General features: G+C 55.5%; 1 protein-coding gene across 2 annotated transcripts; it reads left to right on the top strand.

Moving 5' to 3' along the window:
- Positions 1 to 14,484: 14,484 nt before the first annotated feature.
- PAX7 (paired box 7) lies at positions 14,485 to 121,642 on the top strand (the record flags this gene model as incomplete). 2 transcript variants are annotated; one of them, XM_080690823.1, is made up of 9 exons in its annotated part: positions 14,485 to 14,569; positions 16,783 to 17,018; positions 17,560 to 17,689; positions 18,558 to 18,692; positions 73,326 to 73,525; positions 80,709 to 80,874; positions 83,208 to 83,410; positions 114,645 to 114,891; positions 121,527 to 121,642. In XM_080690823.1, 9 exons carry the CDS (start codon positions 14,485 to 14,487, stop codon positions 121,640 to 121,642), a joined length of 1,518 nt encoding a protein of 505 aa, XP_080546949.1. The 2 variants fall into 2 exon arrangements, with proteins under 2 accessions (XP_080546949.1, XP_080546950.1); XM_080690824.1 differs by having other exon boundaries at positions 18,564 to 18,692.
- Positions 121,643 to 138,641: the final 16,999 nt, after the last annotated feature.

Below are 138,641 nucleotides of genomic sequence, written 5' to 3' on the forward strand. Positions count from 1 at the left end.
GGCGTGAGGGCCCCCGGACTCTGTAGTTCATCAGAACAGACGCACAGAGAACCCGCGCTGTGCCAAGGGACACCCAGGCCCCCGGCTCCCCACGAGGACAGCAGAGGACACTGTCTACACTGCGGGCCACAGGCCACCTCCCCAGCCTGCAGGAGAGCCGACCGGGTACAAAAAGTTCTCAAAGATTCCCTCGCCTAATAAATGTAAAGAAGTCCTCGGAGAGCCCTTCCCATTCATCAGCCGTCAGAGCGCTCCGAGGAAGGGGAGGCGGGCGCTAGCTCATTTCCCAGAGCCCGTCTTCCGGATTTTAAAAATGATTTAGCGGAGTGAGCCACTGCGGGGGCAGCTGGGGAAATGAGAAACGTCTCTAACACCCTCAAATTCTCTAAACCGCATTAGGAGCCCGTCAAGGTTGGACCCAGAGACCCAGCTACTGAAGCTGGTTTTATTTATTTATTTTTTCAGTAATGGGAATGAAACTCAGGGGCATTCTGCCTCCAAGCTACACCCTCAGCTCCATTTTTTTATTTTTATTTTTTATTTTTATTTTTTTATTTATTTTTATTTTATTTTATATTTATATTATTATTATTATTATTAATTATCGGTACTGGGGATGAAATCCAGGAGCATTCTGCCTCCGAGTTATACCCCCAACCCTTTTTGTTTTTCTTTTTTGTGGTACTGGCGATGGAACCCAGGGGCATTCTACCTCTGAACTACACCTCCAGCCCTATTCTTTATCCTTTATTTTGAAACGGTCTCACTGAGTTGCAGAGGGCCTCACTAAGTAGCTGAGGCTGTCTGAGAACCACCATCCTCCTGTCTCAGCCTCCCGAATGCTGGATGACGAAGAGTGTGCCACCACGCCCAGCTTAGGAAAAGTATTTTGAAAAGAAAAACTAAGGATGTCAAGAAAGTACATGTTCTGCAAGCAGGTAAAGGCTTCTCTTTGGAGAGGACTGAAGGGAGACGTTAGTGAAAAGCAGTGAGTCTGGGGACGAGACTGTGAAAAGCCAAACACGGCTTACTGACACTTTTTCATTTTTGCTCTCAGCGAAGTAGTCACTGAAATTTTTTTTTTTTTTTTTTTTTTTTCTTTTGAGGATCTGGGGATGGAACCCAGGGTCATTTGACCTCCGAGCTACACCCTCTACCCTGTTTTTTATTCTTTATTTTGAAACAGGGTCTCACTAAGTTTCAGAGGGCCTCACTAAGTAGTGGAGGCTGGCTGCTAACTGCGATCCTCCAGGTCTCAGCCTCCCGAATGCTGGGATGACGAGCGTGCGCCACCGCGCCCGGCTTAGATCTCTTGAATGTAGTCTGGAGCCAGATTTGCTGAATTTACTTTGATATCCGCTACTTCTAGGTGGGAAACCTCAGACAAGTCTCCTAACCTCTTGGGCGTATATGCGGGAGGGGGGTGACTGGAGATGAATCCACCTTGGAGCTACAGCCCCGGCCTTTTGTTTTGTTTCTGTTTTTTTTTTTATTTTGAAACAGGGTTTCCCTGAGTTGCTGAGGGTCCCGCTAAGCGGTGGAGGCTGATCTGAACCTGCGATCCTCCTGTCTCATCCTCCCCGGATCGGGATGACAGGCGTGCGCCCTCACGCCCCGGCTTATCAGTGATTCTTCACTGATCCTATTGGGATGATAATATTAGCGTTTATCTCACAGTTATGAGGCTTAAAAGGTCTCTGTGGAGCAGGGAGGACGGTCAGGAAACGTCGTCCAATGGAGGGTCTTGTGCTGTACCCTGGCCCCAGGATCCCATTAAAGGGACGTTTCCTAATGTATTTGTCAGTGTTCTCCTGTCAGGAATGTTTACTTTATCCAGCTTTACCTATTAAAAAAAAAAACAAAACAAAACGTGAGGTAGTTACATCTCTGCTCATCCGTGTGACAAATGCCTAGACACACAAAGCGCTATATGCCAAGGATGGCTGGAAACATTGCCTTTAAAACATACTTTCAAAATTGCGCTTCAGAAGGCTGGTCCCAATTTACTCGGCCACAAACAGTCCGCGAGAGTCAAAGTTTCCAGAGCCCTCAGCCATCCCCCCCCCACCCCTGTCTCATTCATCATTTCCCCCATGACTGCTGTTTTGATGGGTGAACATGGCATCTCGTTGTTTTAATTTGATTTTCTTCGATATCTATTAGGACTGACAATTTTTCACAGCCTTCTAGCCCTTGAATGCGCCTCTCATAAATTGCCAGCTCGTGTCCTTTGCCCAGGGGTTGGGACGGTCCTTATTTTTTATTTTTTTATTTTTTTTTATTTTATTTTTATTTTTTGCAGGTTTGGGATGGGTTGAATGACCCAGGGGCATTCAACCTCCGAGCTACATCCCCTGCCCTATTTTTTATTCTTTATTTTGAAACCGGGTCTCACTGAGTTGCAGAGGGCCTCACTAAGTAGCTGAGGCTGTCCGCGAACCGGGATCCTCCGGTCTCAGCCTCCCGAATGCTGGGATGACGAGAGCGTGCGCCACCACGCCCGACTTGGGATGGTCCTGATTGATTGGCAATGGCTCTTTACGTAGCAAAGGCGCTGGCCCTTCGCGACAGAGATATCACAAGAATTGCCTCCCATTTCTCCATTTCGGTGGGTTTCTTCCGCTGGAGTGTTGCTCTGTCCCCTCGGAAGCACTGGGGAAGTAGGCCGGGCCTCCTCCCCTTCTGCACAGGCTCCACCAGCCCGGGGGTCCTTTTAAGTAGGCAGCCTGGGGCAGCCCCTTTGATTTACCGCCCTCTACAGAATGAAAAGCCCCAGAGTAGAAAGTGGTCCATCAGGTCTTTCCAGAACTCAGATCCACTGGGCTCCTTCCCCTGCTGGCTGCCTCAGAGGTCACAGGTCAGAGGTCATCACGCCCCAATGGGCCCCAAAGAGGGCTAACTCGAGCCCCCTCCCAGTGATAACGGCTTGCTTCTTGAAAGTCCCCTGGCAATTTTTGGTGGAATGTAGGTTATAACTCAAGACTGCGAGAGGGAGAACTAGCACTCAGTCGATAAGAGCTGCCCCTCGTGAGCCCAGTGAAAAGTCGTCCGGTCATTATCTCTCCAGAGATTCTCACAAGCTAAGTGCCACGGCGCTCACTTCTTAAAAGACGAAATGGAGGCTCAGAGAGGTTAAGTCACTGGCCCCAGGACACCCAGCTCCTGAGGACTGAAAACCAGCTTAAAATTCAGCTCTGGCTGAGCCCCGTTCTCCCAGCTTAACTCTCTGCTTTGCCCCTTGATGGCTCTGTGACACCAGAAAAACACCCTGCCTCTTCAGCTCCCTGGATTTCCTTCCTCTGGGGAGAGTAATGGCCAGTCTCCATGCCATACAATATTGAGGCAAGAATCTGGATTTTAAATGATGACATGAAAGTCAAGCGTGGCGGCGCGTGCTTGTCATCCCAGCATTCGGGAGGCTGAGACCGGAGGACCGCGGTTCGCCGACAGCCTCAGCTACTTAGCGAGGCCCTCTGCAACTCAGTGAGACCCTGTTTTAAAATAAAGAATAAAAAATAGGGCTGGGGTGTAGCTTGGAGGTAGAATGCCCCTGGGTTCTATCCCTAGCACTGAAAAAAAAAAAAAGATGATGTAAAAACCTGATAAACTGTAAAGGTTTTTGTTTTTGCGGTACTAGGAATGGAAGCCAGAGGCTTTCTAACCCAGATATGCCTACGGGGCAGGCACCAGCCTTATATTCACATATATTCATTCAGCAAACAGTCGGTTTTCCAGTCCTGGGGGGAGGGCACTGTGCCTGTGACCTAAAGGAGCTCACACTAATGCACACACATGCACGCATGCTCACGTACACACACACACACACACACACACACACACACACACACCCTCATCTCCCCCTGGATTTCTCCCCTGGACTCTCCGCCCCCCAAGGTAAAAGAGGCACAGAACCCCTGGGTTCAGGTGAAGCCACGTCCCCCAGCGGCCCAGCCCTCCTGACACAGGCAAATTACGTCACCTGAGTCCTCTGAGCTGCTCCTGCTCTGTCCTTTCAAGAGCTCCCCACGCACAGAGCGCCTGCAGAGACTGAACAGCGCCCTTCACGATGCACCTGCCTCTGCCCGGTGAATTAGGCGCCTCTGCTTTTGAACCAACTGCACCTGGGTCAAAACGGAAGCATCCTTTTTTTTTTTCTTCTGGTGCTGGGAATTGAACCTGGGGGCATTCTACCTCCGAGCTACATCCCCAGCCCGATATTTTATTCTTTTTCTTTTTGAAACAGGGTCTCACTGAGTTGCAGAGGGCCTTCACCAAGTAGCTGAGGCTGTCCACGAACCGCGATCCTCCTGTCTCAGCCTCCCAAGTACTGGGATTATAAGCGTGTGCCACCACGCCCGGCTCGGGAAGCATCCTTTTTAATATATGCTTTTTATTGGTGTAAATCATTTTGACAGTGACTTACACGTACTACTTGGTGCCCCCCCTCCCCACACAGAGCACTGAGGTCAACATTGGTATTTTCACATATGTACACAAAGCCAGTGGTCGGATTCCTTCATTGATCCTCTCTCTCCTCCTCCCTCCCCCTAACCTCCTCCTCCCTGGCTCCACTGAAGTTATCCTCCCTTATCTCAAGTCTCTCTGGTATCCAGATTACCCTCTAGCCTCCGCCTATGACAGAATCATATGGCTTTCTTTCTTTCTTTCTTTCTTTCTTTTTTGTGGGTCTAGGGATGGAACCCAGGGGCAGTTGACCTCCAGGCTACACCCCCTGCCCTATTTTTTATTCTTTTTTTTTTTTTTTTTGGTGGTCCTGGGGTTCCTGGAAACCCTTCTACCTCCGGGCTACACTCCCAGACCTATTTTTATACTTTTTTTTATTTGGAAATAGGGTCTCTTAAGCCAGCGAAGCTGGCTTTGAACCTGCGCGATCGATCCTCCTGTCTCTGCCTCCCAAGTGCGGGGATTACAAGCGTGCGCCACCACACCCGGTTATTCTTTATTTTGAAACCGGGTCTCACTGAGTTGCAGAGGGCCTCACTAAGTAGCTGAGGCTGGCCATGAACCGCGATCCTCCTATCTCAGCCTCCCCAATGCTGGGATTACAAGCGTGGGCCACCATGCCCGGCAAAAAGGAAAATATCTTGAAAACATTATGTTGGGCAAAACAAGCAACTTTCAGAAAGATATCTGCAGTAGGCCGCTTCCTAAACTGTAAGGACCACATGCTCTAATGTAAATATTGAGCTACAAAATTAAGTGGTACGCCATGGCACACCCCTGTAATCCCAGTACTTAGGAGGCTGCAGCTGGAGGATGGCAGATTCAAGGCCAGCCTCAACAATTTAGCGAGATCCTATTTCCAAGTAAAAAAATAAAAAAAGGGCTGGGAGTGTAGCTCAGAGGAAGAATGCCCCTGGATTCAATCCTCAATGACATAAAAAATATTTTTTTAAAAGAAAGAAAAAAATAAGAAGACCTGGCTATATGGCCCAGTGATAGGACACTCCTTGGGTTCAATCCCCAGTATAGCAAAATGAATGAGAAAATAAACCAGAACTATTCTCTCATCCTTTTGAGGATAGAAGTCCCAAATCACAGAGCCAAAGCCCCAGTGCGGCCAGGACAGCTCCGGAGGCTCCAGGGGCGAGGCCTTTCCTGCTGTATCCTGCATTCCTGGGCTGGGGCCAAATCACTCCAGTGTCTGCGTCTACAGTCACAGGGCCCCTTCGCCACTGCAGATCCATAATTCAGGCACATCTACAAAGACCACATTTCATTTTAAGGTCACAGCGACACATTCCAGGGATTAGGACCTAATATTTTGGGGGCCATTTTCAGCCTACTACAAAATGTCAAATTAGTGACTGCACAGCCGGATACAGCTGCATAGGCCTGGAATCCCAGTACTTGGGAGGCTGAGACAGGAGGAGTATAGGCTCAAAGCCAGCCTCGGCCATTTAGAGAGTGGTTCAACGCTTGTGATCCCCGCGCTGGGGAGGCTGAGACAGGAGGATCGTGCAGGTTCAAAGCCAGCCTCAGCTACTTAGTGAGGCTCTCAGCAACTTAGTGAGACCCTGTTTCCAAATAAAGTATAAAATAGGTCCTGGAGTATAACCCGGAGGTAGAAAGCCCCTGCGTTCCACCCCCAGTACCACACACACACAAAAAAAAATGGGCCAGGCATGGTGGCACATGCCTGTAATCCCAGCATTCAAGAGGCAGAGACTGGAGGACCGCAGTTTGCGGATAGTCTCGGCTACTTAGCAAGGCCCTTTGCAACTCAGTGAGACTCTGTTTCAAAATAAAGACTAAAAAAAATAAGGCTGGGGGTGTAGCTCGGAGGTACAATGCCCCTGAATTCCATCCCCAGTACCGCAAAAAAATAAATTAATTAATTAATAAAAAATAAAATAAATAAACAAACAAGTAATTGCTGGGGGTGCTTGGAGTTGAACCCTAGACCTCGCACAGGCTAATAATTACATGTTCTACCACTAACTACACTCCAGTCCCTAATTTTTTTTTTAAATTTTAGATGCTGGGTAATTGATTTTACATCTCTGGGCCTTTAGCTTCCTACTCTGCCCACTTCCCGGATCTGTATGATGATCAAATAATCTAAGATAGAAATCACCTGGCAGAGTATCGGAGCAGCGGGCGCATCCTGAGCACCAAGGCACAGCTATGATTACTATAACCATGGTTTACCGTGGCCTTTCTGAAAGTCAGCAGCGTTTTGTACGATATACCTGTGCGGGCCCTTGTGTACACACACACACACACACACACACACACACACACACACACACACACACACACACACACCTGAGCAAGACAGCTTGGTTTTCCGGCTCCAGAGCCCTGGTTTTTGACACTCTGCCTGGCTGGGGTGGGGGGAGGCGCCCGGTTGAGCTGAAAATGCCGGTGGGGGGGGGCTCAGCAAAGGCACCTTTTTGATCTGCTCTTACTGCCACTATAGAGAATTAGATGGAATTCATTTTTATGATGAAGGAATTAATGGTTCTGGAGAGAATCGGGTCCAGGTGGAAGACTTGAATCCAAAGGAGGAAATAAAGCCTTGAAATTCAAATGAAAAATTACTATATAAGCATAAAGGAAACCTATTTTACACCTGTAAGACTGAATGTATAAATATGAACCAACGGCTCCCTCTGGGAAATGGGAATTGTGATTTTAATTCACCTAGACAAATATGCATCCTGCCTGCCGCACACACATTTCAATGAAGGCCTGGTGCCCGCCAGGGGCTCCAGTACCCCACTGGCCCTCCTCCCTGCCATGCCGGCACCCTCAGGCCAGGCAAGAGCCCTCGGGCATCTCCATAACCCCCAGGAAGCAAGGAGGCGCTCCCCGGACGGACGAGGTCACCTGGAAGGCTCCTTCCCAGCACTGACATTCTCTCTCATCCCAGGGCTGCGCCCACCAGGACCCCCGTGCCAGGGGGGTCTCAGCTTCACACATTCATTCACACCCGCTCATTCACACTGTGCTCGGTGTTGGGATCGACACCGAGGGGAAACTGAGGCCCCAAGAGAAGAAAGAGAGCCGACTTTGGAGTCCAGGAGGCCTCTGCTAAACTCTTTCCCTGACCACTGTCTGGCCTTGAGACAGCCTCTGAGCCTCCTTTCCTCCTGTGCAGGACAGAGGTGCTGCTCTCTACCGCCCAGGCTCAGCTGGGGTGGGGCAGTACCAGCTTGCTGTTCCGCGCCCCTGACAGAGGAGGAAGGATGCCGGAGGATGAGCAGGCACCAGTGTACCAACTGCACACCACAGGCCGCCGACGAGGCCGGCCCCAGAGGACCAGAAGGCTCAGAGTCCCGCAGCACGTCTCTGGCCTCTGCCCAAGCCTGGCCACCTGTCTGTACTAACACCATCCATTTTCTCTTTCATTTACTCACCCGGTTCTTATTTTCTGAGCATCTACCCCGGCACTTGGGGTGCAGTGACTGGCGCTTCCCTGGGGTTCCACCAAGCCCTTTGCTCCTGCCCCTCCCCATCCAGTGAGCCGAGGGGAGAGCGGCGCCCCCCCTGCTGAGTCCTGGCTGAGCTGGTGCCCTGGGGACCAGCAGAACCCAATCGCACCAGCTTCCCTGAACGGTGAGCAATTCGAGGTGGAGAACCGGCCGCGTTTGATCTTTTCCTCCCCATTCTGTCCTTCCCCACACCCCGAAAAGCCCGGGGCCTGGAGCTTGTGGGCTCCCCGGGCCCAGCGCACGCCCGCCACTACCGCTGCCCTTTGATTTGTTTAATGGAAACGCTGTACCGTAGATGCTGGGCTGTGATAAGGTGATCGTCCAAGGCAGAGTCTGCGGCCCAAACCCAACTTGGAGAGGCCGGCAGGCGCCCAACACCATCAAACACTTGGTCTTTTGTTCAGGCTTTGGGCATTTAGGAGAAGCCTCCTCTCCCCAGGCTCTCGAGGGTGCCAGGAAATAGAAACCCCATCGCGAACACCCCTCCTCTGCACACACAGGCGCTGGTGAGCGTGCACGGCCCTCCTGCATGCTCTCACATAGGGCACACACTCAGCCGTTCCCTTGAGACCGCTGGGACCAGCTGGGGGCCTTCCTCCCACTCCACAAATGGACCTGAAAGAGGGCTCAGGAGGCAGAGGAGGAGGATTTGTAGAGGACGGGGCCCACCCCGGGAGGGTGAGCCTGCCCACATCTCTGGAAGCCACTGCGAGGCAGCAGCGGGAGGACCATCCAGGCCAGGGGGGGGAGGAGGGCCCAGCAGGCCTCAGGGCAGGGTGGGCAGGGGGCCACACAGCCAGGCCAGCCTCCCTCGGCTTTATTTTAGGACCTCAGGAGGTACACGGCTTGAGAAAAAAGAAAGATGAAGAAACGGAGGGGAAGAGGAGCAGGGAAGGCGCAGAGGTGGAGGACAAAGAGAAGAAGGAAGAGGGAGAAGAAGAGTGGGAGAAGGAGAGGAGGGAGAGAAAGAGGAGGGAGAGGAGGGAGAGAGAAAGGAGGGAGAGAGAGAGGAGGGAGAGGGAGAGGAGGGAGAGGAGAAAGAGGGAGAGGAGGGAGATGAGGGAGAGGGAGAGGAGGGAGAGGAGGAAGAGGGAGAGGAGGGAAAGGAGGGAGAGGGAGAGGAGATAGAGGGAGAGGAGGGAGAGGATGAAGAGGGAGAGGAGGGAGAGGAGGGAGAGGAGGGAGAGGAGGGAGAGGGAGAGGAGGGAGAGGGAGAGGAGGGAGAGGGAGAGGAGGAGGAGGGAGAGGAGGGAGAGGAGGGAGAGGGAGAGGAGGGAGAGGGAGAGGAGGAGGAGGGAGAGGAGGGGGAGGAGGAGGGAGAGGAAGAGGAGGGAGAGGAGGAAGAGAAGGAGGGAGAGGAGGAAGAAAAGGAGGGAGAGGAGGAAGAAAAGGAGGGAGAGGAGGAGGAGGGAGAGGAGAGAGAGGAGGAAGAGGGAAAGGAAGAGGTGGAAGAGGCCAGGAGGAGGGAGAGGTGGAGGAAGAGGGAGAAGAAGAGTGGGAGAGGACAGAGGAGGAAGAGGAGGAAGAGGAGGAAGAGGGAGAGGAGGGAGAGGAGGAAGAGAAGGAGGGAGAGGAGGAGGGACAGGAGAGAGAGGAGGAAGATTGAGAGGAAGAGGTAGAAGAGGCCAGGAGGAGGGAGAGGAGGAGGAAGGAGAAGGAAGAGAAGGGCAGGAAGAAGACAGAAGGAGACCTACCCTAGCAGGAGGCCCAGGGGAAGCCTGGTTACTATTACTGTTGTTGTTTTATGCTTTGAGACCTTGAATCCAATGAAACCCTTTTATTTTTTTCCAGGGGGGGATAAAATGCCGGTCAAGACAGCCCTCACTCTGCCTTTGCGTCCTACTCAGGTCTGAGCAGGCACTTCCAGGTTAAAGAGCACTACTTCCTAAAATAACAATGAACAGAGCGTAAAGGTTGGGGGTGTGAGCAACTTCACCTCCTCCAATGCAGCTCTGAGGACTCCTGCCAGGAACCTTAGGAAACTTCCACGGGTCCTTTGTCCCTGGACCCTCCAAACCCCAAGCCCACCCCTCCCTCTCTTTACCAAGCACCCAGGATTGAATCCTTCCACTTGCTGATGGCTCTGGGTCCCTGCCCGCAGAGGAGACCTGGCTGGGACCTCCCTCTGAAACGGCATACTGGTTCACTGAAATCAAAACCCCCAGCGTCCAGGGGGATTTATCTAAAGAAAGATTTATTGGAGAACTGCTTTTTAAAATGCCCCTTGCATATGATCTGGAGTAGCGTCTTCTCTGTTGGGCGGGGGGTACAGCTCCTGGCCCCCTGCGGGCAGGGAGAGGGGAGCTCCAGGCCAGACCCCAGTCTCCTACCTCCTGTTATATTCAATGTGCTGCCAGGAACAGGGTCCCCATTCCCCTACCCTGCCCTATTTCTTTCTCTTCCATTTAATTGGCTTTAGAGGGCTCTATGTGGAAACTTGGAGTGGGTGGAATTTCTATTTAAATCAAGGAAGACGTGGGCAGGGTGTGGTGGTGCGGGTTTATAATCTCAGCACTTGGGAGGGCGTCTCGGGTTCAAAGCCAGCCCCAGCAACTTAATGAGGCTCTTTGCAACTTAGTGGGACCCTGTTACCAAATAAAAATAAAATAAAATAAAATAAAATAAAATAAAATAAAATAAAACAGGTCTGAGGGTTGTAGCCTGGAAGTAAAAGTCCCCTGGATTCCATTCCCAGGACCACAAAAAGAAAGCGACAGAGACAGAGACAGAGAGGGAGGGAGGGAGGGAGGGAGGGAGGGATGAACTGGGAAAGGGTGTGTACATGGAGATTTTAGAACAGAGAGGGAGAGGTGGAGGGAGAGGACAGTTTATCTAAAGCAGACAGCACTGGGCTGGGAGTGACTTCTTGTGGGGCTACACCTTTAGACCAGGTGGAAGAAGAGGAGGAGGGGGAGAGGAGGGAGGAGGAGGGAGGAAGAGGGAGGAGGAGGAGGAGGAGGAGGAGGATCAACCCAACCCTTCCACAAGTTTTCTGCTCAAGGGACCACAAGTTTTCCTTCAGGACCACAGGCCCGTCGCAGGGATTCGGCCTGAGTTTCCACCCAGAGAGCAGCGGAGGCCGCACACAGCTCAGGAAGCCACAGAGATGGGAGCGGTGGATGGACCAGACAGTCAGAAAACCTGCTGCAGAGGAGTCAGAAAAACCGGGTAGATATAAGAAGCTGGGAGGCCGACTGTGGGAGGCAGAGAAAGACCAGAAGGCAAAGTCTGGGGGTGAGGGGCACCGAGAGACCAGGAGAGAGAAATGGAAAGGCAGAGGGAGACAGAGGGTGAGGAGGGAAACGGAGAGCGATGGACTACAGTCAAATCTTTGCAGGGCAGGTGGAGCCCAAAGCCAGCAAGGGAGGCAGCCCCCAGCCTCGGGGAGGGAGGCTGGAGCACCTCGTTGATTGATGGCCCCATGGGGAGTGGATTGGGGGGTTAGGGAGGGGACGAGCTTCTCCCCTGCCCCAGGCTGCAGCTGCCCAGGCCCCAGGTGAGCCCCCCTTTCCCCTGCTGGATGTGAAATCGCCATTTCACCCCGCCACACTTCTTAATTGTTGCAAAAATCATTTGTGAAATTGGTCTCCAAAAGGCGAGAACGGCCACGCTCATTCCGACAGACAACCCGCTTCCTCCCCTGCGCCCACCCCGCCAGGGCTATGGAATCCCCAAGCTACAAAAACACAGCTTTGGGTGGCCGGAGCGGGCACTGTGCCCTGAGCTCCTGGACCTGGATGCTGTTACTTCTGCGTGAGAGGATCACCCTGGGCTTGGCAGCTCCAGCACAAGCCCAGTTCCAAAGGGTCCCGGCTGGTGTAGCCCCCCCCCCCACCGCACGGAGGGACTGGCGGAAGTACCAAGCCCCCAGCCTCCTGGCCCTGGGGCAGGCAGGAGGAGGAGCACACACTCCAGGTCTGTTCTTGAAGTGCTAATTGATAAAAACACAGGTTCACACCTTCCTGAGGGTGCTTAGAGCCCCACACTGTTATCAGGCAGGTGACCCCCAAACATACACACAAACAGACCCTCACTTAGAAACCCATCCTCACTCAGACTGACCCCAAACAGAGCCCCAGGTGCACCCACCTGCACCTAGACAGCCACACCCCTCCTGCATAAGCCCTGACATCCACAAATATGCTGGCCCTTTGCAAATACAGAGGGGAGGTACCCTAAAACCTGCCAGGGGAACAGGAAGATCAGGATGGGCAGATGGATGGGTAAGCAACATGTATTAGACTTGTGCCTTACATATTTATATGCAGATGTATGTATATATATGCATATATAAAACATATATTAACCTTGGGAGCTCAAGGAGGACAAGGTCCTCCCCAGCAAGTTACCATCCCCCTGGACACACCGGAAGGCTTAAAGCATTCTCTCCCCAACTCTCTTGGTGGACCAGCTAGGGCTCCACCTTGCAAGCAGCCCGACATTCTGGCAGGCCAGGCACCTGGTGACCCCGCTTCCAATGTTAAAGTTGCCTGTCCCCACTGCCCATCCTCACGTACATACACCTCATTCAGCTCCAGGAGCTTGAGGTTAACAAACGTGAAGCAGAGCCCCCATTCCCAGAAGGTCCGCCCTCCCTCCTTTTTGATGAGCCCCTCCCCCCATGCCTGTAGAGAGGGTCTGTCACCTGCTGAGAGGGGCAAAGGTCACAGGTGAGGAGAGTGAGAGGGCGGGGGACACCCTGGGGCCAGCCTGCAGAGAGCCCCCCAGGCCAGGATGCTGCAGAGCCCCGGCCTGGAGAGGGCGGGTGGGCAGTTGGAAGACTGGGTTGGTTTTATTGTATTTCGCCTCCTACGCTGGGTCAGAGATGTCTTTCCCCGGGGAGACAAAAGGGCCTGCTGCCGTGGCGGCGTCCTGCCCCGCTGAGAGGGGCGTTTTGCCGCCAGGAATTCCCACCCCAGGCAGGGGTCACTCTGGCCTGGGACCTCCGATCACCACTCCCCACTCCAGGCCACCTGAGGGGCCCCCTCCCAACACCCCAGGGAAGAAGCTTAGAGTTGGCACCAAGTTCTGGCCGAACAGCTCCCTCCCGCCCATTCCCCACATCTCTGGAGCCCCAGCTGGGCACTGGACTGCGGCTACCAGCTGGAAAGAGGTCCAGGGTTGTGGTCCTGGGAGCTGGAGGAAGAGGAGGCTGTCCAGCCCCTCCCCAGGGTAGGCAGAGAGGAAAGGAAGAAAAGTCTCCCCAACCGCACGCGGGCAGCCCCTGTGTTAGGGCATTTAACCAGGAGACAGTCACTCCGGGCTTCTCGGAGCTGAGCCGCGGGAAGCCAGACAGGAACCGGACACCAGGGCTGTGACAGTATCTCACGGAGTCTTAATCCTTCCCTTGATGTCACCCAGCCTGTTTCCCAGGGAATCCTACTCCGGAGAAATGTCTGTGTAAGATGAGGTTCAAAACCTGAGCTACAGCAGACTGCCCCAGGAGGCTGAGGAACCCGGGAGAAGCCAGAGGTGCGCAGGACCCGGGGTTGGCGATCCCACAGAGCCAGGGCAGGCAGGGCATCCCCCGCCACCAGGGGCTGGGGACCCGGGCACCCAGCCCATTCATCAAAGGAGCACACTTGGACAAAGTTGCCCCCTCCCCTTTCCCTCCCAGTTCAAATTCCGCCCCCAGACGAGGTCGAAGTGGGGATTAGAAAAGAGGAAAAAATAAATTCGTTGGCGATTTCTTTTCGTTATTGGGCGCCGGCTCCCTTCCGTCCTGGCCCCCTTCCCTCCTCATGAATAAAAGTCCGAACCTATCAGATCTCTTGGGCTGCCTCCTCCTCCTCCTCCTCCTCCTCCTCCTCCTCCTCCTCCTCCTCCTCCAGCTGAACACTTCTGCACAACTTACCCAGCTGATCGATCGCGCCCCCCGCTTCTCCTGTTGGACTCCCCGACCCTGTCACTTCCCACAAGACCCGCGGGAACCCCAGTTCCTCGCTCAAGTCTACGGGGCACCGGCGAGAGCGAGCCGGTGCGGGGGGGGGGGGGCAGGACGAGAGGGAGGGAGGGAGGGAGGGAGGGAATAAATATATAAATAAACACGAAAAAGAATCCCCCCGACAGCCTTGGGACTCAGGAACTGGGACCCCGCGAGCGAGGGAGCGAGAGGAGCCGCCGGCCACCCGAGGACGGGCGGGGGTCCCGCCGCCCCCAGCCCCGGCCGCGCCCGGCCCGCCCCGCCCTGAGCTCCAGCGCGCACAACTTGTGGCGGAGCCGGACTCGGGGCTGGAGTGTTTGTTTGTTTGAACTTCCCCGTCGTCGCCACCTTCCCTCCCTCCTCCCCCCCCCAGCTCCCCCCTCCCCGCTCCTGGACGCGGACGCCCGCAGCCGGGGCGGGGGGTGGGGAGGAGGAGGGAGCGTGTGCGCAGGGGAGGAGGAAGAGGTTAAAAAAAAAAAAAGAAGGAGAAGGAGAAGGAGAAGAAGAAGAAGAAGAAGCAGGAAAGAAAGATCGCGGCTGGGTGCGGCGAGCGGACGGGAGCGATTTTGGCCGACTCTGGACCCGGCCCCGGCGTGCGCTAGAATGGCGGCCCTGCCCGGCGCGGTTCCGAGGATGGTGCGGCCGGCTCCGGGGCAGAACTACCCCCGCACGGGCTTCCCTCTGGAAGGTAAGCGCTCCGGGGAGGGGCCCCGAGGTTCCCGAGGCCGCCGGGCGGGCTCCCGCAGGGGGCTCGGCGACCCCCGCCCGGCGGATCCAGCCCTCCGCCAGCGCGGTCCCTCCCGGGGCATTTCAGCCCACCCCACGACTTCCAGACATCTCTTTCCTGCAAGTCCCCGGGCGCTGGCCGGGCCTGGCTTCCCGGCGTCCCGCAGCCCGAGGGTCTTCCGACCCCTTTTATTTCGAAATAACCCACCGCGCCCCCCGCCCGGCCGCCGAGGCTCTCCTCCGCCGCTTCCCAAAGCAACAGCTCTCTGCCCGGAAGCAAACTCATTGTGAGATAAATAGTAACAAAATCCCCCCCCCAAAAAAAAAAAAACTTTTTACTGCAGCTTTGGGACTCGGCAGACGTCCCGGGATGGACCCCCGAGCCCCGAGCGGGGGCTGCTCTGCGACCCCGCTGCAGCCCGGGGCGGCGGGGCCTCGGCTGGGCAGGCTGAGCGCGCCCCCCTCCCCGGCCCTCCCCTCTCTTTTCTCTGTCTCTTTTCTTTTTAAACTAATGGAAGGCCTTTCACCTGCCACTGAGGGGTCGTTGGGCTTCGGGGGGGCGGGCCGCCCGGGGCGTCCTAGGTAAGTAAAGCCGTGGAGGATCTGTGCCATTTGTTATTACTATTTTTAATTTTATTGCAATGACTCTCCTTCAACCGCACGAGCCCCCCGCGAGCCCGGGCGGGGCGGGCGGGCGGCCGGGGAGGGGGCCCCGCGGGCGGCGAGCCGGCGCCGGGCCCCCGAGTTAGGCCGAGCGGAGAGGGCTCCGTGATCAAGTGCCCGCGGGCGGCCGGGCAGGCGGGGGAGCCCCGCGCCCGGGGATTTGCGCGGCCCTCGGCGGGAGCCATCGCGAGCGGAACAGGCGGCCGAGGACGCGCGGCGGATTAGGACAATATTTGCCCAACATGACGCAGAATACTGAGGAGCGCCGAGTGCCGGTCGCTAAGAGGCCCTTGAATATAAAGTTGGGCGCTCGAGAGCTCTCCAGCGCTAATGGCATATCCCGCCACGGAGACCCAGTCACTCTGGCGAGGCGAGGCACGATTTCTGATTAAATCCGAGGGTGGCTTCAGACGCCTAGTTTTACAAAGAGAGATGGAGGGGGAAATGGGAAGGCTCCAGCCCCAGCCTCTTCTCCGCCTCCTCCTTTCCAATTATCCTGTCCGCTTTCTCTACTCGGGCGGCTGTGAAATCGTTCTAATCTTCCAGATCTCCGCTGCCGCTCAGTCCCCAAATTGGGGGGATCCAGGCCGGATTAGTGCACCGGGTGCCCCCCAACCTCCTGCGAGGAAATTGTGTAGACTTTGCATAACGCCGACCCGCGCCTCTCTCTCGCCTCCCCAGCGCGCGCACACGGCGGGCGTCAGTCTTCCCGGGTCCCAAAGTCACCCACAGCCTGGGACTCTGCCCATCTGCATTCAAGCAGAGCCTGCAGGGGACGATCTCGGCTCTCTAAGGCCGAGTGGGGTGTTCGGGGGGGGCTTCGGGACAGTGGGGCATGTCCCCCAAATTGTTTTAAAACGAAAATCAGACTTTGAGAGCGGTTGGAAGCAAAGGGGGGCCCCCAAAGGTCAGCGCGGTGCCGCCGGAGGGAGCGCCTGCAGCCTTCTGTCACCAGCCCCTGGGCTGTGGCCGGCTGTTCAGCCTGGGCTGTAAAGGCTAGTCTTCAGCCAGCCCTTCCTAGCCACCAGCAAAAGGGGTCAGTCTTCACCACTGGGAACGAGGAGCCCGCCGATGGGCCGCGTCTCCCGGGTTATTGGCCTCTCTGAGCGGCAGGCAGACCCAGGGCCTGGGGGTCAGAAACCTTGTTCCAGAGATCTCTAGAGCTACACCAAGCTTTCTGCTATACTTTTTTTTTCTTTCTCTCTCTCTCCCTTTCTCAGGGACATTCAGCAAACCCCCCCCCTAAGGTGTGTCTGCATGCACTACCTGTGGCGGGAGTTGGGGGTCTGTACGGAGGCCCTTGCAGCCTTGACACCCCTCTCTGTCCAGCCAGGCCCTCCCTCGGCTTCCTCATCTCTGAACTCCCAGACTCCTCTTAACGTGAGGACCTTGGAGACCCTCGCTGTCAGGGAGGTTCTGGGGTTCACACGGCAGATATGGAGCCCCAGGGAGCAGCCATGTCTCCCAGCTACCCTCACCCTGGGCCGCACTGTCTGTCTCTCCTTTCTGCAGTGTCCACCCCGCTGGGCCAAGGCCGGGTCAACCAGCTCGGCGGGGTCTTCATCAACGGGCGACCTCTGCCCAACCACATCCGACACAAGATCGTGGAGATGGCCCACCACGGCATCAGGCCCTGCGTCATCTCCCGCCAGCTGCGTGTCTCCCACGGCTGCGTCTCCAAGATTCTCTGCCGCTACCAGGAGACGGGGTCCATCCGGCCCGGGGCCATCGGAGGCAGCAAGCCCAGAGTGAGTGTCTTAGCCGCAGAGACTGGCAGCTAGCCTTTCCGTGGTCAGGACCCTGGCTGCCATCCACAGCACTGGGGCGCCTCTCCCTTCCTATGGGCAGGGTAATTGGTAGAATGTCCCTCACCCCTAGATAAGCCTCATTATTTTCCCATTATCTGGATTTCGCAGGGATAGGGATAAATGAGCCCTGGGTTAGTCCAGACTTTGAGGCCAATGAGCCACCTCTGGGCTGGCCCCCCATCTGCCCCGAGTCCCTGCTACCACCCCAGACCCGGGGAAGTCTCTCAGCCTAGCTGAGATGTCGAGAACCTGGAAGTCCTGATTGGGTTTGTTGGGTTTATTCCTTATCCTTGTCCTTTTAGTTACCTTCCTGGGGAGCCAGCAACTGATTTCTTGGAAGAATAGCTCTAGTCGGGAAAGGGCAGGGGGCAGGGTTCCCCGAGCCCCTCACCCAGCGGGGGCTCCTAGGAGGTTGATATTAAAAGTGTCTCCCTCCCGCACCCCATCTCTCCACTCCTGCTCTCCACCTCCACCTCTGAAGCAGGTGGCGACTCCGGACGTGGAGAAAAAGATCGAGGAATACAAGAGGGAGAACCCGGGCATGTTCAGCTGGGAGATCCGGGACCGGCTGCTGAAGGACGGGCACTGCGACCGCAGCTCGGTGCCCTCAGGTGAGAAGGCGGCTGAGCCGGGCGCCGGCCGCCCGGCTGGCGGGGAGTCTGGCCCGGCCTCGGGGCTCAGCCTTGCGGGGCTGGCGGGTGGAAAGAGGAGGGGAAGGGACGGCCGACGGGACTTGGAGCAAAGTTAAGGGAACGGGCAAGAAGGCCAGGGTAGCACAGACGGAATCAAAACAGGGAGGAAGGTGAGGAGAGAGACAGAGGAGGAGAGAGGGGGAGAAGGAAAGGCAGGGGGAGAGAAGGATGGCTGGACAGCAGGAACGGAAGAAACTGGAAGTTTGCCTAGATTTCAGGTGGTGAGAGGCACTCGCTTCTCCGAGCCTAGAGAGGGGAGCCTGTCCCGGGGGTCTGGTATCCCGGGGCTTCTCTGGATCCCCTTCTTCCAAGCCATTTCTGTTCTGTTGCTACCACCAGCTGCCAGTGGATGCTAAATTCAGAAGCCTCAAACCATGCTGACCACGAGAGGGAAAGTGGCCTGGGGTGTGTGTGTGTGTGTGTGTGTGTGTGTGTGTGTGTGTGTGTCCAGGTGCACTCAGGCACACAGGGCCGCACCTGGCTGGGGCATGGCAGCTTCGGGGTCGGGGCACTCTGGGGGGGCTCTGGGTTGAGCACACCTGGGGTATGTGCTAGTGTCAGGCACACAAGTTCAAGGGTGTGTATAGGAATGCATGAGTAGGTGCCTCTGACACAGTCTTAGGGGACTCCAGCTGCCCAGGTGTGGCTGGCTTCGCTTCTGTCCTTGAATAGCTCAGATACCTGTGTCTGGGAGCCCCAGAGAACGGGGTGTATATGAGGAGGGGGCTCATCCGGGCCAACACACCCCAACAACTTATACTAGTGCTTTTGCCTTTGAATTTCTGAGGTTTAGTGAGTTCGATTAGCCGCGTGCTGAGAATCAAGTTCGGGAAGAAGGAGGAGGACGACGAAGCAGACAAGAAGGAGGAGGACGTGGAGAAGAAGGCCAAGCACAGCATCGATGGCATTCTGGGCGACAAAGGTAGGGACCTGCCGGGCCTGGACGCCTGGATGTGCGTCTTCACTTGCGGGCCGGCGGCTCGCTCTCCCTGCCCGGCCTGAACGGCCACAAGTGCAGCGGACCTGGCCGGCCGCGGGCAGCCTGGGCCGCTCAGGCTTCGCGGAGACGGCGGGCTCCGCGCGCCGCCTCACTGTGCCAGGAACAGGGTGCGAAGCCCACGGCCCCGATGCGCGATGGGGCCGGGACAACAGGAGGCCTCTGTGCCCTGGGGAGCGTGCCTGGCGCCGAGGCCTGCAGCCCCAATGCGCGCCTGGTTTGCTCTGGTGCGTGAATCCTCCGGGGCTGGTGTTTTGGCTGCTGGTCCCGGTGTTGATCAATTATTTATAGGCAACTTGGGCAAAGGCGGGGGGGGGGGGCGAGGAAGGAGGAGCCGGCCCGAGGCTCCGTAAATGAATTTGTTAACCAGACCCTCACACGCTTTCTAAACGGTCCCTTGAAACCCCGCCTGACAGTTGACTGACTGCCGCAATCAATAAAAATTAGCGAGGGCAGCCGGCTGCCTCCCAGCCCTGAGTAGCGCTCGCAGAAGGGCGCCTTCCTCTTGAGCGTCGGCGGGCAGGGTGGGGAGCTGATGCCGCGTTGGCAGGCTCCCGGGGTGCGAGGATGGGGGAATTCTAGGCGCCACGCACCCTCAGCCGCCCTTAGCAAGGCTTGGGGCCGGGGCTGCGGCGTGAGCCAGGGGGAGCCAGTTTTCCTGGTGCTCTAAAGAGGAGTTGATCTTTCCAGCGCCTGCCGGCCCGCCGAAAACAACTGCACTTTTGTTACTTGACTGGGGAAGTTTTGAAAGGAGAGAGTGTCTTGTCTCCTTATCTCCTTCCTCGAAGTTCTCTTTAAGACTTGGGATGTGTGTGTGGAGTGGGGTTGAGCGGAAATAGAGGATGCAGAGCCTGGGAGACTGGTCCTGGGAAAGCGGCGGCCCCCAAACCCGCAGGGAGCCCGGCGCAGGCAGAGAAAGACATGAGAGGGCCTGGGAACCCGCAAAACGGTGGCTTGGGGAAGAGAGGGGCTTAAGATGTAAAGAACCCCCTTCCAGAGGTTTCTGCCGGCGGCACTCCTTTTTGAGTCCTCAGCACGCCTATCCCAGGTCTCTCTCTCCGGCTCTGCCCGGTCCCTCCCAACCTTGGAGATGAACTTCACAGACAAAGCCCGCTTCCAAAGACAGCGCCCCACAAGCTCGGGAGGCCCAGCCCCCGCTGGCCCATCCGAGGGGGAAGAGTTGGGGGGCGGGCAGCCCCTTGTGAGAGCAGCTCTGTGCCGGGGAAGGGGCGGGCTATTGACATTCAGGACCCCTAGTGGAGCCGCAGTCCCGCCCGGGACAAAGGCCCGGGGAAGAAAGGGAGCGGCTGTGCCCGGCACCCCGCTGTGCCAAACCGGCTGAGGGGCCTGGAAGGCTGGGGGAGGCCACTTGCGGGGCTGAGTAGCCCCCCCCCCTCAGCCGCTTGACAACTCCTCCGAGAGCCTGGGACCCCTGTGGGGGGGGGCCCAATGCTTTTTTTTTTTTTTTAGCTCTTACTAGAAGGACTAGTTGGACTTTTTAAATGTAAGCGGCAGGTCAGGGGCACAGAACTGTAATAGTATTTCCCAGACAAATACTATAAGCAGACATCTCTTCTGAGAGGTGCCCCCCGGTTGAAGTGTTTGCATTTATTTGGAAAGACCTCAGGTGTGTGTGTGTGTGTGTGTGTGTGTGTGTGTGTGTGTGTGTGTAAGGAGGGGATACATTCAAGTCAGTCTTCCAGGAAGCACAAATGGGTAACATTTCCCCTGGGAAAGGCAACGACTCAGGCAACGAAGGGGCTTCCAGAGCTGGGCCAGGCTTACAAGTCCAGGCCACAGGTGACTTCGCAGGATAGAGGTTTTCCCAGCAGCAGAACCAGGAATCTCCGGTCTCCAAGAGTTTAAAGAGGAGCCGGGTGATTCTGATGGGGACAGAGGTGGAGAACCAGGTCTCAGAGGAGCTGCAGAAGGGAAATGGCCTCGTGGGGGTGGCAGTATCCTGACAGTCATGTGACCCCTGAGGATGGCGGGCCTTGGGTGGCTATTCACCCACCAGCCTTTGGTTCGCAATGCCCCTGTTTTTGTTTTTGTTTTTGTTTTGGTCTGTGCCAGTGGGGTTCTCGTGGGTATGCAATGTGATTGTACATGGGTGTGCATTGTGCAGGGGAGAAAGGGCTGTGCCCCCACCTATGGAAACGTTGCATTTGTTTCTTATTGAAAGGTGGCCGTAGTCAGCAGGCCTCCTAATGCACCCCTCCACTCTCTCCCGTCCCTAGACAGTCTGTTTTTCCGGCCAAGTTAAAGGGCCCAGTCATCCAGGTCAGGAGAGGTAGTGAAGCCTGGTGGGCAGGGAGTGCGCACACCTACAACTTTGTTTTGGTTTCTTGCTCCTGACAAATGCTTTCTCCGGGGGTTGCCCCTCTCGTGGTAGGGAGCCGCCAAAGAAGGGGTTTAAGAGCTCTCCTCTTTAAGCGCTAAAGAGAGATCCCTCCCTGAGTCCGTTTTTCCCTATCGTCTGCTTGGCATTTAATAATGTTAAGACTTATTAGAGCTGGTAATGAAAACTGGGGCTGCTGAATAGGGAACTGTGTTGGCGAGGGGTGTAATAGCTTCCAGGCATGGTAAGAAACTATTTATCCGCAATCAGTCCCCACTCTCAGAGTTTGAAGCACAAACGTTAAGTTGAAGGGTTTTAAAGCAGATTAAATTGAGCTTTTATTTCTCTGCACTTTCATCTCTGAACAGCTCACTTCTGCTCCCCTTGGGCTGATATTCATGAGACTGTGCGTGGTTTTTTTTTTTTTTCCCCTTCTCTCTCTCTTATCCTTGTTAAGGCTGAGTTATTAGGATGGTTGGTGTGAGAGTCCTCAGACCACTGCAGACAGGGCTCCGGCCAAGCTCTGCACACCTGGACAGGGCGGTGGGCGTTCACGCGCCCTCATCTGCTTAAGCTCTCTCCGGGGATCAGGGGAGAAAAAAGAGAAGGGGACACCCCCCCCCCCGACTCTGAGCTCAGAGAGACTCTTGGGAGGAATTGGACAGGGGCTTGCAGAGGGCTAAGGGATCAGTATCAACAACACAACACCGGAGATTCAGGCATCAGACAGGACTACAGCCAAAGACCCTACTGACCAGACCTAACACGGGAACCTTTCTGGTCTCTAGGTAGAAGCCTAGCAGGGCGACAATTCACAGGAAATACTGGGGGGGGGGGGTTATAAGAGGAAAAAGAAAAGGAGGAGGAGAAGGTGTTGTCTTTTGTGGCCAGAGAATTTTCAGATGTCCTGGGTCTGCAAGGCCCTCGGAGGTGCAAGGGGGATGCCAGCCAGATTTGCTTTTCTTTGCTTTTTTTTTTTTTCCTCCTCCTTAATTTATTTCTAAGGCAAGAAACTTACAGGTGTGGAGTGGGAAATGACGGGGAAGAATCCGCAAGGAGGGGAGAGCCCGAAGTGTGGGTTTTAGACACTTGTAAACGGAGGTGGGAAACAATTTAATTTGGCAGCGGCGATAGCTGCTAATGCGGTTTTCGGTCGTTCGCTACACTGGAGGAAGCTGTTTAGATTGCGTGTACAAGGACCTGCCAAATTTAATTAGGCTCCGGGGAGCGAATGAATAGGGGAAGGGGGGGCCCCGGCTCCCCACAGCCCACACAGTTTTATTTATTTATTTTTCCCTCCTCTGGCTTCACACCTGGAAGGGACGCTGTTTATCACCCAGGTGAGGACAGGAGAGGGGAGGGGAGGGCCAGGGAGACGGGCCTTCCAAGAGGGGCCAGGGACTGGGAAGGGGAACATCCATTTATCAAGAAACAATCTGCATTGATTTAAACTAACAAGTTCCCTCCTCTGTAAAATGTGTGTTTAGAGCAAGGTAATTGACACTCTACCGAATCAAAGGATTACCCCGGGTTGGCAATCTAATCAAACAGAGTCCAGGCGGGATTTGAGGCTGTTCAGGGTGGGATCAGCTTCGCATAATGGGGGCTCTGAGGAAGACGGGAGGGCGTCGGGCGATTCCCCGGCTCCAGGCAGCGCGGGGCGGCGGCCTGGGGAGACGGGAGGGGGAGAGGGAGGGTGCGGGGCGGGTGGGGGGGGCGTCCCGGAGGAGGGGGCTCGCGGCGAGGGGCCGAGCCCACACTGGGCCGACAAGACTCCCCCTTTTCTTCGCCTCCACCGCCACCCCCAGCCCGGGTAGAGGTGGGGAGGCGGGAGCTGACACCGACGCCGAACAATAAAGCGATAACCATTACAAAGGCCGTCGCCGGCGCGCGCAGCCCCAGAACCCGCGGTAAATAAACAGAGTCGGCAAAAGTGTTTGCCAGATAAACCCGGGCCTAAATCGAGTGTGACGGGCCAGGAGAGACGAGACAGGAGGAGATAAGGTTGGAGGGGGAGTGTACGCGCGTAATCTAATAGAAGACCTTTAGAAAACAAACTTTAAACAAGGGAGAACAGGCGGGCGCGCGTAATTATCCGCCCCGGAGAGCCGGGGGGGAGCCGTCGGGGGGCCGGGCGGGGTGGGGGCGCCCCTGGGGCCCCGCGGGGAGCCGAGGCGGGGGCCCCGGGGCGCGCGAGGAGGGGGCTCGGCCGGGTGGGAGCGCGCCCCGGCCCCCGGGGTCCCCGCTGCGAGGGCGCCGCGGTGTGCGCACCCCGGGGCGCCGCGCGCGGCTCTGCCCAGGCGTTTGCACCTAAAAGACTCGAGCGCCGGCGCAGCAGCTAAAGGAATTAGATATTTACCAGTCTGAAATAAGCCTGGCTAAGAAGAAAGAGAGAGAGAGAGAGGAGAGGCAGACAGTGGAAGAGGGGGTCAGGGGAAGACTTCAAACGAATCCATCATTTGGAATGGTGAAGGGGAGATTTACCAGACAGTATTGGGAAGTTATTTAGATATTAATAACACATTTTCCTGAGGCGCGACCACGGCAGCCATCTGCGCTCCTCTCCGAGCTATTTGGCTGGGTAAAATATGGGCGTCTCAAATGTTGGGACGAGATAACGCAATCAGGCTAACCCCGGTCCTAAGACTGCACCGCAGCGCTAAACCCGGATTAACCTCCCCCACCCCCGGCGCCCCCGCCCCTCTCACAGCGTTCCAAATTTTCAGTGGAATTCACATGGAAGGGTTTTTTTTTAAAGCACCATATAACAGTAGCCTTAAAGCAGTAAGGTGATTATTGGGCTTTATTATTTTTTTTAAAGGAATGTCTTTCTGAAAACGATAGTTGTCGCGCAGTACATTTATATATAAGTGATGTTATTTCAGACTTGTATTTTTAGGGGGGCGGCTGAGCAAATGAGATCTCCTTTTAGGTAACCTCTTTGAAGAAGGTCTTATTTCGAAATATTCTATCACCATCCACCAAGTTGATCAGCTTCTTTCTGTAGGACACCTAAGGCTATAAAAATCTAAGGTCCCGGTTCTGGCTCCAGAAGCTCTGGGTCTCAGCCAGACAGAACTCACCCCAGAGCAGACGGTGCCTGGCTGGGTGGGTCCCTGGACACAGGAGAGGCCCCAAAAGGAAGGTTCCTGAGAGGCTCCGAGGCCTTGAAGGCCAAGACTAAGGGGGGCACATTCCAGGAATTCCAGAAGAATAATTCTCCCCCTCCCACTCCGGTCTAATAGTGTAATTAGGGAACCCAGCGGAGACCCGGAATAAGAGGCCTTGGAAGTTTGCGATGCCCCCCCCCCAGGTTTTGTTGTCCCCGACCTTCCTTCTCTCCCCCTCCCCCCAACTCTGGCAGAAAGAGGAAAAGTTGGAAATGGGGTCAGCGCTTTCTGACCCGCTCGGGAGAGATTGGCCCCACTGGGGTCGGGCAGGGGGAGGGAGGGGACTCGCCTTCCCAAATCGAATCAAGGCAGAACGGTGACCTAAGGGGGAAACTTCGCCATTAGTAGACAGATCTCTCCAAAACTTCAAACAAAGTGGGGTGGGGAGAGGCGAGGCCGGGACGGGTCCGGAGTGCGCGGGGTGGGGTGGGGGCTCCTAGCCAGCGAAGGGGAGGGGCCTGGAGGAGGAAGCGAAGGGGTCGGGGGGCAAAGGGGAGGTGGGGGCCAAAGGAAGGGGTGCGGGGAAGGGGAAGCGGCGGCGGGGTGGGCTGCAGGCGAACTTCGGCCCGGGGAGGGGGGAGTCGCCCGCCAGCCGCTGCGGCTCGGGAGGGGTGGCGGGGGTCCGCGCGCGCCCCAAATCCAGTTCAGAAGGGCCGCCGTCCCCTGGGGCCCCCAGTTGCGGACCCGGGCGCCCCGTCCGGCAGCTCAGCCGAGTCCGGGTGGATTAAGGGGCCGCGAGGCCGCCGTCGGGCTCTGCAAGTCTGGCGCGAGGCACTGGCCGGTTTCCCGAGTCTGCGGGTCAGTCACTGACCCCCTCCAGAACTCGGTGACCCGGGGCCTGGAGGAGCCTCGAGCGGAGCCCGGGCGGGGACCCGGGGAGGGGTGGGTGGAGGAGGCGGTGGAGGCGGCGAGCCGCAGAGGTGGACCGAGCTAGAGCCCGGCGGGGCCGAGAGAGCGCGCACGAAAAGTCAGAGGCGCGTCCAGCTCGGCGGAGGGGCAGCGGGGAGAAGGACAAAGGCAGCGGCCGCCGAAGGCCGGCCCGGCCTGGGGTCGGAGCCGCCCTGGGGACGAGGCCGGAGCGCGGGCGGCGCCGGGCCCGGCCGCCCTTTGGGTCTCCGCAGAGCCCCCTTATGGACAGCGCGCTCGGGGATGCGGCGCAAAGGCGGTCCACCATTGCAGCGCGGCCCTGCGACCCTGCAGCTCGATCAGAGGCGGGAGGGAGGCGACCCGGAGCTGGGGCGCGGGCGAGGGGCGCACACCCTCCTATAGGGCGTCCCTAGATCACAGGCCGCCCGGGGTTGCAGGGCCTGGACTGCGTCCCGGGCTTTGAGATGGGGCGGCGGGCGCAGGCCGGGACCCCCACTACCCCCCCCCAGCCGGCTGGAGGTCGAGTCAGGGCGAGGCGACACCCCCCCCCCCCCCCCCCCCGGCCCCAATCCCCCTAGGCTGAGCGTCCGCTCCCTCCGCTGAGGCCTGCACTCCATGGGCGTCTGCTTTGGAATCCGAGGGAGGCCGGGGATGGGATGAGCAGGGAGGGTGGGAAGGTCTGCAGCCTCCCCGAGAGACAGAATTTTGGTCAACTCATTTGGCCTCTCTGAGCCTCACCGTGTCCCCGTGAACAAGCAGAGAATTAGAATAGGACAAAGGTTCTTATCCCGGAGAAGGGGGATCTTGGACTCCTGTAAAAATGGGATACAATCTAAAAAGAAAAGGAAAGAAAAAAAAAAAAAAACCTGCCCCTCAAGCCCGACCTTGCAGCAGGTCCCGGGCTTCTTGGAGGCCACACCCCCGCTCCCAGCCCCACATCTGTAGGTTCCTGGAGTCCCCAGGCCCGCGTCAGAGGCAGGGAGCCCAGGAGGAGATGGGCGCCGAAGAGAGCCGGCCCGCACTTCCAAAACTGGCAGCCCGGCCCACTCTCCCTCCCTCCTCCTGGCGCTTGAAAGGGTCCTTTCCGAGGCCTTTACTTTGGGAGGTAAGCACAAATCTTGTGTCCCTCTTTGGTCTGTACCACCAAAAATAAATAATTTTTTTCCCTCTGGGAAAAATAAATGTGAATTCCTTCATTCATTCTGTGGACATTTTGGTGAACACCTAGGAGGTGCCTGACAATGTGCAAAGTGTCAGGAGAAATCCACATGGCCCCCTTCCCTCAGGAACTTCTGAAGCCAGAAAAAAATAAATAAATAATCAGAGGCCTTTCAGTACAAGTGTTTTGAGTTTACCTGGATCTCCCTGCCTCCTGCCTGCCTCCTTTCCAGGGTGTGTGTGTGTGTGTGTGTGTGTGTGTGTGTGTGTGTGTGTGTGTGTTTGGGGCAGGCTGGGTTTGGGGCTGGGGCTGGATTTGGCAGGCACCCCCACGCTGACCTCTGGAGTCGTAGGCAACCCCGGGGCAGCCGCCTCGCTGCGCTCCCGGGTTCCAGGAGGGAGGAGCTGCCGGCCGGCTTCTCGCCTTCCCCGTACTCTTTGTCTGACTTGCCGAAAAGACTGGAGATCAAAGGGGGCCGGCAGGGACAGAAAAAGGGGTGGGGCGGAGAGTGCCAGAAGAAGCCTGAAAACTCCACCCTGAACTTTACTGGGGTGCTTTCCGGGAGAGCCCGACCCTGTGGAGCCCCAGCCCAGCCTGGCGATGGCTTTTTTACTCCGCTCCGAGGTCCCCAGCCTCAGCACGGGGCACAGGTGGGGCAGCCGCTGCGGCTGCGGGTTCGAATTCAGACCTCAGGTGTTGAGGTGTCTGGGACAGATGGAGAGAGACTCCCTGGGGAGACCTGTGCGTTTGGGCGCTGTGTTGTGTGCACCTGTGTGTGCAGGTTGTGAGTCCGGGACCAGGCTTTCCGGTTTCCTGGAAACTTGTTTTAAAGTTCCTACCAGATTTATCTGGGCTGCATAGACAGGGGAATCGGATTCGAGTTGGAGTTCGTTTGCCTCCAGGGAGACAGTTTGGGGGCTGGCAGTGATCTAGAGGAGTCCTTGGAAAGCCTCTGCAACCCTCTGGTTCTGGGTAGACACTTTGGGAAGCGCCTTCAATCTCCAGCGCCCTCCAGTAACCCGGGACCCAGCTCTGCTGCCTGGACACGGCTTTCCAGCCCCCTCCCCACTTTGCACTACGACCCCCTCCCACGCCCCCCATCCCCGGAGTCTTCTCCTCCCTGGATTTCAGGAGCCCGGATTTACTCTTCCACCCTTCCGATGGGCCAAAACAATCCGATTGAAAGAAGAAATTCCATTGGGGGGGAAGTGGGGGAGGGGAGAAGGGGCCCAGCTGGAAGAAAACCTTTTCTTTTGCTTTTTGACCTGCCCCACCCTCGCGGGTAATTCCCCTTCCTCTGTCTCGCCCCTGCCCCTGCGGAGGCAAAGGCCCAAATTCAAAATGCCCGCCCCTCCCGCTTTGGTGGTGGCGGTGGGTAGGAGATTCTGAATTATTACAGAATCCTGGCGTTTGGGGGAGGTGTCCAGGCGAACCCTAAGAAAGAGGGCTCGGGAACTTTGTCTAATAAAGGGAGCTGAGTCTTCCGCTTAGGAGGGTCCAACTGCTTTTCTTCGACGGCTAGCAGGGAAGACACCTGGAGGTTCGCCTGGCGCGCCCTTGGCCCCCCACCCCAATCCTGCTTTCTCCTCTCCGGGCTGGGCGGTGGGTTTAAATCCCGAGCCCATCCCTCGCGTGGAACCTTGAGTCAGTGGCTCTCGACTCTCGAGCCTCAGTTTCCCTATCTGAGCAATCGGGCTGAGAGCCAAGGGCCTCAGAGGCAGGAGGTAGAGGCCAGACCTAAGGCCCGAGCCCAGGCGGTGCCTGGGGATGGAGGAGGAGGCCGCAGGGCCTCCTCCCTGCCGCCCCCTCGCGCCTCAATGACCACTTTAGAATACAAACAACTTTAGAAATAAAGTAACCAAACCTCGAAAGGGACTTTGAAGGGGCGAATGCCTGGTGGCGCTTTACTGTCGTGTGGGCCAGGCCAAAGCCTAATCCCGCTTTCATTTCCACCAACGACCGCGCGGGAAGCGCTCCCAGCCCCCCCCCCCCCGCCCCTCAGGAGGCTGATTAGGCCACAAAGAGCCCCCATTATCCCGAGAAGAAAACGGGAGAGGGGCGGTGGGGAGGGGGAAGCGGCCGCAATTGACTTAGTGGGTGAAGTCAAGAGTCGCTCGCAGGGGGCTGGAGGGCGGGTCGGAGAGAGACGCCATACCACGGGGTGCGCAAAACCCACAACAAAACCCAGCCTGCAGGGCCACGCAGAGGAGCTGTGGCCAGCGCCCCCCACCTTGGGCCGGTGGGGGTTAGGGTCACTCAGCAAGTACCTGTGGCTTGGACTTCCTTCCCTCCTTTGTGAGGCCCAGGGAGTTGGTTACAGAGGTCTCCAAGAGTCACCCCAGCTGTGGGCCCTGGGGGAGCTTCTGCGCAGCCAAGGGGTGGGGGTGCAGAGACTCCAGCAGCTAGCTGGTTCTTGGGGCTCTGTTCCAAGAGGCGCTGTGAGGTGCATAGGGGACCTTGTTCCATAGGTGGCCTTTATGTGTGTGTGTGTGTGTGTGTGTGTGGTACTAGGGGTGGAACCCAGGGCTGTTCTACCTCCAGGCTACACTCCCAAACCTACTTTATATTTTATTTGGAAACAGGGTCTCACTAAGTTGCTGAGAGCCTCTCTAAGTAGCTGAGGCTGGCTTTGAACCTGCACGATCCTCCTGTCTCAGCTTCCCAAGTGCGGGGATTACAAGCGTGTGCCACTACGCCCGGCTCATTGGTGGCTTCTGTCCCTTCCCAGCTAGAGTCTGGTGTGTGTCTTACTTGATGGCTCCATCCTCTCCAAATAGTAAAGACATCTTCTAAGTGTAGAGGAGGCTGGTTAGGCGAAGGGACACAGAACACAGTCCACCTGACTGTCCCCCTCTGCACCCCCTCCTCCACCATAGCCGCCCCCACCAGGAATCAGGGCTGCCTGTCAAGGGGCCAGTGAAGGGGTTAGGACCTATTCCAAGGGCAGTGGGGAGCCCTAGAGGAATTTCAGCAGGGGAGCATCTCTAGACTGAGAAGAGACTGTTGTGGAAGTAGGAACAGACGAGGAACAGATCGAGGTGGAGGGTAGAGGGTGTGTCCAGAAGGGCAGGGGCCCGCACATGCTGGGGATGGAGGACAGAAGGGGAGTCGCTCGTTCCCAGACCCCAGCCTGTGACCTGCCAAGAGGGCCACTTGAGGGGCCTGGGCTCGCTCTCCAGGCCGGTGTCCCAGAGGGCGGGGACATAGAGACCATCTGGCCGTTTTACTGCTGGAGACTGAGGGTGAGGGGTGTTGAGTGGTGATGGAGTGAGTCCACAGGGTGGAAGGGTCACCTGGCCTGCGGGTGGGTGACATGGCGGAGAGCGAGTGGAGGGCTCCTTGGAGCCTTTCCCATCCTGGCAGCCCGTTACCCTTTTGTGTTCAGTGTGGTACCTACTTGAAAGTTCCATTTCACAGAGGGGGACTGAGGCACAGGGCAGCACCTAGTCCAGGGAGGTAGGTAGAAGAGGGATCTCTCTTAAAACACCTACTGGACGCTGATCTCTTTACCCTAAGGAGTCCAGAAGGGGCTCAGCCCTGCCCCGTCTCGACACCTACAGTCCCGGCACCCTCTCCAGTTCTCCCTGGGTCCTCAGTCCTGGAGGAGACTGTAAAATCTCAAGCCTCCCCCCCCACTGCTACCCAGGAGCACCTGCTGGGTTCTTGGACTTGAAAGACACCCCAAACCTGGTCCTCTGAAGGATCTGGGGGGAGCCCTCTGACAGTAAGGGGGAGAAACCCAGAGGTTAAACAATCCCAAATCATGTCCAGAGTCAGAATTCAGATCCCCACGAAAAGAAGAGGCCCCAGGCATGCAGAATGGCTGTGGGATTCTGGACTGGCTACTTCCTTTCCCGGCTCCTTGGCCCCTTTGTCTGGATGCTGGCAAGGCAGGATCAGCCCTGTGTTTTCCAACCGGGTTATGTGGAGACTGGGATTCTGGGAAGAAGCCCCGGGATAGTCCTGGGAGCTCAGATCCTCTGGGCAGGTCAGCCTTGGAGGCAATAAAGTGAAAGCCAGCCAGTTTCCCAGATGGAGGAAACCCCGGGAGGCGGGCGCTGTGCTGGGAGGAGCAGGCACTGTCCTGGCCTGGGCTGCTGTGGAGGAGGGCGAGGGGAAGCTCCGTTTCACGCCAAGAATCAGAGCCCCAGGCTGTGGTTATTGGTCTTCAGAGATAAGGTGATACTGCTTATCTGGTGACAAATGATTCCCCCTCCCCTTCCATTTCCCTGATTAGGGAACTTTCTCTCCTGGCTGGGAGGTCTCTGCCAGGGCCGGCAGGGCTGGTCTCACACTGCACCTGCTGTCTGCTAGGGCTCTTGCTGCTGTGTGATCAGAGGAGGCAGCTCCCTCTCTGGGCTTCAGTGTGTGTGTGTGTGTGTGTGTGTGTGTGTGTGTGTGTAGGGTACAGCTGGGCTGCAGTACTCTCCTGGGAATGGTACTAGAAGGAGGGTTCAATACAGAATTGAATTGAAAGCTGGAAAGACCCTTGAGCCAGAAGGCCAAGAAAGTGGGCCCTTAGAGTGACTTAGTTGGTTCTCCAAAACACAGACACCTGAACTCTTTCTGGATTGGGGCCCTCGGGCCCTCTAAGGGCCGTGGCATGTGGGTAACCTGCCCAGGACATGTGTTGGCCACTCCAGAGGGCCACTGGTCTACTGCCACACCTGTTTTACAGATGGGGGAGCCAAGGCCTCAGAGAGTGATGGGGGGGGGGGCTTGCTGCTTGTGATAAGGCAAAAAAATCAGAGTCAGCCTTTGGCCCAAGGTCCAGGCTTGAACAGGGCATCCTCCCGAAGTCCCCGTCCTTTTCCTTTTCCTACCAGAGGGTCTGGTCCGCCAGGGCACCGTGCTAGCAGCGATAGGACCACCGGCAGGGCCGGCTCTCTGTCCTGTCCTGCTGGCTGTCCCTAGCTCTTGCCTGTGCTACCATGGGGACAGACTCCCAGCCACCGCACCCAGCTCTGAGCCTTCAGCCCTGAACCGCCACAGTATGCAGAGGCATCTCCAGCCTGCACTGCAAACCGCTGCCCTCCACTCAGCCTCCATTTCTTCATCCTGCCCATGGGTAAAGATCATAAATGGGCAAACACAGCAGAAAAGGTGCCCAGCACATAGGAGGTACGTGATTTAAATGAAGTCAGGGACCTGGGAGTACTTTGTGTGGCATAGAGGATTCATAAAGGGTTGTGAAATGGGAATTTCCCAAGTCAAATTTACTATTTCATCAGAGGCCCTAAAACACGTACACAATATATACCTGACCCAGGCGTGGTGGTGCATGCCTGTAATCCCAGCAACTTGGAAGGCTGAAAAGGGAGGATGGAGGGTTTGAGGCCAGTTTAAGCAACTTAGTGAGATACTGTCTAAAGAAAAAAAAATTAAAAAGCTGGGCCTGGTGGCATATGCCTGTAATCCTAGCACTTGGGAAGCTGAGACAGAAGGTTTGCAGGTTTGAGGCCAGCCTCGACAACTTAGCGAGACATGTTTCAAAAAAATATATAAAATCATTATTAGAAAAAGGGCCGGGGATACATCCCTGGGTTCAAGTCCTAGTACTACAAGAAATATAGGTAGATGCGTAGATGGTTTTCTCTGCTTTTGAAAGATTTATTGCAAAAGCAATATGTTCTTGTGAAATTTTAAATGTTAAGAACATAAAATAAACTTAAGAATTCATCTTATCCCCAGCAATGACCTTGCTGAGTCTGGGGATACGCGTATCACTATGAGATTTACTTATACCTATGCCTGTGTTTATGTATCCATCCATCTATCAATCTAGACGTGTATGTAAAGGAAAGTACACCATAATTGCCTTGAAACTATAGAGAATTAAGGGGTGGTCATGAACCCCAGGATTGAATTCTCAGTCCTGCTATGTGTACACACATGTGTATTTCCCTGGAGGGGGATCCTGAGTTTTGACTGAGTCTCCCACAGCTCAGGGTTCCCAAAGGTTAAGGTTTGCAGGTGTTTGTCCTCTGCGAGCCCCCTTCCTCCGCCCTTCTCCCTCCAGGCCCCTCTGCGCCCCCTCCTCTGCGTGCACCTGCTCCAGCTTCCGGGCCCCCTCTGCTTCAAAGCAGCGGCTGGGCTTTACCTGCCTGCCTCCCAGAAAAGCAGCCTGGTTTGAAAGGGGAAGTGGTATTTCAGGCACTTAATTAGACCCAGGAAAAGAATGGAGACTGGCTCTTGGGGTCAGGCCAGGGGGGATGGTGGGGATTAACACCCAGGTAAACCCATCCAGGCTCACGGGCCTCCTGCCAGGAGGCAGCCCGGAGCATCCTGGGCAGGGGAACTGCCTCCTGGGCAGGGGAAAGGCTGGGCCCGCTGGACCAGAGGCCCAGGAGCCACATTCCCCAGGGGCGAGGGGTGGGGGGGGCATGTTGGGAGGCAGAAGGTGGGGGCTGCTGGCTGCCTCCTCCTGTAACCTCCACGGTAACCTCTCCTCCTCTGCCCAGAAGGTGGAATTCAAACTCATTTTGTCTCCCCAGCAAAATGTATTGAACAAACACCCACTGTGTGCAGGTCACTGACTCGGGGGCTGCAAGCACAGATGTGCCCCTGTCTACATCCTGGGAGACTGGGACAGAGACAGACAGACACACAGACCAGAAGATAGTTCCAGAAGTCAGATAAGGGATTGAAGACTAGCATTAGCACAAGCTAAGGTGGCCTACAGTAACAACAGCGATGTTAGAAGTATCAGGGAGGCCTGCCTGGAGGGGGTACTTATTGACTTGAGACCTGAAAGGCAGGAAAGAGGCAGTCATGGAGCCAACGCCAACAGGGAGCCGAGTGTAGGCACCCAGTAGGTGCATTCCTCAAGGCCACTTTGAAGGAGGAGTTAGTAAGAAGCCCAGTCGTAGACACCAAGGCACAGAGCCCTGCGTTGGCCCTTTGATCACAAGACGGGGCAGGACAGGCTCGGTGGAAATCCACACTCTCTGCCCCCCCCCCCCGCTTGCCACATTGGGAACTGTGCCAGGTGCTGGCCTGTGGGTATCCATTTTCCCATCTTTGCAAATGGAAATGGAGCTCAAGAGGGTCACCCAGCCAAGCCAAAGGCATTGCCAGCCGTTGAAGCCAGGTCTTCCTGCTTCACCCGGTGTCTCGATGATGACTTTGGGACACCCTCTGCCAGTTCCAGGTCCTGTGTCCCTGGAAGGTGGCTTCCCTGGCTCCTCCAGGGGAACAGGCATCCAGGGCCGACACTGGCTGATTCCTTTCTCTTTTGACTTGCACTGGGGTTCATGAATGGAGAGGGTTGGGCGATAGATACTGCGGTCCCTGTTCAGGGAAGTTGTCTCTTGTGCGAATCACCTTGTCCTTGCTACGGCCTGGCTTCCGCGTGGTTGCTGCGGACCACATCTGCAGCGCAGGGCTGGGAGTGCGGCAGGTTCCTGGTTAGCCTGGTGGAGGGCTCCTCTGGTTGTGGGGTGTGTGTGTGTGTGTGTGTGTGTGTGTGTGTGTGTGTGTGTATCTGGGTGCGTGAGTACTCCTATCGACCGTGTCTGGGTGTAGATGTGCGGGGAAGACTTCCAGCGCCTCTCAACGTCCAGGCCTCCATTTACTCTGCTAGGAAACTGGGGCTCACAGCGGCGGCCTCCGGGTGCAGGCAGCTCCGTAGCGCGCTGCTGAGCCGGGAAGGGAAACGGAGGCTGCCTTCCCTCGGAGCCCAGCCTCCTTCCTTGCTCCCCAGGGAAGGTTTAAGAGATGACAAAAGGTTTAAATGCCAGCATGCGGTGCCGCGCCGTCGCGGGCCGACGGACGTGTGTGCGGTCACATGCACGCCCCCTCCTCATCCCGGCCTCTCAGCCCCTGCCCGTTCCCCAGGGCCCCGGCCCAGCCCCGTCGCACGAGGGCCTTTCTTTCTCCGCGTTGCAAAGATTAATGCCGCAGCTGGCTGCGGCCCGAACAATGGCCGGACCTAGGAAGTAAAGTCGCGCTCACCAGAGCCGCCGCGGAGGGGCAGAGGCTGGGCCCCTCCCCCACGCCAGCCCCAAGCAAGCGGGAGGATGAGCAGGGTCCGCAGAAATTCTCCAGAAACAGCACTTTGCAGGAGTGAGGCCTCAGAGAGCAGAGATTAGGGGGAAAGGTAGAGAAGAGGAGGGGCCGGTAAATCCCCCCCGCCGAGGGGAGCGGGCTGGGGAGGGGCGGGATCCCAGCTGGGTGCTGTGACCCTGCCTGCGGAAATCGCAGCTCCAGTCTGTTCTCCACAACGGAAAACAAAACGCAGCTTGGTAGAGCAAAACGGAGGCACGGGGATGCAAAAGCCATGCCTTCCTCCTTCCCCAACCTCGGCCGGCCCCTTCCTCACCCAGAGCCCCATGCAGCCACGTGACAAAACCCAGGGCTTGGGTGTGGCCCAATGGTTAGCGCTAGCCTAGCCTGTGCCAAGGCCCTGGGCTCCATCCCCAGCACCAGGAAGACAGACAGACAGACAGACAGACAGACAGACAGACAGACCGCCCGCACTCACTTTCAGCCAGCCAGGCAGTGGCTGTGGACGAAAAATTTGGACTTGTGGAAGGTTTATCTTGTGCCCCTGGCCGGTTCCTTTCTTTAACCCTGACAGCCATGTTGGGGCTGGGGTCTTACTAATCCCATTTTGCAGATGAGGAAACTGAGGGTCATTTTAGGAAAGTCTCCTGCCAAGGCTCCAGGGGCTGGAGAAAGAGTCAGAGGAGGCATCTGAATCTGAGCTTCTCCAGCTTTGGGTGTAGGACTCCTGGCCCCTGCTTGGAGGCTCGGGAGGGGCAGGGGATGCAGGGAAGACCCAGTCTTGCTTGGCACACACACCGTGACATTAGCTCCACATATGAAGCTCTGACATTAGAGCCACATATGGTTGGGGCATGATTATTATAACTTTTTTTTGGTGCAGTACTGGGGATGGAACCCAGGGGCGTTCTACCTCCGAGCTACACCCTCTGCCCTATTTTTTATTCTTTATTTTGAAGCAGGGTCTCACTGAGTTGCAGAGGGCCTCACTAAGTAGCTGAGACTGTCCTCCTCTCTCAACCACCCAAACGCTGGGATTACAAGTGTGTGCCACCACGCCAGCTGATTAGTGGATTGTTATTACTTTTAACTCTGCCGTTTGGAGCTGGTCAGGTTTGTGCAGACGCTTTCCTAATCCATGTGATCATTCACCACAAGAAAATAAAGAAGTCAGGCATGGTGACGTACATCTGAAATCTCAGTACTTGAGAGAGAGGAGGGCCGCAGGTTCGAGGCCAGCCTCAGCAACCTAGCAAGAATCTGTTTCAAAACAAAACGAAAATAAAATAAAAAGGGATGGGGGTATATCTCAAAGATAGAATGCCCTTGGGTTCAATCCTTAGTCCCCCAAAAGAAAGAAAATAAGGAGTCCTATTTTAGTGGAGGACCACAGAGCCTCTTTCTAGCCAGTTTCCTCCATCAAAAACAAGGTCTGTGGCTGGTCCCAGCTAGAGACTGGGGGCTTCGAAATGCAGGTGGCGCGTCCCCTCCGCAGATGAAGCCACTTAATTACCACGCAATCAGTATGCAAACAAATGCCAAACTGGGTTTGAATCAAATTTCTCACTGGGGACACAGCGGGGGAGGAGAGCCCAGCAGAAGGGGGGGGTCCCCCTCCAGGGGTGGGCTGGCAGGAAGGGAGCTGCGGAGCGCAGAGAAGGGCTTCGGTGGGGACCCGGGCACGAGGGATGCTCCGAGGCCCCTGCAGTCCCCAGCGTCTGGCATGGGGCCCTGCTCCTATGAAGGGGAGCCGGGGTCCCTGGCTCCCGGCCGCAGCCATCCTGGGAAGGGTTTCCAGGCCTGTCAGCCGAAGTCTGGCGGCCTCTGCTAATTCATTTGACTTGGAGATCTCAACTTGACCAGGTCCCCCCTCCTCTCTTTAAAACAAACTCATTAAACTTGTCAACACTCATTAGGCCTGTAAAACATTGAACTAGGGCCACTGGGGAGACTTGGAGAGGGTGTGTGTGCCCGTGTGTGTGTGTGAGCACGCGCGCAACCGTGCAGTCCAGAGCTGAACTGGGCCCTGGGAGACCCGTCGCCGCGCTCACGGGGGCAGAAGTCACACTGGTTTATACTGCTGTTTCCGCTGACATCTGCCTTCTATCGAAGGCGAAGGCAGAGGACGCCGGAGGTGAGGCGTGGCCAGGAGCCCGGAGTTTGGATTTGCCCTTGCTCTCTGTCCTGTCTGTACTGCCCAGCTCTGCAGGCCTCCCAGAGCGTCAGTTTGCCTGTCTGTACTATGGGCATCATCACAATGGGACCATCTCACTGGGCTCAGATGGGGTAACATGTATAAGGCACTTTTCTCTCTCTCTCTCTGTGTGTGTGTGTGTGTGTGTGTGTGTGTGTGTGTGTGTGTGTGTGTAGGGTGATACTGGGGACTCAGCTATATTTTCAGGCTTCTATGATGATGATGGTGATGATGATGATTATTTTTTGCTGGTTTGAGGATGGAACCCAGGGGCATTTGACCTCCGAGCTACACCCCCTGCCCTATTTTTTATTCTTTATTTTGAAACAGGGTCTCACTAAGTTGCAGAGGGCCTCACTAAGTAGCTGAGGCTGTTCGCGAACCGCGATCCTCCTGTCTCAGCCTCCCAATGCTGGGATCACAAGCATGCACCGCCATGCCCGGCTTATTTATTTTGTTTGGAAACAGGGTCTTTCTTAGTTACCTAGAGCCTCAATAAATTGCTGAGGTTGCCTTTAAATGTGTGATCTCCCCGTCTCAGCCTCCCAAGAACTGGGATTACAGGAGTGGGCCACCGTGTCCTGCTCGTATAGAGCACTTAAGAATGCCTTGTGCATTTTAAGAGTGAAATACCGGCAGCTATCATTTTATTTAAAATATAGCCGGGTGTGGCGGAGCACGCTTGTAATCCCGGCTTTTGGGAGACTGAGACCGGAGGAGCGGTTCGTGGACAGCCTCAGCTACTTAGTGAGGGCCTCTGCAACTCAGTGAGACCCTGTTTCAAAATAAAAAATAGCCGGGCGTAGTGGTGCACACTTGTCATGCCCACGCTTGGGAGGCGGAGACAGGAGGATCGCGTAGATTCGAAGCCAGCCTTGCTGGCTTAAGAGACCCTGTTTCCGAATAAAATATAAAATAGGTCTGTGAGTGTAGCCCGGAGGTAGAAGAGTTCCATCCCCAATACCACACAAAAAATAATAATAAATAATTAAAAAATAGGGTAGGGGTGTAGCTCAGAGGTCGAATGCCCCCGGATTCTAACCCCAGACCTGCAATAAATTAAAATAAAATAAAAGGAGCAAAAGTTAGGACTTTGAAATTTGTCTTTGATAAGACTTGAACTTCAGCTTCCTGTCGTGAGCCTCCGGATTAGAACCCATTTCTCTGAGACTCGGTTTCCACAAGTGAAATACATAAAATAAGATGTATGTTCAAAGACAGTTTTGGTAGCCCTAGTACTTGGGAGGCTGAGACAGGAAGCTTGCAGGCTAGAGGCCAGCCTCAGCAACTTAGTGAGACCCTGTGTCAAAAAAAGTTAAAATAAGGACCAATGAGAAAAGGACCAATAGCCGGGCGTGGTGGGGCACCCTTGTAATCCCCGCACTTGGGAGGTGGAGACAGGAGGATGGCGCGGGTTCGAAGCCAGCCGCGCTGGCTTAAGAGACCCTGTTTCCAAATAAAAATATAAAATAGGTCTGGGGATGTACCGCCAAAAGAAAAGAAAAGAAAAGGACCAATGAAAGTGCATGCACACACACACAAAAGAAAATAATAGAAAAGGGAAAGGCCTGGGCACAGTGGAATTTGCTGGTTTGTAATCCCAGCACTAAGAGGCTGAGAGAGGATCGCGGGTTCACGACCAGCCTCAGCTACTCAGTGAGGCCCTCCACAACTCAGTGGGACCTGTTTCAGATAAAGAATAAAAGGTATGGCTAGGGGTGTCGCTTGCAGGAAGAATGCCTCTGGGTCCCATCCCCATCCTACACACACAGGCTTGTGGCCAAAAGTACGTTGACATAGCATCAGAACGGGTGTGTCCTTTGGCCTGTAGGATATTAGAAATATCTTGAATATCCATTCTTCTCGGTCCCTCCTTCATTCAGCCACCTTGCCGTGCAGGGTAGAGTTTGGGGGTACGTCGACACCCCGTTCCCTTGGTGAGGAACATGGGGGTGGGGCTAAAGGGGAGATCGTTTTGACACCCCGACCCAAAGCTGGGGAGGATGTGGGGCTCCTGGAGAGGGCCTGGGGGTGGAGACCCTGCCACCGCCTAAGGTTGGAAGACCTAGGAAGGTCTTAGAAGAAGCAGAAGTCTCATTTATTTATTTCTCTTTTTTTGGTGTGGTACTCGGGGTGGAAACCAGAGGCTTTCTACCTCTGGGCTGTATTCCCAGACCTATTTTATCCTTTATTTGGAAACAGGGTTTCGCTAAGTTGGAAATATTAGCCCAGTAGTACAAAGGTGTGATCTCCGTATTGGGTGGGAGGCTGAGACAGGAGGCTGGCAGGTTTGCTACCAGCCTCGACAACTTAGCAATGCCCTCAGAAACTTAATGAGACTCTGTTTCAAAATAAAAAAAAAAAAAAAGAATAGGGCTGGAGATACAGCTCAGAGGTGGAACGCCCTTGGATTTGACCCCCATGGTGGGGGTTCTGGGGCGTGGATCTGTTGCAGAGCACTCCCCTAACATGGACAAGGCTCTGGGTTCCATGCCCAACACAGGTAAAATCATAAAAAAGCAAAAATTACTTAGCGGGAACAATTTGCTTCTCCCCCAAAGACATATCCAGTTCAAACAAACAAACAAAACTGCCTGATGTGGAGGAAGCCAAATGTCCAGAGATCTAAAGACAGGCGCTAGAAGAAGGCCTTGGCTGGGGTTGCCTCTGAGCCTCACTGTCCTTCCCAGGCCTCCCTGCCTCCCCCAGGCCTCACCAAGGCCCAGGGACTTGTAAACGGAGGCCGAATTCAGGGGCCCGATGAATAGCGGTTTTGTCTGGGTTCCCTTTTAGGATCTGTGGTGTGTTATTTTTCTGCTTTAAAGTGGGGTGTCTATAGGCTCTGGCCCTTTCTCTCTCTCTCCCTCCCCCCTCTTATTGAGAATGCCCCCTTAAAAAAAAAAAAAAAAAAAAAAAAGGACGCCAGCCCTCTGCTATTTTTCTCCCCTCTCTGAAAATGAGCACATCAGCTATTGAAGTGGCTTGATGAACTCTTCCCAAAAGTTTATTAAGGGAAGGTTAGACAAAGGCCCCGAGGCCTGCAGGCAACTGAGCAGTCAGTCTATATGCTGGGCCCTTTTGTCCCCCCAGGGCCGACGCATGAATACCTCTCAATGGCCCTCTTCAGAGTGACAAGATCAAGCCAGACAACGGCTTGTTAAAAGGAACTGCTAGCCCTTTCTCTTTCTCCAGCCCAGAGCCCTGTCCCCACTTCTGCATTAATGTACATCTGCAGCCGCAGGAATAATCGGCTGGAATTCTGTTGGTTTTGTGTGGGTTTTCCTTTTTTCTTAAACACACCCTTCCTCCTCCTCTTCCCTGCCCCCACCTGCCCCGCCCCGCCCCCAGCCGAGGTCCTGGCGCCATATGTTGCTGAGAGCCGGCCTGTGCCCCCGCATCTCCCGGGGACCCCGGGGTAGAAGAGCCAGGCTTCCAGAGCCTCTCCCCCTGCGGGTCCGTCTTCGTGCTGATAACTCCTGTTCCTGGGCACATGCCATGCCTTTGCTGGGGCACTGTGAGCTTAGGCATGGCGTCGGCCCTGTGGTCTTTGGCATCGATGTAGGGGCTGCTGGCCCCCAGGTCCTGGGTGGAAATTGAGGCAGGAGCCTAGGAGCCCGTTTCTCGGGAACCGTGCGGGACGCGGCTGCGGACCTCACCCGAGGATGGAGCCCCAAAGCAAATGTTAGCCCCGGTTGTTCGGGGGCTTCCGTTTGAGGACTGGTCAGTGCAGGGTGCGCTTTGTGGGCGCAGAGGCCTGGGTGGACGTGACCAGCTAAGACACACGGCGGGCAAGGTCCTGGGAGAGTGGACGGGGCTGGCACAAAGAGACGTGAAGTCCCCGGGAGCACCCCATCTTTATCCGGGAGCACCCCATCTTCATCACAGTGCTGAGAAAGAGGGTGTGCGGCTCGAACAGGCCCAGCAAGGGAAGAACCCGAAACTCCCCGTGGCTGGGCTGGGGCGCTCACACCTGCGCGCGCGCGCGCGCGCGTGTGTGTGTGTGTGTGTGTGTGTGTAAGAATTTCTCCGCGTATGTGTGCGCGCGCATAACTGTGTGTACATAAATGTGTCTGTGGACACGTACACGCATGTGGGTGGGTGAACACGCGTGTGTCTTTGTACACCGATGTTCATTTGGGTGTGTATGTGTTCACATGTATGCATGCGTGTAAGCATGTATGTATGACTGGGTCATGTGTGTGTGCTGCAGGTTTACGGTTCTGGCAAGTTTACTATGTGTTTCCTTCTTCTGTGCCCGATCAGGAATTTCTTTTTTTGTTGTTGTTGTGTTTTTGGTGGTACTGGGGATGGAACCCAGAGGCTTTCTACCTCCAGGCTATACTCCCAGACCTATTTTTTATATTTTATTTGGAAACAGGGTCTCACTAAGTTGCTGAGAGCCTCACTAAGTAGCCGAGGCTGGCTTGGAACCTGTGCGATCCTCCTGTCTCAGCCTCCCGAGCGCTGGGATTACAAGCGTGCGCCACCATGCCTGGCCCGATCGGGAATTTCTTTGAGGACAAAGTTAGTAGCATTTTATTCTGCTTCGCTGGCCGGGTCAGTACAGTAGCGTAAGCAGAGTAGTCCTTTAATAAACGCTCTACCTCCAGAGCCTCCTGAGCGGAGACTGCCTCTCCCATCTCCTCTCTCCCCTCCCAGTCCTCTTCCTCCCTCTCTCCCCATGAAACCCACATTTGTCTTAATTTAAGTACCAAAGGGGCCCGAAAAGGTAGCACCCTAGTGACCAAGGGTCAGAGGATCCACCCTGGGACACCCTCTGCTCTGCTCCCGGGGTGGGGTCATTTTTCCCCCTGGGAAAAGAGATGGTGGGAGGAAGGAAACGGGCCTTGGGCACACTTCCTGAGGTGGACATCTGCCCCTGACTCCTCCGGGTAGGTGGCCAATGGTCCTGTTCCGCCTGGTTTTCCTGGATTTAGCATGTAAGTCCCACATCTCAGAAAGCCCCCAGGCCAACAGGGATGGCTGGTAGCCCATTCTTTGGGGCAAGGACACTGGTCCCTTAGGCCCCTGGGGTCCAGTCACATCACCTGTCCCCTGGGATAGTCTGAGCCTCCTCCTGCATGTGGCAGAGGGCTGGGGGGACGAAAGCAGCTCGCAGTGGGCCTCAAAGTGCAGAGCCCAGAGGCCTCATGCTGGAAAGGTCGGCTTCCATGCTCAGTGCTGGGTCAAAGAGAGTGTGCAGTCGGGGTTGGAGTCTGTCCATGTGGGGCACAGGGCTGGCGGGGAGCTCAGAGGCTAGAGCTTTAAGGGCCCCCATCTCTCCCATGTTGGAGCCTCCATCAGAGGAAGCGGCCTGGGCTGGGGCCATCTCCTATCTGGCCGAGGGGGCTTGGCCCCGTGACTTGGACCCACCAGGGAACACTCCTGGCTCTGCCAGGTTGCTGGCTGGGTGATTGTGGCTTAGTCCGCGCGGCCTGGGGAGGAAGTACCAAAGCTCTCGCCCCACAGCCCAGGATGAAGCGGGCTGCCAGTAAGCCTCCGCTTCCCCTCTGGTCTCCCCCCAGGCCCCTCGGTATTTTCAGGCTTAAAGGCCAAAACCAGGAGGGAAGAAAACGGGAAATCCAGATGCCAGTGTCCATCCAGGGGTGGGGAGAGAGGAGACACTGGTGGAGAGGAGGCGGTGGTAGAACCATCGTAATTTAAGAAATCCGCTTCCCCCTCCCGCCCCCCCGCCACCACCGCCAAGTAAGAGCTGACGCTTCATGGATGATTCAAGTCAAACTTTCCCCAGGAAGGGCTGTGACCCCTGACCCCTGCAACCTGTATTTAGCACGTTCAAAAGCCCCTCCTAACCCCAGAGAGCTGACCTGAGCAGAGACCAAGGCAATACGGCCAGCAGGGCTATAAACAAGCCCCGCTCCTCCGGCTCAGGAATCCTGAGCGGAAAAACAGAAGGGAGTTGGGCGGTGGGCCCCCAGCCAAAGTGGTGAGCGTGGAGGGCTGGGAGCATGCGATGGAGGGGTGGGGCTCCTGGAGCATGATCAGAAGGTAGAATTAGAAGCCTGACACCACCCCACACACCACCACGTAAGCAGGCATTTCTTCCTGGTTCTCCTGTTTCTCACCTGTAAGGTGGAGCTACATACGCATCCTTCCCTTGCACAATTTTGTAAGGACCAGTGACATGATGCCGGTATAAGAGGTCCTCACACAGCCGGGCGTGGTGGCGCACGTCTGTAATCTCAGTACTTGGGAGGCTGAGACAGGAGGATCGCAGGTTCGTGGCCAGCCTCAGCTACTTCATGAGGCCCTCTGCAGCTTTGTGAGACCCTGTTTTTTCAAAATGAACAATAAAATAGGGCTGGGGCTGGGTGTGATGGCGCACTCTTGTAATCCCAGTACTTGGCAGCCAGCCTCAGCCACTTAGAGAGGCCCTCCACAACGTAGTGAGACCCTGTTTCCAAATAAAGAATAAAAAATAGGGCTGGGGGTATAACTTGGAGGTAGAATGTCCCTGGGTCCAGTCCCCAGTACTGCCCCCCCAAAAAAGATTCTCACGTGGGCCCTGCCAAGTAAGGTCCCTACAGAGCTAGAGGGGAAAGTGAAACAGAGCCAGCAGGGCCAGAGGATGGAGGGCAGGATGGCCGCGCTTGGGTGGTGGGCGACAGATTCGTCTTTGCCAAGGGCGAATGCAGTGGCTGGTGCTGGGCTGGCACAGAGATCCGCGTGGGCACCTCCCTGCCCTCAAAGGCGCGTCTTGGTGGGGGGCGGTGGACAGGTAAACACACTCTCCCCTATTCAGGGATAAAGTCACCATGGGGGGGGCACCGGCTTCTGGAGCACCAGGCTCGGGGGTCCCTGAGATGGAATGGTTAGTCTTCATTTCCTATACAGCTTTGCAAGGTCTGTCCATTCATCCTTCCTTCCTTCCTTCCCTCCCTTTCTGCTTCTGTCTGTCTCTCTCATACTAGGGGTGGAGTCCAGGGGTATTTTACTTCTGAGTTACACCATTAACTTCTTTTTTTTTTTTTTTTTGGTACTGGGGGTGGAACCCAGGGTCATTCTACCTCTGAGCTACACCCTTAGCCTGAATTTTTATTCTTTATTTTGAAACAGGGTCTCGCTAAGTTGTGAAGGGCCTCACTAAGTAGCGGAAGCTGGCTGCGAACCTAGATCCTCCTGTCGCAGCCTCCCAAATGCTGGGATTACAAGCCTGTGCCACCATGCCCGGCTCACCCTTCCCTTTCTTTCTCTCTTTCTTTCTTTCTTTCTTTTTTTTTTTTGTGGTACTGGGATAAAACCCAGGGGCTTTCTACCTCCGGGCTATACTCCCAGACCTATCTTATATTTTATTTGGAAACAGGGTCTCACTAAGTTGCTGAGAGCCTCACTAAGTAGCCGAGGCTGGCTGCGAACCTAGATCCTCCTGTCTCAGCCTCCCAAGCGCTGGGATTACCACCATGCCCAGCACCCTCCCTGTTTTTGACAGAGTCTCTCAGTTGCTGAAGGCCTTGCTCAGTTGCTGAGGTTGGCCTTGAACGTGCGGTCCTCCTGCCTCGCCTCCCCAGTACTGGGATAACAGGTGTGCACCGCGCCCAGCTTTGGCAGGGACTTTCTGACCTCTGCTCCTCCGGCCTCTGCCCACCCGAACCCTGCCTTCCGTGGGTGTCCGTCTCTTGAATCAGGGGTCGGTTCTCCCCCATCCCTCAGTGATAACTGCAGGCTGCCCCCAGCTCTCCCTCCAGGTCTATCTGGACCTGCAAAGGGCTGGGTTCTGGCCCAACTCAGCTCTGCGGTCTCAAGCAAGAAACAGCCTGTGAGAGCCTCGGCCTTCTTATCTGTCACATAGAGCTGACCACATCGACCTCAGAGTGGGGAGAAATCCCTGGGCCGTGCCAGTCCCAGGCACATAGTAGGTTCTCAGGTGTGGGTTCTGGTGCCAAGGGACCCTTGCTGGCTTTCTGGCAGCAAGCAAAGTCAGGGGTCTGGAGGCTGGGCCTGGCCTTTGAAGCTTAGTGCAGCCCTTATTACGGCAATTAATTACTGGGGACAATGGAGGCCTGCCCTCTGGCCCGGCCTTCAAGTGGCGGGCGCTGGGCTCAGGGCCCTGGGGGGGAGGTTAGCCCCTGCTGCCTGTTTGTTTATGGGCACAGGAAGCTTTATTGGTTTTTCTCTCCAGCCTGTTTTTTTGAAGTCAAAGAACATTTCCAGGGAGAAAGTGCTAGAGGGCCGCCCCTGGGAGCCCGAGAGGGGCTTTGTGCCCCCGGGGGCCATGGCAAAGCCTCTGGTCCTCTCTAGCTGCAGTGATCTGGTCTTTGATGAGAGCCTGAAAGTGACCTCTGCCCCGACGCACAAAGGGATCCTCGTCGGTTCACTGCTAGCACACTTTGTGGCGTATTAGAGTTTATAGTCGTACCTTAATTCATTCATTCACTCATTCATTCATTCATCAGTCACTCCCACCCTGCCAGAGAAACTGCAGCTTCCAGTTAGACTTCTGCCTAGAACTGCAGAAAAAAAAACCCAGAAAGTTGGTTTCTAACCTCCAAAAGCATTTCATTAATTCTTTCGATTGAGAAAAAATCACGTGATTATCATAAAAAATCAAATGCTCAAAGTATATAGAAAGTAAAAAAAAAAAAAAAAGTGCCAAACTCTTCCCCACACCCTACTCTCCAGAATTAAAAAGATTGTGAAGAATTTCAGGGTCTGAGCCTTTAGTTTTTTTTCTGCACAGAAATGCACATGTCTATACCTGTGTTTATTTCGACAAAGTGGGACAGTGCTATAGACATTCCAGGCTTAGTTCATGGTCAGGGAGGCATGTTCTGGAGGCCGGGATGAGAGATTCTCCTCTGGGACTTCTTGCAGGTGCTGTGAGGGTTTTTGATTTATTTATTTGATACTGGGAATTGACTCCAGAGGCACTCCGAGCAATACTCCCAGCCATATGTAAGCCCATCCCATCCTCAGGCAGTAACAAAGTATTTCTGATATATATATATGTTTGGAAACAGTTTCTTGCTAAGTTCTGAGGGTCTCACTAAGTTGCTGAGGCTGGCGGTGAACCAGCGATCCTCCTGTTTCAGCCTCCAGAGTCCTGGGATGGCAGCCCTGCGCCGCCGCCCCTGGAATGGTGCTGCGTTCTATCAGCACTTTGGAGGCTGTGGGGCTGAGAGCTGAGAACTAAGGCCCTGTGCGTTTCAGTGTTGTCTGTTAACACCACAGGCAACCCCCAGCCTGTTGCTACCCTTATTATAGAGACAGTTAAAGGAGCTGGAGAATTCACCTGGCTTCTTCGGGTCTTCCACTAGAAAGTAGCTCAGCTATGAGCCGGGCTTGGTGGCGCACGCTTGTAATCCCAGCATTCAGGACAAGGCTGAGACCGGAGGATCGCAGTTCGCGGACAGCCTCAGCTACTTAGTGAGGTCCTCTGCAACTCAGTGAGACTCTGTTTCAAAATAAAGAATAAAAACTAGGGCAGGGGGTGTAGCTCAGAGGTCAAACGCCCCTGGGTTCCATCCCCAAACCTGGAAAAAAAAAGTAGCTCAGCTAGAATTTGAAGGTGGATTTTCTGACTCCAGGTGTTCTGGAATGTTCTGGGACATGGAAGGGAATTGGTCCCATCCTGAGTTCAGAGGAAGGACTCCCAGGCAGGACTTTGGCACAGCTCGGCCTTGTGGCTGAAGACCCCGACACCTACTGATGTTCTGCAGGTGGGGAGCAGGTATGTGAGCTGATCACAGCCTTAGAGCCAAGGCCAGCCACTACCATGCAGGACCAGGCGGCTCCCAGTGAGGGCTCAGAGAAGGGAAGGAGGCCGGCAGCGCCCAGCCACCCGCAGGCAGTAACCAAGTGGGCAATTCCCCATTCAATCCCAGACTCTAAACCTGTCTCACCTCTCCCACTGTGCTAGGGTTGGGGCTTGGAGCCTGAAAACAGCGCCTCCCATGCCAGCACCTCCTCAGATCTGTCAGCTCTGGAAGCATCAACTCTCACCCGGTTACTTTCATAAATGTAAAGGCAGAGACCCAGAAAGGTCCAGTGACTTGCCCAAGGCCACACAGCTAATGAGCGGCAGAGCCGGGCAGATTCAAGGTTGCTGGAGACGCTCCCGTGCTTTGGAGGCCCGTCACGGTCCACGGCCACATCTGGGTTTTTTTTCCTCCCAAGCGTTGAACATCTTCCAAGCCCGGAGGAGGACAGGAAGGCGGCATAACAGAGGGGGAGCAGGTGACCCGGAAAGGAGCCGCTTCCAGGGGCGCGGGGGTGCGGCACGGCAGCCAGCGCCCAGGTGGGACGCTCCTGCAGCCCTGTCGCGGGGCCAGCGCTTCACAGTTTCTAAAGCCTGGGAAGGCTGTGGTCCCCGCAGCCCTCTGGAGTAGCCCCGTCACCCTTCTTTTACAAGCAGGACAGAGGATGGCATCGGTGGTTCAGATCACACAGAACCTGGTGGAATCGCAGACCCGGGTGGGTTGGAGTCTTCGGGACCACCTAGTCCCATCCCCCCATTTGACAAATGAAGATGAGGCTCCAGGGGGCAGAGGTCAGGGGGCAGAAGTCAGGCGCTCCCTGCTCAAGCCTCCCGACATATGGCAGGAGTCCCAGGTCCCAAGGGGAAACAAGGTACTGGGGAACCGTTCCCAGGGAATGTGCCAGTTCCTGCAGGGCTCATAGAGACTCTGCCCCGTGTCCCAGTGACTCTGAACACTGCAGCCCGCGGCCTCCAGCCTGCTGCTGCTGTGTGTTCTTAGGAAATTGGCACCATCTCTCTGAGCTTTGTGTGCAACACGGAGAGCCCTTCGTAGGTCTCTGCCCAACCCACAGCAGGTGGGGGGCGAGGCAGGCTCAGGCTCAGTGGGTCGCAGCTGCAGACCCGGGGCATTTCCCTGGACGAGACGAAAGCAAGATGGGTCCTTCGTGCCCTCTTTCTTTAGGGCTCTGTGGTCCTTCATCCTGTTTCACAGTCCCCAGAGAGTGGTTTAAAAGAGCCCCGCAAAGCCGGGCGTGGTGGCGCACGCTTGTAATCCCCGCGCTTGGGAGGCAGAGACAGGAGGATCGCGCAGGTTCGAAGCCAGCCGCGCGCGCTGGCTTAGGAGACCCTGTTTCCAAATAAAAATGTAAAAATAGGTCTGGGAGTGTAGCCCGGAGGTAGAAGGGCTTCCAGGAACCCCAGTACCACCAAAAACAAAAAAAAACAAAACAAAAAAAAGAGCCCTGCAGTCCGGGGTTGAAGGCCAAGCCCTGCCTTGGGGTGCTCAGGCTGTGGTCTGGGGAGAGCCTGAGCTTGCTGTGGCCGGTAGAGACCCCAGGAGGGCCAGCTGATGCACCCGCAGGGGCCTAAGCCTGCGGCTCCATAAAGCTTCCCAGAATGCCCTGGGCAGGAGGCCGGCCTGCCTCTTCCCAGCCCCGCCCCCACCTGAGAAGGTAGGAAAGAAAGGCTGGGGGTGGGGAGGCTTGGTGGCCCCAGGTGACTGTGGAAGGCACCTCCCTGTTCCCTGGCGGAGCCCCCAAGGTCCAGCCCTCCCCCGGGGTGGTTGTCTCACCCAAGAGGGGCTTTGAAAGTCAATTAATGGTAACTGAGGAAGCCAAGGCCTCGCAGCCAAGTTCTCAGAGCAAACAAGCTTTTGGCAAGTTCAGAGCGAAGGAGAGTGGGTTGAATTTCCCCTCCACTCACCTGCGGGAAAATTCAGACTGCTTGGTGGAGAAGGGACGGGAACTTGGCGTCGTGGTCGGCGTAGGGGGTGGGGGTCCTGGGGGGGACAATTGAGAGAGCTCCCCGCGCTTGACAGCTTCTTTCTTTGGTCTGACTTCATTCCTTCCTGCTTCAGACCAAAAGACAGCTTGCTCTGGCTCGCAGCTGAGTTGAGGGATGGCGTTTGGGTCATGACCCCACCACAGCGAGCTGTGTGTGCTGCTGGGCTGCTTCTCCTGTCTGTGCCTTCCCCCATCTGTAAGGCGGGGGAGGGTGATCATACCCATCTCAGAGGTCCTTGGTGCAGTGTAAAATGGAGACATATATTGGCTGGCTGGGCTTCACCTGCACCCTTCAGAGAGCCACAGGGGAGGGGAGGAAGGATGCTCTGGGCTGCACACCCCCTGACTTTAAAGGCAGCGGCCTCTTAAAGGGGCCCATTCCCAAGAAGCCAAACCCACACTTGGCTTGGAGCTGGCTTGGAGCAGGAGGAAGATGGGTGGTGAGGAAGCGGCTGGAGGAGTGAAGGTTAGACGAGAAGGTACGTGCCTGGTCACAACATCCAGCGCATGGGGTGAAGATTTGACCAGCGGCAGAGGCAGGAGGTAGGAATGACCTCCCGCTCGCTCTCAGGCACTCAGCCCCCCAACCTTGAGCCAGTCTAAGCACGGGGTCTGGGGTCTGGAGGGCTCTGTCTTTGCTCTTCCTCCAGCCAAGGCCAGCGGGCACTTGCCCTCCCCAGCTCCACCCTCTGCCCCAATACCAGCCTCCTAACTCAGGGGTTGGGAGAATTCTGAGCAAAGCCATAGAACAAGAGTTCCCAACCTTAGCCGCACAGGAGGGAGTTTTAAAATCCCCAGTGCCTAAGCCGCCCCCAGACCCATGAAATAAAAATGGAGTGCGTGTGCAGACTGTGTTTTTAAAGCTCCCCAGGTCACTGCAGTGAGTGGCCCGGGCTAAGAGTCAAGTCAGAGCTGTGGCTATTCCAGGCACCCCGATGCCCATGCCACATCTCCCAAGTTTCAGCCTCTTTCCCTGCAAAGAGCAGGAACCCTCAGACAGATCAGAAGGGAGACCAGGGCTCGGAAGCACCCAGCACCTAATAGGTGCTCATTAAATGCGGGCTAAAAGTATTAATGACTCCCAGGTGGGGAGCATTTACCTAGTGCCGAGTACTTTGCATACATTTACATAAGCTTTCTCTCCACCGATTCCTGGGGTTGGCAAGTCTTGCTGGGGGAGCTGCCTTTGTCCCGGTTCTGGGCAGGCCGGCGTGTCTGGAAGGCCTGCAGCAGGACCCCGCTGGTTCTTGTTTGGACACATCTTAGGTAACCTTCAGCAAACAGTGACTCAGTGCCTGGCTGTAGATGAGTCCCTTGCCGGGCCCGCCCGCAGCTTTGGGTGGCTTCCTGCATGTCAGGGCCCACAGGGATGTGCTAAACTTGTGTCAGTTTTCTCTGGGGGCCCTTGGGAGGGATCAGCATAGAAGTCCCTCTCCTCTCCTCTCCTATCCTCTCCTATCCTATCCTATCCTATCCTCTCCTATCCTCTCCTATCCTCTCCTCCTCCTTCTCAGCACCTATTTGCCTCCCAGCTGCTGGGACTCAGAGAGGCTGAGGACGCCAGGATCCAAGCCCTGCTAGTAGCCTCTGGTTTCAACAGGAAGCCAAGGGTTCCCAGCCTGGTTGGATACCACCCAGCTCCGTGTTCCAGCACCTTCAGACTAAGAGTGGCACTGCCTCTTGGCTGGCAGGGAAGGCCAGGAGGAATCCCAGGCATTGTGTGTACGTGGCATACTAGTGTTGAATCCAGGGGTGTGCTACCTCTGAGCTACGCTCCCGCCCTGTTATATTTCATTTTGAAATAGAGTCTCCCTAGATTTCTGAGGCTGGCCTCTAACCTGAGACCCTCCTGTCTCAGCCTCCAAAGCACTGGGACTTTAAGTGTGTACCCCTTCAGCTGGCTCCCAGGACGCTACAGAGCTTCAGAGCTGGCGTCCTCCTGGGTCAGAGGTCTTCGTGCTTGGCTAAAAATGGTCACTTTCCGGACACCTTAAGTAGACCCCTGTCTGGTGAGGCCTGTTGCCAGCTTGGCAGCTAGCTCAAACAACCAGCACACCCCAAGGCGTCTGGGGTCCCTGGGAATGGACAAGGAGCTTGGGACCAGTCCCAGCACCCTCACTGACCTGCTGTGTGACCTCTGGCCGGTCCGTTCCCTCTCTGGACTCAGTTTTTCTGATCTGTGAAACAAGCTGGGATTAAATTTGCTACTAGCTTGAACAGACTGGTTCTCGTGCTATGGGAGGAAGGTCTCAGACACGGAGACCAAGTCCCTGCAGGGAAGCCATCGCCCACGGGAAGCTCACCCCTGTGCCAGCCCCAGGTCAGCCCCACACGCCGCAGCGTAGAGGCTCTGAGACGTGCAAGGCTGCTCAGCCTCCCTGAGCCTCTCTGTCGGTAAATGCAATAACTGAGATGTTGCAAGGTTGACATGAGTTCGGTGCCACACGCCCTAACAGCGCAGGGGACAGAGGGGCGTCTTCCTGTGGAGCCCGGCGGTCCCCGGCAGGAGTCCTCTGTGCTTAGGAGCCCTGGTCTCTAGTGTGGAGACGATGGTACCTGCCTTGCAGAACCTCTGCACAGGGTAAATGAGGCAGTGGCACCTGTGGCTGGTACCTGGCCGATGGCCCCAGTGGTGGTCGTTTATCCCTCTCAATACCAGGCTTCAATAACAGGGCAGAGCCCCGGATCCCTGGACTGGGAGAGTGTAGGGCCGGGGCTTTTGCTGCCCCTCTTCAGGGTGCCAGAGACATCCAGGGAGCCTATCCTGAGTGCCCTGGCCCTGGGACCCACGTGCGCCCCTCCCCACCCTCTCAGCCCAGGGTTTCAGCCACCGGCCACCCGGTGTCTGCCCGCACCTGAAAGTCTCCTGCAAGCTCCCCACCCTCTTGCATCCCCTCGGCTGGGAGCTCTCAGCTCCTAGTTTCTGGAACCTGTGACTCGGGAATCGAGATCTGCAGTCCCCAGGGCATCTGACTGTCTGTCTGTGTGTCCCGTGGGACGCTGACTGGGCTGCGGTCCAGGCCCCGGAGCCAGCGTGCCGGCCTCCACCCGGCTCCCGGTCCCATCAGGCACCACTTAGGAAGATGTGCCCTGAGATGCGGAGGGTCAGGGCAGGGCTGGAGATGCCTTCAGAAGTGGAAATGGGAGCCATTTGTTTATAATTTACTCCCTGACACTTAACGGGAACCCGATGGCATCAATAAGGGCCCCGAACTCACCCAGTTCCAAAGTGCTGGAGCCGGTCCAGTTCTCTAGGGGCAAGTGCATGTCCGAGTGGGGCCAACTGCTTGGCCCCTCCTCAGGCCCCCCTGCTCTCTAAACTTTTTAAAGACCCCTCCCTGTTCCCCAGACTGGCCAGGGGCCTGCCAGCTTTTCCACGCTGCAGGGCAGGAAGGCAGGGGGGCTTTGCTTTCGAGGAAGAGGAAGGTCAAAGAGGCGATCGGGGCGAGAACTAAAATATTCTAGGCACAGGGTAGGCAGAGAGGGGGCGGGGCTGGAGGAGAAATCCAGTTTTCAATTTTCCTCAAGAGAAAAATGAGCGCACAAGAGACAGAATAATTTTCCAGCGTGCAGCAGGCCCTAAGTAAAACCTCCTTGAGACGTTGGGAGTTATTAAAGAAAGGAAAGAAAAGAAATTGTAAAATCAGCTTGCCTTTAGCAGAACTGTAAAGTATACTCTTATTTCCAGGGGAATCTAATTAGAGGGGAGGGCATGGGAGCCAGAGTTTGGGGCTGAGGCCCCGATGGATGGGCTGAGCGGGAAGGTCATTTCTCCTCCAGCATCTGGGCTCCGCGGGCCTAGGTGTGCACCCTGCACCTGGGCTCTGCCTTGTGGCTTTGGGTTGGAGGCTTCACCTGGACCCCAAGCCCAGGGCTGCGCACATGCCAGGCAAACGCTCCACCACTGAGCTGCACCCCAAGCCCGTTTAATTTTACTTGGAGACAGAGTCTCCAAGTTCCCCAGGCTGGTCTCGAACTTGCGATCTTCCTACCTCAGCCTCCTGAGCCGCTGGGATTACAAATGCGCGTCATTGTGCCCCACAGCATTTTTTCGTTTAAAAACAGAAATGCTAGTTGGGTGCGGTGGCGCATGCTTGTAATCCCAGCATTCGGGAGGCTGAGACAGGAGGATCGCGGTTCACAGACAGCCTCAACTACTCAGTGAGGCCCTTCACAACTCAGTGAGACCCTGTTTCAAAATAAAGAATAAAAAATAGGGCTGAGGGTGTAGCTCGGAGGTAAAATGCCCCTGGATTCCATCCCTAGTACTGCAAAAATAAATAAATAAATAAATAAATAAATAAATAAATAAATACAGAAATACAGAAATACAGAAATGCTAAAATTGCTCATTGGTGGAGTTGCTGGGGTGAAAGGAGGGATTGTGGGAACAGAGCCGGACACAGACTAGGTGCTTGGCCAGGGCTTGCTTGTGTCCCGCCCTGGCCACAGAGATGCCCAGGCCGACCTCACCACTGCTTTCCGGATCCCTGGGAGACCCCCTTCCTCTCCACTACCCCCCTGAAATTCAGCCACCAGGTCACCCAGCTTTCTGGGCTGGCAGGTCTAGAAGTCGACCTCTGTGGCCACCAGCCATCTCTTTCCAATCCCAGCTCTCGCAGAAAACATAGGATTCTCTGAATAACAGACTGGCTTTTTCGTTTAGAAACAAGGCACAGAAAATAAACATCCCTGGAAACCGTAAACATGCGTGGGCACCCGGCAGACCCGTGGCTGGCAGTCCATACGGGTCCTTCGGGTCCTTCGGCGTCTGTCTCGCCCAGCGAGGACCTGCACCCCCTCCCTGTGTGGCTGTGGTTCGGGTGTTTCAGGTGGGGCCTGGCAGGGCGGGACAGCAAGTGCAGTCAGGGGTGGGAGAGGCAGAAAAACACAGGCAGCAGTGAGCGCAGAAGCTCCCAGTGTGTTCTGAGTTTCCCAGTCCTTAACCCCTTTGCTACATGCAAGGAGGCGCATCGCAAGGGGGTCTGGGTTCAAGTTTGATACAGCTTTGTAGAGCTGTGTGGCTTTGAGAAAGTCTGCCTCTCTCTCTCTCTCTCTCTCTCTCTCTCTCTCTCTCTCTCTCTCTCTCTCCTCTCTCTCCTCTCTCTCCTCTCCTCTCTTCTCTCCTCTCTCTCTCCTCTCTCTCTTCTCTCCTCTCTCCTCTCTCTCCTCTCCTCTCTTCTCTCCTCTCTCTCTCCTCTCTCTCTTCTCTCCTCTCTCCTCTCTCTCTCCTCTCTCTCTTCTCTCCTCTCTTCTCTCTCTCCTCTCTTCTCTCTCTCCTCTCTCTCCTCTCCTCTCTTCTCTCCTCTCTCTCTCCTCTCTCTCTTCTCTCCTCTCTTCTCTCTCTCCTCTCTCTCTTCTCTCCTCTCTTCTCTCTCTCCTCTCTCTCTCCTCTCTCCTCTCTCTCTGTCTCCTCTCTCCTCTCCTCTCTTCTCTCTCTCCTCTCCCTCTCCCACTCCTCTATCTCCTCTCTCTCCTCTCCTCTTCTCTCTCTCCTCTCTCCTCTCCTCTCTTCTCTTCTCCTCTCTCCTCTCCCTCTCCCTCTCTCCCCCTCTCTCTCTTCTCTCTCTCTATCCTCTCTCTTCTCCTCTCTCTCCTCTCTCCCTCTCCTCTCTTTCTCCTCTCTCTCGCTCTCTGTCTCTCTCTCCTCTCTCTGTCTCCTCTCTCTTCTCTTCTCCTCTCCTCTTCTCTCTCTCCTCTCTCTCTCTCTCTCTCTCTCTCTCTCTCTCTCTCTCTCTCTCTCTCCCCTCTCTCTGTCTCCTCTCTTCTCTCCTCTTCTCTTCCCTCTTCTCTCTCTCTCTCTCTCTCTCTCTCTCCCCCCCCCTCTCTCTGTGGTACTGGGGATTGAACCCACGGGCAGTCTACCTCCAAGCTATGCCCCCAACTTTATCTTTTTATCCTTTATTTTGAAACAAGGTCTCGCTAAGTTGAGGAGGGCCTCACTAAGTAGCTGAGGCTTTTCAGGAAACCGAATCCTCCTGGCTCAGCCTCCCAGGTACCGGGATTACAAGCCTGCGCCACCACGCCCGCTGTCTCCTTCCTCTCAGAGTCTCATTCTTACAACTGGGTTGGGTCCGGGGTGTCCTAGATTCAAAGCTAGGACCTGGCAGAAAGTAGGAGCCCTGCAGACCCCCGTCTACTGCTCTGTCTTTATGGGTGGGTCCTTGTTCCTGGGCTCAGTGCTCCATCCTCAACGCCTTCAATGAGAGCATTCTGTCTACCCCCAGGGATAATACTTTATTTTAATTTGTTGGTATTGGAATTGAACCAGGGGGATTCCACTTCCAAGCTATACCCCCAGCCCTTTACTATTTTTAAATTTTGGTTGTGTCTGTTTTTTGTGGTATTGGGGATTGAACCCAACAGTGTTCTACCTCAGAGCCACACACCCCCAGTCCCATCTTATTATTTATTTTAAAACAGGGTCTCACTAAGTTGCAGAAGGCCTCGTGTTGCTGAGGCTGGCAGCAAACCTGCGATCCTCCCGTCTCAGCCTCCCAAGTACTGAGATTACAAACCTGGGCCACCATGCCCAGCTCTATTATTTTTTTAAAATTTAAAACAGGGTCTTGCTAAGTTGCTGAGCGTCTTTTTCCGTTGTCGGTTGTCGAGGCTGTCCTCAATCCTCCTCCCGCAACCTCCCAAGTCCTGGGATTCCAGGTGTGTGCCACCACGCCTGGCTTCAGCGCACCCCCAAAGACCTAGAAGCATGAGATTTTCCCTCTGAGAATTCATATATTTTCAGATTCTACCACCTCCTGGCTATTTTAATGTAACTGTAACCTATGGCTGGCCACATTTTGGGAAAATAAAATTGTTTATTCTATCCAGATTCAGCCAGCTCGGCTCAGTGCAGTAATTGCCGCAGGGTGCGAGTGGCAGATTTTATTTTTATTGATCAAAAAATTTTTTTTATCAAAAGCACATCAAACTAGAAAAGGCGTAAGCAGCAGGAGCAAATTGGATTTTAACTTCTTTAAAAAGTGGCTCCCTCCAGCAGCCCATCTCCAGAGATGTCAGGCACAGCAGCCAGAGGCTGAAAGTCCCGGGTCCACGTGGCTCCCCGGGCAGGGGAGGCTCTCGGCAGCCCTCGGGAAGACCCGCATTTGCATTTGGGGGAGACTCCGCGTGGATCAAACATCTGGGTGCAGATGGGGGAACGGGAAGAAGGTGCAGATGGGGGAACCGGGAGAAGTTCGCAGAGGCCGGTCCTCTTAGAGCTGTTCAGTGGCTGCGGCTTCCTGCCTGCGCCAGGTGTCTGGCGCCGCATAAATACATCTCTAATGAGACCATTGTTAAAAGGGTCCCGGTATTCTCACCAACAATCACGTTGGCTTGAAGAGCAGACAGTTGGAGGCATCTGTTAGAACACTGCAAGTTATTGCATCAATCTGGGCATAGAGACAGAGGCCATTCATTCATTCATGATTCATTAATTCATTATCAGATGCCGTGTTGAGTGAGTGCTTACCATAGGCCGGATACCCTTCTGGGCATTGGAGTAAAACAGTGAACAACGTAAGAAAAAATCTTTGTCCTCGTGGGACGGCGACACGGTCCCTCTAAATCAGGTTGGGAGGTTGGACACAGGCGATGGATACTCGTCAGGCGTGGTCCCAACTTCAGCCTTTCAGAGGTCACTCTCTCGTTACCGTGACAGCTCTTTCCCCTTGTAAATACTCATGAGCTCCTAAAGGCTGAGCACGAAGAGAAAGATGCCCGAGAGAGGAGGGCAGGCTTCCGTAAGAGCCTGGGTGGAGAGAAGGGGCGAGGACAGGTGAGTCCGGGGCCAGGCAGGCCCGGCCTCCAGCATGAGCAGGCTAGAGAAAGAAGTCCACCCTACTCCCTGGCTCCCCAGGGCTGAGCCTCTTCCCACCCGCTCCGCAGCATGAGAAGCATCCTGGGCTTTGGAGCCCTGAGGGCCCGGGCTTAGCGCCCTCTCTGTGCCCACTCTGCTAGCAGGTGAGAAAGGCCGTGTGTTTTTTCCTCTGGGCTCTCGTCTGGTTTTGCAGGGCAGCATGGTTATTGTTCGTTCGTTCGCTATTGCCTTTTTCTTCTGAGTTTCCATAGAACAGTGGTGTTCAAACTGTTCCTTGGCCGCCACCACCAGCAGCAGGGTCACTCGGGAGGTCCTTGGGAAAGCAGCTTCTGAGCCCCTCCTGCTGAGGCTGCAATTCCGATGCGCAGAAGTTTGGGGCAGCTCCCAGCAGCTCCCGGGTGTAGGAGAAGCTGGGGCGGTGGCTTTGGCGTCTCATGCATATGGGTTTGAACGCAGGCTTTGCTGTTCAGCACCTAAGAAAGTCTCCGCACCTTTCTGAGCCTTTACCATGAGTTCTGGCCCCAGCCATGGAGCAGTCGTGAGGATTCTGTGCAACTACGTAATGCGTCTTGAGTTCCTGGCGCACAGTGGCCCCTGGACCGACGACGGCCACTTCCCTCCTCCTCTCGGTTACTGCCTTACCGGACAGATGCCCGCCGTGAAGGCAGCTGAGGGTGTTCAGCACGCACCTGCGGATCAACCTTTGACAACCAGCCCCGCCAATCTGACAGCAACAGAACCGCAGCATCATAGAACTCATTAGAGAATCTTAAGGCAATAGAGCCCAAGGGGGACGACTTAGTCCCACCCGTTTTACAGGTGAAGTGACAGAGGCTCAGAGAGGCCATGCCCCTGGCTCAGGCAACAGCCTAACGGAGCCTCCTCCTCCCTCCCCACCCGCTCCGTCTGCACAGCCCGCCTCCTTCCACCTCCATCCTGCCCTTGGGGTCTCTTTGCAGGACTCACAGCCAGGCAGCTCCAGCTGAACCTGCAGCCACTTTTGCAAATAGCTTTTGAAACTGGAGATGGCACGCTCTGGTTTGCCCAGTGGCGCCTGAGCAGATGGATTGCCACGTTGAAGGCACGGCCCCCAGGCTCAAGTCTCTCCTTCACTTCCCGCATGGTGGCTTCCCTAGGGGCAGATGCCTGGGCAGACACAGCAGGCCCAGGGACCCTGCTCCCAAGGCTCTTCAGGCTGCCCGCCAGCATCTCTGCACGGGGACCAGGCTCCAAGCCCGTGTTTGCTGGGACCTGGTGTTCCAGGGCAGGGGCGTCCGCCTGACATCATACGTAACAGTAATTAAGAAATAAGCCGCCTTGCCCAGCCTCGCCGCCATCATTTGGCTAAGTAGCTACCATGGTCCAGTGCCTCAAAAATCACCATTAGAGTACGCTCCTTATGGCCATAAAATTTCTCGTTTTCTGCCTTTCATCAGCCGCCCCCTGCAACCTTCGCCTCGCCTTATTTATACATTTGTTCTCAAACAATGGCAATAAACTCTTTCCCAGAGTGTTGCAAATCAGAAATTTGTCCAGATTTTTCCACCACCTTCCACTTCGGACCTGCTCTGCCTGGGAACGGCCCCACCAGGCCAGCTGGAGAGGGCTGGGCTGCGGAGATTGATGGGGGTACGACAGGACCACAGGACGGGGCTGCTGGGGAGAGCGGGTGGGGAGGAGACAGCCGCAGAGAATGCAGGGAGCGGACAAGAGAGGCCTCTGCTGCCGGCCCCTGGGGGACAGGAAGGGGAGCGGAGGCTGCGGGCGGTGGGAAGGAGCCTTCTCCTGAGACAGGGAGAGGGGCCTAGGGATGCGGGCTAGCCAGAATGTGAGGCCCAGGAATGATGCTCTCAGGGTATCTCTGCAACTTAGAACCCTTGTCTTTTCCGTGACTCCATCAGACCTCATGTCAATCAGAAGTCTTTTTGGCTATGAGCATTTATTGAAAGACTGCCCTACTGTGTGCCAGGGGCCATATTGGGCTTGGCAGGTAAACTCAGGAGTAAGAAGGGGACCCAGGCCCCCTTCTTAGGTTGACCTTAAAGATCCAGGGGATCCCTTCTTGTTAGGGCTGGGGAATTGGGGCTCCAGAGGTTCAGGGGCCCAGTCTGTAGCTACTGTCTTTCCAGCCAGCCCTTAAGCTCCCTGTGGACCCTCGTGTCTGGGCCAAGTGTCAATCTTCTCATGTAGCCCAGGGCAATTTGGGGGGCACTTTTTCAGTGACACTTTGCAGTTTCTTAAATAAGAGTGATTGGTTTTGTAATACTGGTGATTGAACCCAGAGGCATTCTGCCTCTGAGCTACCCTCCCAGCCTTTTTTTTATTTTAAAACAAGGCTTCATTAAAAATTGTTGAGGCTGACCTCAAACCTATAAGCCTCCTGTCTCAGCCTCCCAAGTACTGAAATTACAGGTGTGTGCCACCACGCCCAGCCAAGTTTTCATTTTTAATTGACACGTGTTAGCTATTCATGTTTATGGGGTATGACGAGGCATTTCAGTTGGTGTTCTATGTGTAATGATCAGGTCAGGATAACTTGCATATCTTTTTATTTTTTGCAGTACTGGGCAAAATTATTTTTGGAGCCCTGAGCTTGCATCCTAAACAAGCGGTCTACCTTGGACCTACTCCCTTGGCCCCCTTTTTACTTTTTAGCAGTACTAGGGATGGATGGAACCCAGGGGCATTCTACCCCTGAGCTATACCCCCAGCCCTATTTTTTATTATTATTTTTGTTGGTGGTACTGGGAGTGGAACCCAGGGGCTTTCTACCTCTGGGCTATACTCCCAGACCTACTTTTTATATTTTTATTTGGAAACAGGGCTACTCACTAAGTAGCTGAGGCTGGCTTCAAACCTGTGCGATCCTCCTGTCTCAGCCTCCCAAGCGCGGGGATTCCAAGCGTGCGCCACCACGCCCGGATTATTCTTTACTTTGAAACAGGCTCTCACTGAGTTATAAAGGGCCTCACTAATTAGCTGAGGCTGCCTGCGAACTGCAATCTTCCTGTCTCAGCCTCCCAGGTGCGAAGATTACAAGTGTGCACCACAATGCCTGGCTTCTTTTTACTTTTTATTTTGAGACAGGGTCTCCCCAAGTTGCCCAGGATGGCCTCAAACTCTTCATCCCGACCTCCTGCCTCAGCTTCCTGAGTGTCTGGGAGATCACCTGCCTCTCCATCACCTCAGACAGACATCATTCCTCCGTACTGGAGACACCCAAAATGCTCTCTGCTCACTCTTTTGAAATATCCAATCATTCCTTGCCAACCCTAGTCACCTGCCATGTTGTGAGACCTGAGAGGCTGTGCCTCGCTCCCCAGCACCCCCACCCACGCCGTCCCCTCCCCATCCTGCCCGCGTGAACTCACTTGCGGCAGGCAGGCGGCTCCCCCAGGTCCAGCCTCCTATCTGCAGGGAGGGCGGCTGGCCTGCGTTCAAGTTCCTTGTCGCGGAGCTGCGGACCATCCTGCTGGCCCTGCAGAGCACTGCCCGACCTTCAGAGCGTGGATTCTCTTCAGTGGCGGCAGGAACCTGAGATACCCATGTTTCTGGGTGTGAGATATTCCCGCTCTGGCTTTCATCAACATAGGGCATTGTGGGGTGCCCAGGAGGGGTGGTTCGTAAATACCTGCTGAGGGAGGTTTTCCTCAGCTTCTCCATTGCAACAGAAGGCCAGGTGCCAGGGTTTGCTGGAGGCCTGTGACCTGGGGTGGGGAGAGAGAGAAGCCAGATGGACAGAAATTCTCGTGAGGGACAAGTGAGCCGCACAGAGCCCTGGAAGAGAAGCCACAGCAGCTCTGGGGAAGCTTGAGTCAGCTCTTTTTACTTACTTACATTTATTATTAATTATTATTATTATTATCATTATTATTTGGGTACTGGGGATTGAACCCAGAGGCATTCTGCCTCTGAGCTATACCCTCAGTCCTTTTTATTTTTTATTTTGAAACAAGGTCTCACTCAGTTGCTGAGGGCCGTGCCAAGTTGCCAAGGCTGGCCTCAAGGCTGAGATTCTCCTGTCTCAGCCTCCCAAGTACTGGGGCTTCAGGGGTGTGCCCTTGCACCCAGCTTTGGACTCCGTTCTTGCTGTGTCTGTGATGACGAAGGCCTTTGGTGTCTTTGTTTATGATGGCTGCAGTTCCCATTAGGGAGCTATTTAGGAATTCTGGAATGTTCTTAATTCTAGGGACCACAGAACTGTTCCCAGGCACTCTGCTCTGGGGCTGTGCACAGGATAATAGAAATAAATCTGCTTCCCCTCCTCCAGGACCCCAGCCTTCCTGTGAAGGCCCAGTCTAACTCAGCATCCCCAGTTTGATAGGGAGAGCCAGTTCCCACACTCAAGAAGTTTGAGTAAACCTCTTACAACTGGATTATAAGGTGTGTTTGGCAAACAGGACATATCCATTAAAAGCTAATTATTAGCCTGCCATGGGCACGGATGCCCAGGGTGGAGAGGTTGGCAGGAAGGACACATCCCGCAGGGCTCGGGTGACTTTCTGGGTGGCAGTCACAGAGGGGCTTCGTGGACCAGGCCGGCTTCAAGGCCACAGTGGGAGGACGGGGAGCTGGGCGGCAGAAGCAGGGTGGGGCATCGCCTGGTACCAGGGTCAGCTTGGCGGTGCAGGAGAGTTGGGAAGGCCCGCCATCTGGGCCCGCGGCCTGGGCTCAGGCAGCCACTGAATCGCTGAGCTTCTCTGAACCGCAGGGCCCTCCCTGGAAAGTGGAGCCATAGTGATACTCACCGCCTGGGTCCTCCTGAGGTTACGTGGGTAGCTCCAGGCCTGAACATCAGCAGAGGTGTTCTCCCGTGGTCTTCCTGCCCAGCCCCGCGGGAGGAGGCTCTGTGCGGCCCTGAACCCCAGCTTCAGGGCGCCGCCGGCCCCAGGTTTATGGCTGAGCCGGGAAGCCAAGGTTGGATGGATGGAGGGAGGCAGAGGCAGGGCCGGGGGTCCCCAATCCAGGTCCATCCTGCTTCCTCTGAGGGCTCCCTGCCTCCTAGGCCTCCAGCCTGGCGAGGGAGCAGGCGGGGGCACAGGTAGAAGGCACCCGGGTCCTTTCATGGGGTGGGGATGGGACCTGGCTCCATGTCATCACAGCCCGGGACTGTCTCATCTGACCACAGGGCCTAACAGATTTTGAGGCTCCTCCCCAGGCGGCCCTCACGCCCCCAGCTTCCTGAGCGTCTGCCCCCCTCTTTGGCCCCCAGTGCCCGTGGCTGTGGTCTGGCTGAATTTTTTACCCGAGCTCCCACCCCGCTGGCTCCTGCGTGTAGGTGGTTGGGTGCTGGCTCCCTGAGGAGAGGTGGTCCCGGGTCTATGGGGTGTGGCCTCCGCTGCAGGAGAGCCAGGTCACAAGGAAAGGGCGGACCCGCGAGGAAGGGGCGGTCCCTGGTCCAATCATTTCTTCACTCATTCCTGCAGTGTTCATTCTTTGCGTTTTCTGCCGGGGCCTACGTTGGTGGGGGCACAGTAGTAATTACATTCTCCTTGTCCAGGCCGCCAGCTATACCCACAGCAATCACAATGCTGGGTGACATTTATGGGGCACTTACTGTGTCCCAGGCAGTGGACCGAGCCCTCATCTCTGGTCGTCCCTTTTCATTTCCAGCCACACAACCTCGTGTGTGTTTTACTCATTTTACAGATGAGGAAACCGAGGGCCAGGGGGATGAAGGGGATTTTCCTTTTTTTTTTCAGTACCAGGGATGGAACCCAGTGGCATTTTACTTCCGAGCTACACCCTCAGTCCCCATTTTTTATTCTTTATTTTGAAATAAGGTCTCACTGAGTTGCAGAGGGTCTCACTAAGTAGCTGAGGCTGGCCTTGAACTGTGATCCTCCAGTCTCAGCCTCCCAAATGCTGGGATGACAAGCATGGGCCACCATGCCCGGCTGTGAAGTGGGTTTTCTAGGAGGTTGTGGAGCCAAGGCCGGGACTCTTCTTTTCTTCATATTACAGATGAGGAAGCCGAGGCCCAGGGGGATGAGGTGGGCTTCCTGGGAGGTAGTGGAGCGGGCACCACTTTGTGCCCATCCCTGGAACCACCTGGACACCCTGGGCAGGAGGAACAATGGCCGCTCTTATTTCCAGCAGAGGGAGGAGGAGAAGCAGATTTCCAGAGGACAAAGGGCATGTTCAAGGTCGCAGGGCAGGTTAGAAGCTGAGCCAGGGGTAGCTCCCTGCCTGTTGGGTCTTTGTTCTGAGAGGAGGGACTGGGTTTGGGGTGCGGCCGGCTGGGCGGGCCAGCCCAGGGGTGTCTGTCAGTCATGAAGGTCTGGGAGTCTGCCTCCACTCACAGCCCTCGCCCTCACCCCCACTGTCATTTTAGAAACGAGCAGAATGAGACACAGGAGTTTAATAACACACTTACCATCTGTGGTGGGGGGAGGAAGACCCAGAAACAACCCAGGTCCACTGAGTTCCTCGCCTGGGACCTTCCTGTCCCTCCCCAGGGTCGGCCCAGGGCTACCCTGGCCACGCCCAGTAGCACAGGGCCAGGAACACCAGGCCCCTGCTCCCCAGCCCCAGCCCCAGGTGACAAGTAAACCTTGCTGTCTCTGCTTGCCGGGTGACAAGTTAACCACTGAAACAAACTGGGGATGCTGGCGCGTGCCTGTAATCTCAGTACTTCTGAGGCTGAGACAGGAGGATCGCCAGGGTCCAGGACGGTCTTAGCAAGTAGTATCAAACTAGCGAAACCTTGTTGTTGTTGTTTTTTTGTTTTTTGTTTGTTTTTTTGGCGGGTCTGGGATGGAACTCAGGGGCATTCGACCTCCGACCTATACCCCCTGCCTATTTTTTTTATTCTTTATTTTGAGACAGGGTCTCAGTAGCTGAGGCTGTCGGCGAACCACGATCCTCCAGTCTCAGCCTCCCAAATGCTGGGATTACAAGCGTGCGCCACCACGCCTGGCTCGAAAGCTTGTTTTAAAATAAAATAAAATAGGCCGGGCATAGTGGCGCACGCTTGTAATCCCCGCGCTTGGGAGGCGGAGACAGGAGGATCACACAGGTTCGAAGCCAGCTGTGCTGGCTTAAGAGACCCTGTTTCCAAATAAAAATATAAAAAATAGGTCTGGGAGTGTAGCCCGGAGGTAGAAGGGCTTCCAGGAACCCCAGTACCAGCAAATAAATAAATAAATAAATAAATAAATAAATAAATAAATAAAAAAAATAGGGCTGGGGGTGTAGCTCCGAGGTTGAATGCCCCCACAGGACAATAAATCAATAAATCCAATAAAATCAGCCTAGGGCTATAGCTCAGAGGTAGAATACTAGGTTCAATCCCTAGTATTGTACACGTATGTGCGGACACACACACACACACACACACACACACACACACACACACACAGACTAAAATGACCCAAGGAAGAAGTGAATGAAAACTGGTGATTTTTCTCTTTATTTATTATTAATTATTATTTTTAGTTTTTTTATTTTTATGGGACTTTATTGCATATTATACAGTTTACCGGAATTCCTGTGTTTGGGAAAACCAATCTGTAGCAGAACAACAAATAGCAGTAACATCTTTATGCACACACACGCTTGAACATACCAGTGTGTCTCACGAGAGGGGACCCAGCATTGCCACCCACGCAGCTAAAGCAAGTTTTCTGTGGCTGGATATGTCCTAATGACATTTTTTTTTTTTTTCTGCTCTGGGGCTGGAACCCAGGGGCATTAGACCTCTGAGCTACACCCACTGCCCTGTTTTTTATTTTGAAACAGGGTCTCACTAAGTTGCGGAGGGCCTCACTAAGTAGCTGAGGCTGGTCATGAACCCTGATCCTCCCGTCTCAGCCTCCCAAATGCTGGGATTACAAGCGTGCACCACCAGGCCCAGCTTTGTTCTCTTATTTTCAAGATGGTCTTTCTTTTTTTGGATACTGGAGATTGAACCCAAGGGTGGTTTACCTATGAGCTATACTTCCAACCCTTCTTGTTTATTTCTTTTTTTTATTTTGTTTTATTTTATTTTACTTTATTTATTTTTGGTACTGGGGGTGGAACCCAGAGGCTTTCTACCTCTGAGCTATACTCCCAGATCTATTCTTATTTTATTTGGAAACAGGGTCTCACTAAGTTGCTGAGAGCCTCACTCAGTAGCTGAGGCTGGCTTCGAACCTGTGCGATCCTCCTGTCTCAGCCTCCCAAGCGCGGGGATTCCAAGCGTGCGCCACCACGCCTGGCTTATTTCTTTTTTTATTTTGAAACAAGGCCTCACCAGGTTACTGAGAGTCTTCCTAAACTGCTGAGGCTGGTTTCAGACCTGTGGCTCTCCTGTCTCAGCTTCCCAAGTACTGGGATGATAGGCATGTGCACTGCTCCCAGCTCAGGGTGGCCTTAAAGGAAGAGCGTAGAAGATTTTGAGCTGAGTTACTCACACAGTGGCTTTGTCCCTGCCTCCAATGTACCTGTTTAAAATGGGCCACCTTCCCCGAACCCAGACACCGCCTGGGTCAGGAGACCAAGTTGAGAGGGTCCTCAGGGCATCCTCAGTTTCAACCTGTTGCTCTGGGTAGGTAAGCCTTAGTTTTGAACTGTACACCGCAGAAGTGTCCCCTGAGTACCCTTGGCTCAGAGTCTGCCGCCCTCAGTACCTGTCTTTTCTCTCCATATATGATTTGTGTTTGATTCTTGCTCGATGCAGAGAGCGAGCTCTGGATCCATCCTGAGAAAACAGAGCTTTAAGTTCTGTTCCTACAACCACACAGTACCACTTCAGACCCTCCTACTTTCTTCTTCCTACACCCGCCCCTTCCTGGCTGGCATGCGGAAACAGTGCCCTCTAGTGCCTAAAAACAGAACCATTCTGTTAACGCCCCACAAGAGCCCCACGTTGTGTGGTGCAAATTACCTATCTACCTAGGGCTCAGAATTTTAAAATTCTGACTCCCAAGTTCGACCAGACTCAAATTTGTCTGTGAACAGAGAGGAAGCTCAAACTCTCACCGTTCTCTCTTTGGGTTGGGAGAGCAAGATGGCAGAGGATTCAGAGTAGGAGTCCATTTGGCCCCAGCTAGCCAGCGCGTCCACCCTGGGAGGCTTTGGGGGAGCAAGTGATCTGGGGGTGAGGTCTGGTCACGGCTCCCTGGGGTCCTTGACATACCAGCCCAGAGGGTCTCGCCCTTTGCCAGCCGAGAAGCCCATTGAGAAGAAGCAAGACACACACCGCTGGGTCAGCCTAGGCCCCCAGCTTGTCCCCAGCTTGAACAGGTGGTCCTGGGGAGCACAGAGGTGGTCCTGGGGAGCACAGAGCTGGCCGCACGACAGAGAAACCCCTAGTGGTGAGCCCCTGCCCTGTGGTCTTCTTGACTGTGGCACCTTCCTGGACGCTGGGCCTTGTTCCCTCCTCCTGGCCAGCGCTTCTGCCTTGTAGCCTTGGCCCAGGGGTTGGAGATAATGGACTCACCAGATGTCCTGTGGCCACACATCACTCGGGCCACAGGGGGGTCACCAGGTGTGGGGCTTGATGGAGATCCCATCTGCCCAGGCCGAGTCCCCAGGGGCTCATGGAGACCCACCTCCCAGACCGAGTGCCTCCTTCACGCCCCTTCTCCACCTGGCCCCGCACCCCCATCTGGCTGCCCTGCCCGGAGCGGGCGGCCCTGGCCGGAGCGGGCGGCCTGCCGGGGTCCCTGCTCACCAGGACAGGGGAGTGTGTGGGGGGAGGGAAGTGGTTAAGTATAGTCAGAAATGAGCTGAGCTGAGCAGTGGGCACCTGGCTGACCTTTACCCCGCTCCCCTGCACCCCTGGAGTAGGGTTTAGTTTTATCTTTGAGCCCTGGGGGACACAGGTGATATGAATGTTAAGTTTTTTAGGTGCAATAAAAAAGGCGAGAGAGACCGGTGCGCCAAAAAGAATTTTAATACTGTCTTCTCTCGGGGATTGGAGCTGTACCGCTCCCGGAGACCTCTGAGCTCCTTCCAGGCTGGAAGGGAAATGCCCTTCCTTTTAAAGTTTACCTCTTGTGGGTGGCGGGTGGAAACTTCGCCCCTCTCGCGATATCGCCCAGCAGAGTCTCCTCCTTCCCTAAGGTCCCGACCCCCGGGGCCCAACCTGTCAATGAATCTCAGGAGTGGACAGCTTTGCTCTGCACCTAGTGTTAACAGAAGCAGACACTAGGACGATGTCCAGGAGACTCCCAAGTCCCCAGCCCTGTTTCCTGAGCCTTAGGATACTTGTTCATTCCTTCATTCATGCAACGAGTGTTTGGTGTGCCATTTGTAAAAAGCAGGGGAGATTAAACAGTGGACAGAGAGTCAGAGCCAGACACCCCTCCTGCCAGGCGCAGTGGCACACACCTCTAATACTAGTACTAGGGAGGATGAGACAGGAAGATCGCAGCTTCCAGGTCAGTTCCAGCAACTTAGTGAGACTCAGCTATGTAACAAGATCCTGTTTCAAAATCAGAAATAAAATAGGACTGGAGCCGGGCGTGTGGGCGTGGTGGGCACGCTTGTAATCCCAGCATTCGGGAGGCTGAGACTGGAGGATGGCGGTTCCTGGACAGCCTCAGCTACTTAGTGAGGCCCTCTGCAACTCAGTGAGACCCGGTTTCAAAATAAAGAATAAAAAATAGGACAGGGGGTGGAGCTCGGAGGTCAAGTGCCCTTGGGTTCCATCCCCAGACCCGCAAAAAAAAAAAAAAAAAAAAAAAAAAATAGGACTGGGATGTAGCTCGGAGGTGAACTGTCACTGGGGTCAATCCTTTAATAAAACCCCCCACTCATCTTCATGGAGCTGTAGCGAGGGGAGCAGGGGCCGTGTTGGGGACAGACAATAAAACAGAATACCTCACGTTTCTGACTGTGGTAGAGGCAGGGGGAAGGACGTGGGGGTCCCCATTAGGATATGACTTTGTACAGCTGGGGTCGGCATCAGCCCACGGAGGCAGGTGCCTGCACCCTCAGGCTCTGGTCTCCTTAGTACGGCCAGCTACAAACTGCCAGAGATGCCAGGCCCGGGGGGCACGGGAAGGGCACCTGGCGGAGGGCACAGCCCGTACACAGGCCTTCGGTTGCGGGACAGGCCCTGGCCGGGGGTGGGCTGGGTCTGGGTTCCCTGGCTTGGTGCTGGGCTGCCTGGGGGACAGGAGGGAGAAGTTACTAAGGAGGAATAGGTGTGGCTGGGCATCTGTGCCCGGTGTTGAGATGGGCACCCGAAGAAACATGGGCAGATGAGGTGTTTGGGGCCCCTGGGAGGTGAACTTGGAGTCCCAGTCCCTGCCTCTCCTCCGATGCCGCCTGTCCTGCCCTGTGCGCCCGGCTTCTGCAGGCAAGCTGAGCCACCCCAGGCTGCCCAGCGCCCGTTACAGCTGAGCGGTCCAGCGGAGGGGCCCGGCTGGGAGGGCGCCTGCCTCGGCTGGGCTCGCTGGCCCCCAGCTGAGCTGTAAATGACTTTTCCATTTTCCAAGGCCTGCGCCCAGGCCTGCTTGGTATTCAGGGAGGCCCGGCCCACACTCGCCAGCTCTCTGCTCTGCCCGAATTACTTGATTAAAACGCATATCAACTATTATGTGATTCATTTCTCTGCCGCAGCTCCACGCGGAGTCTATGTTAAATTGTAATAAAGGCTGGGCTGGGAGGCGGTAGGAGAGGGGAGCGCAGGGCCAGAGCTGGGAGGGTGTCCATGATGGGGGCAGAGAGAAAGACCCCGGACCTCAAGGCCACTGCCGGCTCCCGTGGACCAGCAGGGACTTGCAGGTTGGCAGCTCTCCCTCCTGCCTTCCAGGAGGCGGGTAGGTTCAGAAGCTGAAATTACCTATTTGGGGACTTTCTCTCCAGCAAGGGCGGGGCAGGGGAATTTGGGGTGGAAAACAGGTCACCTTGACTTCAGGACCAGAAATGGAATTCTCCATCACCTGGGGAACTTGCGGTTGCGAAGCTGGCCCCGAGCTTGACAGACCGGTCAGCTCCTCCTGCCGCCGCTCTGTCCTTCCGACCGGCCATTCCCCACCTGCTCCGTGGCTCTTGCAGGTCACGTGTCTGCCTTGACCTTTGACTGTCCTGTGCCCGGGTTCATGAGGGAGCAGCCTTTCCACCCGGGACTGAGAAGTCCCCAGAACCAGGCGACACCTCCTTCTTTGAGTTTCTAAAACAGACGCAGTTTAGCCGGGCGTGGTGGCGCACGCTTGTAATCCCCGTGCTTGGGAGGCGGAGACAGGAGGATCGCGCGGGTTCGAAGCCAGCCTCGGCTACTTAGTGAGGCTCTCAGCAGCTTAGTGAGACCCTGTTTCCAAATAAAATATAAAAAAGGTCTGGGAGTATAGCCCGGAGGTAGAAAGCCTCTGGGTTCCACCCCCAGCACCACCAAAAAATAAATAAATAAAACAGACGCAGTTTCTCTCTCCTGGGGTTGGCAGGACCCCCAGATAAAGGCCGCGCTTCTTTCTAGCTTGCTCAGGACGAGCCTCCGCACACCCCTAATCAGAGGCAGGATCCAGGAACCCAGAGGAAGGGCCCGTCTTCTCGTGGGGCCCTTGGGACCATCTCCTTGCTGGAGAGCTGGGGGGGGGGAAGCTGCTCCCGGCTGCCTGCCCCAAATCCGGTGTCCCTGTAATGAGTGCGCCCCCACGCTTGCCCCCCCACACGTGGTCTGCCCGCGCTGGCCGTGCAGGCTTCGCCCAGTGTTTTTGGTGCGCAGGGGGCTCAGGCCCAGCCTGCCAGGTCCTCTGTGGCCAATTCCACCTAATCCTGTTGATTAATATAACTCAGAGGCTAAAGAGTTCCTAGGGGGTGGGGGGGGGAGGACACCCCAAGAAGGCGGGGTACAAAGAATGAAGTCTAGGCCTCCGTGGTAGCGTCAGAACTCTCAACTCCCCCCCCCCTTTCTTTTGTAGTACTGGGTGTGGAACCCAGGGGCTTTTCTACCTCCGGGCTATATTCCCAGACCTGTTTTATACTTTATTTGGAAACAGGGTCTCACTAAGTTGCTGAGAGCCTCGCTAAGTAGCCGAGGCTGGCTTCGAACCTGCGCGATCCTCCTGTCTCAGCCTCCCAAGCGCTGGGATTACAAGCGTGCGCCACCACGCCCAGCCGTCCCCTTCTTTTTAAAATTCTTTTTGGTGCTGGGGATTGAACCCAGAGGTAGTTGACCTTCCAGCTACGCATACCCAGCCCTATTATATTTTTTATTCATAACAGGGTCTCTCGCTGAGTTCCCGAGGATCTGGCTAAGATGCCGAGGCTGGCCTCAAATCTGCGATCCTCCCGTCTCCACTTCCCAAGGAGGGGACGGCAGTTGTGCCCACCATGCCCGGCTCCTGTCCCTTTTCACGCGGCCTGTCCCCCACCCCCCCACCCCTGTCCTGTCACCGTCCTATCACTGTCACCACCAGTAATAATCCTGCTCTTGTCCTTCTGGTTCCAAATGACTCCCGTGGTCTTTATTTCACGCCCTCCGGTGGGGCGTGCGGGGACGTATTCTTAGCTTCATTTTTACAGCTGAGAAAAATCAAGGGCCAGAGAGAGGAAGACACTTGTCTAAGGGCACCAGCCAGGGAAAGACAGAAGCCGGGATCCAATTCCCAGTCCCCCTGACAGGGGCTGACTGACCAGGGCTGTCCCAGAGGCCCCGACTCCCTTGAGCTCATGGGCTTTGTTTTCTTCCCTTCTCCTCCTCCTCCTCCTCCTCCTCCTCCTCCTCCTCCTCCTCCTCCTCCTCCTCCTCCTCCGTACTTGGGATTGAAACCAAGGGGCATTGCACCCTTTTCTTAATTAATTAATTAATTGGTGGTACTGGGGATGGAACCCAGGGGCCTTCTACCTGAGGGCTACACTCCCAAACCTATTTTATATTTTTATTTGGAAAGAGGGTCTCTTAAGCCAGCGCGGCTGGCTTCGAACCTGTGCGATCCTCCTGTCTCCGCCTCCCAAGCACGGGGATTACAAGCGTGTGCCACCACGCCCGGCATATTCTTTATTTTGAAACAAGTTCTCAGGAAAGCTGCAGAGGGCCTCACTATGGGTAGCCGAGGCTGGCTTTGAACCCACGATCCTCCTGTCTCAGCCTCCCGAGTACTGGAATTGCAAGCATGCGCCACCGCGCCCGGCTGTTGTTTTTCTCCTTATTGAAGGAGCCTGTTGTCCCAGCACAGAGCAGGCCCTTTAGAATGGGGGGGGCTCTCTTCCCCTGGGCTGGGGCCAGGCAGTGCCGGAAGCTCTTCTCAGGGGTGGGGGCTGATGTCACAAATACAGTGGTCCTGTGCGCTTATCTCTGGACCTCTGTGGGCAGCAGGACAGTTTTACTCTCTTTCTTTAGCATCCAGAGGGTTGTTATGGCAACACCCTCATCCAAGCGGATCATTCCAGATCCTTCCAAACAACAGAGACCTGTGGGCCCAGCTTTGCCCTCCTCTGCCTGGGCCTCTCTCTATCCGGTGTCTCTCTGGGTCCACCGAGTTCCTCAGATCCATGCCCACAGGAGCAGGGGAGACAGGACGATGGGGAGGAATGAGAGCTGAAGCCAGAGTCCCTGGAAGTCTAGTCGCTGCAAGGGGTTTAGAGCACGTCAGCCAGGGCCCGAGAGGCGCTGAGCGGGGCCCTGGTAGAAGCTCCTGGAATGTTAGCCCTCAGTCAATGCGGGTCGTTTGCTGTGTTCACAGTCCTGGTCACAGCCCGGCAGCCTGTATTATTTCCTTAATATTTTATTTTACACAAAGGACCCAATTCAAGGAAGCCAACATCCTCGTCCATGGCCAATGACCACTGTCCCTTGTAAGTAGGCGGGAGCCAGGCGCGAAAACGGATCAGGAATATGCGAGGTTGCTGAGTTCCACGGGGGACCATGGTCTGCCGGCAAGTCTGAGCGCGAAGCCTGCATCACGGGTTCAAGGCCAGCCTCAGCAACTTAGTGAGCCCCTCAGCAACTTAGCAAGACCCTGCTCAAAGTAAAATAAATAAATAAATAAAGGGGTGGGACTGTTATTCAGAGGTAGAATGCCTCTGGGTTCTCTAGTACAAAACATGGAGGGGGGAGAAGAGGAGGAGGAAGAGAAGGAGGAAGAGGAGGAGGAGGAGGAAGAAGGAAAAACTATGCTAAAGACGGTCCAGAGCTGTGCTTTCTTGTGTGGCACTGCAAATTCTAATTAGAACAAAATAAAATGAAAAACTCCATTCTCCCACCGCACCAGGAGATTTTCAAATGTTCAGGGCTGCACGTGGCTGGCTGCAGCATGTTGGACAGTGTAAAACAGGAACATTTCCGTCTTCGGGAAGGTTCTGTGGACAGCGAGGCCCTGGAGACAAACAGGAACATTTCCGTCTTCGGGAAGGTTCTGTGGACAGCGAGGCCCTGGAGACAAACAGACCACACTGGATCTGTGTCCCCCAGAAGAGGGCCGGGCCTCCTCCGTCAGACCGGGGCGCCTCTCTGGGCTCACAGCTCTGTGTGCGGCTCTGCCCCCGTCCGAGCTTGAGCGTCCCGTGAAGGACCCAGCTGGCATCCTCCGCCTCCCTGCGGCACCCCTTCTTCCTCCCGAGGCCCGAGGCCCGGGTCTTCCTTTGTCCACATTAGAGTTCCTGCAGTGAGTTTCAGAGGCGAATCCTCGGGATTGGTTGTATTGGGCTCTGAGCCCCAGATGTGCTGGGGAGAGGCCCCAGGATGCCAGCTGTGCCCACCTGGGCCTCTCAGTGACGGAAGGGGGCTGGACAGCCAGGCTGGGAAGGGGCAGAGGAGGGCTTTGGCTCTGACGCCGGGTCTCGGCCCTTGGGGTGGAGGCAGAGTGAAGGAGCAGGCTCCCTTGCCTCTGGGCAAGGGTGATGCCCCAATCGGGGGCAGCCTGGTGGCCGTCCATACAATGCCACCGACTTTGCAATGGACAGGACACAGGACGGAGGGAAGGGAACCCAGGCAGAGGGACACTGCCCAGGACCGAGCCTGCCCAGGCCTGTCGGCCCACACCACCTGCGCGTCCACCTGCTCCTGGCATGGACGCAGCCCCTAATCCGCCATGGCGCCTCCTGCCCACCGCGCCTCTCCCTCGCTCCCTCCCTCCCCTCAGTGCTGTCTGAGGTGCAGAACTGGGTTTGTTTCCACTGTTTCTGCATTGGAGGGGGGAGTGTTTCTTGTGGAAGGGGCTGGGGGTGTAGCTGGGAGGTCAAATGCCCCTGGGTTCCATCCCCAGGTAGGAAAGAAAGAAGGAAGGAAGGAAAGAGCAAGGAAGAAAGAAAGAGAAAGAAAGAAAGAAAGAGAAAGAAAGAAAGAAAGAAAGAAAGAAAGAAAGAAAGAAGGAAAGAAAGAAAGAAAAATAGGGCTGGGGGTATAGCTGGGAGGTCAAATGCCCCTGGGTTCCATCCCCAGGCAAGAAAGAAAGAAGGAAGGAAGGAAGGAAGGAAGGAAGGAAGGAAGGAAGGAAGGAAGGAGAAAGAAAGAAAGAAAGAAAGAAAGAAAGGAAGGAAGGAAGGAAAGAAAGAAAAATAGGGCTGGGGGTATAGCTTGGAGGTAGAATGCCCTGGGTTCCACCCCCAGTACAGCCTCCCCCCCAAAAAAAGAATACTTAAATGTAAGCCATGGGTGGTGGCACTCACCTGTAATCCCAGTGCTTGAGAGACCAGAGGATCACAGATTCAATGGCCAGCCTCAGCGACTTAGCAGGGCCAGTAATTTATAGGGACCCTGTTTCAAAATGAAAGATAAAAAGGGCTGGTGGTGTAGCTCAAAGACAGAATGACCTTGGGTTCAATCTCCAGTACTCCCCTCCCCGCATCCCCCCAAAAGCCCTAAATATAAACAAAAAGAAGAAAACCAAGATATAAAGGGGAGGCGCGGTCCTGTCACCCGGGGAGCTGACTCGTTCATGGCTTGGCTGCTGCCCCACAATGCTTCGCGGGTGTTTTCCCCAAAGCTGGAGAGTGCTCTCTCTGCACACGGGCTCCTATTGGCCCCGTTTCTGAAGCTCAGGCTAATTGAGGTAGAGCTCCTGTACAGAAAAATTCTACCTGTTTTGGAGAACAGAGTTCTATGGATTTTGGCAAATGTGTTTTCCCCTGACACCATCGCTCTGGGCCTCTGTCGTGGGCATCCTTCCACATCAGTGGAAATAACCTAAAAAAAGAAAAAGTGGGACGGTTTTGCCTGAAAGTATTAGCCAGTCCCCTAGGGCTGGGCACGGAGGTTGCTTCCCATAACGAGGCTGAGGTGAGCCTCCTTTTTCTTTTGCTTGGGTTTGGGAGGACCTCATCCTCAGGGAGTGTCCGAAGGTGCGGCTGAGCCCAGACGCCTCCGCCTCGCTGAGCGGGCTCTCTCTCTCTCTCCTCCCTCTCGCCTGGCTTCAGGGAACCGGCTGGACGAGGGCTCAGACGTGGAGTCGGAACCCGACCTCCCGCTGAAGCGCAAGCAGCGCCGCAGTCGGACCACGTTCACGGCTGAGCAGCTGGAGGAGCTCGAGAAGGCCTTTGAGAGGACCCACTACCCGGACATCTACACCCGCGAGGAGCTGGCGCAGAGGACCAAGCTGACCGAGGCTCGTGTGCAGGTGAGGGGTGCTCCAGAGGCCGGGTCTGAGAAGGCTGCGTGGCCAAGGCCAGGGGTCCCACACCAGCCCTGGGGTTTGCAACAGGTGGTTGGGGACCCTGTAAATAACTCCTGCCACCTGCACCAGACACAGAGTTGGTGACGGCCGGTGTTAGCTGACTGACCTGGGAGAGGTGGCCAGCCCGAGGGTGAGGAGTGGAGAAGGCCAGGCCCTTGGGCTTCCAGGCCTGTTGTGGGGAAGGGGAGGGGGAGGGAGGACTGCCCTCATCTTGTGAAGCCCTGGATTCTGTGAGGCCTGCAGAGCCAGCGGGTAGGTGCATCCTGGGCGAGCGGAGGGGCTGAGGCTGAAGGAGGAAGACAGGAAGACATGGAACCGCTTCTGGACTGCTTTCTCCATGCATGAGGGAGGATGGCTGGTGCAGGCGCCGCCCTGAGCTGCTTGCTGGGGTGCTGCCCTCCTGGGCACCCAGCCTTCCAGCCTTCCTGGGGCACCCGCTTGCTGCCTGTGCAGCGCCCCAGCCTCTCATGCGCTGCCCGGAGGACCTCAGCTTGTCACATGGGTCTGGTCCCCCTCTCCTCCAGCACCCCCAAAACCCCCAGCCACAGGTCAGGAATAGAGGCTCAGGCAGCCGCATGCCTGGGGCATGGGACTGGACCAAGGCAGAGCTGGGCCTGGTGGACAAGGGAGCCCAGATTATTTCAGTGACTCAGAACCTGGAATCCTTGGCTGGGCGTGGTGGTCCACGCTTGTAATCTCAGTACTTGGGAGGCTGAGACAGGAGGATCACAGGTTTTCCGGCCAGCCTCAGCTACTTAGAGTGCCCTCCGCAAATTAACAAGACCCTATTTCAAAATAAAGAATAAAATAGGGCTGAGGGGTGTTGCTTGGAGGTAGAATGCCCCTGGGTTTAATCCTGGGCATGGAAAATAAAAAAAAAAAGAACCTGGAATTCAAAAGTAGTAGGGAGAGTCTTAGAACAAAATGACCTTAGACCGCCCCCCCCCCCGGGAACCATTGTACCCCTTCTGCTCTCCCGGCCCATTGGCTGCCTTTGAGGGAGGCCCCCAGCCTCAGGAAGGAGCAGGGCTACCAGAGCACCCCTCCCCTCCTGGTCAGGCTGACATCCGAGCCAGCCCCGGCCTCCTCTGATCCCCGCAGCTGTTTCCCGGGCACATTCCCGGGCGCCTCTCATTCCCACGTCTGGCCTGGCGGCCTCGGCTGCTTCCCACCACCCTGGGGCCTCATGGCTCCTTGTAAAACTCCCTGGCTGTCAGGATCACGCTTTTATTGGCCAGGGGACCTGGAAACAGGTGTCACTCACAGCCCAAGGAGGGAGGGGGTCTGGGATGGGGGAGCAGCAGAGCTCAGACGGAGCACGGGGAGAGGCCAAGGCTGACCCCCTGTCATGCGTGGGGTGCCCCGGGTCTGTATGCTGAGATGCCCCTTAGGGCAGGGCAGGCACCCCCTTCACCCAAGGGCTTTCTCAAAGGAGGAGGGAACCAACAATGTCTTAAAGACTGAGAAGAGCTAACCAGACAAAGATAAAGATGGTTAGCCTAGAGAGAGGAGTCTGGAAGCACAGGGTTGCTGAGAGTCCCGGAGAGCGGGCCAGGGCCAGCAGGGCGACCCGCAGACAGGCTGTGGGAGACAGCTCAGGCCTGAGGGCCTGGCCCCTGCCTTCGCCCGCTGTGTCCCCTCAGCCTTCCGGTTTCCTTCCAGAAACAGTTTCCATCTGTGAGTACGGGGATGGAACTCAGTGGCCAGGGAGCTGTAGAGGTGTAGGGGCCTTACTTACTGACAATGGGGGATGCCTGATGAGATCCCAGAAGCATAAAGTCCAGCCGGGTACAGATCCCAGTACTTGGGAGGCTGAGACAGGAGGATCACAGGTTCAAAGCCAGCCTCAGCTACTTAGTGAGGCCCTCTGCAACTTGGTGAGACCCTGTTTCAAAATAAAAAAGAAATAGGGCTGGGGGTGGAGCTTGGAGGTAGAATGCCGCTGGGTTCAATCATCAATACCGAAAGAAAAAAAAAAAAAAAAAGGCACAGGGCCCTCCGAGGACTCAGCAATAGGAGACCTGCTGCAGGTTAGGCGGTAGGAGAGCCGCGTCTGCTGAGCAGGACCGCCACATCCGCCCGGCGCAGCTTGGATTCCATGACTCTGTGCTTTTGAGGTCTTGGTTTCTGATTCTGAGCCTGTGGTCTGGGGTTTTGCAATCCGATGATGTCTCATCTCAGTGGCCCTGGGAGAAGGGTGGGTGAGCGGTGTAGTTCAGGGTGGGCTTAGACCCAGGAGCCTCGGGGTAGATTCCAACCCCATTGCTAACCCCCCACCCCCAGGCCCTCGGTCTTCTCATCTGCAAAATTGAGACAGTAGTAGCAAGGTCTGCCTAACTCTAGCTGGGCATTGTGGGCTCTCTACGGCACCCTGTGAGCCGGCTGAGAACCCCAGTCAAGGGAAGAGAAAGAAGGGTGTCAGGCCGGAGAACCCAGGGCCTGGGGCCGCCGGACTCCTTCTCTGAGGAATTTCCATTTTAATTTTTAATTTTTCATTCTTTTGGTACTAAGGGTTAAAGCCAGGAGCATTCTACTTCTGAGCTACACCTCCAGCCCACCCGATTTTACTTTTTAATTTGAAACAGGGCCTCACTAAGTTGCCGAGGATGGCCTCAAGCCTGTGATCCTCCTGCCTCAGCCTCCCAAATACTGGGATTCCAAGATGGTACCACCATCCCCTGCTAGAATTTCCGTGTGTGTGTGTGTGTGTGTGTGTGTGTGTGTGTGTGTGTGTGTGTTACTGGGGTTGACCCCGGGGCATTCTACCTCTAAGCTACACTTCCAGCCCTACTTTTGATTTCATTTTGAAATAGGGTCTTGGTAGGGTGATGAGTGTATCAATACTTACCAAGTCTATCCTTGGATATGCAGTCCTCCTCTCTCAGCCCCCCAAGTCCTGGGATTACCGGTGGTATGTGCCTCCATTCCTGGCTTAGAATTTTGATTTTTAAACCGGTTATGGGAGTACATTTGTAATCCCAGTACTTGGGAGGCTGAGACAGGAGGATTGCAGGTTCAAGGCGAGCCTCAACAACTTAGGCCCTCCACAACTTAATGAGACCCTGTTTCGAACTAAAAAAGAAAAAAAAATCCATTTTTAAGTAGCTGGTGGCCAGACCCTGTGTACATTTTCCCTGAAGATGAACGGGTGCATTGTGTCCTAAGGGTGGGGCCCTGAGCCTACGCATTTCTTCTAGAAAAAGGCAGGAGGTTGCTGGTGGGTCCTGGGCTCACCACCTGCCTGTGAACATTTCCCATCCTTCAATGATGAGCCGAGAAACTGGGCAGTTGGGCAGCGGGGCTGGACACAGCGGCCCCAATTTGAACCCAGTTTGGCTGTTGGGCTTGTTTTTCAGAATGGCAATCCCATTCCGGAGGCCCCGCAGGGGCGCCCTGGTTAATAGTTTACATGGAGCTCCTCCCGGCCCTAGAGAGCACCCAGGGTGTGCATGTGACGTCCAGGCACGGTGCTCAGCACCCTGACTTGTCCTCCTCGGTCCTCGCCCAAGGCCTGGGAGGCAGGTATGGTGAGCAGCTGCTCCCCGGGGCGGTGAGCCCAGACGGGGTGATGGTCAGGTGCCGTAAAGAGGCCGGAGGAGGGGCCTCCAACCTGGCCTGCTGGGACCCAGGAGGAGAGGGGCTGCCCCTCACCACGGCTTATCTCTTCTCTTTTCTGGTCCTGTCTCCCCAGGACGCCTCCATTGCACCCGGCTTCTCACAAAGCCTGGCGGGATGGTTGAAAGTGGGGTTCCAGAGTCAATGTCTGGATTTGAGCCCGGCCTCTCGCTCCCAGCTAAGAGGGGGAACCCATTCTCTCTGCATCTGGCTAACACAGGGCTAATCCCCGCCTCCTCGGGAGTTGTGGACCTCGGGGGTGTTAACGCTGGCACCAGCGACAGGGATGTACAACCATTATCCTGCTGGAGAGCTGAGTGTGGCCGAGCCGGAAGGGCTCTGCCGGCATCGAACGAGCCGCCCCCTTACAGATGGGGAATGGAGGCTCCGGGAGGGGCCACGGTGGCCCTGGCACCCCACCCAGAATCCCCAGTCGGGGTTGAGCTCTTTGAAAGCAGGGGCTGGGTTTTACCGATTTCTTTTTTCCTTTGGGGGGCACTGGTGATGGAACCTAGCGCCTGGCGCATGCTAAGCACACGCTCCGCCCATCACTGGGCTGCACCCCTGCCCCCATTTATTCTTGTTTTGATCCTTCTCCCAACACCTACACTGGTAGCAGGGCACGGTAGGCACCATCTGTTGGCAGAGTTAAATTTCTCCTGGTCGGTCTCTTAATGTAGCACAGAGGAAAAGGACAGGGATGGAGAGCGTGGAGTCCAGCAGAGAGGTTTGCTTATTTCCCTTAGCTAGCCTCCATTTTCTCGTCTGCAGCTGTTCTTTGCTGTGTCTGTCCCGGGCAGTTTGAGGACCGGGACCAGGTCCTGTTCATCTCTCTCCTGGGTGTGGTACAAAGCAGAGTCCCTGTGAAGGTTGGGATGGGAAGAAGGGAAATAATGATGGAGGGGAGGCGGAGAAAAAGGGAGGTGGGGAACCAGGTCTGGTGGTGAATGCCTGTAATGCCAGTACTTGGGAGGCTAACACAGGAGGATCGCAGGTTCAAGGCCAGCCTCGGCAACTTAGACCCTCAGCAACTTAACAAGACCCTGCTTCAAAATAAAAAAGAGCAGGGGTGGGGTGTAGCTCTGATGTAGAATGCCCCTGAGTCAATCTCTAGTAGAGGAAGGAAGGAAGGAAGGAAGGAAGGGAGGGAGGGAGGAAGGGAGGAAGGAAGGAAGGAGAGAAGGAGACAGGAGAGGGCAGAGAAGGGAAGAGAAGAAGGCGTAAGCTTCATCACTCTTTCCTTAAGGCAAAGATGAACCACGCCTCAGGAACGGCTGCGGTGTGCCAGAGCGGAGCCACCGCGCGGCGCGGCCCCAGCTTTTCCCCGTCCCCCCACCTTCACAGTCTCCAGAGTGCTACCTCCTTTTCACAAAATCAGCAGGCTTTAAAATGAACGTGCACATCATTTTCACAAAGGGAAAGCGATTCTAAAAACACACACAAGGGAAAACAAGACAAGGTGATTGGAGTCTTGCGGGAACATGTCACCGCGCTCCCCAGGGAGACCAGCAGGTCATCGGAAGGCTGCGGAGCTTAGCACCAAGCCGCGACCTCCCCTGCCCAAGGCCGGAAAGCCTGGAGCCACTGCACCTGCTGTTTTGCCCTTGACCACCTGGCTGCCTCTCTCCCCTGGCATGGGCCCAGGTGCACTCTCTGGGGACACTGCACCCAGGACCCCCACCCCTCCCCTGGAGACAATGCCGCCCCACCCTGGGCTCCAGCAGCCTCTGCCTTCCAGCAGGTGCGTCCCAGAGGCCAGGCCCTCCCTCAGTGCCTGCGGAGCTGACGCGGGACCTTGGCTTCATTCAGGAGCAGGTGACTCTGACTTTGTCTCCTTTCTTCTCGGTGAAGCCCAAACCGTTCTGAGCAGCAGCTGCTCATAACTGCTTAGCCCCCTTGGGAAGGACCCAGAAAAGACCAGCCGCCCCGGCCGTGATGGCCGCCACCTGCCGAGGCTGGCCTCCGCCCCGGCAGATGTGGTCCTGAGGTTTGGGGGTCTCTTAGGTGAGCCGTGTTGGGGGACCTTTACCTGTCCAGGAGGGACTCTACCTGAGATCTGCGCTCCAGCCAAGGCACAGCAGAGCCTCATTCAACCATTCATTCATAAGTCATTCTTTCAGCCCAGCAGTGAGCCTTAACCATGGCCTCTGCCCCATGGGGTTAGACCTGGGAGGGAGGCACAGCCAATAAGCAAGAAAATAGAAAGAGCATCCAGATGAGAGAGAACGGCGGGTGCCATGGTGGCGCACGCTTGTAATCCCCGCGCTTGGGAGGCTGAGACAGGAGGATCGCGCAGGTTCGAAGCCAGCCTCAGCTACTTAGTGAGGCTCTCGGCAACTTAGTGAGACCCTGTTTCCAAATAAAAAGTTTAAGATAGATAGGTCTGGCCGGGCATGGTGGCGCACGCTTGTAATCCCCGCGCTTGGGAGGCAGAGACAGGAGGATCGCGCAGGTTCAAAGCCAGCCACGTGTGCTGGCTTAGGAGACCCTGTTTCCAAATAAAAACTGTAAAAATAGGTCTGGGAGTGTAGCCTGGAGATAGAAGGGCTTCCAGGAACCCCAGTACCACCAAAAAAAAAAAAAAAAAAAGATAGATAGGTCTGGGAGTATAGCCCAGAGGTAGAAAGTCCCTGGGTTCCACCCCCAGTACCACACACACACACACACACACACACACACACAGAAAAGAGCCCCTCAAAGCAGCCTGGTTCACACCCTTCTCGCTCTTCTGTCCCAGAGAATTTTGCAAACCTAGATACGCAGGCTCTAGGAAGTCAGACCCATCTCAGGTTGAGGCTCAGATCCATTGCAGACCCGTGTTCCTGGGCAAGATATTGACCTCTCGGAGCCTCAGTGCCCCCGCTGTAAGATGGGAATCCCCAGGGTCTGTGTATACTCGGAAAGGTGGACGCTAGCACATGTTTGGTGCAGAGGGACATTTGAAGATGTGGGTTATTTTTCCATGACCGTTTAATAAGTCCCTGGGTGTGTATTTTCATTTTCAAAAGGTCCAGGCTGCGTAAGTGAAGATTGCGTCTCCAGACAGAGGACTGTTTCGTGTGCCTGAGACTGTGGGCCAGGGCTCATTCAGGAGGGTGTCAGATGGGTGGCTTCTTCCTGGGGGGCCTCCTGGAGGGGGTGGGGGTGGAGGGCCGGGAGGGGTATGGCAGCCCTTCAGGGCTGGAGCTGCCGCTGTAGGAAGAGCACTGGACTGAGAGGCACGCAGCCTTGCCTGTGTCTCACGGCCAAGTCACCCACTTTCTCTGGTCTCAGTTTCTCCATCTGTAAAATGAAGACAAGTGTAAGAACCTGTCACTGGGTGTCTGGGGGAAAGCTGGGGGACCACGCCTCTGAATTTCCTCTCAAGACTGTCCTGTGCTGTACAAAGGGGGGGGCCTCCCTCCCTGGGGGAGGGTGCTGGCTAAATTGGAGGCCAGGACTCGGGGTCCTGTTTGGCGCTCCAGCAGCATGTGCGGCGAGGGGTGTCCATTCTCCGCCCTCCATCCCCCAGGTCTGGTTCAGTAACCGCCGCGCGCGCTGGCGTAAGCAGGCAGGAGCCAACCAGCTGGCAGCGTTCAACCACCTTCTGCCCGGAGGCTTCCCGCCCACCGGCATGCCCGCGCTGCCCCCCTACCAGCTGCCGGAATCCACCTACCCCACCACCACCATCTCCCAAGGTGAGTGGCCAGCCGGCCCATTCTCCAGCCCCTTCGCTTACAAGGTGTGTGTGTGTGTGTGTGTGTGTGTGTGTGTGTGTGTGTGTGTGAGAGAGAGAGAGAGAGAGAGAGAGAGAGAGAGAGAGAGAGAGAGAGACACTTATTTGTCTACTTTCTTATGCACATACTGTTAAAACAAAAGAGACTCAGGCCTGTGGTCCTGGCCCGAACTCCTGGCTGGTCAGATCCACAGAGCATCCAGGCAGGTGACGGCGCCTCCGCACACCTGCTTACAGTGCAGCCTTTCAGAGGATAAAGCCACACAGCTTGCCTGGAAGGCTTAGCAAAATGCTGGTCTGCGGTGGAGGCTGAAACTGCATTTTCGTTCTTTCTTTTCTTTTTATCTTTTAATTGGTACATTGTAGTCATAGACTGCATTTTTCTTTATTCCTCCCTCCCTCCCTCCCTCCCTTCCTTCCTTCCTTTTTTTGGGGGAGGTACTGGGGATGGAACCCAGGGGCATTCTACCTCCGAGCTATATCCCCAGCCCTATTTTTTACTATTTATTTATTTATTTATATTGGTGGTCCTGGGAGTAGAACCCAGAGGCTTTCTACCTCCACGCTACACTCCCAGACCTTTTTTTATATTTTATTTGGAAACAGGGTCTCATTAAGTTGCTGAGAGCCTCACTAAGTAGCTGAGGCTGGCTTCGAACCTGTGGGATCCTCCTGTCTCAGCCTCCCGAGCGCGGGGATTCCAAGCGTGCTCCACCATGCCAGCTCTTTCTTTCCTTTTTTCATTGGATTGTAGTCATAGACTCTGCCTGCATTTTCTTTCTTTTCTCTTTTTTTCTTTTTTTTTTTTGGTGGTACTAAGGGTGGAACCCAGAGGCTTTCTACCTACAGGCTATACTCCCAGACCTATTTTATACTTTATTTGGAAACAGGGTCTCACTAAGTTGCCGAGACCTCTCTAAGTAGCTGAGGCTGGCTTCGAACCTGCGCCATCGTCCTGTCTCGGCCTCCCAAGGGCGGGGATTCCAACGTGGCCACCAGCCCTGCAGCCCTGCATTCTCTAACAAGCTGTCAGCGATGCTCACGCTGTCGGTCCACAGGCAACAATTTGAGCACCAAGGATCCAGGGCAGGGACTATGTTTGGAGAGAAGGGATCAGAATGTTCTTCAAGGACTTTAAGACCATGTATGGTCATAGCCTTTGCATTTTGATTGTTTGTTTATTTTATTTTTATTTTTTGGTACTCCTTTCTCAACCTCCCAGAGGCATTCTACCTCTGAGCTACAACCCAACCCTTGTTTTTTAGTCGAAACAGATGCTAAGATGCTAAGGCGGGTCTCAAACCTGCAATTCTTCTGTCTCAGCCTCCCACATATGGGAATTATAGGCATGCACCACTGTGCCCTGTTAGTCTTTGATTAAAAAAAAATAGCATAAGCCAGGCGCGGTGGCGCACGCTTGTAATACCATCATTCAGGAGGAGGCTGAGACCGGAGGATCACAGTTCACAGACAGCCTCAGCTACTTAGTGAGGCTCTTTGCAACTCTGTGAGACCCTGTTTCAAAAATACAGAATAAAAAAATAGGGCTGGGGGTGTAGCTTGAAGGTAGAATGCCCCTGAGTTCCATCCCCAGTACCCCCCCCCCCACACACACAAAGAATGAATGAAGGAAGGAACGAATGAATGAGCTGGGCATGGTGGCACACACCTGTCATCCCAGTATTTGGGAGGCTAAGAAAGAAAGATTGCACATTTGAGGCCAGCCTTAGCAACTTAAAGAGGTTCTTAGCAGCTCAGGGAGGCTGCCCAGGGGGCTCTGAAAGGGCAGCGCGGCCACCCAGCAGCTAGGAACAGAAATGGCTCCGGACAGCCCGGGCCTCCGCAGCCGCTGGCCTGGTCACCTGGCACGAGCACCCCAACCCCACCAAGCTTTGGCTTCTTCGTCTCTAAAATAGGAATTGCACTCTTGCAAGGGGTCAGTGCTCACGAAAACTCTTACCAGGACAAATCTGGGTGGATTAGAGTTTCCAGCGAGATGCGGTCTTCAGTCCCGCTGATGTTTAGTGAGTATTTACCGTGTTCTCAGTATGAGCAACGAGGCCAGTCTGCGGTTGCCTAGACAACCCCTGGAGTGCCAGCTGGGTGCTACCCAAGACTTGGCCAGTCCCTAGTGCCCTGCCCGGGAGCCGGCTTGCTCCCCACGTCACCTGAGAAGGTGGCCCCTTTCCTCCACGGGAGGAGGCTGGCCTCCCACACAGGAGGTTCTGTTCTGTCCTCAGAGGCGGTCTCCAGGGTGAAGCCGCTTGCTCAGGACTCTCTGGGGTCTCTCCACAGATGGGGGCAGCACGGTGCACCGGCCCCAGCCCCTTCCGCCGTCCACCATGCACCAGGGCGGGCTGGCCGCGGCGGCCGCTGCCGCAGACACCAGCTCCGCCTACGGAGCCCGCCACAGCTTCTCCAGCTACTCAGACAGCTTCATGAACCCGGGGGCCCCCTCCAACCACATGAACCCCGTCAGCAACGGCCTGTCTCCTCAGGTAGGTGGCTCTCTGTCCTATCCATGCCGCATCTGGGGCTCTGGGTGACCTGGGTTGGTTCTCTTGTGGGGAAAACAAAGCCACTTTGAATTTCCTGCCTCTGTGAAGCCCCTGGCTATTGGTCGGGTACTTTGAGAAGAATGCGCCTTCTGCTTCCATTTGTCCAGATATCTGTGATCCTTGGCCCCTGGCTGGTCTTCCCCAAGCTGCAGACAGCTCGGGCCTGGTCAGACAGTGTGCTGGTGAAGCCTGCACCCTTCCCGTAGGAGGCTGGCTGTGTCTGGCCTTTGTTCTAGACCCAGGGGTCCCTCCTGGACTCCATCTTTCTCTCTAACTCCTGCCTTTCACCAGGGGTGAGCACTCAGGGAGGCCAGGGCCCTGTGCTGTGGGTGGAGAGAATGCCACCTGAGGTTCTGGACCAGGAGCTTCACTCTGATTGGCTGTTGGGAACTGCTCGCTCACATGTGATTGGTTGCTGGGTTAGTCGGTCTCTGTGCGCTGATGCTCTTAGAAGTGATATGCCTGCCTTGGACGAAGTCAGAAAGTGCCCGGCTGGGCTGGTGGTGCCTGGTGATGGATCTGGAGAACAGGACCCCCCCCCCCACCCCTTGATGCTGGAAGTCCCAGTGAACTCGAGGAAGCAATGGGTTCACTTTGATAGCCACAGCGAACTCCCAGATACCCATGGGGGGAGGAATTAAAGCTGGGACTGGCTTACTGTCTCCTCCCCCCTCTCTCATGTCCATGGGGAGAAGAGGTGGCGTGTGACACTCACTGATGTCAACCAGCCGGGCGTGGTGGCACACGCTTGTAATCCCAGTACTTGGGAGGCTGAGACCGGAGGATCGCAGGTTTGCGGCCAGCCTCAGCTACTTAGTGAGGCTCTCCGTAATTTAGAGACCCTGTTTCAAAATAAAGAGTAAAAAATAGGGCTGGGGGTATAGCTTGAAGGTACAATGTCCCCTGGGTTCAATCTCCAGTACTATAAAAACAAAACAAAACTGATGCTGAGAACTGGATGCGCCGGGGGCAGGGGTTTGGGGGGACAGTGAAGACTTCGGGGTGAGTTTAAATTCCCGTTCTGCCACGAGGGCCAGTGTGTATTAGCAAGTCTCTGTTTACCCCCCTTAAACAAAGCATCTGTTACTAACCTCCCAAGGAGGGGTCTTTGCAGATTTTCAACCTGCTAGCGGGTCAGAGTACCCAGCACAGAGCCTGGCTGTCTTACCCTCCTGTTGCCTGGACAATATAATTAAAATGGGAAACCTGTTACCTAATGGGGTGGGAGGAGGAGCCGGAGGAAGTTAGCAAGCTACGTCCCAGTGCCTACTCGTGTAAATAAAGTTTTATTGAAACGCAGACATGTCCGTGGCTTTACAGCTGCTTTTTGTGCAGCAGAGTTTCAAATGAAACCATAGGGTGTGCAGAGCTGAAAATGCCCACGCTCTGCCCCGTACAGAAACGATTGCCAACCCCTGGTCTAGAGCCTTCCTGGAATGTTCGTCTCCGCGCGTCTGGGTTTATTCCCACTTCACCTCCCAGATTCCGTGTCTTGACCTCCTCACCCATGGAATGGGGATAGTGCTTGGCCCCACCTCCTCGAGTGGCTGAGGGTTGACCGAGAGGACCCGTGTGAAGCGCTTGGCTCCCACCCGGCGCGTGGTGCATGCCGGGTCAGCAGAGCCCTGGCTGTTGACGCACCTCGCTTTCTTGGGGCCACACCATAGCGGGTGATGCTGCTGGCTCGGCTCAACTTAGCCAGCCACCCCCACACTCCTGCAGGAGCCCCGTGGGAATGAATAAATTGGGGCGGATGTGACACAGCCAGAATGCCCCCCACACCCATAGAACTAATGAACCTCTTCGAGGTTCAGGGTCATGACCTCTGTTTTATTAGCGTGAGGGTCAATGGCCAGGCTAACCTTGCAGAGCCCACCCTGGAGTAGACAAGACAGATCCCAGCTGAGCAGGGATGTGGCCCAGGCCGGGCCTCCTGGGTTTGGAAGAGCTTCCCTGGGGAGCTGAGAGGGGCTCTGAGGACGCGTGGAATGGCCATCCTTGTTTACAGACGGCCAGCACGCACTGGCCAGGTCATGGCAGAGGGTCCCTGACCACTGCTCTCCCCAGCCCACCTGTCTCTCTGGGCGGAGCTCTAGCCCCAAACAGGACTTTTTTGTCACAGAGCAGAGGAGACCTAGTGAATAGAGGTCTCTGGGCTCTAGGGTGGGCTTTGGGGATGGGGTTGAAGGACCAGCAAGGAGGAGGAGGAGGAGGAGAAACCCGCCACTGGTGTGAGCGCTGCTCCACAGGGAAGCATCTCTGCTGGTGGTGTGACGCTTTCATGTTGGATGTCATGTTTTCCAGCCTGTTCTGAGCTGGAACCGCGTCTCCTGGGCCTAGTGAGAGGGAAACATAGGCAGGAGCCCCTCGGAAGGCATCCACCAAGTTGGGAGGGATGATGGATTGTGAGGCCTGCCCAGAGTCCCCCCAGAGGTGTGAAGACAGACAAAGGGTGTGATGGGGGCAGAGGTCAACAGCTGCTGGGTGGGGGGAGCTCAGGGTGACAGCCAGGGCAGGGCCGTGTGCACCTCGGTTTCAGCCCCAAAGGCTTCCGGAGGGATTGGCAGCGGGGGTTGAGGTTTGCGTCTGGGACAAAAGTTCCTGGCATTTCAAAGCCGGACTCTGGGATCCACGGCCTCCTCTATCTGAGCCAGCACTGTTGCTTTCATGGGTACATTTCTGGGGTCTTGGAAAGGGGTCCTGGGGGTCTCCACCAAGTCGGGATCTATAGAGGGAGGTGATCTGTAGGGAGGAATCGGCCTCCAGTGTCCCCTGGCCCAAAGGAGTGGCCCAGCATACTGTCCACTGCCCAGGACGGCAGTCCCCCAGGGCCGCCTGCATGGCCCTTGGAGGTGTTTGTGTCCTTTCAGACACCACTGGGGGCCAGGCGCGGTGGCAGCTCCGCCACTCCATTTATCAGTTAACTCAAAAGATACCTTAGCAAGCATGTGCCAGGCCGAGATTCAGCAACAAAGAAGACAAATGAAGCCTGTACCCAGAGCGTTTACATTCTAGTTGGGGAGACAGGCGGTAAGGACAGGTACCCAATAAAGTCGGTGTGTGCTATTACGGTAGGGCTCCGTGTATCCGAAGTTCAAGAGGAGGTGAAACGAGCCAGGGTGGTGGTGCAGGCAGTAACCCTAGTCCTTGGGAGACAGAGACAGGAGGATTATGGATTTGAGGCCAGCCTCAGCGACTTAGCAAGACCCTGATACAAAATAAAAAATAAAAAAGCCGGGCGTGGCGGCGCACGCTTGTAATCCCCGCGCTTGGGAGGCGGAGACAGGAGGGTCGCGCAGGTTCGAAGCCAGCCGCGCTGGCTTAAGAGGCCCTGTTTCCAAAAATAGAAAAGTATAAAATAGGTCTGGGAGTGTAGCCCGAGGTACAAGGGCTTCCAGGAACCCCAGTACTACCAAAAAATAAAAAATAAAAAGAGTGGAGGGTACAGTTCAGAGGTTCAAATGCTCCTGGGCTTAATCCAAGGAGAAGAAGGAGAAAGAGAGGGAGAGGGAGAGGGAGGAGGAACTAATCCCTGGTGCTAGAAGTCGGAGCCGCCTTTGGAGGGGCTGGCTGGAAGGGCGCGGGGCGGGGGTCCCGGTGCTGGAGGTGCTTATCTTGGTGGGGGAGGTGGTCCATGGGTGGCTACATCTGTCAGCACTTGTCAAACTGCGCATGTGACATCTTGCAACCTACTGTATCTAGAGTAACCTCAGCCAAGTGTTAGTCAAACCCATGTGTGTGGAAAACAGATACAGTGTCGGATGGGTCTGAATACTAAGGAGGAAATAGAGAGGGGATCCTAGGCTAGGGGACTGGGGTTTGACCTAGAGTGTGGAAGGAAGGAAGGAAGGAAAGAAGGAAGGAAGGAAGGAAGGAAGGAAGGAAGGAAGGAAGGAAGGAAGGAAAACAGGAAAGAAAAGGACAAGAAAGAAGAGGGGAGGAAGGAGAAGGAGAAAAAGCACAGCTGAGCACAGTGGTGCACACCTGGAATCCCAGTTCTTGGGAGGCTGAGACAGGAGGATCGCAGGTTCAAGGCCATCCTTAGCAACTTAGTGAGTCCTTGTTTCAAAATAAAAAAATAAAATAGGGATGGGGATGACCCCAGAGGTAGAGCACCTCAGGTTCAGGCCTCAGTACCCCACCCCCCACAAAAAAAAATTGGGGAATGAGCTTTGGGGCTCTGGGGTCACCTGGTCAGACCTGGGACAGGTTTGCTGCTGCCCATGAAGATACGGTCCTCCTCCCACGGGTTCACCTGGGTCTCTCATCAACAGCCAATCTGGGGAATGGAGCCCCAGGGACTCCCCGGGAGCCTCCCCGGCAGAATTTCAGAGTAAAGCCTTTGCTCTCTCAGCTCTGTGCCTGGCTCTGCAGCAGTGACTAGGAGGACGCAGCTCTCCCGGAGCCTGCCTGACTCTCATTGCTTACCACTTGGGATAAATCAGTGACCATCAGGGAGGACGCCTTCGCCCTGGTGACGTTGTTGGTCTGACAGGGTAGCGGTGAACATCGTTAGAATTGCCACGCCGCCTGCTTAATACCAAGGGCAATACCAGTGGCAATCCTGGAGCCCCGGTGATGGGCAGGCCCTGTTGTGATGAGCTTACATGTTTTAATCCTCGTGAAGGGTAGAGCTGGATTCAACCCCACATCTCTAGAGCCTGGGATTTTTTTTTTTTTTTTTTTTTTTTTTTTTTGCGGGAGGTAGGAGAGGAACTGGGAATTGAACCCAGTTGTACTCTACCTCCAAGCTATACCCCAGCCCCTCTTTATTTTATTTTATTTTGAAACAGGGTCTCACTAAGTTGCTGAGGGCCTCGCTAAGTTGCTAAGGTTGGCCTTGAACCTGTTCTCCTGACTCAGCCTCCCAAGCATTGGGATTACGGGTGTGTGTTAACACGTCCATCACAGATCCTAAGATCTTAACCACCGCTCCGTCCCTTGCCTCTCAGAAACGTCTGCACCTGCTCAGCCTGGTGGTGGGAAGGGTTCACTCACCCCGTGTCATGGGCGAGAAACCCAAGGCCAGCTCCAGGCGAAGGGTGAGCAGCAGCGTAAGTCACAGGGACAGAAGTCTTCCGTGAGGCTTGAGTCCCCTGTACCCCACCTGCAGCCCTAGCCCTGTAGGATCAAGCACTAAGCACTTGACACACCAGGCCCTGACTCTGTGTACTGAGTCCTTCCACAGAGGCGTGGGGACACGTAACTTCCTTTCTGCAGGCTCACCTGGGTCAGGACATAGACCCCGGCTCACCGTCTCCCCTTTGCTGCAGGCTGAGGGGTGGTTACTTGGAAAATGACTCCAAGAAAACAGCTCGGGACGGTTAGGGACAAAAGATACCTTTTGTCATGTGAATACCCTGGGTACTATGAGAGCTGGTGGCTTCATACCAGCCTTTCCCCTGGTGGAAGCAGCGAGCAGGAGACAGAGGTGGGAAGGAGGCTGCCAAGCCTGCCCTGGGGGGCCCTGGGTTGGTAGGAGACACAGCCCGGTCCTCAGGAGCTCCTGGTCGATGACAGAGACGGCCCTTGTCCTTGGTGTCCCAGTCTGGTGATGGGGCAGCATCCCTATGACAGGCGCCAGAAAGAGGCCAAGAGCTGCAGCTCCCACTGTCCGGGGTCCCAAGCTCAGAATCTGAAGCGAGGCCCGCCTTCCCAGGGGCCTCATCGGGGTCCGCGTGCTGTGTCCTGGGGTGGGGGTCCCCAGCTGGAGCTTCCTTCTCCCCGGCCTTGTCTTAGAGACCGACTCTGTGTCAGAGTTGGAGGTGGCAACTGAGGCCCAGAGAGGGCCCGGCGCCCCAAAATTTGTACAGAGTCCCACCATGGGGTTCACGGCCCCAGGACTCGGGAGCTGCAGCCAGGGTTCCTGCTCAGTCACAGAGGGGGACGCTGTGTGATGCCACCATGATCCCTGCTCCTCCAGGGTCCTGTGACCCTCCCCGCCTCCCTCGTTCCTTTCTAGAGCCTAAAATGAAGGGGACTGGGCAAGGGATTGGCATGTTTACAACTTCTGCCCAACGCAAAGCCAGGGGAAATGCTCTCTAAGCGGGCCCTGATGGCCGCCCAGGATCACGGAGCCAGGCCTTCTTGTTCCTTCCTGCTTCCTGTCCCTTTTTTCTCCTTTTTCTCCTGGGCAAGTATCCTTACATCAGGAGCAGGGTGCAGTGCCAGCAGGCAGGTGTGAGGCTCTGGGTTCCATTCCCAGCACTGCCAACTATCAAAATAAAAAACAATTATGGTGTCTGCGGGCCTGCGCTGTTGCTCAGTGAAAGCGGGCGGTTGTCCTGTGACCTCCTTCTACAGATGAGGACCCTGCTTAATCCAGGATCATCTATCTATCTTTCTTTTTTTTTTTATTTTTGGTGGTACTGGGGTTCCTGGAAGCCCTTCTACCTCCGGGCTACACTCCCAGACCTATTTTTACATTTTCATTTTGGAAACAGGGTCTCCTAAGCCAGCGCGCGCGGCTGGCTTCGAACTTGCGCGATCCTCCTGTCTCTGCCTCCCAAGCGCGGGGATTACAAGCGTGCGCCACCACGCCCTGCTATCTATCTTTCTAAGGAATCAGCCTCAGGATTGGGAGAGTCTGGCTTCAGAGCCCACTCTGCTATCCGTCCCTGAGAAGTTGGTCCAAAGTCTGTTTAGGAAATTTGAGGTCCAAGGCATTAGGGAAAGTTAATGGCAGAGCCAGGTTCAGAGTCTATATACCTCATGTCCTTCCTCCTGAGCTACTAAGAACACAGCCAGGCTTTCCCTGTGTGTATTTCTGAGCAGGGCCTCCTGCATGGCTAGTGCCACCCTCCCAGCACCATCAGAAGACTCCAGCCCAGCCAGCCCAGCAAGGAGGGACACCTGTGAGGGCCAGGGCCCTTGGGAGCCTCGTTGAAGCCATCAGGCCCCACAGTAACCTAACAGTCAGGGAAACACTCAGAGAGGTTACGGAACTCGCTCAAGGCCATGGAGCTTGGAGTGCTGGAGACAGGGTTTGAACTGAGTTCTACCTGACCCAGGAGCCTCACCACCCCTTGACCCTTGGCAGGACAAGAGACAGAGTCCCCCGGCCGGCCAAGGGGCTGAGCTCCGCCGCTCATAGGTGCAGGTGGGCGCCGGGGACTTCCTCCGCCCCGCGCCCCGCACTTCCTCTCTGTTCCCCACCCCTTGATTGGCAACATTGCGTTTATAATAAGCATTTAAAATGAGTCTTGCTGGACCAGAGACGGAGGAGGAGGGAGCAAGAGATTTGTAGGCAGGAAGATGGGGAGGGGGGTGGTGGGGTGTTAAATAGCCCAGAATTTTTAAAAAACTGATGCAAATCACTGGTAGGAGAGAAAATTATGTGCAATTATGTCCTGATATTGGAAGGTTTTGCCTAGCCCAGGCAACAAGATCTCATTAACAAGCAGAAAATAAGATTGAAATGGTGTGTAAAAGAGCTGAAAAAATGAATTTGAATGCTGCGTTTGTCCACAATTACCCCCTCCTTCACACATATTTTATTGCAATTTTTTTATTATTCTTAATCTCTCCATTCCTCAAAGCAGATTGGGGACATCGTGGCATTACCGGGGCCTGGGGAGGAGGTGTGGAAGATTTCCTGCCCCCCTGAAAGGAGACCCTTCTCTCGCACATTTTCCAAGGTTGGGTTTTGGAAGGATCAGAATTCATTTCTCCGGCTTAGCGGGTTGTAGGAACACGGGGCTTTAACCCCAGCCGCCTCCTGCACGCACCCTCTCAGCTTTGCCTTCCCAGGTCTCTCTTGGGCTTTCTCTGTCTCTGGAGGCCTCTCCCTCAGGCCCCGGGACTGGAAATAAAACCTGGGGTGAGAGAAACTACGGGGCCTTTGCCAACCAGCAGCCCCAAGTTGGGTTCTGTTTCTGCCACTTGTTAAATGGCTGTGTGGCCCTGGCTCAGCTTGCTTAACCTCTCTGGGCTTCATTTTCACCGTCTAAAAAACTAGAGCCAGGCATGGTGGCGCACGCTTGTGATCCCAGCATTCGGGAGGCTGAGACCAGATGATCACAGTTTGCTGATAGCCTTAGCGTGAGGCCCTCTGCAATTTAGTGAGGCCCTGTTTCAAAATAGAGAATGCAAAATAGGGCAGGGGGTGTAGCTTGGAGGTCGAATGTACCTGGGTTCCATTCCCCAGACTGCCCCCCACCCCCAAAAAAACCTGGGATAATAATCCCTACCTCTCGGGAAAACTGAGAACTAAAGAGAAAGTTAAGTAACGTGCCCGGCACATAGTAGGTGCTTAGTAAGTGTGCCTTCTCCGTGCCCCTTTCTCTCTGTGCCCTGGCTACCTACTCTACCCGGCACACCCCGTCCTTTCGCCTTCTCCTCCACCCCTTTGGTTGGCTGGAAAATGCCTGAGCTGGTTTCTCATGTAGGACACTTGAGTGTTCTCTTGGCCCAGTCTGGGGAGAGAGGGTGCTGGGGCGCGAGTCGCACCCGCCTCTGCAGAGAGCACAGGCGACCACCTGGGCCCCTGGGTGGGATGAGCTGGGAGGGAGGGAGAATAACTCAGACAGAGGCCAAAGCTCCGAGTGTGTTTTCCAGGACTAGGGGAAGCTAACTGAGTCACCGCACCCCCATTTCTCATCATGGCCAGCGGTGATGGTCACGGGGCCAGGGGTCAGAGTATGGGAAGGGCCTGGAGCCCATGGGTGGATGTCCTTGGACCCGAAGCCCAGGGACATGTGTCTCATGTCTGCCCTCTCCAACTGGAAGCCACTGCACCCAGGGATAGCCCAGCCCCCAAAGGCCCTCCTGCCACATCTGCAGCCATGATCGGGTGGCAGCAGGGGGATAGGGCTCCTGGCCACCCTGCTCACTCCCAGGTCCTCACTCCCAGGAACCCTTCCCTTCCACTCCTGGCCAGGCCAGCCCCGGGCGGGGCTGCGCTTGCTGTTGGGCTCGGAGAACTGGTGGCGGCCTTGGTCCTGGGGCCGGGCTGCCCTGGAGCCTCTCTGGCCCAAGGGGACAGACCGTGCCAAGTCCCTGCTCTCCCAGCCTTTGTCCGTGTTCACCTCCTCAGTGGGAAAAGGCGAGCTCTTCCCCTCTTTCCCACCGGCGGTGGCTTCGCAGACCCAAACCACCTGCTCCTATCCGTCAGGATCAGCCCACAGGGAGAGGCCCGGGCAGCGCCTGGCTCCTGTGAAAACAGACTGTTTATGTCTCTGCCTCACAACCTCTTCCTGGGTGGAGGGGAGCCAGGGGGCAGGAGGGGAAGGGAGCTGTCCTGCCTAAACCAGGGTCAGGAACTTCCTGGGCTGCTGGTATGGGGAGAAGCCTGCCTGGGGGAGGCTCTGCCCGGACTGGGGCCTGGCTTGGTGCCACTGGGCAGCCAGACACTGAGATGTGTTTTCATCCAGGGGTAACAGGAAAGCAGCTGGCCTTTGCCCCTTTCTTAGAGGACAGAGGGGCCTGCTGGGAAGCTGGGGCCGAGCCCCCCTCCCTGAATCTGAAATGGCCCCCGAGAGTCAGGGACTGCTCCCCACCCCCAAACCCTGAGCATCTATCTGTGTCTATCCAGATGTTTCCATGCCCTGGTGTCAGGGACCCTCAACCCCAGAAGGACCACAGCGCCCACTTCTTGGCACATGATGATCTGTTTTGGTGATACGCCTAACTCTCGGTGTCCGGCACGTAGTAGGTCATCAACACCTGTTGGCTGAGCCCGGGGACACTGCAGGCTTATGAGACACAGCTGGGTGTGTTCCTGAGCAGACCTGGCCCACCATTAGGTTTGACTTGAATGTCGTCACACGCCGTCCCCTGAGGTTCGCGGATCTCACCCTCGTGTGCACACAGCACTTGGGGAGGCTCGAAACAGACACAGAAATCCCAGAACTTGAGAGGCCGAAACAGGAGGATCACAGGTTCAAGGCCGGCCTCTAAGGAGACCCTGTTTCCAAATAAAAAAGGTCTGGGGGTATAGCTCAGAGGTAGAATGACCCTGGGTTCAATCCCCAGTACCAAGAAAAGAAATAAAAGGAAAAGAAGAAGGAAGGAAAGAAGGAAGGAAGGAGAAAAGAAAGGCACGTGCCCATCTCTGCTCCGATAAGGGCCATTTTGAAGGAGTCTGGACCCTCCCCCCAGAGCCATTCAAGAATTGGCTGTGGACGATTTATTGTGACATCTGGCCAGACAGGAGGAGCAGAGGAAGCTTGGAGGAGGGAGGACAGGGGCTGAGAAAGCCTCCTGGAGAAGGAGCCCTATGGGGGAGATGCAGCTCGCTCGGGGAAAGTAAAGAAAGCGGGCCAGGGAGGGCGGTGCGGCGTGGACGGCAGCCTCGAGGTAGATGAGCAACGTCGCCCACTCCACGCACGGACACGGCAGAAGGGCCACCCGGGCCGGGCTCCCACTCCTAGCCCTGTCCTCACTTGCTGTGTTATCCCAGGCAGGCTGCATGCGCTCTCTGAGCCCGGTTCCCTCATCTGCAAAACAGCAAAGCAGCAGCGGGAAACTCAAATGCGTCTACTCGTAGGAGACACCCAGTGCCATGCAGATGGCAAGAGCTTAAGAAGTGGCCGTTTTTTAGCCGGGCGTGGTGGCGCACGCTTGTCATCCCCGCGCTTGGGAGGCTGAGACAGGAGGATCGCGCATGTTCGAAGCCAGCCTCAGCTACTTAGGGAGGCTCTCAGCAACTTAGCGAGACCTTGTTCCCAAATAAAAAAAAATATGTAAAATAGGTCTGGGAGTATAGCCTGGAGGTAGAAGGCCCCTGAGTAATTCCATCCCCAGTACCACCGAGAGAGAGAGAGAGAGAGAGAGAGAGAGAGAGAGAGAGAGAGAGAGAGAGAGAGAGGAGAGAGAGCGCAGTAGCAGTTTTTAGCCGGGTGTGGTGGCCTGTGTTTGTAATCCCTGTACTTGGGAGGCTGAGACAGGAGGACGCGGGTTGGTGGCTAGCCTCAGCAACTTGGGAGGCCCTCTACAACTTAGTGAGACCCAGGTTCAAAATAAGGTATAAAATGGGGCTGAGGGTGTAGCTTGGAGGTAGAATGCCCCTGGGTTCCATCCCTAGTACCACACACACAGACCAAAAAAAAAAAAAAAAGTGACAGTGTTTCCCTGTTTGAACAGAAACTGAACCGCTAAGGTCTCGCTAGGTTTTTCTGCCTCCAGCGCCCCCCTCACCCATGGATGAGTCCAGCCCAGCACAGCCCAGGCCTGGCCACTGGTTGAAAATTCAGGAGCTCCAAGATCGCTGACCGGCTATGGGACATTCGTAGGTCCCTTCCTGCTCTGGGCCTCAGTTCCTCCATCTGTGCAAGAAACAGACCAATTGCTAGCAAGGAGCCTCGCAGCTCCGGGTCGGTGGGTGGCTCTGAGGGTTCTTAGCCTGGGTGTCGCAGCCCCCAGCTCTGCAGTGGGGCCGGCCCTCCCTGTCTGGTCCTACCTCCTGCGCCCCTCCTGCCCTCCTGGGGCCGGCCTGGGCTCTGGGCTTCCCAGCAGGCCCGGGTTTAGCCTGCCAGAGCTGCCTGGCTTGGTGGGAAAGAATGCAAATAGAGGATTTGCTCTTCTCCCTCATTAGCACTGGGGCTCAGGACGAGACAGTCCGGGCAGATAGAGGGAAAGAAAATGAGGGAGATTAGCAATTAATACTGTGGGCCGACTCCGAGCTTCGCAGGCTGTCCCCGGGGTCCCTGGTAGGAGAGGGGCTGCCCAGATGGCCGGGCCGCTGGACCTGGGAGGCCGGGCAGGACCCCAGATAGGAGAGGCCCGGGTGATTTTGAGAACCCGCAAAGGGCCCGCTCCCCTTGGCATGGGACACCCCTCCACCTGAAACCAGCCCCTTACTCTTCAAGACCTAGCCCCTTCCCGGAAGCCCTCCAAGGTCCGCTTAATGTGTTAACTGTCTCTCCCTGGGTATTGATCACATTTTATCAGCATATGAAGAGCACCTATATTGCTAAACAAATGCCATTAAATAAATACTAATCATGGTTCCATATTCTGAGCATTCACAACAGGCCAGATAGACGCGTGCTAAGCCCAGAACGTGGATTATCTAATTTAATCTTTATAATATCCCTTCGGGAGGGCCTGGAATTAGTTCTGTCTTACAGATGGGGGACAGAGGCATCTTTACACACTTTGGGGGGAGGTTAATCACAAGGGCGGGGCCCTGGCCTGAACCCTTTGAATCACAAGGGCGGGCGGGGTCCCTCAGAGACTGTACTGTGACCCGGGCGCCTGCTTCCCACGGGCTGATCAGGGCTTTAAGCACCCCAAAGGTGACTGGTCTCAGCTAATCCCGTGCCCGTGGCCAGCACCGTCACCTCCTGCCTGTGTGGCTCCACTCAGCTTCTGCCCTGCCTCCGTTTCTCCCTCCGTAAAGTGGCACCGATGGCAGTTCCCACCTCCTAAGCCGGTGTTCCTCTATGCATGTAGGTGTGCCCGGCGCAACTCCGCATAGCTCCTTGGAGATGGGGCAGCGGTCTGAGGCTCTGGCTGGGCCCAGATTCGAAGTGAGTTCATGGTGGGCCAGGACCCAGACCCACTCTGCAGAGAGACCTCCCCGCACCTGTCCAGCTGTGTCTTCCTGTCTACTGCCCCCTCCTGCCCTCCCTCGCTCTCCAGCAGCGGCCCTGCCCCACCCCCGCCCAGCTGTGGCCATTTCTCCACCACCTCTGCCAGTGGGGACAGGTGTCCAGCCACCCCAGGGAGGTCTGCTGAGGGCGGTGGCTGGCGGGAAGGCTGGAGGCAGAAGGGACTCCTGGCCCAGTGTCTGGGACTCGCTGGAGGCTTCAGGAGGGCTCACTCTTGTGCACCCGGCAGCCCCTCGCCCCACTGGGAGCATTTTGCTGGCAGGGTGCAGAGCAGAGCCTCCATCTCACCCTGGCCCAGCTAGGCGGCTCCCCACCCTCGTTCCCCTCACTGGGCCACTCTGGCCTCCTGGTGCTGCCCCTTAGCCCAGAACTTTCTCTTGCTCTCCACTGATGGGAAACCTACCCATCTCCTGCAAGCTCACTCTGCTTCCTTTTTCTCTTCCCTCCCCATTTTTTCTCCTCCTCCTCCTCCTCCTCCTCCTCTTCCTCTTCCTCCTCCTCCTCCTCCTCGTCCTCCTCCTCCTCCTTGTCCTCCTCCTCCTCCTCCTCCTGCTCCTCCTCCTCGCCCTCTTCCTCTAACCCCAGGATACCTTGACATCTCTCGACCTACCCACCTAACCCTCTTCCCTCTCCCCCAGGGCCCTGCCCCCACTCTACTTTCAGCCGCTCTTTTTCAGCCCCCTCCCTCTCCTCTTATCCACCCCCTGCTCTAATCTCTCGGCTCTCACCTTTCCTCCCCATCACCCCACCCCCTCCTCGCATCCCTGCGCTTCTTCCTGGGACCCGCGCTCTGGGGGGCTCTGCGGCGCAGGCAGGGGCGCGGGAACGAGGGGCGCAGGGACGAGGGACAGGGGCGCGGGACGGATCCGGAGCCGCCCCTCCCCTCGCGCTCTGCCGCCGCTGCAGCGCCTTTGATCCATGGCCCGAGGCCGCCTGACAGTGGAAAATGCGGGGAGACAAAACCACTCAGTCAAAGTGATTCCCAACAACTGTCTCCCCGAGATAAGGACGCGCTCGGGCTCGGCGGCCTGCTTAATTCCCGCGGCCCGGCCGGATCCCGGCGCAGGGAGCTGGCCGCCTGGACCTGCCTCTGCCGGCCGCTACCGGTGCCCAGGGACCCAGGCACCCAGACGCGGCGCACAGCCATCGCACCCTGGGGAGTGAGACCGAGGGACTCCTGGGCATGGCGGTGCTTAGTCCCCAAGCCCCATCCCCCCGGCCAAGCCTGCCGCCCCTAGAACATCTTCCCGCCCCCTCTCCTAGCCACTCTCTGGCCTCTTGACATCCCCTCCCCAGTCTGGGTGGCTCCTTCCACACCGGTGTCTCCCCAGGGTGGCAGTGTTGCCTCTGAACTTTCTGGATACTGTTTTCCTCCTAAAGCAAGCTCTCAGCTGTGTCCCCAGCACCGAGGCCCGCATACAGTAGGAGCCCAATAAACACCAACGGGCAGCATTAAACCCTCTCGAGCATCTATTCCAGCCCTGTCTGGTCCACAGAGGGCACAGGGGGGCTACTCCTGGCGCCTGGCCTCAAGAACCTTCCAGTTGGGCAAAAGACAGCCAGGAACCAGAAGCTTCCAGAGAGGAGGGGTGCTCACAATGCTGGGGAGAGACCCCCACCCTCTCCACCCAGGGAAACACCCGGGACGGAGAGAGCAGGGAGGCAGCTGCCCTGCCCAGGCCAGCAGGTTCCTGGAGCCCTGGCTTTGCCCCCTGACCACCGTCCTTGGCAGGGGCGATGCCCGTGGAGGTCAGAAAGGGGCTGGGGAGGAGAATGTGCTAAGGGAGGCCTGGGATGTTTAAGCTGCTAAACATCTAATTTCTCAGGTTCTGCCCTGAGAGCCCATTACAGGAGGTCTAGGGTGGGGCTAGGGAATCTGTATTTATTTATTTATTTATTTATTTGTACTGGGAATGGAACCTAGGGGCTTTCTATCCTTGGGCTACACTCTCAGACCTATTATATATTTTATTTGGAAACAGGGTCTCACTAAGTTGCCGAGAGCCTCACTCAGTAGCCGAGGCTGGCTTGGAACCTGCGCGATCCACCTGCCTCAGCCTCCCGAGCGCGGGGATTACAAGCGTGTGCTATCATGTCCGGCTTAGCCCTTTTTATTTATTTATTTATTTATTTTTTAAACAAGGTCTCACGAAGTTACCAAGGGTCTCACTCAGCTGCTGGGGCTAGCCTCAAACCTACAAGCCTCCTGTCTCAGCCTCCTAAGTTACTGGGATTACAGATATGCAGTGTGCCAAGGCATCCAGTGGGAGTCTGTATTTTAAAGGAGTCCTCAGGGATGGCTAGTCCCAGGCCTGGCATCTCTGAAACACCAGATACTTCTGCAAGCTTTTACTCTGGCAACCTTGCCCAGGGGAAGCTGGGGACCCGGAAAGACCTCTCTAGCCTCAGTGTACCCCCGGCACCTTGAGAACATCGGCACCTTGACCCCCTTTTCTCCAAAGGTCTCTCTCAGGCCATCTCAGAGCTGGGAGACACCCTAGAAATAGCTAACCGCTATGCCCTTTTACAGGGGGAGACATCACACTTCCAGTGCCTGGAGCCCCTCTTTTCTGAGGATGGGGGGGGGCGCAAAGGCCTTATTGTTTAAGAGAGCACATTTACCCAGGGAAATCAAATCTCCAACAGCCCGTGTAAGTGAGCCAACCCGGGAGACAGGAGACTCGGCTGAGGGTGTGGAAGACCCACCCTGCCCTGCTCCTGTCACTCCTCCTCCAGGGGGCTGCTGGGGCTGCAGGAGTGTGGGCCTCAGATCTCAGCCTCCCCCCAGCCCTAAGGACAAATGAATGCGGCCCTCTTGCCAGACCAGGGGTCTCTGACCAGCGGCATTTGAGGATTAAGGTCCCAGGAGGACCCCGGCAAGTGTCTTATCACAAAAGAGACACATCCAGGCTGAAATTGAGACATGATGCCCAGGGGCGGAAGTTCCCGGGCCTGGTTCCCAAGGGTTCCCGGCCCTTCCTGGCCATAGATAATGCCCTCTCCCACCCCCTAGCTCTCCAGCACCCCCGCCTGAGCCCCCAGGCTGTCGACCCCACCCTGAACTGCCCCTTTCCCCCTAGGTCTTTGGGGGTGACGCATCTGTCCCAGAGGGGTTCATACTGTGCTTTGACTAGCAGGGCTGCTGGTCCGGCGTCCTCACTGCAGGACGCAGTGGCCTCCCCGTGCGCTCGGATCCTCTCTTGCTCCGTTAGCTGTTTGATCCTCAGTGAGCGCTGAGGGCTGGGAATCCTCACGCCCAGTTTACAGACTCAGAAGTGAAACCCAAGGTCATCGGCAAGGGACAAGGTCAGAGCCCCAATTTCCGGTCTGCCCCCAAAATTAGATGCCCTCCTCCACACTGGGATGCCAGAACAGGAGGGAATGGACTAGGCCCATGCTGCTCCAGGTCGGGTCTATGCTTTAACAAGATCCCCAAGGATTTGCGTGCAGGGCTGGGATGGCCGCACCCCAGCTCTCAGATGCTCTGCAAGCCCCTGCAGCCACTCCAAGGGGACCACCCTGGACAGCAGAGGACAGAGAAAGGAAGGACCCCAGAGGGAACCCATAGCTCCTCAGAGGCCAAGAGGAAGTGGCAGGGGAGCATGGGAGGTGGGCTGCGGGCTCCTCCAGCCCCGAAGTCCCCCAGCCTGCTGACCACCAGCTGGACCAGCCTACGTGCCTGGACCCCTGGCAGCGCAGGCTCAGCGCCGGCACATCCAGCTTCTGGGCTGACTTGGGAGGTACCTCTGCAGGAGGCACGCAGGGTGATGGCAGAGAGGCATGAGGGAGTAGACAGGCAGGCAGGCAGACGGCCAGGTCCTGAGATGCCCAGGAGAGAAGGGAGCTGGTTCCAGACAGGTGCAGAGAAGTGTCGGGATGGGAGAGACAGGAAGAGCAACGGGGTTGGGGGGGGAGACAGTGAGAAAGAGGCACGCAGACAGGGCAGGGGCAGGGAAAGAGAAAGGGGAGGTCGGGGATGTGGGGGCAAGACACGGTGAAGGGCTGGGGACCGTGATGAGACGGAGGCACAGAGCAAGGGACCCTGGTTGCAGCCCCACCAGCCCCAGCCATGTGGCCTCTGGATCCCCCATCAACAGAAGCAGCAATAACAGAAGGTCCCTCCGGTCCCGACATGGTAACCTGCCTGACAGCTTCTCTCCAGGCTGCCTGCTCCCTCCCTCCGACCCTCCGTCCAGGGGTCCACCGTGGTGGGGAACTTTCCCCAGGTGGTGGGCCTGGACCCCAGATGCCCCAGCCTCCTGGTGTGGCTGGCCATGGGGCCCCTGAGCCCGGGGTGAGAAGTCCTGCCCTCTTGCCAAGTGTTTTCCTTTAGTTCCAGATGCCACCCTGACAGGTGCTCCTGTGATTAATGTCCCCAACCCTGAGCGGGGGACGGGCTCCTCCTCCCAAGCCAGAGCTGGCTGCTGGGTGGGCAGCACAGGGACCGAGCCTTCCAGATCCTCTCCTGGAGCTGCCCTCTTGCTGGGCCTCCCCTGGCCACCTCAGTTGACCGTAGGAGTGAGGAAAGTGGGCTGAGGCTTCCTCCAGGCCCGCAGTCCCCAAGCCTGCTGACCACCGGCTGGACCAGCCTTCGTGCCTGACCCTGGCAGGGCAGCTTCGGCCCTGGAACGCCCAGCTCCTGGGCTGAGTCCCCGGCCAAGACAGTCACCAATGGGGGTACACAACAGCATGGGCCCCGTAGATGATGCAGAGAGACCTCACAGTCGTTAGATCACACCCGGATATACCCAGCCGGGCTTCACAACTTGCACTTTGCAGCGCACTAAAGTGGGGGACCCTGGTTAGCTGGGAGTGGAGCCAGGATTCGGGGCCTTGGCCGGCTTGGCGGAATGCTGTCGGAGCTGGGACTGGTCAGGTTGAATCGGAAAGTATTAAGTTAGGAGCAGTGCTTACCAGCCGTGTGACCTTGGGCAGGTCGCTCGGTCCCTTGGTGCCTCAGTTTCGGGTGACAGTCCTCCCTGCTCTCTAGGGGTGTTGTGAGGAGTGTGATTAATGTGCCAAAATGCTTAGAACACAACCCGCCCCCCGATATCAGCATTAAAGAAATGTACAGTATTAAATAAATATTTAGCTAGGATTATGGATGGCTAACTCTGGGAGTGTGGCCAGCTCTCAGGGCCATAGAGAGGGGCTGTAATTGGAGCCGGGGGCCCGGGTTGGAGTTGGAAGGCTTGCCGTACAGGATGGGGTGGGGTCTCCAGTACAGGATGGGGTGGGGTCTCCATTCTGGGTCCTTTCTCTACCTTCCCCAAGCCCTTCCGTCTAACCCGCCTCCCCAGCCTGCAGCACCTGGGAGCCAAGGAGCCACTATCGCTCACATCTCTCCCGGGCCCCTGGGCCTGGAAGGCGACAGCATCTCTCCACCGCCTGTCCCAGCTCCCTTGTTTGTCTCCGAAGACGTCAATGGCCGTGGGCACTTTTTTTTTTTTTTTTTTTTGCTAATTTTGTAGCTGCCTTTATCAACTGGGGATTCACAGGCTCTTTATCCTCCATAAGTGGATTAGTCAGTGAGCTAAACAAGAAAGTGCGGGAGCGGGGCTGCTCCAGAGAAGATATTTGTTTCGTGAAGAATGGAGCTTGCGTTCCCCGCTCTGTGCAGGGGAGACGGCGGGGCGGAGGAGTAGCTGCAAGGGCCATCTGCGCGCTCTGCCAGGGCCCCTGAGCCCAAACTGCGGGAACTTTCTCCAATGGAAGCATTGGAGGGGGGGCGAGGTCCTTCCGGGAACGGGCTTGAAACCCTGGGTTAGATGAGGTGCGCAGGTGCACTGGGCTTTTCATGAGGTGCATGGCCTCTCTGAGCTGTGCTCCTCCCCCTCTTCCAGCCACCTCTCCACCTTTCTCTGCACCTTTTGGTTTCTTTACTCCCTCTCTGACCCCTCCGCGGGCCTCCTGCCCAGTACTGCAAATCCCGGTGTGGATAAGAAGGGCCTCTCTTCCTTCAGACTACATAGTCCAGTCGAACAAAACCAAACCGACGGATGAACAGTCCCCCAAACACAGGGGCAAGAGGTGCATCGGCTTAGAGGCCCAGAATGTTCCCAAGGTGCCTCCTGGGCCTCCATGTTCTCTGAGGAATGGCTTTCGGGTGCCCGCGGGGTTTCTCAAACTTCTCTTCCCGTCACCCCCGATGATGGGGGAGTGTGCTCCCCTTGCGGCCCCCGGGGTGGGTAGGGCGCCTCGCGGAGTTTCCTGTATTATCTGTAAAATGAGTGTGACGTCTCCATTCCGGCTGGCCGAAAATGTGCCACGTCAGCATGGAGCTGTCCACATTTGGCTTGTGACGTTTGCCCGACTCGTGCTGGCCAGCCGGGTGTTGGATGCTGGGGCTGAGGGGGGTCGTGAAGATGACTGAGATTTCTGGAGTCTCGGTAACCAAGATGCATAGACAGAAACAGAGGCCGCGGCGGCAGGAGGACCTGGGCCGTGGGGCGTGGAGGCGGGCTCTTTGGAGGTCAAGGTCAGGAGGCAGCCGAGGGGCCCAGGATAGAGTTCAGGGCACAGATGTGGACTTCAGAGGTATCTCTCTGCAGAGACCTGGGGATGGAGAAAGGTGGGCAGAGTGGGAAGAGAAAGAGAGGCCGGGAGGACGGAGGCGTCATCTAGATGGTCTCCCTGAAACTGGCCACGGATGCGGAGGGAGGAAGGGACCCAAATGGCCCTCCTTTCCCTTCTCTCTCTTTAATCTGAGCAGCCAGGATCCCGAGGTCCCTGCACTGTGCTGCAGCAGGAATCTGGTTGAGGGGGGGGGGGGCGCTGAAGTAAGAGGGGAAGACAGGAGGGCACCCGCTCCAGAGGGTCCTCAGCTGGTCCTTAGCCGCGCCTGTCCTCCGCGCCGCCTCCAGCTGAGCGTGATTTTGCTATTTATTTACATGTAATTATTGCTATGAGGTGCAGATATTAACGCTGTCAAGAGCAATTTGCTCTGACATTTTTCACTCGCTCGGTGCCCTCTCCGCTCTCGCTGGGGTCCAGGGCTCTCCCGGCTTCACCGCTGTGCACTCGGTGGCCGGGCCTGGGAACCACCCAGCCGGCAAGTCAGTGCGCGCGCGGGCTCCTCTGCAAACTCATTAAGCTTCGAAATTGAATTTGGTCCGGGAGAGGGCCGGCTGGGCCCCCGCACTGCTGGCCTCCTTCTGCCTCCTCTGCCTTCCATGGATAAAACTGGGCCGGGGCTGAGAAAGTGGGGCGCAGGGAGCTGCCGCAGCTGATCAGGGCATGGAAGGGCATCAGGAAGCCACAATGGGTACGGCCGGGTACGGGGGCTGGCATGGGAGCCCAGAACCTCTCCACCCCGTGACCTGGTCACTCCACAGGAAAACTAGGCAGCCCTACTTTGAAGGGACGTTGTTGCAATTGACAGCTGTCTGCACTTATCAAAGAGACTTCCCTAGATGGGCATGGTGGTGCACACTTGTAATCCCAGCATTGGGGAGGCTGAGACAGGAGGATCGTGGTTCATGGACAGCCTCAGCTACTTAGTGAGGCCCTCTGCAACTCAGTGAGACCCGGTTTCAAATTAAAGAATAAAAAACAGGGCTGGGGGTGCAGCTCAGAGGTCGAATCCCCCTGAGTGATCCCCAGTAACGCAAAAGAAAAAAATGGAGCTGTGGCTTTTTGTTACACTGTATGTCATGGGTTTAAGATGGCCTGGGGCTGGCCCTTCTCTAGGCTTATCTGAAGGTGTCCACAGGAGCCTCCACAGAGCCACCCAGGCACGTGGCCATTGCAGGGGGCACCCATAGGCGGAAGATGCGCCCCAATTTCAGCAATGATAGAATGTATTTCTTCGAGCCAGGCATGGTGGCACATACTTGAAATCTCAGTATTTGAGAGGCTGAGACAGGAGGATCACAGGTTCGAGGCCAGCCTCAACAACTTAGGGAGACCCTGTTTCAAAATAAAAAATAAAATAGGGCGGGCGTGGTGGCACACGCTTGTAATCCCCGCGCTTGGGAGGCGGAAACAGGAGGATCGCGCAGGTTCGAAGCCAGCCTCTCTGGCTTGAGAGACCCTGTTTCCAAATAAAAATAGTTTAAAGAATAGGTCTAGGAGTGTAGCCCAGAGGTAGAAGGGTTTCCAGGAACCCCAGTACCACCAAAAAAAAAAAAAAATAGGGCTGGGGGTATAGCTCAGAGGTCCAAAACCTCTGGGTTCAATTCTCAATCACACACACACACACACACACACACACACACACACACACTTATTTGAACTGGAGTCCGGCTGGTATCGCAGAGAGGAGTTGCTAGTCCTGCTGCCTGCACACAGTAGGTGCTTAATAACCAGAGGCTGTGATCATGTTTTCTTGTGAGCCTGCCAATTCCAGGGGACAGTTTTAGAAAAGGATGCGGAGGCCTGACCATTCATCCATTTACTGCAGGACTCCGTCCTGGGAGCAGGCAGCAGGCCGGGCTATCACAGCCAGGAGCCTTTAACGCACTGTGATATGTGCCAGCTTGTCTGCCCAGGTACTAACGAGGCCTTCCTGCCACCGCTCAGCCCCTGCCACGGTCAATCTTCATCTCTGGCGCTGACGGAGGGGACCGCCCCCCAGGCCTGGGGGGGGGGCAGGGCCCAGCTCCCCTCCTCCCTCCCTCCGGCCTCCCCCCTTTCAGCTCGGCCAATTAGGCCCCTGACACCTGGAGCCGCTGACAAACTGTTTCTGTCACTAGCTCTGTCTTTCATTAGGGCTGAGGAGGGGGAGAGGAAGGAAGGGGAGGGAGACGGGATCTTTCATGCTTAGTAAGGCCAGATACATTAATTACAAAACGGCCATTTGCCGCGTGAAAGTGTGTTAATTAAATTTATGCAATCATTATCTTTAAATAGTCCTATCTTTCCCAGCGATCAGCCCCTTCCTTCCCCAGCCCCGTCACCGCTCGTGCAGAGCCGCTCTAATCCCCCTGCCTCCGTTTATCAGAGATGGTCTCTGAGTCCCTCTGCTCCACACCAGCTCCGGGGCCCTCCGGGCTGGGACCCGGGGACCCACCCTGCCGCACAGAGACACCTCGAGACGCGGGCCAGCCAACGGACCTGCCCGGGGAGGCGCAGCCAACACCGCCATCTAGTATTCCTGGATGTGTCGAGATGTTTCCAGGTCTTTTATTAGGAGGATAACATATCTTGTCTACCAAATAGTGTGTGTGTGCATGTGTGAGTGTGTGTGTGTGTGTGTGTGTGTGTGTGTGTGTGTGTGTGTGTGTGTCTGGCTTCTTGGGCAAGTGGGAAGCCATCTGTCCATCCCCCACCCGACTCAGCACCAGACAGGCTTTAGCTAAAAGCTGTGAGGATCCCTGGGGTGGGGAGGAGGCTTTTTGGAGTCCTTTGTGTTGGAGGGAGGCTGTGAGCATTCCACAAGATGTCTCGATCTGTTTTTATCCAACCCACTCTATCCCAGACCCTGTGTGATAAAAAGATAAACTCGAGCCGGGCGTGGCGGCACGTGCTTGGAATCCCAGCATTCTGGAGTCTGAGACCGGAGGCTCGTGGTTCGTGGACAGCCTCAGCTACTTAGTGAGGCCCTCCGCAACCCAGTGAGACCCTGTTTCACAATAATTAAAAAACAGGGCAGGGGGTGTAGCTCAGAGGTCGAATGCCCCTGGGTTCCATTTCCAGTCCCGCAAAAATATAAAATAAAATAAAATAAAGTCATTCCTTTCTTCGTGGATTTACTCAGAATGTGTCTTTTGGACGCCTACTATGTGCCAGCCACTAGGAATAAGACACCAAGTGTGCACCCAGGCAGTTCCTGGCCAAATCCAGGGGTGCATGGCCATAGGAGAAGGTGAGGTGTTTGTGTTGGAGAGTTGTGTGTGCAGGTGGACATACGTGAGGCTCTTTACCTGTGTGCAGCAGTGCTCAGGGCCAGGGGCAGCCTGTGCAGGCAGGGGGTGGGCAGCGGTGTGCAGAGAGGTGCCTCTGGGTTGGGCTGCACCCGGAGCTCACTGCCCCTTGGGGCGTAGCCTTCAGCATGGCTCCCTCCACTCCAGGGGCCTCTTACCAGTCTGCCCTGGTGCTGCCGCTGCAGATTCACGAATTGTACCCCTCCCACCCCACCCCGCTCTCCTCGGGAGTCTGGCGGGTTAGGCAGAATTGGAGAGAGGCCCACCAGGGCGGACAGTGGGGAGCCCCGCCCTGTCGGAGACATGCAGTCCTTACACTTGCACAGACTCGTGCACACGTATGTGTGAGCGCACACACATATATGCAGCGCTCACGTATGTGCACGTAATACTCCCCTGTGCACACAGTAATACTGTCTCGCACACAGATACACATGTCCCATACCCATACATACACAGAGCCCGCGTGCATTCGTGAGTATGATAGCTGTACCGACATTGTACACATGCTCACTGTTAACATGCACACAGACTCACACGTGTGTGCACACTGAGTTAATGAGCTCTCTGTGGTAAAGGAGACCTCGGGTGCAGGGCGGAGATGGGGCAGGGAGTTAGGGGTCAAGCGCTCTTGCCCCAGGCCTGCCACTGGCCGCTTGGGTAACTCTAGGTAAGCCCCTGGGCCTCAGTGTCCTCATCTGCACAATAAAGGAACAGGGCTTCTCAGAGTAGTTATGGGGCTCAAAGAGCGACCCTGCAGCAGCCAGGCTCAGGAAGGCCCGCGAGGAGCCGTGGAGCCGGGGGTGACAGTGGGGGCAGGGGGGGCAGGGGAGGGGCTGCAAGTGAGAGGCGGTGGGGCTGGGGGAGGGGCAGAGGGCCCAGGCGCTCGGCAGAGCCGCCTCTGAAGGGGGCGGGGCCAGGAGACCTGAAGGAAATCTTGTTTGGAAGCTCCACGTCAGCACCCGAAGCCCATTACTGCTGTCCACAGGGGGGCAGGGAGGGGGGCAGATCCTCTTAGCAGAGAACTGAGAGGTAGAGGGGCAGCGGTGGCCGCCGCCTGGGTGGGTGATTTCTCGCTTGCACTAATCCCAATGTGGAGCTGCGGACAGGCAGGGGACCAGGAGCATGAGTGTGTGTGTGTGTGTGTGTGTGTGTGTGTGTGTGTCCTGTGTGGCTAGACAAGGCACATGCACACAGGCAGGTGTGGAGTTGTGAGGCCGTGGAGTGGAGCATGTGCGGGTCTGATCACCCCTGCGGGGCACTTGGGTGGCGTGTGGACCCGCCGTGTGCACCTGCCGTGTGCACACACAGCTTCCTACGCGCGTCATTCTTGTGTGTTTCCGCCGGCCTGCCTGCACAGGCTGCACGTGTTCCTGCCGGAGTGTCGGTGCGTTTCCTGTGCACCCCTCGTCTTTGCCACGCACGCTGTCCAACTTTGTATGTTTAGCAGTGATAGTGACGATTTTAGCGGTGGGTCCATCGCGGCTGTCCCCTAGAATCACCTGGGGACCTTTAATAATATCCTGACGCCCCAGGCCCTCGGTGATCGGTGATCGCAATGGACAGCCCAGCCGGCGAGCAGCCACTGGTGGGCAGGCAGTGCGGCCCCGTCCCTCTTGCCCTGCCCTCAGCCTGCCCCGAGATGGACTCCAGGCCTCTCGCCCTTAGGAACCGGGGCAGCTGTGACCTGGGCTCGCTACGTCACCCTCAGCCTGGACACGGTTCTTGGTCCATCGAGATAGGGCCGTGCCATTCAAACATCGCATTCCAGGCCAGGCATGGTGGTGCACGCTTGTAATCCCCACGCTTGGGAGGCTGAGACAGGAGGATCGCACGGGTTCAAGGCCAGCCTCAGCTACTGAGTGAGGCTCTCAGCAACTTAGTGAGACCCTGTTTCCAAATAAAATATAAAATGGGTCTGGGAGTATAGCCCGGAGGTAGAAAAGCCCCTGGGTTCCACCCCCCGTACCACACACACACACACACACACACACACACACACACACAAATCAGATTCCATTCCTAGTAGACCGCGCCCTGATAGTGGGACTCTCGCCCCCCCAGGTGTCCCGGCACCCCTGCTCATAGATGCCAAGGGTGAGTGGCCAGGATGGCGAACCCGGCTAGAGCTGGATCTGAGGCTTGAAGAGGGTCCTTGGGGAGCCAAGCCTGGGGGCAGGAGGGGTGTGTGACCCTGCGGGTCCCTCCTCCTCTGATCCTCCCGCCCGCAGCCCCTCCAGGTTGCCTCCCGACTCTGGGAGTTGTATTAGGTGTCTAGGCACATATGTGTGCGTGTGGGCTTGGATTTGATGAGCTGATCAAAAATAGTTGTGCTGAGGTAAAGGGCTGTCATGGCTGTTCCTTGGGGATTCCACTGGGCAGGAGGCGTTTTGAGTTGGCCCTCCTCCTGGCCCCCGTGTGTGTCCCGCGCGGCGTGGCGTGAGCTGGTGTGTGCAGCGTGCACGTGTTAGAGGTCTGGGGGTCAGAGGCCTCACTAGACTGAGGCTGGGGACTCACAGAGTGGCCACCCGGCTGGCGCCCTTTGATGTCACCCACAGGGGAGCACCCACAGGCCGGAGTGTGTGGGGGGGAGGACTTGTCAGAGTGATCTGTGTTGCTCCCTCTCTTGCATGCACCCCGCTTCTGGGTGGGGGAAGCACTGTTCCAAGAACACTGTTTTCTCCAGAAGGTACGTCCTAGGGGACAGGCCTCTGGGGACAGAGGTACAAAGGATAGGTCCCAGGCGGCAAGGAGTGAAGGAAGACCAGTGGGGGAGAGGAGAGCCCCGTATGAAGCCCCAGCTGAAGCCCTCTGTGTGCACTGCCCCGCAGTCCTGGCAGCAGAGAGGCGGTTGCGGTCATGGCCGCTGCCTTGGTCCAGATGAGCAGACTGGGGCCCGGAAGGTTAAGAAATCACCCAGGGTCGGCAGGTGTGGTGGCACAGGCCTGTAATCCCAGAACTCGGGAGACCGAGACAGGAGGATCGCAGGTTCAAGGCCAGCCTCAGCTACTTCATGAGGCCTTCTGCAACTTAGTGAGACCCTGTTTCAAAATAAAGAATAAAAATTAGGGCTGGGGGTGTAGCTCAGAGGTAGAACGCCCCTGGGTTCCGTCCCAAATACCGCAATAAATAAATTAATTAATTAAATTTTTTAAAAGGGCTGGGAGTGTAGCTCAGTGGTAGAATATACCTGAGTTCAATTCCTAGTACCAAAAAAAAGGAAAGAAAGAAAAAAAGAAAGGAAGAAAGAAAGAAAGAAAGAAAGAAAGAAAGAAAGAAAGAAAGAAAGAAAGAAAGAAAAAATATTCTGACCCCTAGACTGCAGAAGAACCCTCACCCAGGCCTGGCTGGCCAGGACTCTCGTGGACGCTCCGCCCCTTCGGTCCACCTCTGGCAGTGCAGAGGTGGGGCTTCCTGCCCAGAAACTGATCCCAAGGCCCCCCATCTGATGGAGGCCCAGTCCCCTCTGCAGTCTCAGCCCCCCTCCCCGCACCTCTCTCTCCCTCTGCCCTGCTGTGCCCCCCCCCCAGACCTGCGTGGAGCGGGGACGCTGGCGCCGGCCCTCGTAATTGCAGCAGCCTCCCCAAGCCGCTCGGTTATCACAGAGGGTGCAGACCTCGCAGCTCAGCCTCCTAGGTCCCAGGCCCTCGGGCCAGCTCAGGAACGGAGGGAATTAATTACATTTTCCCAGCCCCTTCTTTTAAAGTAGGGGAGCTAGCCGGCTGGCGAGTCAGGCCGGGGAGGGGGTGCAAGCAGAGGCTGTGGAAGGGGGGCCCCACCCCTGAAACCAGCAGACAGGAGCGGGGTGAGGCTAGCCCCTTATTGACTTAGTCGGGTCCAGGCTGGGAGAGGAAGGGGCTGGGGGCCGGGTGGGGGCCGGGCGGTGGGGGAGGCGGAGGGAGGGAGAGGAAGGGATGGCTGTCAGTCAGCCTGATGGACAGCCCTGAGATTTGCCTCCAGATAAAACCTTACAGATGTGGAGGTCGGTATTGATTTTGAGTTAGTAACGGTAACAGGGCAAGAAGTAATACATTAGTGAACGCAAGGTCACCGGGCAAAGGTAGACCCACCGGGCGGGCGAGAGGCGAGGCATTCTTGACGGGGGTGGATGACCGCACCGGGACAGGACTTCCTCAAGTTCAAAAGTTTGCAGGCCCCGGACCTCAGCCAGGCCCCTCCAAGATGCGTCCTCCTGCTTCTGCAGCGGTGAGAGAGGGACTCACGGAAGTCCCCAGTGAGCCAGGGGCCAGGAGAGGCCGGGGGGGGGGGGGGGTCACGGTGGGCCTCGCAGAGCCACCGGGCTCCGCGCAGCTTGTGGTGAAGGGAGGGCGGGTTGCACCGGGTCCTGGAGACCCAGCTGCAAACCCCAGCTCTGCTGCTCTCAGGCGGTGTGGCCACAGGTGGGCCCTTTTAACATCCCCGTGTCTCGATTGCCCCATCTGCAGAGTGGGGGGAATAACACGCCTCTGCGTAAGGAGCCGCTAAAGAGACCCAGGCCCGACCCAGGCCCAGGGTCCTCTCGGTACGCCCTCCTCCCCTACTTGGCTGGGTCCTGTCCCTTCCCTACAGACTGCTCTGTCTGAAAATGGGGCTGGCTGAAATGGAAGCCCTTTGATCCGTGGGGCCTCCGGGGACTCTGGGAGAGACTGCAGCCATGGCACCCCCCATTCACACCTACCCCAGATGTGGATTTGATTTGATGTTCCAGGCAAATCCCATTGAGCAAATCCCATTACAGGCAAAGCTCCCTGGGCCCAAGCTGTTTCTGAGCTGTCTGTTAACGGCCAGGGTCCAAGGCCTTCTGCGCCACCAGGCGCCACACAGACCCCTCTGACAAAGAACTGCAGGAGGCCTCCCAGCTGCCAGGAGGGTTTTTTAAACTAATATTGACCTTCTTGCTATTTCTTAAACCTGCTAGGTGTGTTCCCACCCCAGGGCCTTTGCACGTGCAGATGCCTCTGCCTGAAAAGCTCTTTGGGAAGTCTTCCCAGAGCTGGCTCTTTTTGCCCTTGCTGGATATCCTCTCTTGGGGGGGGGCTTGTTTGATACGCTTCCCCGCCCCCACTGTGCCCCCTTATTTTTCCTCCATGGCGGTGTTAGAATCATGTTATATATCTGTTTACTTGTTTGCTTTTGGCTTCCTTCACTAGACTGACAGCCCTAGCAGGGCCTGGGAGTTCCGGGAGTGTCTGAATTTGCCTGCACGAGGCCCTGGGTTCCAGCCCCAGCCGCCACGGTCCGCAAGGGCTACGCTCACGCTCCCAGAGCTTTGCTGGGCTGCCTGTGTGCCACAGGCTGGCGCCAGGCCCCCAGGGGCTGCACAGATGGGTGAGCCAGCATCCCGCCCTCAGAGAGGGCGCCCTGTCCCCACAGTGGAGCCTGGCTCAGGAGGGAAGCCTGCGTAAATATTTGCTGAGTAAATAAATGAAGGAAGGGAAACGATATCGGGCTTTGGTGCCCTGAGATGTAAGGTACAAGGCTAGAAAGGGGGAGGAGGGTTGGGACCGGCAGGTGGAGAGATCAGATCATCAGAAGCCTTCGCTGAGGGGGGTACTTAGGAGCCACTGATAGTTCTTGAGTGATGTGGTCAGATTCGGTGGCAGTTTTGGAGAGATCTCTGTCTTACCTGATGAGGACTGGGCTGGTGCCAGCCCGGGATGTTCCGAAGCGCCCTTCTCCTTCTACCACCTCCTCATTTCTCCTGTCCGTGTGTGTGAGGTGAGGGAGGCTGATTCTTGTTTATCTCTCTCCATGTTTTGTTTTGTTTTTTCTTCTTTTTGGTAGTGATGATCGAGCCCAGACATATTCTACCTCCAACCTATACCTAACCCTATTTTATTTTACAGCAGGGTCTTGCTAAGTTGCTGAGACTTGTGTGGAACCTGCAGTCCTCCAGTCTCAGCCTCCCAAGTTCTGGGATTATAGGCTCACACCACCACACCCAGCTTTGCTTACTTACTGATTTGTTTGTTTATTTTTCAAGGCTGGGATGGAACCTGGGGCCTTTCGAATGCTGGGAAAGTGTTCTACCACTGGGCTACACACCCAGCCCCAAACGACTTTTTTTTTCTTTTTTTTTTTTTTTTTGGAGGTCTGTGTGTGGAGCCCAGGGGTGTTCGACCTCTGAGCTACACTCCTGCCCTATTTTTTTTTATTCTTTATTTTGAAACAGGGTCTCACTGAGTTGCAAAGGGCCTCACTAAGTAGCTGAGGCTGTCTGCGAACCGCGATCCTCCAGTCTCAGCCTCCCAAATGCTGGGATTACAAGCGTGCGCCACCACGCCTGGCTCATTACTTTCCAATTTTTAAACAATTTTGGGGTTTTTTGGTGCTAGTCATGGCACATCCTCTACCACTGAACTGATATACCAGCCCTGCTGATTTCTTAATTTAGAAAGGTATTCTAGATCAAGAACCTAACAGACAACCTAGAAAAGAATGGGGTCCCCTGACCCCTGGGGCAGTGAGTTAGCTCTGGAATCCACTCCACCAACAGCAAATCCCTCGGGCTGAGGGATCCCATCTTGACAGAAGGCCGTGAACGTACCCCAACACCCAGATGTCCTTACACCCCAACACACCAGCACCCCACTGAGGACCCTGCCACGACACAGAAGGATTTCGGGAGACCGCAGCCCCTGCAAGGGGGAGCTCCCTCAAGCTCCCTCCCCAGGACACTTTCACTCTTGCAAATCCAGAGACAGGCGGGTCTGTGCCGTCCCAAGTGGGCTCCAAGCCAGTCCACCCACCTACATCCCAGCAGCTTCAGTGGAGACCGGCAGGAGCAGCCAGTGGGCGTCCCAGCAGCAGCCCCAGCTCCCTCCGGAGGCCGGAGGAGGGAGAGGGAGGTGAAGGGAGGATGTGGGAGGAGGCAGGGAAGAGCAGGGTCGTAGGTTCAGGGCCAGGAGGAGGGCTGCCAGGAAGCCGCAGGAATGGTTCCCTGGGCTCCACACGGAGCCCGGAGCCCGTGTCTTCCTCCACCCACCCTCAACATCCCCTCTCCCCCGGGACTTAGAGACGTACTAGGGGACTTAGGGACGCCCCCCCAGGGTGCACAGCTCATTGGTGGAGGAGCCCTGTCTGTCCTGGATCTTGGCCACGCCCACACACAAATCCTACAAGCTCACGCATGCAGGATGGCCGATGGCCCCAGCGCCACAGCCTGCGCTCTAAAAGGGTCGCTGGGGGACAAGGCTGTGTGCCTGAGGGGCTGTCATGTGAGCCTGGAGCTGTCCACACCTGGCTTCTTGGCCGCCCTCCCAGAAGGGGCAGGCAGCATCCCAGGCTAGCAGAGTCCTGAGCCCTGCGGGTCAGTCCATGGGCCCTGTCCCTCCCCTGGCCTGCTGGGGACACTGTGCTCTCAGCCTCTAGGGATACCCCCCTGGGCTTCCTCCCTCCCTCCTGGAGTACTCCTGGCAGGGGCCACTGTCCCCAGAAGCTGGCCATGCTGCTGGGCACCCTCCCTCTGCTCCCTCGGTCAAGCCCCTCTTAGCACCACTGACTCAGGACCAGACCAGACCTTTCCCCTACCCAGGGCAGGAACCAGGGCTCTCTCTCTATAGTTTGATTCTCTAGGGCCCTCAGCTTGGGCCAGAGTCACCATCAGTGCCCGTTTGCTGATTGAATAAGTAAACACCCCGACACCCCCAACATCTGATCCTTTAAGTCAAGCTTCTCAAGACTAGCCCCACTGTGTCAGGGGCAGAGTGCCAGCTTGGAAGGGCAGCCCCGGTTTCCTGAATCAGGGCAGGGAGGGAGGAGGGTGATGGGCACAGATATGGGGACAGAAGGGCTGCCAGAATCAAGAAGGGGCGCCCAGGAAGATATTCAAAAACACTGGCTGCCAGGCCCAGGAGCACACACCGCAAACCCGCTGCTCCGGAGACTGAGACGGAAGAGTCTTAAGTTCAAGGCTAGCCCGCACAAGTTGGTGAGATCCTGTTTCAAAATAGAAGTAAAAAAGGGCTGGGGGTGTAGCTCAGTGGTAGAGTGCCTCTGGTTTCAATCTCAGCACCACAAAAAAATAAATACATGAAGAAAAGCCTTTGGCCACTGGGTATGGTAGCGCAGGCCTGTAATCCTAGTATTTGGGAAGCCGGGAAAGGAGGATCATGGGTTTGAAACCAGCCTCAGAAATTTAGTGAGACCTTCAGCTATTTAGCAAAAATTTAAAAATTTTAAATTAAATATAAAATAAAAAATAAATTAAATATAAATATAAAATTAAAAATTAAAAGAGCTGGGAGTGTAGCTCAGAGGTAGAATGCCCCAAAGTTCAACTCCCAGTACAAAACCCAGTACAAAAGCCTTTGGCTGTGAACTTTCTGGCAAGATAGGGGCAGGAGCTGGTTGTGGAATAAGCCTGGCACAGGAGAGATAGCCAAACAGGATCCTGCTCTGGTATGTGTAGAAGGAAGCGTCTTCCCAGCCTGCCGGGAAGCACAGTTCCATACCTAGGAGGGAGGCCGTCATCGAAGGCCTTTCATCCATTCACTGGTTCATCCAGCAGACAGGCCCAGGGCGACGCCCAGTGCTCTCTGCGGAGGGAGCCTGCGGGGTCAGGGCTTGGGCCAGACAACACTAAGCTCCAGTGACCATCGCAGGCCCGAGGGCGGGCCCGACAGGTAAACAGAGGAGCCGGACGCTGCAGAGGATGCCCAGAGACCCCGAGGGAGCAACTCCAGCCGCGGCCCGCGGCCGTCCAGGGCCAGCTGGGCGGGCGTGGTGGTCCGCGCTCACCCCCTGCCGTCTCTCCCACAGGTGATGAGTATTCTGAGCAACCCCAGCGCGGTGCCTCCCCAGCCGCAGGCCGACTTCTCCATCTCCCCGCTGCACGGAGGCCTGGACTCTGCCTCCTCCATCTCCGCCAGCTGCAGCCAGCGGGCCGACTCCATCAAGCCGGGAGACAGCCTGCCCACCTCCCAGGCCTACTGCCCGCCCACCTACAGCACCACCGGCTACAGCGTGGACCCCGTGGCTGGCTACCAGTACGGCCAGTACGGCCAGAGTGAGTGCCCCCGCGCCAAGGGCCCCTGGGCGTTTATAGATCTGCAGGGTGGTGGTGGGGTATGCACGGCCGTTGCACAGGCGGGGAAATCGAGGTCTAGAAAGAAGGTGGGGCTGATCTAAGACGATTCTGAGCTTGGCATCAAACCCACGTCACCATCTAGCCAGGCACCTGCTGGCTTGGACTCCTCTAAAAATGTAATAGAAGCCATAAATGTCACTTAGCATTTCCCACAGCTGCAGTGTGTGTGTGTGTGTGTGTGTGTGTGTGTGTGTGTGTGTGTGTGTGTGTGTTATTGGGGCGTTTCACCTCTGAACTGTACACCTCCAGCCCTTTTGTTGTTGTTTTGAGACAGTCTGACTGGGCTGCAGAGTCTTACTGCTTGCTGAGCCTGAGCTCCTCCTGTCTCCGCTTCCCATTCCCGGGATTACACAGGCGCACCACCCTGCCCACCTAACATCGGCACTTTGGAACACTAAGAAGTGGTGGGCTTATTTTTACTAATGCGTTTTATTTAACCCAATATGTCAAAAATGATCATCTCAACATGTAAATCCACATAACATGACTCATTTTTATATTTATTTATTTATTTGGCACTGATGATTGAGCCTAGGGACCTTCTACCTCTGAGCTACAGCCCCAGCCCTGTCTTATTTTGAAACAGGGTTTCACTGTTAGTAACGGAGGACCTCACTAAGTCCCTGAAGCTGGCCTTGAACTTGCGATCCTCCTGTCTCATCCTCCCAAGTACTGAGATTACAAGTGTGCACCACTCTGCCCAGCTCCATATAAAATTATTAACGAATAATTTTACATTCTCCCTTTCATACTAGGACATCCAGCATCTGTTCTACCCTGACAACCCATTTTAACTCGGACCCTAAGTTTTCATCAAAAATACTCAATCATAATTAAAGCTTATAAAGTTTACCATGAGGAAGTAGGTTTGCATACCCAAGTTTTCCAAATAGACTTACATGGCTTCCAACCATAAAATGACAAATTGAAGATGGCTTTGAAATGTATTCATTAAAAAAAAAATCTTTCTTTCTTTCTTTCTTTCTTTCTTTCTTTCTTTCTTTCTTTCTTTCTTTCTTTCTTTCTTTTTGCGGTACTGGGAATGAAACCCAGGGCAGTCTACCTCCGAGCTACACCCTATTTTTTATTCTTTATTTGAAACAGGGTGGCACTGAGTTGCAAAGGGCCTCACTAAGCAGCTGAGGCTGTCCGCAAACCACGATCCTCCGGTCTCAGCCTCCTAAATGCTGGGATTACAAGGTGGGCCACCATGCCCGGATCCTGCTGGCTTTTGAAATTTAAATAAGAAACTGAACAAACACCTGAAATTCACTCCTGGTTGTCCTGCGTGTGACCGGTGGTGAGCTGGCCACCCCATGGGACCCTGCCCCCGCTGCCCCGTGGAGGAAGGGTAACTGCGATGGTCTCACGTGTCCACCCAGCTGCCATTCCTTCCACGGGGAGAGCAGCCCCAGACCAAAGGCTGGGAAAGGCGGGCCTGGCCATGGCCTCTGGCCACCTCACAGGCCTGTGGAGGGCAGCCCCAGATGGGACTGGAGGGCAGAGGTCACCGCTTCCCCTCCTCCCTCCAGCCCTACCTCCCGGCAAAGGCCTCACCTGCTGGCGTCAAGCTAATCAGAAGGGGGCACAGGGAGAGGCCAGGCCCCCAGCCCGGGGCGCCTTCCCGCTGGCCTGGCCTCTCTCACCTCAGCTTCCTGCACCCTCCTCCCGGCCTTGGCCGCCACTGCTTAATGAGGGCCAGCTGTGTGGGCCTTGACCTCCCAGCTGGCTCCTGAGCCTTCCCGTGCACGTGTGTGCGTGCATGTGTGTGTGTGTGTGTGTGTGCGTGTGTGTGTGTGAGAGAGGAGGGTGAACATGAATGGGTGCATCACGCATGTTACTGGCCTCCTTCGCGTCTGCGCATGCGTGGTATGCCTGTGCAGTGTCCTATATCCATGCAGTGCACACATCTTTGTGGCTAGGTGAGTTACCTGCACGTGTGTAAATGTGGGCTTATGTGCACATAACTTTTCACACCTGTGCTTATAAATGACCATATTGTGTCCACCTGGCACGCATATGAGTTGGTGTACATGACAGACATGGGCGTAAATCCACGCGAGCATATGTGGCAGTAACATGTTTCAGTGTGCATCAGGCGTGCTGTGTGGTCGAGCGTGCCTGTGGATGTGCTTGTGTGGGCATCTGTGTGCCAAGGTCATGTGACATGTCCCATGAGCACTCGTGCACAGACGTGTGCGCGTGTGCAGATGGCTAAGCCTGTACGTAATGAGTAGAGCTGTACGTACATTCAGGTGTGCACGCGTGCTTGAGTGTATCTGTGTGTGTTTGGGCGTGTACATGGGGTGCACAGGTGGTGTGCCTGTGTGCACAACTATGTGCATGTGTGCCTGCCTCTGAGAGGGTGCGGACCAGGCGTGTCTCCAGAGGGGCCCGGGTGACCCCTGACCCAGCACATGTTCCCGCGTGGAGCGGGACACACATGCTCTTGATAAAGATTTGAGGGCGGCCCGAGGCTGGCGTTAGTCACACCCGCAGCCCCTGCCCTGCTCCAGGGGCGCCTGCCCAATTCGGAAATAGAATTAACCCCAAAGTCAGCGTGGGGTGGTGGGGGAGGGGGATCAAAAGGAAGGGGCCCAGGAGGCGAGAAAGGAGAGGCCTTCCTTCGCTAGGACGGAGAGGCCCTCCCCCACCGCCTCCCTCCCCCTTCTCCTCTGGGCCACCTTCTGCAGCCCGGGCCCAAGGGCATCCCAGTACGACCGCCCCCTGCTGCCCCTCAGTGTGGGCGCTAAGTTTTGCCCTCTGGGAAGTGAGGCCAGGCTTAGACTCCGTCCTCAGTACCCCTACTGCACCATCCTCCTCCTTCGACATTCTGCCACGTTCCTAGTTCACGGCCGGCCCCACGTGGGCTACTGAATAGGTCGTGTCCTGGGTCCCAGCCTCGCCCTGCATGAGGCCCGGGTGAGGCCCCGGCTCGCAGCTGCCCTGCGCCCGAGTCTAGTGGTCACAGGGTGAAAGGCACGCTTCTCATCCACACGCTTCTCAAGGTCACCTGGCCCGGCTTGCAGATGCCAAAACCAGGCTCAGAAGGGCGAGGCAACTTCCCCAGAGCCCCACGCGGGAAGGGGCACGTTCAGTCGCCCGACTTCAGCCGCGGATCTGTGTCAAACACTCAGCAAGGACACGTGCATGTCGCAGCTCCACGTGTGTGAACAGATGTGCACACACACAGACTTGAGTGTGAGCGTCACTGATGTGTGCCTAGACACTGACTGAAGCCATAAGCACGCGCCCTGTTTGTGCACAGAAGGCTATGTGACTATATTGAGCACCTACTACGGGGCCTGGCGTCCCATCCGCTTAGCCACCCTGTGCGATGGGCACGGTTGTTCCCGTTGCGCAGGTGAGGACATGGTACCCAGAGAGGTTTTTGCCCAAGGTCACCCAGCAGTAGATATCCAAGCATTAGAACCATGTCCACACCTGTCCCTGGGGGGCCATTTCCGGTCCCCATGGAACGTACACGTGGGTCAGACTTCCTCAGTGGAGTCACTGCCGTCCGTGGGCCTCCCTCTGTCCCAGTGACACCCTCCCACCTTCTTTCCTTGCTCCAGCCATGTCCGTCCATCTGTCTGTCTTCCCTGTCCCTAGAGGGGCTGGGGGCAGGGGCCAGGCATGGGGCGTGCGGAAGATTAATATGGCCCTGGTGTTCCCAGAGGCCGGGCCATACTAATGATGGGGCTGATAGAACGCAGAAGTGTGAAAAGAATTTTAATAGATCTGACAAGTCTAATAAGAATTTGTGTCTAGAAGGGTCCTCCTCTGGGGCTGCCGCTGACGACAGGCTGATGGCTGAGATTTGTTTACTGGTTGGCATCGCCACCCCGTCTCCTGCCAACTCCTGATTAATCTAATTTGAGACGTTTAGAGCCCAGGCACAGGCACGAGGCAGAGGAGGGGAGCCATGGAGAGACGGAGGCACGGGGAGCGCCTTGACAGAGGCTCTAATAAGAAATGTCACAGCCCTGCCCTCCCGGCCCCTGGCTCCACCCCAGGCTCCTCGCAGGCTGGGCGCCCTTGAAGTCGGCCGGGTCATCAGTAAAGTTTGGCTTCCCTGTGATTCTTTGGCTACTGCCTCAGGGCCTGGGCAAGTTCCTACTGTGTGCTGGGCCATGGGCTGACAACCAGAGAGGCGTAAGAGGGGACACGCAGAGTGGGAGGCAGGAGCGGAGCCAGTGCGATCTCCTCTGCGTCACACGCTGCAGGACTCTGGACCAGCAGTTGTCCGGAGCCTCAGTTTCCACATCAAATGGGAGCAATCAGACCTAAAGCAGAGGAATGTTGGGAAAACTCAATGAGGGCTAAGGGGGGTGGTTCAGTGGTAGAGAGAGCACTTGGCCTTGTATACATGAGGCCTTGGGTTCCATCCCCAGTACTGCAAAAAAAAAAAAAAAAAGAGAGAGAGAGAATTAAATGGGATAATGTCCACCTAGCACGTAGTAGGTGCTAAATGAAGGCTAATTTGAAGTCAGGTTTCTCAGCCACGCCCACAGGAATGGCTAGAGAGGTCTGTGACTCATACGCTGCTGGGTTGAAATGGGACCCATGCAGGGCCCGGGTGGAGACTGCCCCACGCGCTCGCGAGTGCGGCGGGTGATTCTGCACAGGCTGCCCGTGACGCCCCTCAGGAGCTGGCACCTGACCGCCGGGGTTGGAAGCCAGGCGTCAGGACTTAGGAGCTGTGTGGCCTTGTGAGTTTCTCTGGCCCTGGTTCCATGATCTGGGAACTGGAGATGCTCCCAGTAGCAGCCTCGTAGGGTTAGTGTGTGAATTCAGTGACCTATGAGCTGAGAGCGAGCTCTCTGCAGCTGCCAGCTCCGCCTCCTGACCAGTGCCCACCAGAGATGTAGGGTCTTCCCACAGCTGGTGGGGGGAAGGTGGCCGGGCAAGCCTGGCCATTGCTGCCTCTCTCTACCAGCTGCGAGTCAGGATAAGTGACTGCAGGGAAAGGCTGGTAGCACCTGGGGCCAGACACAGCCCTGGCTGGCCATCTCTATGAGCCTTCTCCTTTAACCCCCAGCGTAACTCCGTGCTGCTGATATCCCAGGACGCTGAGGCTGGGGCGGGGGTGAGGTGGTGTGCCGCAAGCCACAAGCTTAAAGTTGGCAGGTGCGGGATTTGAACGTAGGTCGTTGGAACTATGGGGCAGGGCAGCCTCCGGTGGCTGGATTATTGGTGTCGCTCAGCTGGCCTGGCCCTCAGACCATGTCCATGGCTCCTGACCCCACCCTCCTGCTCTAGGCTTGAGGCTCCAACCTTGGAAGCACGCAGAGTGTGACAGCGTCCCCTGGTGGGCAGGTGGCAGAGCCGGTGTCGGGCCAGGCCTCCTGGCTTCCCTGTGCCTCTGGACCCTGGAGGTCCCAGGGTTTCTGTTGGCCACAGCTGTGAATCCTGGCTCGGGAGGGACTGCCTCCGTGTCTCAGGAGGCCCTGGCCATGTGCTGGTCAGATCGCTTGGTCAGGGCCGATTTCGGCTGTAGCCTCAATTAGTACAGTCAAGACAGACCCCTGCATGCAGGACAATGGTTTTTGCCGCACGTAGACATGGATACGTGTACCTGGCTCAGGCGGCGCTCACCCCGACACAGTGCCCGTGTGTACACAGGCATTTCCTCTATTTACCAACTCTCAAAGGTGTGCACGACTCACATATGCACAAACATACCTGTATTACTCTCCTGTGAGCACATGCACAACCCCATTTCTGCTTCATCGAGATTCTTGGTGCCACTGTCCAGACAGAGTGCGCGCACACACACACACACACCCACACGCATGCACCTGTGCATTACTCCCACACACACCCCTTGGACACTCACCTGTCTCCTCTGGTCTCAGCTCCCTGCTTGTCAGGGTCCGGGCTCCTCCTGCACAGACCTCTCGGCTCACCTACAAAAGCTGCTTCGGCTTCATGCAAGGGTACTTGACTTCGCCTACGAGCTAGGTCCAGAGCAGGCAGAAAGACTCGCTCCCATGATTACCTGGGCTCAGCAGGACTCACTGGCCATCTCCAGTAGCCAGGATGTGTTGAGAGCTTGTTGGAAGAGGGGTTTATTCTTCACCTGACACTGTGGGTATCCTTCTCTGCTTCCCTATAGAACCTACAGGAGAGCTATGGAAATTAAATAGATTTTAAATAAATATTTGCTTGATGATTGGAGGAGAGGTAAAAGAGCTTCATGAAGGGATGTATGTATGTATGGATGGATGTATGTATGGATGGATGTATGGATGGATGGATGGACAGATAAATGCACAGAAGGATGGATGGGTGGATGGATGGATGGATGGATGGATGGATGGATGGATGGATGGACGGACGGATGGATACATGCACAGAAGGATGGATGGGTGGATGGATGGATGGGTGGATGGATGGATGGATACATACACAGAAGGATGGATGGGTGGACGGATGGATGGGAGAGAAGGAAGGAAGGACAATGGATGGATGTAGGGTAAATGGATATAGGTAAATGGGAAAATAGAGTAAAAGATCCTCAGTGACCAGGAGTTTCTCTCTCCTTTTTTCAGCTGCTGTTGATTACCTGGCCAAGAACGTGAGCCTGTCCACACAGCGTCGCATGAAGCTGGGGGAACACTCCGCGGTGCTGGGACTCCTGCCCGTGGAAACTGGCCAGGCCTACTAGGGCCCCTGGGGCGACTTGCCCCGGCCAAGCCCAGCCCAACCCTTCCTGACCCCTGAGCCTCCCGCCTCAGTCCCCTCATCCCCCTGGGGCCACAAGGAGGCCGGGACGGGAGCCCATCTCCTCACAGCCGGCCCTCTGGAGATGTCCAGCCAGTCTGTCCCTCCCCTGTGGTTAGGGACCCGGAGCGTCCCCTGGAGCCCGCCCCCACTCCCCAGGAGGGTTTCTGGCCAGCCTGCGGTGTCTCTTCCGCTCAGATCTGTTGCCTCTGTGTCACCTCAGTATGGAGATCGAGGCTCACCCTGAACAGAGCACCTCAGTGCCCAAGGAGGACAGTGCCTGAGATGCAGTCCTGGAGCCCCTGGCCCCGAGTCCCAGGGCACCCTGGCCAGAGGGACAAGCGAAGCTCACAGCCGCTCTGGGCTGCTTGCAGGAGCTCTGCATGAGAACCACAGCCTTTTCCAACTTGGAACACTGGGACTCCAACAGAGAGAAGGCTGTGGGGTCTTCCCAGGGGGAGTCAACAGTGGGACAGGCTCTGCTTCACCCAGGAATTCAGAGGACGTCAGGACCCTCCCCACACACCCCTGCTGGGTGTCAGGGGGAATGAAAAGCAGGGGAAAGAAGGTGACTAGAGGGCAGAGGTGCAGAGGCAGGGCTTGTCCACGTGGGCGTGGCCTGGCACAGGGCCTCAACTCAGATACCAGGAGGCAAGCAGCTCCTAGACTGAAGCTGAGTCCCAACCTCGCCTGCTGCATGCAGGACCTGGGAACCCCAGTGTCCTACGTATCTGCGTCGGAACGGATGGAGAGGGGAAAGTCTTGAGGTGCCAGAAGCGGAGAGGCACAGGTGGGCTCGGGAGGGGCTTGAGGACAAAGACTTCAGCCCTGGGTCTCATGGCCAGGCCCCACAAAACCTCCTGTGGAGACCCAAGTCCCCTGGAGGGGCTCTGGGATGCTGCTGGAGGGCAGAGCACACCTGTGGGTCTTGAGGAGGAGGGTTCTTGGACCAGGCAGGGGTGCTTGACCCACAGATAAGACAGTGGTGCACATGTCCCTGTCACACCCAGAGTGGCATCTTTCAATACTGACTCACACTTGGCCAAGAAGCCTCCATCTCTGTGTGGCCAGTTTTCAAACCACCACCACCATGGGCAGAGGAAGATGCCGAAGGTCTAGAGAAGAGAGAAAAGGCACCTTCCTTACCACTCCCACAGCCTCCTCCCGCGCCATCTCTTTAACGCTGGGCCCATCGGTCCAGATCCCTGACTCTCTTCCCTGGGAACCCTCTCCGCCACCTTGACCTGTTTATCAAAAGTATATTCATCTTGACCATTGCTGTCATCCTAATCTCCACCTGGATCACCTAGATTGAGTGCTGCTGGCTCCGGGACTGGGATGGTAGACGTAGCACTGAATCCACAGACATGGGGCCCGTTGCTTGTACGCACCTGGGCATGGGCGGCCACCTGTCTGCTCAACCCATGCCTCTTGCCCTCAGCTGACAAGACATTCCTGGAAGGCAGGGATGCTGCTCTGGGAGCTCGCCTGAGCTCCTTCCTCTGGGGAGACGGGTTGACGAGACGCTAGGACACTTGTCTGCCTGGACATCACCTGTGCGATAAAACAGTCACCTGTTTCTCATCTTTGCACCTGGTCGCATCAAGCCAGCCCTGGGCCATGAGTAGGATGACTTGTATCTGTGGTTTAGAGGAACCTGTCGGTAACTGGGGACAACTAGACTCTGGCAGCAGGTACCTAGGCAGACATGGCCCGTCAAGTTCAGCTAAGCTTTCGACTGGAGCATCCTCAACAAAAGACTGAGTTCTTCAAGCTCTGGACAGATGGGAAGGTCATGCTGTCCCTTGGAAACCTGGTCCACACTTTTGCAGCTATCCCAACCAGAGCCAACTTCTACAAAGACCAACCACATCTTCACCCACATTCCCCGAGCGGTCAATCCATCCCCCAGGAGGCCCGCCTCAGAATGTGTCTGAGTCTCTTTACACCCCGTGTGACTCGGGAGCTGGGATCTCAAGCAAGTGACCTCAAAACCACCCAGCCCCACACCAGAAATGGCATTCCAATGCTCGGACCAATCCCAACGATCTGCCCCCAGGGTGAAATGGAACCACCAACCAAATGCTCTCTCGCTACTTGGGACACCTCTACAGTTCTCCCGAGCCACCATCTTGGTAGAAAATGGGACTTTTTTTTTCCCTTGACCCCAACAGATCTTTCCTAAAACCCACGTATTCGCCTGCATGGCCAACTCAGTCTATAAAATTCGGCCTTCTGTTGGCAGCTCACAACCTCACCAGAGAGATGATATTGGTTGGAAGAGCGGCGCAAAGCCTCGGTTTCTTTGGGCTGGGCCACAGCCGAGGCAAAGGCCTGCATTCCAGTGGCCAGCCCAGCCCGGAAGCGACCCCCACCCACCCCTGTAAATAGAGTCCATAGCCGAGTCTCTTTCAGATTATCCTGAGTAGCTACCGGTCCTACCTGCGGGGGGCCCTCTTCTGAGCTCATTGTATACTAGTTGGAAACGTGGTGATGTGCTGTTTGTTTATAGGGAGTTGACTTTTTATATAGAAATATATATACTATAAAAGGAAAGAACCCCCCCAACACACACACACACAGTGTGTGTCGTGCTAGCACCAGGGACCATCTGTAGGGATATATCTGCATATCGTGTGTTTCAAATTATACATTCCAGGCTCCGCTGGGTTTCTTTCATTTTCTTTGCTGTTTTTTCATTTGGTATTTCTCTCTAGCGATGAAGGAGGGGGAAAAAAAAAAGAAAGTGATGGTAAGAACCAAGCTCTGCTTCTATGCTCCTGCTTTTCTCCTTGATTCACCTCCGCTGACCTTTTGTCAGAGGAACCTGAAAGCAGAGGAAACAAATGGGGGGCTAAGAGAGAGGGGGGGAAGAGGAAGGGCTGCCCCGAAGACACACGGAAAGGTCCCGTTTCCAACCCGCCTGTGGCTGGGGAAGCACCCCCTCCGGGGTCCAGTGTTGTTTGGGCTGGAAACGAAATGATCAGAGATGTGAACCATGGACTTGGATGAGAAAAGGTCACCATGGCCAACGAAAAAGTCTTTCTCTGGGTTCTTTCTCAGGATTGCCCAGAGCTTCTGAACGTGTCTTTTCCTACTGAATGCGTTTTTCGGGGTTACAAAGGTCTTCCCTCCTGCAGAAACAGCAACCCAAGACCAAACCGGGGTACTCCGGCCGCCATCTTGAAAGTCTCCAAGACGTCTGTGTATTTAACCCTTCTTCCGTTTGCTTCAGCCCGGCCAACCCCCCTCCCGAGGAAATCTCCGTGTCGTATTCCAGACCATCCCTTCTTCCTAGTCACTCCAGCGCCGTTGCTCCCCTGTTCGACCGCGGCTGTTTTCCTCCACGCGGAAGAGAGTGTGTGCGCGAGGCTGTTCCGGGGGTGTGCGTGTGTGCGTGAGGGCGTGTGTTTAAATATAATCACACCATAATTTATTCAGCTATGTAGAGTAGTAGACTAGAAAGAGAAACTGGTATTTGCTTTAACTACCTGCTGCTTGTAAGCACTGCCTCTGTAACTCAGGCGTAACTGTTATACATTAAAAGACATTAAAAGCGTTTTGAAGGTTCTGTGTGTTCCATGGGTGGTGTGGCTGGGGACCCGAGGGGCGTCAGTCAGGGAAGCCTTTGACCTCATTTAGGAGGTCAGGCTAAGAGCTGCTGCCGCTGGCGTGCATACAGGAGGTGCCTAATCAATATCTGATCGGTGGACACAATTGCTGGAGGAGCTCAGGCATAGCACAGAAGTGGAGCGTAAGGGAAACTTCAGCTCCGCTCACCAGGGCAAACTTGCCCTGCTGCTGTGCTTAGAACCTCCTGCTTTCTCCCGGTACGTAAGCTGGGGAAGGCGGAGGAGAGCTTCGTGGCTCACACCTTGCCTTCCAGCAGAGCCTGAGCTGGAGCGGGCGGATTATTGATGGAGAGCTCTCAGGAGAAATACAGAAGTGGAGGAAGGTGTGACCACCCTGGAGAAAAAGCTAAGGGAAGAGAGGGCTTTAACTGGCATCTGGCTTCAACCTGATACGTCGGGAGCTCTGGGCTGCGCGTGGTAGCACCGGAGATCCTCCTACTTTGAGCCATGACAGCCTTTCGTGTCCTGTTAGTCAGTCACTGGCTGCTGGTAGGCCCGGGGTGTGGGTGGGCGAGAGGGCTCATCGGCCAGCAACTCTAATTGAAGTGGCCCCTGTGAGCTAAGGGACTTCTCCAGAGAGGCACCCGGCTGAGCCCTTAGCCGCAGCCTGTACTTCAGGTGAGGGGCAGGCACACTGGCTCAGTGAAAAGGACCTGGGCGGGGACCAGCCGTGTCCACTATACCCACATCCCCCTGGCCCTAAACTGGGGTGCCATGCCATTCCGGGGTGCTGGCTTCCGGCACCGATCTTCCAAACAGTGAAAGGGTCGGGCGGGGAGAAGCCATACGGAAGAACTGATAAAGCGTTCCTGACTTCAGCCGATCCAGCCAAGTTCTCCAGGGCGGCACCTGGAGGAAGGATGCCGCAGGGACTGTAACCAATGGGAGCCCCCCCCCCAAATTCTGCTCCACACAGACTCCCCACAGGGTGATGAGCCCCGTACCAGTGTCCTAGCCAAAGCAGTGCAGCTACCCACAGCCATGCCGTGTCTGGATGTTTCCCTCCACCCCCAACCAGGCGGGAAGGTGGGTGAGAGTCAAGAACTCATCAAGTTTTGTCGTCAGCTCCCCGTACAACTCACTGTGGGTCCTGAGACAATTTCCTTCAATCTCTCTGGGATTCTATCTCCATGATTTTTTTAGAAAGCACGCTAGGTCACCTCTCAGGATCATCAAGGTTACCATCACAACCAGCTGAGCAGGGTCTGGGCTTGACTGTAGCCGGAGACTCCCCGATAGCACAGAGCCGCAACCCCGAATGTTAGCGCAAGATTCCAAGGAAGCTGGGCGCAGTGGTGCACGCCTGGATCCCAGTACTTGGGAGGCTGAGAAAGGAGGCTCACAGCTTCCAGGCTAGCCTCGGCAACTTAGCAAGACCCCGTTTCAAAATAAAAAATAAAATAGAGCTGGCAGTATAGCTTGAAAATAGAATTCCCACTGGGTTCAATCCCCAGTAAAATAATAATAACAACAACAACAATAATAATGATCATAATAAAGGTTCTAAGGCATGTCCAGACACAGTCTCTGTGCTCAGGGATTCAAAAGTGCTCTCTGGCCCCCTCTTAGGGAACTTTTCTAAAAATCTCTCCCAACAACTCCTGTTTATATCCCAAGGAAAACCAAGGAATGCAGTCATCCGCTCAGTCACACTATTACCCGGAATTGGGACATCTGTGGATAGAGGAGAAGGGGAGCCGGACGTCACCTAGACACATGGGTCTGCGTGGCTCCACAGTCTCTTCCTGGTCTCTTGGCCCTGCCCCTTGGACCAACTCATTGGGAAACGAGTTTCCCAGCGTCGCCCTGGGTGAGATTTACTAGTGATGGAAGCGGCTCCTTAGACAGAGGTAAGTGGAGCCACTGATGTGGGGAGGGACACACCAGACAGAAACTGAGTCCTGTCCCCCCTGCTGCACACCTGAGCATATCTAGTCCTCCCAAGAATATGGCGGCTTCCAGAGCTCAGTCCCCAGTCAGCTGCTGCCTCGCTCTGATGATGCCAGCAGCTGCTGTGGGTGGGAGTGGGGGGTCCATCCCCCCAGGTGGCAGGGACAGGGCTCTTTCCGATCAAGCCCCACCCTTGGTCCCGGGTCCCCTCTTTGGGACTGTAGGCAAGTCACGTTCCTTCTGCTGTCCCGTCCTTCAAATGGAAATACACTCTGTCCCACCGTATCAGGACAAAATAGGGTAACCAACAACTTTGTCTTGGTGACTTAAAACTCTAGAGGCTTGCCGGGCATGGTGGCGCACGCTTGTAATCCCTGCGCTTGGGAGGCTGAGACAGGAGGATGGCACGGGTTCGAAGCTAGCCTCGCTGGTTTAAGACACCCTGTTTCCAAATAAAATATAAAATAGGTCTGGGAGTGTCGCCCAAAGGTAGAAAGGTTCCATCCCCAGTACCACAAAAAAACAAAACAAAATAAACAAACAAAAAACTCTAGAGGCTTATTTTTTCTTGTTTCTGTTCACATTCACTTAGTGTTTTAGTCTGATTTCTGTTGCTATAACTAAATACCCGAGACTAGGTTACTTATAAAGACCTCGGTGCAAGCTAGGTAAGAAAGAGATCTATCTCTAAGCTCTACCCCCAGCCCAAGACAGTGCGTTTTATGTTGAGAAGCTGAGTGTCCTGCCGTGGGTGTCCCAGTCCTGGACTGTTGGAGCCGGGTCACAGCCAGAGTCAGAGGGCCCCAGAGGCCGCTCATGGCCACCGGATGAACTCACCTCCCTCAGGCCCACGGGCTCCTGAGAGAGCAGTGCCAGCCAGGATGCCACCTGAGCCGTGGGGAGCCGTGGTAGACTGCCAGGCGAGCCCCTCTGCAGGCGGTGCCACCCCAGGCTGTGGGCTCTGCCACAGAGGCAGATAGCCCCCAAATCTCCATAGCCCTCACAATCAAGGTACTGGGTTTTCCCCCTTTGTTTATTTATTTTTTTTATTTTGAGACAGGATCTAAGTTTGCCAGGCTGGCTAAGAACGTGCAATCCTCATGCCTCAGTCTCCTGAGTGCCTGGGATTCTAGCCATGTGCCACCATGCCGAGCTTTCTGCAGGCGGAAACTAAGGAGCTGCCACAGAGACCACAAGGCCTTGGAGCCTAAAATATTTACTGTCCAGCCCTGTAAGAAATTGTCCCAGCCCTTGCTTGGAAGTCTTGCAGCAAGCGCTATGGTTCTTTATACCTTTTACCATACCTGGCATTTAATAGGTACATAAACAATATCTATTGAAGTAACTAAAAGACCTTGAGAGCCTGTTATCTGTCCTTTTTACTGAGAGGCCCTTTCTGGCAGGGCAGGACTAGCCCAGGGATGGGTCAGTTCTCATTTGACTTCCGCAGAGACCAAGGTGGCTCAAAGATGTGTGTGTGTGTGTGTGTGTGTGTGTGTGTGTGTGTGTGTGTGTGTTATTGGGGTTGAAGCCAGGGGGACAGCCTGAGCTATATCCCAGCCCTTCTTTAAGATTTTATTTTAAAATGGGGCCTCGCTAAGCCAGGCATGGTGGCGTATACTTGTAATCCCAGCATTTGGGAGGCTGAGACAGGAGGGTCGCAGCTTGCGGACAGCCTCAGCTACTTAGTGAGGCCCTTTGCAACTCAGTGAGACCCTGTTTCAAAATAAAGAATAAAAGATAGAGATGGACGTGGTGGCGCACACTTGTAATCCCAGCATTTGGAAGGCTGAAACCGGAGGATCGCGGTTCGCGGACAGCCTCAGCTACTTAGTGAGGCCCTCTGCAACTTAGCGAGACCCTGTTTCAAAATAAAGAATAAAAAAAATAGGGCAGGAGATGTAGCTTGTAGGTCAAATGCCCTTGGGTTCCATCCCCAGAACCGCCCCCCACCACCAAAAAAAGAAAGAATAAAAAATAAGTCTAGGGGTATAGCTCAGAGGTAGAATGCCCCTGGGTTCCATCCCCAGTACTGCAAAAATTAATTAATTAGTTAATTAATAATAAAATAAATAAAACAGGGCCTAGCTAAGTATGTGAGGGCACTGTTGAGGTTTTTTCCTCCATGGTGATCTCATCTCAGCTGGGAAGCGTGGCCTCTGAGGTCGCTATCCAGGGAAGAGAAGGGAAGCAAGGTATGCTAGACCGGGAAGTTACCGGTGTCGTTTCCTCTCACAGCCCATTGGCTAGAATTGGTCACATGGCTCCGGCTTACCACTGCAAGGGAGTCTGGGAAATTCAGGGTGGTACATAGAGTATTTGTCAGGTGGAGGCTCCATCCCCAAGTAGCCACCCTCTGAGCATGAGACGATCCCCATCATATCCCATCGGCCCGGGGGGAAAAGCTCCCCTGCCAAGTCCATCCATGCTGGTGCCCAGCCGGAATTCCTGGAGGGCCTCCAACACTCCGTGCCAACTCCCGGGAGTCTGGGAACACTGAACCAATTCAACCGGCCCAGACAGCCGATGAGGAAGGGGAAGGGACCAGCCCCTAGACCGCATGGGGAAAAGCAGGGGAGAGGGCCGAATGGGCTGGAGGCTCAGCAAGGTCCTTCCGGGCAGCTCAATCGCCAGGAATTCCAGAAGGGGCCTCGCACAGCTGCACTGAGCGGGGAGGAACTTGCAGGAACTCAGTGTCCTTCACGAGGATTAGAAACTTTGTCTCAGCCCTGCTGCGTACCCACCTCAGGGCCACCAGAGGTTCGAGGCTTCCTTGGCCATCTGCACTGGCATGGACCAAAGATAGAGCTAAGATGAGGTACAGGGGCCTGGCATGGTAGAGCACACTTGAAATCCCAGTACTTGGGAATCTGAGACAGGAGGATCACAGGTTCGAGGCCAGCCTCAGCAACTTAAGTGAGATGCTGTTTCAAAAATAAAAGGAATAAGCCAGGAGTGGTGGCGCACGCTTGTATTCTCAGCATTTGGGAGGCTGAGGTAGGAGGATCGCGGTTTGCGGACAGCCTCAGCTACTACATAGTGAGGCCCTTTGCAACTCAGTGAGACCCTGTTTCCAAATAAAGTATAAAAAATAGGGCTGGGGGTGTAGCTCAGAGGTTAGAATGCCCCTGGGTTCCAAGTCTGGTACCTAAAAAAAAAAAAAAAAAAAAAAAAATTCTCCTCAGTTTACAGATGAAGAAGCCAAGGTGTGGACAGGCAAAGGGATTTACCCAAGATTTCACCACAGCTAGTGAAGCCAGGCTAAAGGTTTATGTTTAAAAGCATCACATGGCCGGGCGTGGTGGCGCACGCTTGTCATCCCCGCGCTTGGGAGGCAGAGACGGGAGGATCGCGCTAGTTTGGAGCCAGCCACGCTAGCTTAAGAGACCCTGATTCCAAATAAAAAAATATAAAATAGGTCTGGGAGTGTAGCCCGGAGGTAGAAGGGCTTCCAGGAACCCCAGTACCACCAATAAATAAATAAATAAATAATAAATAATAAATAAAAGCATCACATGATGGAAATTTCCATAAGAATAAAGATGTGGCCCTCATCCAGGCCCAACAGTTAAAAAGCCACCACCAAGGCAGGTGTGGTGGCTCAAGCCTATAATCCCAGGACCTGGAAGGCTGAGAGAGGAGGATTGCAGTTTTGAGACCAGCCTCAACAACGTAGCAAGACCCTTAGCAATTTAGCGAGACCCTGTTTCAAAATTAAAAAAATAAAAAGGGCTAGGGGTGTAGTTCAGAAATAGAATACCCTGAGTATAATCCCCGGTACCAAAAGAAAAACAAAACATACAAACTCTCAGCAAAATTTTATTTCATGTGTCCTGATACCCACCATGCCCTGGTTACTTTAGCACAAACCCCAGGCCTCACCCTTAGATATTTCAGCCCGAATCTCCAGCAGGTAAAGAGCCACGCTCATAACCATGAGGTCTAGCAGGAGTGGGCGTCAATAATATTTGTTGAGAGCCAGGCGTGGTGGCGCACGCTTGTAATCCCAGCATTTAGGAGGCTGAGACAGGTGGATGGAGATTCGCAGACAGCCTCAGCTACTTACCCTTTGCAACTCAGTGAGACTCTGTTGCAAAATAAAAATAAAAATAAAATAGGGCTGGGGGTGTAGCTGGGAGGTAGAATGCCCCTGGGTTCCACTCCCAGTACCGCAAAATAAATAATAAATAAATAAATAAATAAATAAATAAATAAACTTGTTGAATTGAATTAAGTGACCAATCTCTAAGCACCTGCCAAGCCAAAGGTGTATTTGTGGGTCTCTAGAAGGCATCCAGTCGTGGTGAGGAGCTATCAGGACACACAGTGGCTTTGGGTTCAGATCCTGACTCTGCCGTCGCTGTGGTCACAGGACACTGGGTGAACTCGGGGATGGAGGTGCGAGTCTCCGCCTCCTCGTCTAGAGTCTGAACATCGAACACCGCCGTAGCTTACCAAGTCAGGTCTGAGGACAGGATGTGGCACCTGCCGGGTAGAGAGTCCACTCACGGCAAAGGGATCTGCCAGGTACCTGACCTCGGATGACTCATCGGGTCAGTTTAGGCCTCAGTCTTCTTATCTGTAAAATCTGTGAAAACAACACCTGCCCCAAAGGATCTGCTGTGAGGAGTGAGTTAGTGTGTGCTGGGCGTCCGATGCCTGGCGCTTAGTAGTGCTAATAACCAATTTCTGATGAGTTACTGGTTATCAGGAGCCCGCAGAAGGAAAAGGTACTGTCCGTGGTAAAGGCCATCATCCCGTAAGATAGAGCGGTTGTGGATCAGGCGATGTTTCTGATTAGGGCGCCAGCTCTCAAGAGAGAGAATTTTTCCCCCAGGGGATACTTGACCCCATATGGCTAAGGACATTTAGGCTGTTATCATTGGGCCAGCGGGAAGCTCCTCCTGGCCTCTCTTGAGCAGAAGCCAGGTATGCTGCGAGCTACTCTACAAAGCCCAGGACAGTCCCTACAACACACGATGTTCTGATCCTCAATGTCGGCCCCGAGGTTGAGACCCCGTGGGTGGGGGTGGGGGCTGGGAGGGGGCTGGCTCTGTTACAGAGGCTTCGAGACTAAGGCCTTTGTCATCTGAGGCCGTGTCAGGCTCCCCAAAGCAACAGGATGTTTTCCACCTAGACTGGAGTAGCAATTCTCTGGTTCTTTGGGGCAGGCGGCTGGCGGGGGCAGCGTGCCCGGTGCATGTCCTTTTCCCTGAAGCTGGTTTGGGGGTGGGGGCGGGGGGTGCTGCGGAACGAGGGGCCCCAGCTTCCGGCTGTAGCATGGGGCAGGTGGCTGTGGACGGGGTGGGATGTGCTTCTGGTGCCAACCTGGAGGCCAGGGAGGGGTCTGGGATGAGGCGGAGGCGGCGCAGAGCGCGGGCAGGGCTCGGGGCTTTGGGCCAGCTCATCGCCATTGGGGCCTGGCCGTCCCAGCTGCCGCGGGTGACCTGGGCCTAGGACTTAACCTGCCCGGCCTCCCTTTGCTCATCTGTGAAATGAGCGTGACAATTTCCCCTGTGAGGATTTATCCAGAAGGTAGAACAAAGGCCCGGCAGCGCAAAGAGGGTTGCCCAAAAGCCAGAGGAGCCAGGCTGGAACCCAAGCCTCTTAATTCTCCATCCAGGCGTTCCTGCACACTCCTTCTCCCATCCACCCATCCGTCCAGTCATCCATGGTAAGAGATTGGAGGACAGGATGAGCAGGGCTCAGCGAGTGGAGGGCCCTGTAGACCCCGGTACAGAGTTTGGACATTATTCTAAGAAGGAATGGAAGCCACCGAGGGTCTTCGGTGTGTGGTCTAATCTATATTAGAAAAGGACTGTTGGACTGCCACGGGAGAACAGCCTGGGGGTGGGCAAGAGGGAACGCAGGAGGGTCAGGGGCAGCGATAACAGTGGCTCAGACCAGGTTAGGAGGACGGGGTGGGGAGAAGGGGGGAAAGTCAGGGTCCCCATGGGAGGAAGAGGGACCAGTGAGTCCTGCTCAAGAATTGGGATAAGCTGGGCGTGGTGACGCACGCTTGCAATTCCAGTACTTGGGAGACTGAGACAAGAGGATCCCTGGTTTGAGATCAACCCCAGCAACTTAGCAAGACCCTGTTTCAAAAAGAAAAGAAAAAGAAAACAGTAGGGATGTAACTGGGAGGTAGAGAGCCCTTGGGTTTAATCCCTAGTACCAAAAAAAAAAAAATTGGGATAAAGTAGAGGCAGGGAGGATGGGGAGGCAGGCAAGGCCTGGGTTTGGTTGGCTGAGACTGAGCCCATAAGACGGGAGGAGCCAGGCAGGGGCTGAGGGCAGAATGGACCCAACAGGTCCATTCCGGGGTGTTAAGCCAAGAGCCCCCCAGGAGACGCCCTCCTGCGGGTAGCACTCACACGTACAGCGGAGGACGAGGCTCCCCTGTCGGGCGTGCACGGGGCTGGGATCTCCAGTTTGGTTGAGATGGTTCGGGGAATCGGCAGGAAGGAGAGCCAAGGCCCGGGCCCTTTCTGGTTCAAAAGCAAACGCGATCCAGCAAGAGTCTGCGGAGGAGCAGCAGCAGCCAGCCAGAAGGAGCAGCGAGGAGAAGGACCGAGAGGAGAGGGCGCTGTTGGGGGTACGCCTGGCGCATGATCAGTCCGCAAGCGAGACACCCTAGAACGTAGGAGGTCCGTTGCAGTTGGTAAATACTGCCGATAACTCAAACACGCTCGAAGATTGCCCAGAAAGGCCCTCCTGCAGAAAGAAGGCTTTCCGCTGTCATCTTGACCCCAGAGTCCCACCCTCTGTAGCCAGAGCCGGGGCCACTGGAGAGGTGTGTGAGGGCGGCTCCAGGGTCCAGCTTTCAGGCCTGGGATCTACTCTGAGTTCAGTTTGTCCCTGTGTATGGCCTGGAGCAGCCCCAGAAGCCCGAGGAGCCTGCCCTGCTTCACCTGCATCCCAAATGGAGGTCCCTTTGGGGACAGAGGGGCCAATGGGATCAGAGCAGGAGATGAAGGGGGCTAGGACCAGGCCACCCATGCCATGGGTGCTCTCTCTGACACACAGGGGCCCTGCTTCGGGCACATAGAGGCTGCTGGTTCTCAGCCCCAGCTGTTGCATGCAGAATCCAAGAGGAATACAGCCATGTCCAGGCCTACCCAGCCCCTGCAGGTCCTCTGGGAGCGGAGCCCAGGTATCTTCATTCTCGTTATTACCGTTCCTGTTGGTCTTGAGTGGATTCCCACACACATCTGGCATTGACAACCAATGGGGAAACCGAGTCCCTACGGCTCTAACCCTAACTCTCTTCTACCCTGAATTCCCCCTGCCTGCAAGCAAGTCTGTCCTTTTATAAAAGATATCTGGGACAGAAGTATGGTGGGTCATTAAGAATCTGGGCCTGGAATGGTGGCACGCACCTGTCATCTCAGTACTTGGGAAGCTGAGACAGGAGGATGGCAGGTTCAAGACCAGCCTCAGCAACCTAGTGAGACTCTGTTTCAAAACAAAATAAATAAAGCCGGGTGTGGTGGCGCACACTTGTAATCCCAGCATTCGGGAGGCTGAGACAGGAGGATCGGGGTTTGCAGACAGCCTCAGCTACTTTAGTGAGGCCCTCTGCAACTCGGTGAGACCCTGTTTCAAAATAAAGAATAAAAAACTAGGGCTGGGGGTGTTGCTAGGAGGTAGAATGTCCCCTGGGTTCCATCCCCAGCACTGCATATAAATAAATAAATATAAATAAATAAAATAAATAGGGCTGGGGATAGAATTTGGAGGTAACATGCCCCTGAGTTCAATCCTTAGCACCAAACAGGAATAATAATGATATAATAATAATAATAATAATGTGGGCGCTGTCCTTAAACCTATCTGGTTACTCTTTAGCTATGTGACCTGGAGCAATTCTGGGAAAGATATAACCTTAAATAACAGTCGTATGACTTTTTATAGTTAGCAAGGCCTATTTGTTTGTTCATTCATTCACTCATTCATTCATTCATTTATGGTGCTGGAGATTGAACTCAAGGGCGTTCTACCTCCAAGCTACACCCCCAGCTCTTTTTATTTTATTTTATTTTATTTTATTTATATATATATATTTTTTTTATTGGTGCATTGTAATCATACATCACATTGGAGTACAAGACTTGAGAGGATATACAAACACACATCATCCAATTAGCCCTCATCCAGCCCCCATCCCGTTCCCTCCCCCTCCCTCGATCCCATGCTTGTTTGGTGATTAACTTTGATACATTTGTTTATGTACATCATGAGTTTTACAGAGATACCATCCTCCGCTATCCCATCCCCTCGAATTGGTCACCTTAATTGCTCCTTTAGGGCCCTTTCCTCAACTAGACCTCCTTCTATTATCCCTTTCTTCCTAGTTTTTGCGAATTAGAGAAAGTATCTGGTTTTTTATTTTCCGTGATATTTCTCTGTGTATGCCACATTTCAAGTTCCGCTCCCACTCTTGATGGCCCCGGCACTGGCCTGGTCACCCGGAAGACTCTGATCCCAACCTCGCTGGCTCCAGCACCGGCCTTGCCTCATAACATGCCCCAATCCTGGCCTCGCTGGCCCCGGCACCGGCCTAACCCCTCGGCAGGCTCCGATCCCGGCCTCGGAGGCTCCAGCACCGGCCTTGCCTCACGGCAGGCTCCGATCCTGGCCTTGCTGGCCCCGGCACCGGCCTAACCCCTTGGCAGGCTCCAGTTCCGGCCTCAGAGGCCCCAGCACCGGCCTTGCCTCATGGCAGGCTCCGATCAGCCCTTTTTATTTTGAAACAGGATCTCACCTGGCATGGTGGCCACACTTCTATAATCCTAGCACTTGGGAGGCTAAGACAGGAGGGTCTTAGGTTTGAAGCCAGCCACGGCAGTTTAGTGAAGTTCTCAGCAACTTAGTGAGACCCTGTTTCCAAATTTAAAAATTTAAAAATAGGACTATGGGTATAGCTCAAAGAAAGAATGTTCCCGGCTCAATCCCTAGCATGAAAGAAAAAGAAGGAAATAAAGAAATGAAAGAAAGAAAGAAAGAAAGAAAGAAAGAAAGAAAGAAGAGAGAGAGAAAGAAGAAAGAGAGGAAAGAAAGAGAGGAAAAGAAACAGGGTCTCACTAAGTGGCTGAGGGTCTCACTAATGCTGAGACTGGCCTTGAACCTGAACTCCTCCTGACAAGGCCTTTTGACACACGCCATCTCTTTGAACCTCTCCCATCTCTCCCATAATAAAGGGAGAGGGAAAGCATTAGTTCCATTTTCTGGTTGGGGCAACTGAGATTCGGAGATGAAGTCACACACCAAAAGACACTCATCTGGGGTCAGGGTGTAGCTTTTCTTTCTCCTTTGCCAAAAGGAGCCCAGAATTAAGGAGATCCACGATGGAGCCTGGCCTGGGACAGGGCCTGGGTTACAGGAGATGTTTGGAAACTGTTCGATGAATAAAAGAACTAAAGGATGGATCATAGAAGGTTCTAACCAGGGTCCTACGATGACCCCGGCCTTTACTCCAGTGGAGAAGGGAAGATATTAACCACCCCGGGCAGCTTGGGTGCAGAAGCATGCTCCTGTCTACGTGCAGCCTGCGTCGCTCTGACTCATGCCCTTTCCTGGAAGAGACCCATTTTACAGGCGCAAAGCTGAGGCCGGAGCCAGCAGGTGGACAAGAGCATCTACTTCCTGATCCAGAGACTTTTCTGACATCTTAGAATTTTAAAAATCATGGAATTTTCAAGGAAGTTCTGGGTAAAGTCCCTCTGGGGGTATCAAAGGCCTAATTCTGGGTTTTTGTTTTGTTTTGTTTTGATTTGATTTTTTCCCCAAAGGCAACTTCTGCACTTTTGACCAGTGTGGACCAGGTATCACCTGGGCATAGGGTGCCTGTCACATTAATGATGGGTGGTCGGTTTTCTTCCTGACACCCACCCTTCTTCACATCCCATGCTGGACACTGGGCTCAGCGTTCGACTTATGCAATTTTGGGGGTCGGCAAACTTTTTCCATAATGGGCCAGAGAGCGAATATTATAGGCTTCACGGGCCACGCAGACTCACGACGCCGCATCTATCCATCTCTACTGCTCTAGCGTGAGAACCGCCACGTGCAAGCCCAGGAGCTTGTCTGCGTGCCAGTAAAAAATTCTTTATGGATGCTTAAATTCGAATTTCATATCATCTGGAATCGCAAAATGTCATCCTTCTTTTGGTTTATTTTTCAAGTGTTAAAAATAATGCAAAAACCACTCTTGGCTCCCAGGCTGTATGGATGGGCAGCAGGTTCATTTGACCCAAAGGCCATAATTTGATAACAACAACCATATAAGGCAGATTTTGTGGTCACCCTATTTTACTTTATTTTTATTTTTGGTGGTACTGAGGATTGGACCCAGAGGTATTGTCTTCTGAGCTACATCCCCAGCCCAATTTTATTCTTTAGGTTGAAACAGAGTCTTGCTGAGTCTCTGAGGCTGTCCTTGAACCTGAGATCCTCCTGTCTCAGCCTCCTGAGTCCTGGGATTAAAGGTGTGCATCACTGCCCGGCTATTAGCCCCATTTTAAAGAGGAGGAATGTGAATCTCGGCAAAGTTAAGAAATTTATGTAGCCAGATGTGGCGGTGCACACTTGTATCTCAGGACTTAGGAGGCTGAGACACGCTGGTGGGCTCACAGACAGCCTCAGCTACTTAGTGAGGCCCTCTGCAACTTAGTGAGAACTTGTTTCAAAATAAAGAATAAAAAGCCGGGCGTGGTGGCGGACGCTTGTAATCCTAGTGATTGGGAGGCTGAGACAGGAGGATCGCACGGGTTCGAAGCCAGCCTCAGCTACTTAGTGAGGCTCTCAGGAACTTAATGAGACCCTGTTTCCAAATAAAGTATAAAATATGTCTGGGAGTATAGTCCGGAGGTAGAGAAGCCCCTGGGTTCCACTCCCAGTACTACCAAAAAATAAAATAAAATAAAATAAAATAAAATAAAATAAAATAAAATAAAATAAATAGAAGCCAGGCATGGTGGCACACACTTGTAATTCCAGCATTTGGGAGACTGAGACTGGAGGATCTCGGTTCAAGGCCAGCCTCAGCTACTACTTAGTGAGGCCCTTCGCAACTCAGTGAGACCCTGTTTCAAAATAAAGAATAAAAAATCGGGCTGGGGGTGTAGCTCGGAGGTAGAATGCCCCTGGGCTCCATCCCCAGTGCCGCCAAAAGAAAAAAGAAATTATGTAGCGTCACAAATTCTATGGACGGAGGCAGTCGGGTCCTGGATGCGGACTCTTCGCCATGCGGGCATGGAAGCTTCAATTGGAAGAAGACTGACTCTAGATATGGGGGTAAACTGAGGCCCAGGGAGGCGATGGAGGGACACCCGCCCAGGCGTACACCCGGGACCCTGACCCCGCCCAGGGCTTGTCCTTCCACGCTTATTCCAAATATTTCTCGTCCGTTAAGCAGACCTG

This window comes from Muscardinus avellanarius, assembly GCF_963383645.1.
Source record: "Muscardinus avellanarius genome assembly, chromosome: 3".
Lineage (NCBI taxonomy): Eukaryota > Metazoa > Chordata > Mammalia > Rodentia > Gliridae > Muscardinus > Muscardinus avellanarius.